Source organism: Bidens hawaiensis, unplaced genomic scaffold (assembly GCF_021521415.1).
Source record: "Bidens hawaiensis isolate Kalapana, Puna unplaced genomic scaffold, B.hawaiensis_p1.1 tig00001382_1, whole genome shotgun sequence".
NCBI classification, from domain to species: domain Eukaryota; kingdom Viridiplantae; phylum Streptophyta; class Magnoliopsida; order Asterales; family Asteraceae; genus Bidens; species Bidens hawaiensis.
The window spans coordinates 3,020,205-3,164,383 of record NW_027491078.1 but is presented as its reverse complement, the minus strand read 5'-3'; the positions used below and the strand labels follow the sequence as shown (position 1 = coordinate 3,164,383).

At 34.7% G+C, this 144,179-nt stretch overlaps 9 protein-coding genes and 1 pseudogene across 10 annotated transcripts in view; 1 reads left to right on the top strand and 9 right to left on the bottom strand.

Annotated features, from left to right (window-relative positions):
• Nucleotides 1-28,847: 28,847 nt before the first annotated feature.
• Nucleotides 28,848-36,903, bottom strand: LOC143572822 (lipid phosphate phosphatase 2-like). Its single transcript, XM_077057875.1, has 6 exons — nt 36,877-36,903; nt 31,028-31,261; nt 30,837-30,924; nt 29,899-30,008; nt 29,436-29,802; nt 28,848-29,344 (listed from the first exon to the last, which is right to left on the bottom strand). Exons 1-6 carry the CDS (start codon nt 36,901-36,903, stop codon nt 29,100-29,102), a joined length of 1,071 nt encoding a protein of 356 aa, XP_076913990.1. The 3' UTR covers nt 28,848-29,099.
• Nucleotides 36,904-50,325: 13,422 nt separating this feature from the next.
• LOC143574068 (elongator complex protein 2-like) lies at nt 50,326-56,260 on the bottom strand (annotated as a pseudogene). Its single transcript, XR_013142526.1, has 8 exons — nt 56,106-56,260; nt 55,939-56,026; nt 54,757-54,842; nt 54,513-54,663; nt 54,258-54,418; nt 51,928-53,211; nt 51,645-51,822; nt 50,326-50,885 (listed from the first exon to the last, which is right to left on the bottom strand). The product of XR_013142526.1 is annotated as an elongator complex protein 2-like (transcript).
• Nucleotides 56,261-73,390: 17,130 nt separating this feature from the next.
• LOC143573578 (receptor protein kinase-like protein ZAR1) lies at nt 73,391-76,163 on the bottom strand. The gene is made up of 2 exons (XM_077058421.1): nt 74,720-76,163; nt 73,391-74,105 (listed from the first exon to the last, which is right to left on the bottom strand). Exons 1-2 carry the CDS (start codon nt 76,161-76,163, stop codon nt 73,465-73,467), a joined length of 2,085 nt encoding a protein of 694 aa, XP_076914536.1. The 3' UTR covers nt 73,391-73,464.
• A 4,896-nt stretch (nt 76,164-81,059) lies between these two features.
• LOC143573568 (UPF0481 protein At3g47200-like) lies at nt 81,060-82,490 on the bottom strand. Its single transcript, XM_077058413.1, has one exon. It carries the CDS (start codon nt 82,461-82,463, stop codon nt 81,060-81,062), a length of 1,404 nt encoding a protein of 467 aa, XP_076914528.1. The 5' UTR covers nt 82,464-82,490.
• A 9,095-nt stretch (nt 82,491-91,585) lies between these two features.
• Nucleotides 91,586-93,016, top strand: LOC143573557 (UPF0481 protein At3g47200-like). The gene has a single exon (XM_077058404.1). It carries the CDS (start codon nt 91,613-91,615, stop codon nt 93,014-93,016), a length of 1,404 nt encoding a protein of 467 aa, XP_076914519.1. The 5' UTR covers nt 91,586-91,612.
• A 280-nt stretch (nt 93,017-93,296) lies between these two features.
• Nucleotides 93,297-95,888, bottom strand: LOC143573547 (reticulon-like protein B9). Its single transcript, XM_077058400.1, has 5 exons — nt 95,789-95,888; nt 94,421-94,601; nt 94,200-94,329; nt 93,658-93,727; nt 93,297-93,567 (listed from the first exon to the last, which is right to left on the bottom strand). The coding sequence occupies exons 1-5, from the start codon at nt 95,886-95,888 to the stop codon at nt 93,398-93,400; spliced, it is 651 nt and encodes a 216-aa protein (XP_076914515.1). The 3' UTR covers nt 93,297-93,397.
• Nucleotides 95,889-97,060: 1,172 nt separating this feature from the next.
• LOC143573535 (uncharacterized) lies at nt 97,061-102,041 on the bottom strand. Its single transcript, XM_077058390.1, has 3 exons — nt 101,932-102,041; nt 101,572-101,777; nt 97,061-97,526 (listed from the first exon to the last, which is right to left on the bottom strand). The coding sequence occupies exons 1-3, from the start codon at nt 102,022-102,024 to the stop codon at nt 97,229-97,231; spliced, it is 597 nt and encodes a 198-aa protein (XP_076914505.1). The 5' UTR covers nt 102,025-102,041; the 3' UTR covers nt 97,061-97,228.
• A 3,148-nt stretch (nt 102,042-105,189) lies between these two features.
• On the bottom strand, nt 105,190-108,815 carry LOC143573528 (uncharacterized). The gene is made up of 6 exons (XM_077058385.1): nt 108,542-108,815; nt 107,177-107,385; nt 106,519-106,762; nt 106,357-106,442; nt 106,154-106,245; nt 105,190-105,442 (listed from the first exon to the last, which is right to left on the bottom strand). Exons 1-6 carry the CDS (start codon nt 108,779-108,781, stop codon nt 105,234-105,236), a joined length of 1,080 nt encoding a protein of 359 aa, XP_076914500.1. The 5' UTR covers nt 108,782-108,815; the 3' UTR covers nt 105,190-105,233.
• Nucleotides 108,816-128,013: 19,198 nt separating this feature from the next.
• Nucleotides 128,014-134,045, bottom strand: LOC143572815 (LEAF RUST 10 DISEASE-RESISTANCE LOCUS RECEPTOR-LIKE PROTEIN KINASE-like 1.2). Its single transcript, XM_077057868.1, has 4 exons — nt 133,289-134,045; nt 131,606-131,638; nt 131,287-131,514; nt 128,014-128,975 (listed from the first exon to the last, which is right to left on the bottom strand). Exons 1-4 carry the CDS (start codon nt 134,043-134,045, stop codon nt 128,014-128,016), a joined length of 1,980 nt encoding a protein of 659 aa, XP_076913983.1.
• A 5,204-nt stretch (nt 134,046-139,249) lies between these two features.
• The window catches only part of LOC143573518 (nicotinamide adenine dinucleotide transporter 2, mitochondrial-like), a 5,026-nt gene continuing 96 nt past the window's right edge, over nt 139,250-144,179 (bottom strand). The window contains exons 2-9 of the mRNA XM_077058377.1: nt 143,574-143,659; nt 141,709-141,819; nt 141,582-141,630; nt 140,925-141,037; nt 140,732-140,826; nt 140,178-140,266; nt 139,990-140,084; nt 139,250-139,486 (exon numbers count right to left, since the gene is read on the bottom strand). Coding sequence (XP_076914492.1) covers nt 139,250-139,486; nt 139,990-140,084; nt 140,178-140,266; nt 140,732-140,826; nt 140,925-141,037; nt 141,582-141,630; nt 141,709-141,819; nt 143,574-143,659 — 875 coding nt within the window. The remainder of the gene's footprint in view (nt 139,487-139,989; nt 140,085-140,177; nt 140,267-140,731; nt 140,827-140,924; nt 141,038-141,581; nt 141,631-141,708; nt 141,820-143,573; nt 143,660-144,179) is intronic.

Here is a 144,179-nt window from a genome sequence, read left to right as displayed (position 1 = left end):
ATATTTTGGGCCACGGTCCATTGTAAAGAAGCTCATTGGGCCTTAATGAATATAATTCTTGTTTCTCATAAATGCCATCCTATAAATAGGGAGCATGTCATGAGAAACAGAACCTTTGGCAAAAATTCTATCTCCCTAACATTCCTTTTCTCTCATCTCTCTCTTTCTCTCTTTGTTTTTCACCTTCTTTACCCGAACATAAACTCAAGATCCGAGACCTCTTGGTTGCTTAGTGTGATTTCCACTAGCACTAAGTGAGGTTGATCCAAAGACGTTGTTAGATCCACCCGAATAGGGACCTACACTATTCGGGTTGAATTTGATTTTATATAAGAAAATAATATCTACTCAATTTGAAAATCTCATATTATTTGAATTATAGATATATAAGGGAAAAAAAACAAAAGTTCTATATTGAATTCGAATTTGAGTTTTTTCTCGAATTGATAATAAAAAATTTGTATTATTCAACTCATAGTTTAAAATCCTAACTCTAATCAAATGTAAATTTGATTCAAAAATTCGAATTATGAGTTTTTCGAGTCCAATTCATATACAAGGCACCCTTATCAATTACAATTCTAACGTCATAGAAATGATGTTGTTTTCAACTTAAAAACTATCACGCTTAGAGACAATAATGTCAAAACAATTTTCCTTCACATGGATTATTTGAAGTTGAATTCAAATTCAAAATCCAATTCGACTTTAAAGTTACGATTTGAGTTGAATTGTTCAGAAAAATAATGTATACTCAATTTAAAAAGCTCATATTTTTAAATTGTAGATATATATATATATAAAACAAAAGTTGTATATTCAATTCGAATTTGAATTTCGTCTCGAATTGAAAATCACAAATGTTAATTATTCAAATAGAAATTTAACATCCTAAATAAAATCATATGTAAATTGAATCCGAAAATTCGAATTCAGATAGAACCCAATTTCAAGTTTTTCAAGTCTGATTCGAATACTGGACTTTCTTATAAACTACAACTCTAGCGTCAAGAAATGGTGTTACTTTTAATTTAAAAACCGACATGCTTAAAAACGATGTCAAAAGCTTTTTCCTTCATATGGATCACAAATTAATTGTAAGAAATAGAATAGTTATTTGCAACACAAGTTCCAATTCCTATAAAATAGTGTAATAATTTACTTTATTAGTCTCTCACGCCTAATTACTAGAAAATCGTCTTAATAAAATTTACACGGTTGAGAAAAATCATCTTGCTAGTTATTTGCAAAAAAAATAAATAAATAATATATAAAAATATATATATAAACAATTAAAATATATATATAAAAAATTTTGTTGTTTTCTAAAAATAAAACATTGGGTACATGCATTAATTAAAGCATTAACAAAAGGTACTAATTATCTGGGCATACGTTCAAATTATTAATTACTTACACTGAAATATTAACTCATCATCTCAATGTTGGCATACCATCCACCTTGATTTCTGTATCCCCAACATCTTCTTCATGTGACATGCCCGGTGCCCAATGTTTTAAGCCACCACTGTCTGTACAGGCTTTGTTCTATGGGTCCCTAAATCCATTTCTGTGCCCTCATTTCTTCACCGATCTGTCCAGTTGCTTTAGATCTGATTGAAATGAGTAGCTCAGATATTACAATGATCCCAGAAAGATTTTGTGGCCTTCGTGTGCTTTTGGCAGAAGATGACATTATGTCACTCCAAGATCAAGCAAGACTGCTTCGAATGAGTTCTTATCAAGGTAATCTTTGTGTGTGTTCTTAGTTTGGTGGTTTTGGAACAATCCCACTATTAATTTTTTGTATGTAATTTTGTTTGTGTGTATGGGTTTGTTTTTTTTATGGGTTGGCGTAGGATTTACAAGCTTAATTTGGTCAAATCAAAAACAAATTGGAGTCAAGATAAATGGTAAAAAATTGGTCTAACATTGTTCAAGAATAAGATCAGAAAAAATCGAAATTATTTTAAACACATAAAAGCACATATATAACAAGTTGGATTATGGGGATTTGATAGATCTATGTCTAACGCCCTGCTTGCGGTGTGCCCATATAATGTATATATGTGTAAACTTTCGGGTGAGCAAAAATGAAATTGCACAAATTTTGACATTATTTTACTAATCTCGTGAAAATAACATTAAAAGTGGCGAAAGGTTAATCAGGCATCATGTGGTGGCGCTGATAGCCGAAAGACAAGGGTGCACGCACCAATCGGCCGATGTCCCGGTGGTTGAGTGTTATGTGCCTTATGTCCAAGGCTTGATGCAAAACTACTATTGAGCCGGGGGTCTCACCGGAAGCAGCCTCTCTATTCCTTGGGGGTAGAGGTAAGGCTGTCTACATCTTCCCCTCCTTAGACCCTACCATAGCTTTGCTATCGGTGGGATTTACTGAGTACGATGATGATGATGATGATGATGATGATGATGATGATGATGATGATGATGATAGATCTATGTCTACTTGGAATCAAATGGTATTTTGCTTTTAGAACAACTGTGTTACGGGCTCATTGTTTTATTTTTAAAACTATGATAGTGAGGATATGATTTGAACCCCTAAGATATTAAACTCCGCGAATTAATCAAGAAATATATTTAAGAGATTTTGGCAAAACCAGTTCATAAAAGAATAATAACCTCACCTTGTGCAACATAATTCCTTGATTTTATGTGTGATGTAGGGATTACAAGCTTGATATGGTCAAATTTAAATATAAATGGCTTAAAGTAGGTCTAAAATTGTTCAAGAATAAGATCAGAAAAAAAAAATGCAGTTATTTTAAATACAGAAAAGCACATATAACGTGTTGGATAGGGATTTGATAGATCTATGTCTATTTGGAATTACTTAAACATGGTCTTGTGTTCCAGAACAGATGTGTTATTGTGTAATTGTTTTCTTTAACTATATGATTTGAAACCCTAAGACGTTAACCTTGGCGAATTAATCAAGGAAATTAACCAAGAGATTTTGACATAAATCTTTATTAAAGAATAATAACCTGACTTGTAAGTTGTACTGCAACATAATTCCTTTTTAAAAATTGGTCTCAAATAGATTTTTGGGAAGAACTAGCTAGTGTGCATTCAAGTAATTATCCTTGAAGATATGGTGACATTTACCTTCTTAAGAATTTGTGTGAAACTATGATAACTTGAAGAGAATATGGGAATACAAAAGGAGTAATTCAGTTAGGAAACATGTTTAGATATTTAGTAATCTGATAGTTTATCCAGCTTGTAGCGCTTACCGGCTTGTAACTATTGGGTGATATAATTGAATGTATATATTGTCATTATTATGTAGATATTTAGTAATCTGATAGTTTAACCGGCTTGTGACGTTTACCGGCTTTGTAACTATTAGACGACATATCTGAACATATATATATATATAATAGGGTGACCTCTTCGTAAATACCCCGAATTACTCTTATCACAAAATCTAATGCAACATAAGAGAACAAATCACAGAGATACATATCCACTTCAGATCCAATATCTGCATTCGACGATCTTCTGCTTGCTTCGACTGGGGAATATTAGACAGTATATATGTGTATGTATGTGTAGTCAAATTTATTTAATTTGTAACTATCTATAGGTCAGTTAGGATTGCTGACCTCTTGTACAAACACCCCCTTTATGTTTAATGAGAAGGATCAAATTACTCTCCCCAATACTTTACAATAATGTATCAACTAGTCAGTAGATAATTTGCTTTTCCGCGCATTGTGTACAGTTACTGTAACAACTGAAGCCTCAGCTGCATTGTCAATAATTAAGAATGGACAGACATTCGACTGTCTCTTGATAGACGGGGACTTACGTGAGGCGGACATGGAGCCTTTTCTGCGTCAAGTTTGGAGTCGTCAACCAGAAATGTCTATAATTGGTAAGATTAAATCTAGTTTGTAGTTCACAATGTCCAACACATGCTTATGTTAATTCACATCTATTTATGGAATATTAATACTATGTTATTTACAGTGATGACTGCTTATGATACTCACGTGAGAATCCCCAAAGAATCTCTAGAAAGTGGGGCAGTTCTCTGTCTACTAAGACCAAGCTGTTATACAAACATCTGCGATATTTGGAAACATATATGTAGAAATAAGATTTCATCAGAAGAAAATGTTTCAGAAGAAAACTTACACAAAGAAGACCAGATCGACAACAATGTTCCGAGGGTCGATCCTGAACCATCAGCAATAAACGGCAGCACAGCTATCAATAATAACATATTATCAGACAATTTTACGGATCATCAAGCCCTAGGCATTAACTCACAAGAGCATGGTGTATCCTATGGGGACTTATTTCCCGAAGATAATGGTGGTGGTGGTGGTGGTGATGCTAATGATCAAGAAGATGTTGAGATAATCCAGAAAGAAAATATTGGCATTGGTGCGACGAGAAAAGAAGATAAAGGAAAGAAACCACCCATGCCAAAGAGAAAATGTGACCAGCCTATTGAGGATGACGAATATCCTACAAAAAAGGGAACACCCAAGGTACGCATTAGTTGGAAGGGTGAACTTGAGGACAAGTTTCAGAATGCATTGAAAGAACTCGGGGACAAAGGTATGGTACATCTAACAGCTCAAGCTCTTCGATCTGTGTAATGATCTAACTAAAATATCAGTTATTTTAAACTAGGAAGGTGACGCTATCTTTTACCATTTTCGATATATCAGAAGTACGTTATAACACGTTTCATAACATTATTGTCAATAATCAAGAACATACCCATAAAGAAACATAAACAGATTGAATTGAATCAAACTGTGGGAATGTGACCAAACCTAGAATCGTTTACAAAAAAATGCATATAAAATCCCTAATATGAACCGACATATCCTTAGGAAAGGGTATGACGGTTACTAAATTAACTCTAATCTAATCTATTTACATAACAATAATAATATCATAATAATAACATAAAAAGTAAAGTTTATATATTCTATTGAAAATGGGATATTTCACAATATTTCAATTGCTCATGCTTTCTTCCGGCAGCCACATCCAGTGACATTCTGAGCTATATGAAGGTGCCAGGTCTCACCCGTCACCATGTTGCAAGTCACCAACAGGTATTTTTACATATGTTCCAGTGTTCCTTTTTTTTATTAAGATTGTTTTGCCATGCTTATCTTTCGTTTCTCTTTTTAATTCCTATTTAATTGTGTGTTCCGGATTCCCTTTTGCATTAATTGGAATGTTCCATCTTGTATACTTGCAGAAGCACAGGGGTAAACTAAGGAATCTTGAAGCCAACATAGCAGAATTGGCTAAAAAGGGCACTACTTTTCAAGTTGTTGGCGTTGCTAAAAAAACATCTCGGAACTCAATCCAACCTAAAGAAAATGCACCTGCTATTAAATCCAGTAGCATCCTGAGATTACCAGAACATAACTTAAGAGGCATTCTTTACTTGCTTACAGAGAACATCAGGGCTATGTTATTGCAGAAGGAAGCTCCACCATTACCTGTACCACAGACAACCACCACCCCTAATAATAACTATGTTGGTGATCAGGGAACTGTTTATAGTAGTAGAGGTAAAGGAATTGAGATTCAACCCATGGGACAAGATTATGGAAATGCAAGGGTAACAGGTGAGACTTCCTCACGTCATGCTTTTGGAGAAGCGATGGCTCCTTTAGGTGGAACTGCTAGTAGCTTCGGTGATCCAGCAACTGTTCATAGTCGTACTGGTAAAGGAATTGAGATTCAACCAACGGGGCAAGTTTACGGAACTGCAATGGTAACGGGTGAGTCTTCCTCACATCATGCTTTTGGAGAAGCAATGGCTCCTTTAGGTGGAACTGCTAGTAGCTTTGGTGATCCAGCAACTGTTCATAGGAGTAGTGGTAAAGGAATTGAGATTCAACCAACGGGACAAGTTTACAGAAATGTAAGGGTAACAGGTGAGTCTTCCTCACATTATGCTGTTGGAGAAGCAATGGCTCCTTTAGGTGTTCATCAGGCAACTGCTCATAGTTTCGTGGTGGTTGGAAACTCCAATGTCGGGGGTCAAGGAACCAGGATTCATTATGGAAATGCGGTAATGGATCCTGTGGTTACAAATGAGACTTCCCCACATCATGCTTTTGGAGAAGCAATAGCTCCTTTAAATGGTGATAACTATGGTGGTGATCAAGAAACTATTCATAGTACTGGGGTGGTTGAAAACTCCAATAGGGGTGGTCAAGGAACCGGGATTCAACTGATGGAGCATGATTATGAAAATGAATTGGCTGCTATGGCAGCAGATGAAACTTTCTCGCAGCGTGTATTTGGAGACGCAATGACTCCTTTAGGTGGCGATCAGGGAACTGATGATTTTGTAAATGCAATAGAGCCACTGGTTTCAGGTGAAATTTCCTCACAGCATGCTTTCGGAGAAGCAACGGCTCCTTTAGGTGTTGATGCAACTGTGGCATCAGACAGCAATCTGGGTTATAATCGTTTACAGAATGGTGTAGACAATGTAATCTTTGGAGATTCTTGGGGCAGTTGTTCCAATGAAGTCCAGGTACAATTTCCTTGTTTTGAACCTGAATCCGAGTGTGCGGCTGATTTTGGGGGCATTGGCGTTAACGTAAATCCCAACCAGGATGCTTTGGACTCCCCCGAAGTTTTTTCTTTTGATCGAGGAGATCTTTACCCTTCTCAAGATGTTCAAGTAAACAGAGAAAATTTAGCACCAGATTCTCCACCTCAAGTGACATTCTTTGAACTAGAGAATACCATAAACTCCGGTTCCGATCTTGATTCAATGCCTTCTGGGCCAGCAAGTGCCGATTTTTCTCTCCCTGAATTTCCAACTGAAGAAAATGACAATCTAGCACAATCAGAACTCCCTGGGAACCCCGGTACCGATCTTGATTCAATGCCTTCTGGGCCAGCAACTGCCGATTTTTCTATCCCTGAATTTCCAACTGAAGAAAATGACAATCTAGCACAATCAGAACTTCCTGGGAACTCCGGTTCCGATCTTGATTCAATGCCTTCTGGGTCAGCAACTGCCGATTTTTCTATCCCTGAATTTCCAACTGAAGAAAATGACAATCTAGCACAATCAGAACTTCCTAGGAACTCCGGTTCCGATCTTGATTCAATGCCTTCTGGGTCAGCAGCTGCCGATTTTTCTATCCCTGAATTTCCAACTGAAGAAAATGACAATCTAGCACAATCAGAAGAACTTCCTGGGAACTCTATATTCCCCACGAATTCAGATGCGGGATTTATAGACAATATCCCGTGCGATTCTGATCTAGAAAATATCATGAACTTTTTCAATGGCAATGATGGTAACTTATACGATGGGTCGTTCTATCTTTAATCATCTTGGACCTAGTCACATGTGCCTTTCCTAAGAATAAATGTTTGTAGTAATTTCTGACCATTTTCCGTAACATCTATCTTTGTAGTGTTGAGTAAGGATGTATGACTGCTGTTCAGTTGTATGTCTTAGCCATACCTATATTTGTCAAGGATTGTGTATTTACTGTTATAATTGTTGGTGTTGGTACTTACTAGTTTCCTTTTATGTCGCATAGTTTGTTAACTAGGAAATGTGTGTAAATATGTATTCTTGTATTGTGAATATTCAAATCAATCGAGTGATTACCGATTACATGGTATCACGAGCCTTCCATTGAAGCCTTAAACGATCCCTGCCAGTCTGCCACCGACTTCAGTCCACAGCCACACCCGTGTCGACTTCTGTCCACTGCTACCAATGAAACCCATCTTTTTTCTTCTCCTCAATGATCACCACTTTCATCTCCATGGCCGACAGACAAAAGCAGATCAATGATAGAACCAAACACATTCCTCTACATTCTGTTTATATGGTCTCAAACATTCAAGACGGAGTCCAGGTGTTGGATGGAACGAAGGTGACTTACTCTTCATGGTTTAAAGCTTTTCTTCTACATGCTCGGAGTTATGAGGTTTATGACCACATTTATGGCACTCCGGCCCCTACCAAAGCAGATCCCAACTTTGCATCTGGGCAAAAGATTGATTCATTGGTTTACAATGGATATATAGAGCCCGTTCTGATGATCTAGCTTCTCTGCAAAGTTCTTGCTGAGTCCAGTACGTGCGTATGAGGCCTGGAATCGTGTTAAAGCTCAGTTTCACAACAGCAAGGGCCCTAGGGTCGCAGTTTTAGAGCAAGAATTCGACAGGCCAAACTGCATAGTATGCCATCGATATCAGCCCGGTCAACAACTCAAGGAGCTTGGTGGCCAATTGTATTTGTGTATAGTTAATAACCACCATCACATTAGGCCCGGTTTGAAAATTGTCATGTAAATTTTAAAACCCGTCCCTATTTTATGTCTTAAATTTTAAACATTGAGGACAATGTTTGCCTCGAGTGTGGGGATGGGGGAGAAATTGAAAATTTAAAAGTTTTAATGTTCCTTGAATTAAGATTTTTTGCACAATAAATGGAAAATGATAGAAAAATCGGGGGTAATTTTTCAAAATTATTATATAATAAAAGATAAATAGAATGGGAACACACGTAATTTGAGATGTATTGGTAGGCTATTCCCGGGAAAGTTGAGATCCCGATGGTCGGGACCGTTCATGGTCACTGAGATTTTCCCGTATGGTACGATTGAGATAGAAGATAAAGGCGGGAAGTTTAAGGTGAACGGTCATTGACTGAAGCACTACATTGGCGAGCCGGTGACTGATCAAACAGTCGAGGTTCTACCTTGACTCGCTCTCCGAGACATAGACGTGACGGATGCACCACTCGGGAGACTGCCCGAATTGTAGAGTTTGTATTTTTGTTATATGTTTGTGCTATCTGTTTCATTTGTTTTTGTCTATTTCAGGATGTTCCAAGATGAAACCGCTCGTACTCAATCCCCATTCGAGTCGGTCGATTTAAGGGGTGTTCCATTATTGAAAAAATAAAAAAAATTATAAAAACCAAAAACACAAAAATATGTTTATTTCTTTATGTTTTTGTTTTCCGTGTTGTACGCCGCTACATGCGAGCGAGTTTGAGTTTTGCAGGTTATATTATACGCATGGTAGCTACGATGGCGTCTTGGAACAGGCTCTCCCGAGGTTGCGGCCATGAATGAAATGCTATACGGTCGTCTTGGATACTACTCAGCTATTCAGGATTCTGCACACAAACCAGAGGAGTAACCCGTTCTTTGTTTTAGTCTTGTATACTTTATTTTTATTTTATGTTTTACTTTTATTTTATTTTATTTCTTTTCCTTATACTCATCAAGGACGATTTCGTTCTAAGTGTGGGGATGGGGTTTATTTTACTTAGTTGTAGGAAAATTTAAAAATAAAAAATAAAAATAAAAAATTTTGAAAAATTTTGAACTAGCAGTTCCTTCAAATATTCTGAACACCAATTCTCATTCTGCTCAGTTCCAAGGGTTACTTCACAAAAACCCGCATCATCATCTCACTCATATCGCGTGTATCTGCGACACCTTCCATCTGAAACTCCGAGTTTTTCCGTTTTCGCTCATCGATAAAGCGAGTATGTGGCTCGAGTCCCTCCCACAGGGCTCCATAGCTACTTGGGCTGCCATGCAGACCCTGTTTCTTGAGAAATACGATCCTCCGGCTAAGGCCGCTCGTTTGCGTAACCAAATTCATTCTTTCCAGATGGAGGACACCGAGAGTTTCTACGAGGCATGGGAGCGATTCAAAAATCTTTTAGCGTTGTGCCCAAACCACGGCTTGCAAGATTGGGCAGTTGTCGAAAAGTTTTATAATGGAGTGACGTACATGACACAAAACATGCTCGACACAGCTGCGGGAGGAAATCTGTAGGCGACAAAGGACCCGGATGAGTGCATCGCTTTATTTAACGGGTTAGCTATGAGTGGATACCAGCGACCACCCGCCAAGGGTGGTAAGACCGTCGATTCTATTTCACGCGGTATGCATTCGGTGGACACGACCACCACACTCACAGCACAGGTAGAGGCGTTGGTGCAGATTGTGAAGGACCCGCAGACGAAGAGCAGGTTATGCGATATATGTAGAGGAGGGCATGATACTGCTCAGTGCCCAGTCAGTTCGCAGAAGGAGGCCGTAGACTTTATAGGAAATCCAAACCAAAACCCAAATTCTTTCAATTCTTATAATTCGGGATGGAGAGGCAACCAGAATTCCAACTGGAGGGGCGGTAATAAGCCCGGTTTTCAGCAGCGTCAGAGTCTGTTTCAGGATGCCGGTGAGGGAGTGAGCAGTGGGGAGAAGAAGCCCACTTTGGAGGAGATGATGGCGCAGCAGACGCAGATGTTGTCACAGCTTATGACACGAGAGGATTCCCGACATAAGGAGACCCAGGAGAAGTTTCAGGAGCACGAGCAGTTCATGAGGAATCAGGGAGCGTCAATTCAGAGTCTCGAGCGGCAGATGAGGGAGATAGCCAGTCGATTGAACGAGAGGCCGCAGGGTACGCTACCGAGCAAAACCCGAAGGGATTCGCTAAAGTTGTGACAACGAGGAGCGGTGCAGGGGCACGAGATGAGCCCGTGATTCAGGAGAGGTCGAGAGTGAGAGTTGTCGAGGAGCCTGCAGTTGATGATAGAGAGAAGCAAGTGGATGAGGAGATTCAGATGGAGTCTCCACCGGCCCAGGTGCATCAGAGGAGCAGCCCAGGGAGTTCAGCACAGGTCGAAAGACAGCAATTACCGAGCGAGCCACCGAGAGTCTACAAACCTAGAGTGCCATACCCAGGGAGACTCCATAGAGATAGAGATGAAGAGCATAATTCTAAATTTCTTGATCTTTTGAAGCAGCTTCACCTTTACGTTCCATTCCTTGAGGCACTGACTCAGATGCCTAAACACGCGAAGTTCCTCAAGGATATTCTTTCGAATAAGAAGAAGCTTGCTCAGATCGCTTCCATCCCTCTGAGTGCTAGCTGTTCTACTGTCTTACAGAGGAAATTACCAGAAAAGATGGCCGATCCAAGGAGTTTCACGATTCCCTGCATCTTGAGTGATGACACGGTTATTCACGCACTGGCTGATCTTGGTGCCAGTATTAATCTCATGTCATATTCCGTGTATTGCAAGCTGGATTTTGGCGAACCGAGGCCTACCAGGATGAGTATCCAGCTTGCTGATCGTTCTGTGAAATACCCTCGAGTGGTGGTCGAGAACATGCTGGTTCGTGTCGAAAAGTTCATCGTCCCGGTGGACTTTGTCATTCTGGACATGAACGACGATGCTAGCGTACCACTGATTTTAGGCCGACCATTCCTTGCCACTGCACAGGCGTTGATCGACGTCTGCGAGGGTACGTTGATCTTGAGAGTTGGGGATGAGAACGTCACCTTTGACGTTCGACAGTCACTTAAACACCCCAAGTCTGCTGATGACTCCTTGTACTTTATCGATACCATCATGGAGCATGTTGGGGAGTTTTTCAGCGAGATTTGTGGAAGATCTGCCTCCGACACGCAGATTCTTGATAAGGACATTCCAGAGATTGAGATGGTTGCCATGACCGATCAGTCAACGGAAGATGACACCGAGTTACATACCCCTGAGTCTGAAGTGTCAGCTGGGATCGTACGTGACGATCCGATGGACCGACCTTCTGTCGAGAGCCCCCCTCCTTCCTTAGAGCTTAAAGATTTGCCTGCCCATCTAGAGTATGCGTTTTTGGACGAGGAGAGGAAGCTGCAGGTTATTATTGCATCTGCTTTGACGGAGGTCGAGAGAGAGAGATTGTTGAGGGTGCTACAAGAGCACAAGGAGGCCATTGCATGGAAGATTATCGACATTAAGGGTATCAACCCTTCATTTTGCACGTATAAAATCCTCATGGAGGATAATTTTAGGACTGTCGTTCAGCCACAACGGTGGCTTAATCCGAAGATGCAGGAGGTCGTGAAGAAGGAGATTATCAAACTCCTTGATGCAGGGATCATTTTCCCCATTTCTGATAGTTCGTGGGTTAGTCCAGTCCAAGTGGTTCCAAAAAGGGTGGCATGACTGTCGTCACCAATGAGAGGAATGAGCTCATTCCCACTAGGACTGTGACCGGTTGGAGAGTCTGCATCGTACCATAAACTGAATGATGCCACGAGGAAAGACCACTTTCCTTTACCTTTCATCGATTAGATGTTGGAGCGTTTGGCGGGTCAGCAGTACTACTGCTTCTTAGATGGTTTCTCCGGGTACTTTCAGATTCCTATTACTCACGATGACCAGGAAAAAACCACGTTTACCTGCCCATACGGGACGTTTGCCTATTGACGTATGCCGTTCGGATTGTGTAATGCTCCGGCCACATTTCAGAGGTGCATGGTGGCTATATTTCATGACATGATCGAGGACTCCATGGAGGTGTTCATGGAAGATTTTTCTATGTTTAGGAGTTCTTTTGATCAGTGTCTCTCCAACCTTGAGAGGATGTTGGCCTGATGCATTGACACCAACCTAGTTCTTAACTGGGAGAAGTGTCACTTCATGGTACGCGAGGGCATTGTTTTAGGGCATCGTATTTCGAGTACGGGGATAGAGGTCGACCGAGCGAAGGTCGAGACCATTTCTAATCTTCCCCCACCCACTTCTGTGAGATCCATCCGGAGTTTTCTGGGTCACGCTGGGTTCTATCGCCGGTTCATTAAAGATTTTTCTAATATCGCGAGACCCATGACCAAACTTCTGGAGAAGGATGCCCCGTTTGTGTTTTCTGAGCAGTGTATCGAGGCGTTTGATCTTTCAAAAGATAAACTCGTTAACGCCCCGATCATGATTGCTCCCGACTGGTCGCTTCCCTTTGAGTTGATGTGTGATACGAGTGACTTCGCAGTCGGAGCGGTTCTTGGACAGCGGAAGGATAAACACTTCCATCTGATTTACTATGCTAGCCGGACCCTGAATGGTGCACAGGAGAGTTACACCACCACCGAGAAAGAGCTTTTAGCTGTGGTGTTTGCATTCGATAAATTCAGGTCATATCTCGTTCTGTCCAAGACGATTGTGTACATGGATCATTCTGCCATTCGTTATCTCTTTTGCAAACAGGATGCTAAGCCACGCCTTATCCGATGGATCCTTTTGCTTCAAGAGTTTGGTATTGAAATCCGTGATAAAAAGGGGGCTGATAATGTGGCGGCCGATCATCTTTCGCGTCTTGAGGGAGCTCAGTTAAGAGAGCCGGGGGTCAGGATTAATGACCACTTTCCGACAGAGAGTCTCATGTTTGTTTCGGCTCAGGATGAGGGTTTTCCATGGTTCGCCGACTTCGCGAACTATCTTGCGGACGGGTACTACCCGAAGATGTCTTGCCAGCAAAAGAAGAAATTCTTTGCTGATGTTAAGTTTTACTTGTGGGACGACCCGTATCTCTTTCGTTTAGGTGCTGACCAGTTGATTAGGAGGTGTGTTGACGTTAAGGAGGGATGGCCGATTCTAGGCCATTGCCATGTTGGACCGACAGGAGGTCATCACGGTGCGAGTTTGACAGCGAAGAAGGTTTTTGATTGTGGATTTTATTGGCCTTCAATTTTTAAAGATGCGCAAGCGTTTGTGAGGAGTTGTGATCGTTGCCAACGGGTAGGCAAAATTTCTTCGCGGAATGAAATGCCCAGAATGCTATTCAGGTTTGTGAGGTTTTTGATGTGTGGGGTATTGATTTCATGGGACCGTTTCCATCTTCGCATGGAAACAAGTACATACTCGTGGCGGTTGATTATGTCTCGAAGTGGGTTGAGGCTAAGGCCTTACCCACGAATGATGCCCGAGTTGTACTCCGTTTTCTCAAGTGCCTTTTTGCTCGTTTTGGTGTCCCGAAGGCGTTGATCAGTGACAGAGGAACTCACTTCTGCAATGTGCAGATGGAGAAGGCGTTGCGACGCTATGGGGTCACCCATCGGCTTGCAACCGCCTACCACCCACAGACTAGTGGGCAGGTAGAAGTGAGTAACCGGGGGATCAAACGTATTCTTGAGAAAACGGTTGGTTCGAATCGTCGGGATTGGTCTGACAAGTTGGATGACGCGTTGTGGGCCTTCCGTACAGCCTACAAAACTCCGACCGGTTCCACACCGTTTCGGATGATTTATGGGAAGGCTTGCCACCTGCCAGTTGAGCTAGAGCACCGTGCGTCATGGGCCCTATAGAGGGTCAATCTTGATATGTCTACCGCAGAGAGCACTCGTTTCCACCAGTTTCACGAGTTAGAGGAGCTGAGAGATCACGCTTTCGCGCAGTCATTCAGGTATAAGGAGCGGCCGAAGGAACTGCACGATAGGAAGTTGAAGGGTAACAAGTAGTTCTGGGGATCTGGTCTTACTGTATAATTCCCGTTTGAGGTTATTCCCGGGAAAGTTGAGATCCCGATGGTCGGCACCATTCACGGTCACTGAGATTTTCCCGTATGGTACGATTGAGATAGAAGATAAAGGCGGGAAGTTTAAGGTGAACGGTCATTGACTGAAACACTACATTGGCGAGCCGGTGACTGATCAAACAGTCGAGGTATTCTACCTTGACTCGCTCTCCGAGACATAGACGTGACGGATGCACCACTCGGGAGACTGCCCGAATTGTAGAGTTTGTATTTTTGTTATATGTTTGTGCTATCTGTTTCATTTGTTTTTGTCTATTTCAGGATGTTCCAAGATGAAACCGCTCGTACTCAATCCCCATTCGAGTCGGTCGATTTAAGGGGTGTTCCATTATTGAAAAAAATAAAAAAAATTTATAAAAACCAAAAACACAAAAATATGTTTATTTCTTTATGTTTTTGTTTTCCGTGTTGTACGCCGCTACATGCGAGCGAGTTTGAGTTTTGCAGGTTATATTATACGCATGGTAGCTACGATGGCGTCTTGGAACAGGCTCTCCCGAGGTTGCGGCCACAAATGAAATGCTATACGGTCGTCTTGGATACTACTCAGCTATTCAGGATTCTGCACACAAACCAGAGGAGTAACCCGTTCTTTGTTTTAGTCTTGTATACTTTATTTTTATTTTATGTTTTACTTTTATTTTATTTTATTTCTTTTCCTTATACTCATCAAGGAAGATTTCGTTCTAAGTGTGGGGATGGGGTTTATTTTACTTAGTTGTAAGAAAATTTAAAAATAAAAAATAAAAAATTTTGAAAAATTAGTCCCTTGAAATTTGTTTTCTCTACGTTAAACAGGAGATGATATTATTACTGAGTAGTGGTTATTTTATAACTTCTTGGTGTTTTCAAAATATATATATATATATATATATATATATAATAAATAAGAATAGTGCCCATTAGACCCGCACGTAATGTATGGCAACCAAACAGTTTAGACTCAGTAATCGATGTGTCGGTAGGCTCAGCCTTTTGAGAATGAAAAGGCAGTTTGGTTGTTGACCTAATTGAACCTTTTAAATGGCCTGACTTTAGTGGGAAACATCTTAGGGGTTTTGTTTGTTTAACTATGCTCGTCACAGGACTGGAATGAAAGCCGGGTCATACTCAAGCCTCGAGTCACATGATCGTCTGTAGATTGGTTGTTTTATCTTTTGTATTTGTTTCTATTCATGCAAAGCCATGTACTATGAGTATAAAAAATGCAAAAAGCCAAAAGGAAGAAAAAGAAAAAAAAAGGAGATGCAATTTTAATTGCGTGCACTTGAAAGAGAGCTAGAGTTTATAGTTTGTATATGAGTCGAAATGTTTTAGTCATGGGGCAATAGATTTAACTCAAGTTGGGGTGACTCGGCCCGGTAAAACCATAATGGAATTGGTGAAGTGGCAGCAGGGCTTTTAGGTGTGGGTTCCACTTAGTCATACAAACTAATAGAATTGTCAGGCCTTATTTGCCTCGGTAAGTATTAGGGGCATGGGTTTAAAGTGGACAGCAATACCGGCAATCGACCTGATCTAGCTCATTAGGTGAAAGTTGGAAGAGATATTTGGGTAACGGGTCACTTGTTCTAATACTTTAAAAAGAAAAAATATATATATATATTAATAATAATAATAATAATAGATAAAACCAAGAGTTGTCGGTTGAACTCGGATATGATCCTGTGTAGTATTCTTTTTCAGGGATGAAAAAGTCTTAAGTGTGGGGATATTTGATGTGTTGTAAAACACACGTATTTTCCACACCTTTTATCTACGTATTGTATTACCTTTTTTGTATTTTAACTTGTTTTAGATAGGTTTTACATATTTTTATTTATCTTGTAGGCAAAGGGTGGAAAGGAAAAAAACCGGACTTTTGGAGCAGTTTACGAGCCTTTTACGCATATGTTTTCAAGTAAAACTCAAAGCCCGGCCCGTTTACATCATGGAAAAGCCCAAGCCTCTTGTTAATATTATAATAAAAAAAGAAGAAAACCCTAACTTGGGTTAGAGCCTGCCGATCGCAGCTGAGCAGGAAGGAGAAAAGAAGAAAAAAGTTTTTTCGGCTTAGGGTTTGATCGTGTGACGGCTAGGGAAGGAAGAAGACACAAGAACCAAGCCTCGGGATCATTCACCATCAGTTCTTACAGCCACGAGCAGCCTCAGAATAGCCTATATCCTTGCATCTTTTTCATTGTTCATACACTTTGATTTTCTTGCTTAATTGTTGATTTGTTTTGCAATTGATTGAGAGATTGAATTGTTTATGATATTTGTTGATAATTGAATGCTTGAATTGATGTTTAAGATGAGTTATACAATGGTTTTATTAAGTGTTCATGGCTGTCCAAAGATGATTAGAGGCTAAACTTGTTAGTTCTACCTAGGAATGATGTTAATTGTTAGTGTTTGATGAGTTTATTGGATTGTTTAATTGATAGACGTATTTTGTTATTGTAAAGTTTTATTTAAACATGAAATAGGTTGTATTTAAGGGCTGGAAATTTTGGCCATTCATTGCTTAAACCCCGTGTGTCGGTTAATTAGTTTTGTGTTGATTGATCGGTGCATTGTTTGATTCTAGACTTTGTGTTTAGGGTTTGTTTGCGATAGGTACAACCGTAGGGTTTTGTTTCTTGATTTATTGGATTAAGTACAGCGGTTAGGCACCTTCTTTGAGACCAAGAGGTGATAAGAAGTTAGGGTCGTCTCATTACCTTTGCATGCTAGAATAAGGATTGCGCGAGAGCGAGTTCGTTTCTTGTCAGGTTTAGGTGTTTTAAGCGATTAGTTGATCTATTTTGGTTTAAGTTGAATTGTTCCTTTATCCTTGGTTGTGTAGTATTCATTTCCATTAGGTTCGAGTGTTGGTGAGACCGAGAGGTGATCCATCATTTGAACACGTTAGCAATTGTTTCCCGGTTTGGTCGTTTTAGCCGATTTTGAGTAGTTTAGGCTTGTTGAGTGAGACCGAGAGGTAATCCAGTGAGCCCGAGTGATCCTTAGTCGTGTCATATTTAGGGACCGGTGTCTTGATATCATTCAATCCATTAGCTTGTTAGGCCTACAATTTGATTCAGACGTTTTTCTCCATCCTAAGTTAACACAGTTAGTTCCCTGTTAAGTTTTCTATTTTTGGTAAGTTTTGTCAGTCAATCTAGTTAGTTCAGTTAAGTTAAAAGAATTCAAAAATCAATTAAATATATTCTTAGGTAGGTCTTGTCTAAGGTTAGCGATCTTTAGCGTTCTGACGTGTCTACTTGTTCAATACTCGGACTTCCTAGGTCTATACTACTTGCGATCGGTACACTTGCCGGTTGTGTGTGGTTTTAGGATTTTCGTTTTAATATTAAAGCTTAGTTGTGATGGTCATTGTTATAGGGTTATCCGACGCACATCAGTTGCTAACTGCATAAACAACCCGTTAACACGCGTATTCGATAAAATTAACCACTTTCGGGTGTACTTTGGAAATCCTTTGTCCTCGGAATTAACTAAGGGTGGTTTTGGTAAATACATGGCCTCGGGGGCTGATGTAAATGGTATTAGTATGGTTGGGGCTTTAGGTCCATCAAACCATATTAGAATGCCTTGTAGGATAAACGAGTCGATTCGGTACCGTTAGTAATTATTGTTCATAATCCGACAGGCTTTTGATTTGTGGGAGTACTTAAGGGTCCTCTAGCCTGTTGTGATTGTGTGTCTCGTGTCAGGTGAGTTCATGATGCCCCTTTTTACTCTTTTCCAGTTTTGGGCTAGCATACACACCGTATTACAATCTTACCTGATTTTACTTGTTTAAACTCTTTGGATGGTATTACATAGCCTTATTTGTATTTGTGGACTTATGAAACTATGTGTGAATTATATTCTATGCCTTAGGATATTTGAGACTCGTTTATGGTCATATATTCCTTAAGGTTATGTATATTACTTATGGCCTAGGCTCAAGGATATAGGCTTACTCGTATCATAGCATGTCTTGAGATGATATTTATGTATGTTTACGCATGTGTTACTTTATGACCATAGGGTTACCTTTAGTATGGTATATTTTGGAATGATGTGTGTGTGTGTGTATAGATACGTATGTTTATACATGCGTTATTTTATGGCCAATTATTGGCGATGTTAATTAGTCGTTATCGACTAAGGATGTTTGCGTATGCCTACTTTGTGTTTGCATACGTTGGATGGTATATTACGTGTTTGGGTTGTACGTGTGCTCGACCCTGATGTTATTACTCGGATGTTACGTGTTTGGGTTGTACGTCTTCTCGACCATGATGTTATTACTTGGATGATAAGCATAGGGATATAATTATATATATATAAGTATGACTACTTATGGGTCATTATGGCCTAACTGTTCATATCCCGTATTATATTTTAAACACTTGGAATGATTTATATAGATGTCAATATTTTAAACACTTGGAATGATTTATATAGATGCCAATATTTTAAACACTTGGAACGATTTATATAGATGTCAATATTTTAAACACTTGGAACGATTTATATAGGTGTCAATATTTTAAACACTTGGAAAGATTTATATAGATGCCAATATTTTAAACACTTGGAATGATTTATATAGGTGTCTATATTTTAAACACTTGGAATGATTTATATAGATGTCAATATTTAAAACTTGAACTCACTCAGCTCAAGCTGACTTTGTGTATATGTTAGTGTGAGTTTTGGGTTAAGAGGAGGATGCTTACCTCTTGGACGTGCTCGAGACTACTCGGTCGGTTGGAGGCATAGCTAGTAGGGAAAATTTAATAATGAAGACTGTTTATTTTTAAGTTATTACTTAACGCATTTAAATTTGGTTTTGGGCATAATTCCTGGTTTTTGGGAACTTGTTTTAGTGCTTGTGAATTTCCGCTGATTTTATACACTGAACTAGTTTTTAAAATGAAATGGGTTGCCTTGAGTTTAAAATAAAATTTTTTTAAATTTTGGGAATCTTGGCATTTATTATTCCGTTGTTATTTACTCGAATCGGTTTTAAATAAAACGAAATTTTTCTTGGTTTTAAATTTTTATAAGTTTCTTGTATGATTAGCAACTGTAGGATTCCCGGAATTCGGGGTCTTACAAGAACCAAGGTTATGCAGGCTGTGTACCAATATTGCCACCATAACGCACCAAATGGAAGCACATAAAAGACAAAAGACAGAGTATTTATGTTCATTTTTGTAGGGCCAACATTCTATATTGTTTTTAGGATTGTGTATGTCGTTTTAGTTTGCTTTTAGTCGGTGTAGTACGTACATACTCGGTATGTTTATTTTGTACGTTTATTTTGTAAATATCGGAGAAATGGGGACCCTATAAAAGGGTTACTTACTAATTTCTCCACAACCTTTAACTCCAACAACTCAAGAAACACACTTTTTGTAAATAAAGTTTTCTCTCTAACTTCATCTTTTTCTCTCTTTTACTTTAACAAACTAAGATCCGAGATCCGAGTGTCGTTGGTGATTTTCACTAGCCAACAACACGCATTGATCCGCGTCAAGTTGTGAGATCCATCTAGAGGACCTACAAGTGGTATTAGAGCTAGAGCTTTCAAATCAACTTTTTGTGGTTTTCGGGTCAAACTTTTCGGATTTTGATCTTAGTTTTTGTTAGATTTGAGGTTGATTTCGTGTTACTCATCTCTTTTGGAGTCTCTTACACCTTAGAAATACACAAGAATCACCAAATCTAAGTTTTTAGTGTTTTAAGTTTTTTGTGTCTCAGCTCAGATTCGACTTTAAACTCAGATCTATGCCGATTTAGAGATTTTTAGACCAAAGTCTTTTTGACTTTTTGGAAGTTTAGGCGTATATATTAAAAAAAATCACTATAGCAATCGCTTCCGGGTACTGTAGCAGTCGCATCGCCGAGGTACTGTAGCAATCGCCGGGGGTACTTTAGTAATCGCTTCGCACAGTACTGTAGCAATCGCTTCGCATGGGTACTGTAGCAAACCGGTTCGCTTCGCACGGGAAGTGTAGCAATCGCTTCGTTTTGCACGGGGGTACTGTAGCAATTTCTTCGCATCGGGGGGTACTGTAGCAACTCGGCACTGTAGCAACTCGGTAAAAAAAACTTAAAATTTTTTTCTCTTTCAAAAAAAAATCTAATCGAGTTAAAAAAAATGTCTTACGAACCTGAGCTTCGGAGGAAATCTAGATATGGGAGAAAGCCGAAAGAAAATGTTAAAAGAAGAATTCGACATGTTTACACATATTAAAGGAGAATCGGTTGCCTCTCTCATCAACAGATTTGAGTCACTCGTCACTAAAATGAGAAGTGTCGGTATCATCAATGGTTTGTATGAGATCAATATAAAGCTGTTGAATTCATTGCCTTACTCATGGTGTGGCAATGTTGTTACCATAAAGAGAACCACAAACCTGTATACCATGACACTCTCAGAGTTGACTTCTACCATCAAGTCTTTTGAAATAATGGAAGATAAGCTCCAAATGAACAATCAGTCCAAAGAAAATAAAGTTGGGTCAAGTAATAAAGTTGGGACAAGTGTTGTAGGTGGAAGCAGTCATGCATGTCCTTTCATTCCCAACACATCACCTGGTGATGAGGTATATCACAATCTTTGCTCTCAAGCATGTATTAACAAGGTTAATTTTTATAGACACAATCACAATGAGGTTTTGAAAGAAATTTCAAAACTCAAAGAATTGAACACGTACTGAGTATGTAAAGGCCGATAAGATTTACGTTGAAAAGATTGAAACTCATCGTGATGATGTAGCAAATCTCCGACTTAAAATTTTTCAAAATGAACAAGAGGTAATATATTATAAAAACATAGTTTCTAAATTGAAAGATGAAATTGGTGACTTGAAAAATGAAATTTCTGTAAATAAGAAGCATGAAAAGGTAGTCGAGAGATTTGAGACATCATCAGGACAGTTGGATGATATTATTAGAGCCCATAGAAGTACTAAACTAAAGGCTGGGCTAGGCTATAACTACACTGCTGTTCCACCTCCTTTAAATGATAATTATACCAGCCTGCCCCATTTTAGTTATAACACTCCTCTAGAGGAAGAGATGGTATATGGAATTGGTCATGTACCAAAACCATGACCAGTAACATTTGTTCCTCCAGCTTCTGAAGCAACTGCTCAAATACCTGTGACTATTGATTCTAGTGGTGATTCATCATGTTCAGCAGGTTGTGTTGAAGAAAGTGGGTAAGTGGAAACGGACACGAGTTATGATTATGAAACCATTTGTGATTAAACTTTTGTTGAAAAATGTGTCAATGAAAGTAGGCCTGTTGAGGTGAACATATCAAGTTGTTCATCATCAAGTTGTGAGACTAAGGATAATTCAAGTAAAAGCAAATGAAAAGGCAAGTACTTCGTATAAATATGTTCCACCAAATAAACAATCATTTTCTCAAACAACCAATCAATTTAGAAATCCTCAGCCATACAACTTATGTGATAACAACTACTATGGTCATTATCAACAAAATTTTGTTGATCCATATTAAACAGATGCGTTTTATAATTATGTTCCTTTCCAAGGATCACCTCTCCCACCACACCAACCACATTATAGTTCAGATGAGTTCTATGGCACTCCTAGGAGAAAGTGTTGTTTTGTGTGTGGTCACTCTTCTCACCTTGCAAGACATTGCGAGCACTGGTTCAAGCAACAGCTTGATATTCAAAGGCGGCTTAGTCAGTCCCCAAAAAGAGCTTTCAGTAGCCCTGATTCAAGGACTGATCAAGCTAACAGTGAACCCAGTGAAATAGATGTGACATCCAAGGTTAATAAAGTAAAACACAAAAAGAAACCGTTTTTGAAAACCATAAGGACTGTTCTTCGTCAAGTGAGGATGCACCAAGAAATAAAGTGTTTTCAGGAAATAAAATCAAGTTTGGTCGGTTTACGATTAACCTTCTCGAGACAAAAGTATCCCGGGAACCCATGTCTATTTGAACGCTTAGTGCATGCAGGGTTAAGGAGGACTATCAATAGTATTAGGTACTTAGGTAGTGATTGCACCCGGCATATGATGGGAGATGAACCCTTTCTGTTTGATGCTAAACCATTTGATGGCGGATTCGAGTCTTTCATAAGCGACATAGGAGGACAAACTTCAAGGAAGGGAAGCCTTGTTTAAATGGTTCAACAACTTTTTGAGCGATTCTCAAACCAACCTCGTCCAACTACTTCTCTCAAGTGATGGATCCAGCATCAGCTGTTGGGTCTCGGTTTGAATCTCTTCAACTTTGTCATACAATATAATGATGCATGCTTAAGATAGTCCATCTGACAAAAACTTTACCAACCTTTTCACTAAAACCATCGATCTTGCCCGATTTAAATCTCTGATCGAATCGCCCGGCATGATCAATTTTGATTAAAGCAACCTATCTATCTTTTTCTTTTAAAATTGTAAATATTTTTCAAATATGTCACAATTTTAGAGGGGGAAATTGAGTTATTTATAACTCACCAAAAAGATTTCAAATTTATTTCAAGAAAAACTAAAATGAGTCATTTGACTTACCAAAAAGATTTTATATTACTTTTAAGAAAATGTAAAAGGAATTTTCCCGTTTAGAGGGAGCTCCTGCTTAGAGGGAGTCGGATAATTAAAAATTTTCAAATTTTGAGAAATTGATCCGACCCTTGGAAAATGATAAGAAATTATCTCTAACGATTCTAGCACATGAAAAGAGTATATCAAAAGCCAACAATATCATTGCTTGATGTGTAGATAGGCTTGACAAATGAGTAAATGTCATGTGATATAAACTTCAATATTTGCCTATACTAGTGGTTATACGTTTATGAAGCGGTTGCATGATTCCGTTGAAGTCATATCAATGAAGGTTCACATGTAATTAAACATGTCATACCAAGCCTCTCTTTACCTTATCACAGTTGTCTTATGAAAATAAGTGTCAATTCTTAACTTTTATTGAGTCAAGAAAAGTGTCAAGAAAATAAAAGAAAAAAAAAACAAAATGAGTCATAAAAGAAAAAGAAAAATCAAGAAAAAGAGTTAAGAAAAGTCAGTCCTAGGGATTTTAACTTCTGATTTATTTCTTCTTTTATTTTGATTCAAGCCTTGGACTTTCTGTATTTGTAGTCATACCAGATCTGATTGTTAAGACCTTGAATCTTCTGCTTTGTTTTATTTTCTTTCTTTTGTTCAAGCCTTGGACTTTCTCTGCGTGATAATATGGTATTATCCGACCTGATTGTTAAGGCCCTGAAATTCTGCTTTATTTTAATCTTTCTAGATCGAGTCAAGTGTACAAAATAAAGTTTCAAAGTGTTAATAAGTGTATTGTGATCAAATAAGAAAGGTTTAAGTCAAGTTGAGGTGACATGTGAAAGCAAATTAAGCCCAAGGTATGATGGAGTCCGTAACATGTCAGATTGGGGACCACACAAGCATTGTGCCTAATACATGCCTTAACATATCACATTGACATCCAAATACTTGTTAAGTTTAAAGTGGACAAATTATATCTACAATCGACTTTGGGTTCTTGGCATAATAATGTCCAAATAGAAGTGTGATCTACAACATTAACAGATAATGTGATTCCATGTTGTGATCTTTCTCACAAAAATAATTTAGTAACTTTTAAGTAAATATTGTTGATATATAATATTAATTTGATCTTTACTCCTATCTAATTTTTATTTTTTTTTAGTTTCAACTTCAAAATATTATGTATATATTTTCGCTATTTTAAAATATATGAAAATGCCAAAAAGATTTTAAGTTTTTATTGTGTTCGTACATAATTTATTAAACCTTGTTTTATTCAAAATCATGTGTTTAGTTGTCAAGGTCGTTCATGCAAAGTTCGTTGGAAATCTGGGACTTAAACAAATCATTTACAAGTGAGGGACTGAAATTGGGAGGGTCGGTCTGTAAACGAATTCTTCTTTGACCCTCGAGAGGGTCTAAGAACGAATTTCGTTCTAAGTTTTGTGTAGATGTACATGGACAGGTAGATCAAGATCAAGTCTGCTTGGAGTTGCAGATGTTGAAGCGCTTAAAAGAAAACGAGAACGTGAAAGTTGGTGGTTGAACCTAAAGATGAACTGATTGTGTCTGAAGACAAGGAATGAAACCAGTCGGCTCAAGAAAGTCAACAAAAGAAAATTAGATGCCGAGCCTCCCACATCTGATGTTTCTAAAATTTGTTGTTGCCGATCCTTCCCAGAAAATAATATTGAAGTTCAAGTCTACAAGACTGGAAAATATAGAATTGTTCAAGACCCAATCTCGTTCAAGATCCTGGATCAAGACAAGTACTAAGTTCAAGAAATAAAGAAGAAGCAAAGAACTTGATGAAGGTTCCTCGACATACTCAATCCTAGAGGGAGATTGTAGGGCCAATATTCTATATTGTTTTTAGGATTGTGTATGTCGTTTTAGTTTGCTTTTAGTCGGTGTAGTACGTACTCGGTACGTTTATTTTGTAAGTATTAGAGAAATGGGGACCCTATAAAAGGGTCGCTTACCCATTTCTCCACAACCTTTAACCCCAACAACTCAAGAAACACACTTTTTGGAAATAAAGTTTTCTCTCTAACTTCATCTTTTTCTCTCTTTTACTTTAACAAACTAAGATCTGAGATCCAAGTGTCGTTGGTGATTTCCGCTAGCCAACAACACGGATTGATCCGAGTCAAGTTATGAGATCCATCTAGAGGACTTACAATTTTAACTCCAAGTTATTTGTAATGATAAGACTAATGTGAGAGTAATGAATTCAAACAAAGACACAGTTAAAGTTGTAAACAAGTTAAATTCACTATCGCTTTGCTACATACACGATTGCATGTTTATATTACACCCTATCGCATCTACACTTGTACTATTCTCACACTTGTCCCGGGGACCTACACATTGCTATACCAGCGTGTGATCATATTAAGTACTATCGAGCATAATCTATGTCTACTAAGACAGCGTGTGATCATATTAAGTACTATGAGGATGAGATACCAACCATACATAAAAACTAACTGTAAACACACAATCAAGTAGAGCATTTAACAACTAATCAAGCAATATCACAATATGCAAATAATGGAATTAAGTTTGATAATTTAATTGAGTGTATAAACAAACTTGGGTTTTGTGTATGCATAAAGTCCTCAAAACAAAAATAGAAAACGGAGAGTGTGATTACTCATCTTAGAGAGATAGGCGAGTTAAATAAGACGAGGATGTGAAATAAGCGAGCTGGGTCAACTTAATAAAATAAACCTACAATACTCACAGAAAATAATAGAATTAAAAACGAGCATTTAGCAACATACGGTTCTCAAGTTATGATAAAAACAATATTTAAGCAAGCTGAGACCGATTAGAATCCAAACATTGAATTTTGGTTCGGGTTATGGTCTGTCACATGTAAAATGTGAAAACAAAGCCAAAAATCTTCTAGAGCAAGCTAATTTTAATCAGAAAGTGGTGTAATCCAAAATCCCCAATTTTAATTACTTTATTAACCCTAACGAGCCAAAACAAAATTGAGTTATTAAATAGCCTGAAATTGATTTGAGGGCTTTTGTTTAAAAAACCAAAATGAACATCTTTCATGTTCAACACTTACGCGGAAAGTGGATGGAATGAATAGAATCGGAGAAGTCAAACTTGAGGCTTATGAAAAGTTAACTATCAAGAGCAATTGAGCACAAAAAAAAACACGAATTGGAGGTAAAGTGAGATGGGGTAAACGATTATGAGGAGTTAGGGGTCGTTTATAAAGGATCAAGTGAGCTAGGAGGGGAAGAAATCATTATAAATGGGTGAATTAATTGTATAATAACTAGATTGGTCAAAACATCAAGTTTTAAAAAAATAACTTAATTCTTGTTCCTTACTCCAAGGAATCAAGGGAATATGTTTTAGCATGATGTCAAGGCATATTCCAATTGTTCTACCAAGATTAAACACGAAATCGGGTTACCAAATTAAGCAAAACCGACATGAAATGAACCAAAAACGAAAAATGAGTGTGCAAATGGGTCCACCGTGCGGCGCGGCCGGCGGGGATTCATGCAAACTTTTTTTTTTTTTTTGACAAAACCAGTCCTTTGACTTGCTAGAATACGATATTACACACCAAAATACATGAAATATAGTTTGTAACTTGGTTAAAATCATAAATTAATAATTTTTAAATGTAAACTAACATAAAACATCTAAAAAATGAAACCCAAAGTTTTAAACCGGTCGGGTTTTCGAGTTCGAAACATAGCAAATGTTACATGGGTGATGGAACAGAGAGAATTTATCTTAGTGACTAATTAAATGAGATAATTGCTTGTTGCATGGATTTGGCCTTGAGGATTATTCAGGTCAATATTCAGTTGTATGTTAGGCTTGTCATGCAAAATTTTGCTGATTTAAATATTTATGTGCTCATCCGAATGATTATGGATTTAATGTTAAAATTCATTCAGACTATGCCAGGTTATACGCTAGATATGTCATCCGGACCATTGTCCATACAAATGTTTGTAGGCTCATCCAAATGATTGTGAAATTAGTCTTGAAATTTATCCGGATCTGTGCTCAGCCATATGCTAGATATGTCATCCGGACCTTTATTCATTTAAATATTCATTATCTCATCAAAATGATTATGATCAAGAGTAGGGTATTATACCAAGTGAGCTTTCAGCGTAGATATGAAGTGTTATTCGGTAATGCCACTACAAAAAAAAATGGCCTAGGTCAACCTTTATTTCACAAAAAAAAAAACTGCATTAGGTGAAGTTGCATTAAATCTAGCGTAACTTTTTTGTTAGATAGCGCAACTGTTTCTTCCAAATGCAACCTTTTGCATTTGGAAGAAACAGTTGCGCTATCTAACAAAAAAGTTACGTTAGGTCTAATACAACTGCGGCTTTTTTTATGAAATAAAGGTTGCCTTAGGCCAATATTTTTGTAGTGTGCCTTGATCAGTGAGAGTTTAATTGGCCATCATACATTTGATTGGTGGATACATTCCACCAACACATCTGATGTGAGTGTTAGATACATTCCATTTAACTTAATGACAACATCATTCAAAAACCCTGTGTTTTCTTCTACGATAATGAACCTCCACAAACCCCATTAAAAAATATATGTGTGTGTGGGAGTGAGAGAGAGGGAGTTGGGACCTTGGCTTGTGAATCCAGACGAACCAAACAGATGAGCATGGCAAACCTGTTCCACAACGGTGAGGTTTGTTTAGGGTTAGGTTCTTGAGGAGCGGATGAGTCCACATCATCATCGTTGTGATTCCACAATGATCGTTGTGGAATGACCAACACGAGAGCATTCTTGTCCATCTAAAAATTAATCAAAAAATTGTAAATGTTCTATTCAAAGTTGAAAATTGTGGCAAACTGGATTCTTATTTGATCGTTGATTATTTTGCAAAATTTCACTTTTTAGTCAGTTATAAGTTTCTGGTGGTCATCGTTGATCTTTGGTCAGAGTTGACCAAAAAGAATTTTCTGACTACATGAGTGAATTTTGGTACATTTATGACAATTGGGCTCGATATAATTGTTGGCATTGTGAGGATGGTGGTTGATTGAGTCCAACAAAGCCCAATACGGTTATGAAAGTATTAGCATGCGATGGGCTACTTGAATGAGTTATTTTGGGCTTGAAAAGGATAGATGGTGGGGGGGTTGTACTGTTTTGGGTTATGTTGGGTCTTAGTTACCAATGGATTATGGACCTATACATTTGGACCATATTAGTAGAGGTGCATAAATCGGGTTTTTCTAATGCCCGGTCCGGGTATGGAACCGGGTATTAGAAAATCGGGTATTGGCAATGCCTGGGTCAGGTTCGAGTACGTGTATTGTCTCTAAAAACCATACCCCATGCACCGGGTTCAGGTCGGGAATAGAATCTTTTTTCTAAAACCGGTGTTTTTAATACCCTATTTCCGGGTATTAAAAAAAACCCTAGGGGTGCTATTTTATGTGCCAAGTATTAAGTTTCTTTATTGGTTTTGTACTAAGCTTTTAAATTTATAAAATTCGGGGTGCTATTCTATGTCATAAAAAAATGTTCAGAAAAACACTGTTACTGAATGAATATGAGATATCTGCAAATTACGTATAAAATAGTACGACATGAAATCAGAATTGTACATGTGTATAAAGAAATACATATATATAGATATAGAGGTGGGTTATTGTACAATAATGGCTTATCGTACATTACGTAGGCGACACTCATATATATATATATATATATAGTCGTTTTAAAACAAATCGAAAAACATGTGTGATTCATCTGATGACTGAGTTAATGAAATGACTGATTTTCCTCTTCAGTTTTTCCTTTCCTTTATCTTATAAGAAAATTTGTAATGGATAATTTTTGTAACTTTTAACCCATTTCTTCATTCGTTCTCTAGATTCTAACTTACCCATACACGAGTCGACCATCCAAGTGGCACCACAAAATAAGCGCGTATCTAGTTACCACAATTCTCTACTTAAAATTAGTTAGTTTTCGTAACAACCACTTCCACACATTCTAATAACAAAAGTCCGCCATAAAGAACATGATGCAATGCCTTAAGTCTTCCCTCAGCTACAAAGATTAGACAAAATCTATACAGGAATAGGCAACTTTATGAACAAAATAATATGATCAAAATACCTAATAATATAAACAAAAGATCATGCAAATGTCACATTTTTCCCGCCTCAACATCTCGCAGCGAGTCAGAGAGCGACACCTGTCTAAACGTTTGGCTGCCATTTCGCCTCGACTGGTGACTTAAGCCCTGAATCTCCACAGCTTGCAGACGGACCCCGTCCACCGAACGGGAATTCGTTTCTTCTAAAGCTCGGAAATATGCGTAGGGACCCCACCCTTCCGAGTGATATGGAGCTGGAAAAAACTGCAGATAACACATTGTAGCAACAACCAAACCTGAAATACACAAAAAAAATTAAAAAAAAAAAAAATTAATATCGAGTCAAAAAATTAATTGTTTAAACAATTTTAATTATTTTAAACGAACCTAAAATACCGCCCGCGAACACGTCTTGCCAGTGGTGCCAATAATCATCCAAAAGTGAAACTGCAACGAGAGAGGCCATAAGCAGAGGAAGAAATAAAATGCATAGTTTTGCTACATGCCCACGACGATCAAATACTTTTATTTTTCCCGCCATATATAATGCCAAAAATCCGAGACCAGCAAAAGACCTTGCAAGAATCATACGATTATTAAAGGTTCGCGCACATTTTGTCACGTCTATCGGTAACATTAAAATGATATTAAATTTTTTCTTACATGAAGTGTGACCACTTGGGAAACTTTTATGGCCTTCTCTTATATCCTTGTCTTTACCGTGACATATGACATTACCCCATTTGTCATAGTTCTGTAATATATGTTAAGAATATGATATTAAGGTTAATTTTTCAAAAATAATATTTTTATTTTTATTTTAGTATAAGTTAGGAAAAAAGTTATGTACATCTATTCCGTCTGGAAAGCAACGCCAGAAGAAATCGGGCCGTGGTCTTCCGACTGCGTCTTTTATGGCGTCTGTAATGACCCCGGTTATAAGGACAGAAAACAAGAGACCTGCGGAAACATTAACATGTTATGGTTTTTATATATCTGATTATTTAGGAATCAAATAGTCATATAATCACTTCCGAAATAGACAACCAAACGCCCTCATAGAACGACTTGTTTCAACCCGATATCATTTTGGTCAAAATCTGTTTTGACCCGAACCATATAGACACTTTTTTGAAGCAGTCTGTTTTGGCATAAACTCATTTTGGTCAGGCCCATTTAGACCCAAACCAGATTGAAACTGTTTTTAAAATGGTCCATTTTGACTGAAACCAAATTGATATTTTCTTTAAGCTGCCCGTTTGACTCGAACCAAATTGATACGTTTTTTTTATAAAAATGGTCTGTTTAGGCATGAACCAAATGGGTATTTTCTTTTCAAACGGCCCTTTTTGACCCAAACCAAATTGATGCATTTTTTAAAAAAACAGCCCGTTTGAACCAAATTGATACTTTCTTTAAAAAAAAAGGCCCTTTTTGACCGAAACCAAATTGATACTTTTTGAAAGCGACCCGTTTGACACTTTAAGTCGAACCAAATTTATACCTTTTTTATAACGGACCATTTTGACCCGAACCAAATTGATACTTTCTTTATAACTGACCATTTTGACGAAACCAAAAATGATAATATTTTTACATGGCCTGTTTTGACCCAAACCGTTTGACATGAACCAAATTGATACTTTTTTAAAAATTTGCCTGTTTGACCGAACAAAACTGATACTTTCTTTACAACAGCCCATTTCGATCCTAACCCGTTTGACCAGTTATCCAGCCCGGCCTGACCACCCGCTTTGCCAAGCTTACACGCAAACACCTTCACAATACCTAAAATTGCATGGTGCAGATCATGAACATCTCTCCTCCTATAATAGAAGACGCTGAAAACAACAATAGGCAGCAATACAGCGTAAATCTGTCCAAAAAAAAAAAATACCAAATGCAAGTTTAGTATTAAAAACATAAACATAAAACTAATTAAAATTTTATAGTAAAAATACAGATATCGAAGAACTCACAGGAACAGACCATACTGGAACAGTGTTATCCTTCATCGGATATTTAAGATCTGTCATCATATCCTCGCCCACAAACCGATAAAACGGGTGGATAATATTCAAACCGATTTCTATGACTGCGAGCAGTGCGAGTATAAGCCAATCATGCTTGTGAGTTTTTGCTAATTTAATTCCATGAGATTTTATGTAAAAGGCCCCAAGATCAACTTCTCTAACTCTGCTATCCTGACCATTCTAAAATATGCATACAAATATATCATATATACAAATATATTTATATTTTGCAATAAAGTTACTAGATCAGACTTCATAAAAGTCTACAATAAACATATCTGCAATAGGCCATTACCGGTTACTAATAAACGGGCAGAATCATGAGAAAACTCATTCTTCTTGAGAAAACCAAAAAATTTTCATACTGCATATATGCGGTATATCATACTATACGTATGATATTAGTGCCACATATATGTGTACATATATTCAGTGTTGTAAACGTCGGATTCCAAGGCCGACTAGTCAGTCCTTGGAGCCCGACCTTGGAGACTTTCTTCAAGTCGGCCTGGATTAGTCGGAGGCGGTCAAAGTCGGGCAAGGCGGGCTAGGATTTTCTAAAAGTCATTCAAAAGTCGCCGAGTCAGCTAGAGTACCTTTTTGACGTGAATTTTGCTTATTTTGACAAATATATGATATCCAAAAATTAGCTTTTTTATATTTACAAAGTCCGAGTACTTAAGTACTCCCAACTCCCCAGTCGGCCACCTAGAGGTTTTTGCGACCTTGCATATATTGCATTACATATACGTAGCATGATATACGAATGGGAGTTATCACACCCCCCCCCCAAACCCCACACTAATATATACTATCCAATAACTACAATCAAAGTTTTTAATTATTAATATCAGTGTTGTAAAAATCGGTCTAGGCCACCAAGTACTTGGTCCTCGGTAGGATGCCGATGCCTGCGAGTTTCTTCAACTCGGCCAACGTTACTCGGAATAGGTCAAACTCAGAGCCAGTCGGTCAAACTCAGTCAAGTCGGATTTTAGCTATTTTTCACCGATTTTCGTAGTTTTCCTCGAAGATACCTTGGAAGAAGATAATTAAATGACTACCATGTCTATAATATTAGCAAACTTATGATATTTGACATATATAAAATTTCCCGAAAATTAACTTCTTTCCACAATACTGGACATACATAAAATTTCCCGAAAATTAACTTCTTTCAATTTACCAATGGCCGTGCACTCCCAACTCCCTAGTCAACCGATTTGGCAACTTATAACAAAACTATTGAGTTCTCATAAGTCATAACTATGATAAACATATCTAAATAAAGGGAAAGTTCCGAAAATAAGCGTTTATGAAAACAAATTTCAAGTTTTAGGTGTCATTTGCAAGAAATTCCAGAAATAGGTGTTATAAACTAGTCGTGATGAGTAGTTTGTATAACCAATTAAAACTTGCCACATGCCCTTAAACTAACCGTAACGAGCAGGTTCACTAATCATTCACTCGTCACGACTAAATAAGTTCCATGCCTCGTAATCAACGCCCACGAGTAATTCATAAGTCCTTTAGTCGTGACGAGTAGATTGTAAGGTTAAACTAGTCTCGACGAGTTAACTACTAATAAACTACTCGTCGTATATTTTATTAAATTAAAGGTTTTAACATGTTTTTTTTTATCCTTTTTCTTTTTTGTTTCACATAGGAGATCTTTTTATCGTTTTTTTTTTCAACTTGATGCTGAGTGGCGATATGGATTTTATTTTTTATTTAATATTTTTAAATTTTAATATGATTAATGTTTTTAAATTTTTTTTAAAATTTAACTACGTATATTGCAAATTCATACCCCACATCTTATCCTCCGTTTCTTTCTTGATGCATCAATTTTAATTTCATTATATTTTGTGAAACCGTCCTAATAGGATTTAATTTTATAAAACTACCAAAAGGCGAAGGCGAATGGATCCAATATTATTTATTATAAACTTTATAATGACAAAAACTCACTAAAAAATTGGTTAGACTTGATTTGCATATTTAACCTAATTGAAATTCTATGAGATATTCCTAATGGAATAATATATAATCAATCATCAGTAAAAGGTTGTTGTAAAAGAGAAAGCCTTTACTGACCTGAAACATATTCTTTAAAAAAGATAGATTCTAAGGCATGATTAAGTAAACAACACAACAATAATAAGATTGATGGGTTCGATGTAATCTAGGCAAATGTCAACTCAGAAGTTGAACAAGTATTGAATGTATGATTGACAGAAGAGAATGATGCTGTGTAGATATTAATAATAATGATAATAATATGAATGGTTGTGTTTATAGGATCATCTGGTGAATAATAATAATAATAATAATAATAATAATAATAATAATAATAATAATAATAGGAGAAATGGTCAACAAACAAAAGCACACGGTATGGACTATGGAGTTGGAATCTTCAACTGTTCCTAGAAGTTTATTATTGGAAAGACTGTTGGAGACTCTTGACTATATGTGTTTTGTCAGGTTTGGTACTTTGTGTTTTGAAAGTTAGTAGTTTAGTATACTTATGTTTTTCTAAAGGGATGTTAGATTCGGACACCAGTCTATGTCAAGGCCTATACGAGGTGTATAGGCTCTGATGTCAAGTATAAAGCCTCGGTTCTATAAAATCTGTATAGGCCTATGTGAACAGTACAGACACCTTGTTTTGCGTGTTATCCGAGATTCTTGTCTCGTGGAGGATGTAGTTTGGTTATCATATAAAAGATAACAAAAAAAAATAAGGTATTTTTTTAGAATTTATTAGGAAGTCCAATTATAAGTTATGAATTTTGTCAATTATATGACATAAAAATAATAAAGATATATGACTTGTATAGCTTTATACGGCTCATGTATACTTATACAAGTAGTATGCATTACTGATCAATGTTTTCGGCCACTCTATCATCTATACGACCTGTTTATTAGAGTCGCATAGGGATTTGGTGTCTAATTATAAGGGTTTAGTGTTTGTATAGCGCCTGCCTTCTAAATATTTAAGATAAACAAATTAGTTATGAGTTAATTTATTCACTTTAACTAAGCAACTTGCTATTTCGCATTCGTTCACAAGTAAAACGACGATGTGAAACAATAATTAAAGTGAATAAAGTAGCTCATAGTTAACTTTACAATTATATAGATTGTGACTTGATTACTGTAAAACAATAATTAAATTACTATAATTAATGTAAGATATGCTAAAATGTGACTAGATTTTGGCAAACAAACAAAATACAAGAACCTTAATTGAAGCAATTGGTAGTGTGTGCTTCAAGGAAAATAATGAATATATTATGTAAATTTCAAATTTCAAATATATATATGTGAACAAGGGATAGGTTTCAATACACGTATCACTAATTAAAAGGTTACTTTCCTTTTCAAATTCGTTTTTTTTTTTTTTGAATGGCTTCCTTTTCAAATATCTAGAAAGCTTCTTTATAAATTTCTGGAAAAGCAAAACCTCTTTTCTTTGCTTTTAATTAATTTCTTGCATTTCTAGAAAGCTTATTTCTTTAAGCACCTCCTCTACATGTGTTTTCATATAAAAGCTTTAAAGGAAAAAAAAACTATAAAAAATTAATATTTTATATGTGAAATAGGTTTTTTACATGTAAAATCATGGTTCTCAATTTTTTTTCCTTTGTATGTAGTAATGGCTAGGTTGCAAACGAGCCGAGTCGCTTTTAAGTTACTTGAGCTCGGATTTTATATAAATCTTGAAACGAGCCAAAGTTTTTTGAGCTTGACCCGAGCCCGAGTCTCTAATAAAGCTCGTTAAGTTATTGAGCCCAGAATCGAGCTTTATATAAGAAGTTTATTTAGGCTTAACGACCTATGTTTGTTTTTCAAAGTTTTCCTATTTTAGCCTTCTATGTATTGGTTTTGCATTACGCAATAGAATTCTGGACGAGCTTTGGCTCGTTTAAAGGTACTAAACGAGCTCGATCCGAGCTTAGGCTCATTTAAATTTTTTCCTGAAAATATATAAAAAATAAAAAATAATTAAAAACGTATATAAATTAATTAATTAATAACTAACGAGTCGAGTATAGCATAGCCTTAGCTAGAAAAAAACAACCGACGAGCTAAGCGCTTTAGAAAAAGAGCTCGAAATAAGCCGAGCGCAAGCTCGGGCTCGACTAATGTGATTAGTTGGTACTCCTTGTATCAGTTTTGTTTAGTTTTGTTTGATGTTTGATAAAAGTTCTAAAGCCGTTCAAAAAGAATATTAAATAAAGGTAATTGTTTAAATATATAAAATAGTTATTATTAATTAAAGTATAACAAGACATTTAATCTATTTTCTTGGTCAACTGTGGGCTGTAGCCCAATACTCCCATTTTCTTGGCCCATATATCACAGAGCTAGTGTTCGGGTTGCCAAACTAGTTAACCCATTTATATCTCGATCAAGCCCATTTTGTAATTCCCACTTTAAAGTTTAAACTAGAGGTGTGCAAACAGTTTTTTTACCCAAATCAAACCGGTTTGGGTTTTGCATGGTCAAAACCGGTTTGACCCAAACCGGTTCAGTTTTGAAACTGGTTTCAGCATAGAACTTGTCAAACTGATCCAAACTGGTTTGTTTCTATTTAGAACTGGTTTAAACAGGTTTTAGGCAAAAAAAAAATTATGGTTTTAAAACCGGTTGTGAAAGGGCCAAACTGTTATACGAACCAGTAGTTCGGTTCGGTTAGGAACCGGTTTGACTAAAACCGGTTTTAGATATGAACCGCTTCGGTTTCCGGTTAACTGGTTCCGGGGCCGGTTTTTTTACAACTCTAGTTTAAACTTTACCTAAAATAAATAATTAATGTTAGCGCCTGTTATTATATACTTTTTCATAAAAAGAATCTAATAATAATATTTGTTCAATACGACCTACAGCCTTCTGGTCTAGTGATATTTGGTGTTTATCCTCAACAAATTAATGCAGGTTCAAATACCCCAACGTGAGCAATAGGTAGATTTTAGGGGTTTGTGTTTGACGTTTAAGAGAAAAAAATGTTCAATATGATATATTTGTAGCACAAAATGATATGCATTTATTTGATTTTTATATTAAACTTTTAATTGATGAAATTTCAATTTGCTAAAAGAATGTTTAATTGTGGTGGAAATGGGAAACAAAGTTGCATCATAAAAGGTGAATGCACAACTTTCGTAATAAACAACCTACATGGCCCATGTTCTATGGGGTTGTAAAAGAATTAATAAATAATATCAAAAAAATATATATTCATTGTACGTGGAAAATCTTAAAATTTTCATAGAGTTTTACTTCAAAGATGTGTTTGAGTTTTTACTCAACCATAAAAAAACAAAATGTGAGGTTTTCATAAGGTAATATATAAACAATATTGGTTGGTATGAGAAACGAGTGTTACATGTAGAATGTATTAGAGTCACTCATATGTTATTGTGTTCAAGATGTTGGCCCAAATATCATCAAGGATGATGGATCTATATTTTGTATACATGAGATGTATTAGGCCATAACAAATGACTCTTCTCGAATATCATCAAAGTGTATTAGGTGCATTAAACATGTGTGAGGAAAACTCTAGAGTTAAGAATGATTAGTTAAGAATGACTTGTTGAGAGCAATCCAGGATTCCACTTGAGGTACCAAAAATAAATCTATAATCAATCCATGGGTCCTAAAATACTTGGTACAAAAGACCATGTATTGTAGCATATTGTAATGCTGATTTATGGACGAGTTCACTTTCAAATTAACTATCTCAAACGAAGGGGTCAAGTCCACAACCAAGTATATATTACCTTTTGGATTGCAATTGCAATCGCCATCTTGCGCTGCGATTTAGGACACAATTGGTGTGCTTGTACATCAGAAGTCACAGGTATCGGCAGAGAACCAATAAATCACTCGGCCTCACAAAATAAGTTGATGTTGTTTTTAACCTGATCTAAAAACTTATTTTAAATTTATAAATATAGAGCATTTGTTTCTATTCACATTTTATCATGTTAGATACACAAATTAATAATATAATTTTGTTTATTCTTTCCGATATCAAAATGTATAACTTTCTATCATACGCATAATGTAACAAGAAAATTTACTCATAATCAAATATTTATAATACATCTTGCAAAAACTTCTTTTTATAAAATTAAAAATCAAGAAGGTAAGAAAATTTTGTCAATGACGTCATAATGTGGCACAACTACATCATGTTTTCATACTAAGACAATGTATAGTTGTTTAACTAACTAAAAAGTGAAAACGTACCGCCACGTAACATATGGGGCTCTCACTAATTTTTTCATAAAAAAAACGTGATTATTTAACTAAAATCATAATTATTTTTTAATATTCTTTTGATAAATATATGAGATGGATTATTTTGACTGGTTGGAAAAAATGTAACCCCGCACCGGCCCTCGTGTCATTACCAAGTTAGCACCCAAGAAGGCTCACTCTTTCTTGGTGCTCGTCTAGATTGGTTTTCTTGACGTTATATGCCCATTTGGCTTTGGCGTATTCTTCATTGATACCCATTATACAAGCCTAACAAGTAAAAGAAATGCGGTTGGAAACTTTACCTCCATATTCTAACTTTCTAAGTTTATAAACAAATCTAACGAATTGTCCAGTGTCTGTTATTTGTTAGCTATAATTATTGAGAATGGCCGAACCTAGCTTGGGGGTTATTTTTTAAGGGTGTGGTTGTTTGTTGTGATGAAGATGAAGATGAAGATGAAGATGAAGAAAAGTTAACGATACGTGAGATACAACGAGCGCATATAACACCTGAACAGAAGACCGTTTTCACTACTATAGTATGAAGCCAGTGCTATTTCTCATTATTTAAATCTTAACTCCTTCGTCTCAAGTTAGAACCTTTTAAGTACACAAAAATTGTATTTTTGGTACTTTCAGAAACTAAACTTAGTAAAGTTACTTAGGTCATGTCATTTTTAAGAGATGAGCCAATAAAGACGTATAAATGCAAAGTTTCACAATCAATATGACTTAAAAGTTTGTAATGTCTATTAAAACATAAATGAAAAATTGAAAAGTAAAGTTTATCAAAACAGTTATTTAACAGAACTTAGGATATGTTTGGTTGGAGGTAATGGGATGAAGGGGTAATGGAATGGGAGAAGGAATGGAATGGACAAAGGAATGAAATGGATCATTACCATTCATTTTTCTTGTTTGGTTAACCTATAAGAATGAAATCGTTTATTAATTTTTATTGTTTGGTATCTAAAAGAATTGTAGAAATGAAATAGAAATAATAAAAACACTTCAATCTCAAAATACTTTTTAGCCAAAAAAAAACCTACAATGGCGACGGTGGTAGCTCCGGCGACGAAAATGGTAGTGGCGGTGGCGGTGGTGGTGGCGGCGATGGTGGTGTCGGCGGAGTTGGTGGTGGTGCCAATGGTAGTGGTGGGTGTTAGGTGGTGGTGTTGTTGAGAAAGTAGGGTGAAGGAGGAATGAAATGAAAAAAAAGGAAGGGGGTGGGAAAGAATGAATTTGATAGAATGGGATTTCATGTGTAATGGATGATTCCATTCTATTGAGCAACCAAACACCACCTTTTTCATTCCTACGTAATGAATCATTCCATTCCTACTGTCATTCCTGCGTACCAAACGCCACCTTATTTTTGAGTCCATGTAGCATTTTCTTTCTGTTTTTTTTTCTTTTTGAACGGGTCACTTACTCACATATCCCTCTAAAATCTAATCTTAAAACTAACTATTATCCATCTTTTTTTTTCTCTTCTTTTATTTATTTATTTTTTTTTTTTTTTTTTTTGACTTGAATCAGCATTAGGCCATCTCTAGAGGAGTAAGATCAAGTTAGGATTTTAGGTCTCCGTTTGAATAAGACTTACAATTTAGACCAAAAACATATTAAATGATACAAATTAGACAAAAGACATACTAAAATTTAGGATTGTTCAAAAATCTCGCGATTCGTAGCTCGCTCAAGAAAAACTCGAATAAAACTAGCTAAAAATACTTGATTTGAAACAACCTGAGCTGAGTTGACTCAATTTTGTAATCAAGCCAAACTCGACCCAAGCTCGGCTAGGGTCATGGCTCAGCTCGTTGGCTTGATCTTAAGCTCGTTTAACTTGAAAATCGAGCTCAAACCTAGCTAAGCTGCCTCGTTTAATTGTGAGCTCGAGCTTGAACACCCTGGCTCAACTCGTAAACATACTTGTACTTTAAGTTATTTGAAAAGATACACATATTCCTAGTTAGTTGTTTTGCTTTATTACATTAAAATTCGAAAAAGATCTCGAATTCTTGTTTCGTTTTAGGTCTTCAAAGAAGTTAACCCACTCTGATCAGTATAATTTTAGTAAAGATAAACACCTGATATCACTAGACCAAAAGACATAGACGAGAGAGTCCTTCTTAGCATACGCATTCACGGTAAATAAAATTAGTAATAAATAAAACCAACTTAGTGAAATGAACATAGTCTGTGACGTTACGAGGGGCAGGTAAGTTGCATGCACTTTACAAAGTATTATTATCAAGTTTCATGGTTGTATTTGATTGGGAGTAACCTAGGTTAAGTCACAACATGTTCCTTAAAGGGGTAGCGGGGGCCCACCCACCACTTTATATCTCCTTGTAAACAACCAATTGGGATTTAGTGAGTGGCATGGGATCCGATACATCTTTCCCATGTTCCAATTGGGTATCAAGGAGGCATGGCATTGTGTTCACAATGTAGGTAATCTTTTATTTTATGCAAAATAGTATGTTTTTATAATTTATTTTGGTGCTATCAAAATTGCATTCACTGTTTTTCAAAATAATTATTTACAATGGAAAAAACTATATATATATACACACACATGCCAATTCCATAAGAAATTGATTTTGAATGTGAAGCGAACGAAATAAATAGAACGCAACATATGGATTTTCGACGAGCATTATATGTGTTCGTATAATTACACATCTTAATAATGTAACATATAATTATTACACGACATATAATTATTACACGACACTATAGTTGATAATCATTTAGTATTATCGAAATTGTATTCACCTATTTTTTTTCAAAATAATTATTTACTATGGGATTAACAAAATATATATATATTCACATCAGTTCCATAAGAATTTGATTTTCAATACGAAGCGAACAACGTAATCAAAATACAAATATATGTACTTTAGTCAAGAGTTATATGTGTTCGTATAATTACGTATCATAAAAATGTAACATACATTTATTACACGACATTATAGTTAACAATACGCCTCTGTGGGTATAGCCCCATCCTTCGCTTGCCACCTACGTATCCATCGGCTTAGGGATGCGAGTATGGATTCTTTTAGAATCTGTTAAAGAAATAAAAATAAAATTCATATTTTGGTGGGAGTGGTGCTCATTTCAAGTACCGTATGTTCCATCAATCTTGCCATGTCATTTACATTATAAACCATCTTAAACACTTTAATCATATGCATCACTCATTTCAAATACCTTAAAACCATTTTTCTCAATCTTTTTTTAAATAATTATAAAAATAATGGATGATTGGTTGAGGGCCACTTGTAAAGTCAAATATCCAGTATCCTAATCAGTTATTTGTTATTGATTACCATATGGCTATCCCAATATCAAGGGGTGCTTCTCTTTAACAGACATTATACCCAATGCCTGTATTCACGCGCGCCCCTTTCTCAGCTTGACAATAAAATGATCTTTTTAGTTTCATTTCTTTTTCATATTGAAAAGGTACGAAGAACAAATGGTAACCCCCCCCCCCTTTCCCGACCCCCTTAGTATCGAACAAAAGCCTTCCCGAGCGCCTTCACTACCAGATATCTAGTAAGAACAAAAAAGAAATAAAGGCATTCATAAAAGAATTTCATGATAAAGGATGAATTTTCAAATTTTTTTTTATAGTAAATTTATCATTAAAATCAAAACGATTACAATAAAGTGGCAGGTGAACAGGCAACAAGCTGCGCCGCAAATATGGAGTGGGAACACCACCCCACCTCAATTACACAACGCATGTATTAATAGGGATGAGCATATTCGAAACTTGTATCACTTGGTACCGATACTGAATAAGTAGAATTTAATTTTGATATGGGCCTACTTGGTTATAATTTAGGTTGTGTTAAAAACTTTTATATAAAAATAGGATTAAACATCTCTCAGATGAGACTAGAACTCATAACGTTTTGATTAGGAGTAATATTCATTTGCCACTAGACCAAGCTAGTGGTTTGTAATTGAATTTAAACACTAAATATACATATTGTTTTTAAAAAAATAGATATAATTAAAAAAAAAATCAGGCCTAACGAGATGACGAGCCTGTAACTGTCGACCACCCAGCCACACCTTATGACCAGCCATAATCAATACCAGTAAAAAAATTTATGATTTTTAATACCGGTACCGATCTCATTTCTATGCACTGATATCACTCAAGCCACAACAAACTTCAAAGTGCCAAGTGAAAGTTAAATAGATAATTAACCAAAGATAACAAAATGACGTGGCAATGACTACTCATTTTCAATTCAATAAAGCCATATAAAGCCATCCACCACCCAATCCTCTCCACTCTCCACCACCATAACAACCATGCACTCCCCTCATCACCGGACCACCACCTTCCGGTTAATGGTCAGCACCGGCGGACACATCCTCCCTCGTCTGCACGACAAGTCTCTCCGCTACGTAGGCGGAGAGACTCGCATGCTGACAGTGGACCGCCACACCACTCTAAAAGACCTCACCACCCGCCTTTCAAACACCGTTATTAAAAGATCGTACACATCATCATCCACGTCATCAGTGCAGTTTGCACTTAAGTACCAGCTCCCTTATGAGGAGCTGGACTCATTGATATCCGTTTCCACGGATGAAGATATGGAAAACATGATAGACGAATGCGAGAGGCTGAGTTCAGCCTCAGCCTCAGCCTTGCGCATTCGTCTGTTTATTTTCCCGAAACCAAATCCGAATAATTCAGATTCGGATTTGGTTTCGGATGAAGGATTGTTTGTGGACAATCCTAGTAAATCGGAGGAGTGGTTTCTCAACGCGCTGAATGGAACCAGGTGTGGATTTTTGGATTCGTCGTCGGTTAAGTGTTTGTTGGATTTGGATGATGAGATCTTGTTACCGGAGAAAAAAAATAATTCCGGTCAGGATGTTCGGTCAATACCAGATTCAGCGATGCTGGAAACGACGTCGTCGTTTGGGTCAGCATCGTCGAACCCGTCGCAGGCTCCTATGAGTTCTGCGACGGTAGTCAAGGAACAGTCTGATACATTTTTATCGTTTGACGAGAAAAAGGATCAGGGGTTACAGAAGGAGTATTTAAAGCAGCATCAACAACAATATGGTGGATTTGATTTAAGTTTAGTGGATTCACTTTTAAGGTACATCATAAATTCATATCAATTATTATTTATAAAATAATAGGGAAAGTCAGTTTGATATAATAGATTTCACTTTTAAAATTTTCCTATCATCTAAAGTTTGATAAGGGCAACATATTCATAGTCATGTACTCATGTGTCATATGAAAATTTGTTGCGCCAGATGGAAATTTGTTGTAGCAGATAGAAATCTGTCATGTGAAAATATCACGGTGAAAGCTTCTGGTCGGCTAAAACGATTTATCAAATAAATTAGAAAAGTCGAATAATAATTATATAAAAGAAAATTTTATATTTTTTAATCAAACTAATTGGTAAAAATGACCAATATGGTGGATTCCCAAAAGGAAAAATAGTAATAATACTAGTTATTTCAAAATAAAGTATTACATTATATTTAAGGAAGGTTTTTAATAAAATTGATATTGGAATTTCTAAAAAAAATATCAAAATTAGGTATTTGGGTTTACTGAAAAGGTTAGATGTTAATAGTTATTAGAGAAAATTCAAATTTTATCTTAATTGAATTGAGTTACGCCTCTATTATTTGAGACGGAGGTATAGTTCGATATCTTCTCACCCTTCGGAGATCTTTCCCTACAAGTGGGACTTCGCTAGTTAAGTTTGTTTATGTGTTATATAAATTACTCAAAAAAACATTAAAAAAATCAAAAAGTTAGTATTTTAGCCTACTCATTTAACAAATGAACTACCTAGAAAACATCATGAACTAAAAAATCAACACTTTTGCATATGGGAAACTTTGAAGAATAATAACTAAGTTTTCTAATAATTTCACTAAATTGTGTTCGCTATTGAAATTAATTGCAGTGATCTCACTATAACCGATCAATCATCAACCGTTTCTCAAATCCAATCTTCTAATCACAACAATCGTGCTTCGGACCAAAATGACACCCCTGATCAAAACACTCAAAATCCAAATTCAGCTTATTTAACGTCAACACAAACAACACAAGTCGAATCACCACGACACCAATTCCACCACCAACAACCGCAATATATCCCACCACCGCAATACATCCACCACCAGCACCCGCCTATGGCGGTCCCAGTGACATCTTACTACCACCACCACGTGCCAACAAACCAACACAATTTCATGTATTATATCCCAACCACACAACCACCACAAGGCTACAACTACCCATTGCAACAACCACAACCTAGTCAAGCTGACACGCGGTCTGTGGCCCCCACAAAAACAGATTTAACTGTTTACACAACAAATTCAGGTGGTCCCCGGCTTGTTAGGATTCCATCTATGAATCAAAACCAGCCCCAACATGTTGGATATTCTGGGATTCATCAACCAACTCAGTCTATGTACTATCCAACACCATTAGCTACTGGTCAACAAGTGAGAACTGGTCAACAGCCATGATTGGTGAGCTTCTTGAAATGTTTTTGGAGCAAATACCAAATGGTGAAATGGGTTTTGTTTATTTATGTGTTTTAGTATGGTTTGTGGTATGCATTTGTGGTTGTTTATAGGGATAATTGGTAAAAATGAAAAAGTTATTGACTGTTTCTTGGTTGACCAAGGATTTGTGTATAGTATATGATATAAAATGTAACTTATTTTGGCTGGTTGAAGCCGAATGTAGTGTTTGGGAATTATATGTGAATCTTATATATATATAGTGTGTGAATTCAATACAGGTTTTTATAGTCGATTTTATACTCATTTTTATGAAATTTCAGTTTTTTTTATAAAAGTATAATTAATCAAGTTTCGAGATAATACCACTTTTTTTTAACTTTAGTGAAATTAACCCGTAATAATATTGTACAAATGTAAACAGTGAGACTCAAACTCTCAACCTGTAAAGAAGAAAGCGTATTATAAAACGTGAAAATATTAGTGGACCTGAACCGAGTAGATAATATAATTTTGATTTTCATTGATTGTCAGTCTTGTAATATTTGGGAAAAATTCTAGGTTATCAGGCCAAATATGTTATGCCATTTTTCACATTATTTTGACAAGCTGATGTGGAAGATAATGACTTGATGTCATGGATTTTTAGTTAAAAACAAATTAATTGATTGAAAATTGAAAATTCTAATTCTATTCCAGTCTTACTTTTTAAATTTCACGAATAAAATAAGACTGTTTTTACACTCAAAAGCAATGTTTTAAAAACCGGTTTTTTAATCATACCGGATATGGCTAAAAAATAGTATAACCGGTTGAACCGGGTTATACAAGGAGGTTCAACCGGTTAAGCAGTTTACCTTATAATTTCCTATAAATACAACTTTAACTTCAAAAATAACCCAAAAGTAAATGATTTCATAACAAAAAATAATCCAAAAGTTAATCCATATTAAAAAAATAATACAAAAGCACTCAATTTTAAAAACACAGTCCTAAAGTTTACACGTTTGAATATTAATTGTTGGGTTAAAATTAATTTTGATAAAATATGGGCCGCAAATATCAAAAATTTCTTGGACATAAAACCGGTTTGCAGGTAAAACCCGGTATTTTAGAAAAAACCGCCGGTACGATGTTCTAGCAAACCGGCCAAAAATACCGGGCTCAAAATACCGGCATGTTGTGCGAAATCCGGTTCAACCGGTTCAACCGGCCGGTTTAAACCGGTTTTTAAAACACTGCTTAAAAGATTTTTAGAAAGACTATTTAATAAATAAAAATGACTAATTATAAATTAAATGAACCAAAATGGCACTTTAGTTTAATTTTTTAATTTCAAGAATAAAAAAATGAAATGTCATAGATTTTTTTTTTCTCAAATAATAAATTCATGTCATCGGTCCATTGTATTCCCAATCAACTTTTAGAAACAACTAAAGTGAAAGATGGCACACCTATGACCTGGAAACAAAGAAAAAAAATTTCAAAAGTAATCAGTTACTATTGGGGATATTTTTTTCATCATAAAACTGTGGGATTTTAATAAAGTTGTGTGTTAGAGACAACCTCCAAATTCTCATGTCTTGTATATAATAAACGACAAATACCATAAAAAACCCAACATATTTTCTGGTTTTGCTCATAAAAGTCTTTCAACTCGACTTTTGTATATAAAAGTCCTTTCACTTGTTGAATTTGAACATAAAAGTCCTTCAACTCAAGTTTTGCATATAAAAGTCGTCAACTCGAACTTTACATATAAACCTTAGCAAACTGAAACAATGACTCACGGTTACAAACATGAAACGAACGATCAGTAAATTTCTACAACTTGAAATCAACACGAGGTATGTTATCGGAATATATATTAATAAATAAACTTGAAATCAAACCACATGAATGAACATATATATATATATATATATATATGGTTAGTTTCATTTGAGAACTTAAAAAAAGTTAAGAACTTTTAGGAACTCTTAAAAACCAAATATTTTTTTAACTTTTTTTATATATTAACATTATTTGAGACTTGCTTTATTATATTTATAAAAAAAATTTTAATTATATATATAAATCACAAGTTACACATGTGTAAAATTTATGTGATAAAAATTTACGTATGTGTAAAAAAAAACATAGATATGCGTAAAAAAACTAATTTTCATAATTGTAATCGTAAATATAGATGTCAAAAGTGATAAAACTACACTTAAATAATATTAACGTACAAAATTTTTTATAAAAAACGTTAGTTATTAAGAGTTCTCGAATGATACTAATCCTATATATATATATATATATATATATATATATATATATATATATATATATATATATATATATATATATCGTCGTTTATTATTCTCGTTTGATATCACCGATTTGTGTTTCTTGATTTTTCATTCTCTCAGGGTTTTTTGCTTTTTGATACTTGCATTCCTCTTTGATAATATCCATATATTAAGTTTTATAGTTATTAAGTTTCATGTCATTTGAGTATTTGACCGTGTGTATGTTTGTTAATTATCTAGTGTATTATGGCTATCTTAGTATCGAGTTAATATTAAATTATTATTAACGGTAGCAATATGGTTTCTTCATACATTATTTTATTTTTGTAGATGTTATTTATTTACAGGTTATGTATGTGTTTTCATAAAATGAAGTAATACCCAAATAATGAAAAGGATGATTGTAGTGAAACTACTTATGAAGCAAGCCTCGAAGATTAGGAATATTAGACTCGTTATCAATGGACCTTGAAGGTAAGGATCTTGTTACTACTTTATATGTAAAAATTGAGTTGAGGGACTTTTATAGGCAAAAGTTGAGTTGAGGGACTTTTATATTAAAATTAAACAAGTAGAAAGACTTTTATATGCAAAAGTCGAATTAAGGGACTTTTATGAGCAAAATCATAAAATATGTTGGTTTTTTTGTAGTATTTGCCCTATAATAAATGTATATCAATCAATCAATCATGCCCAGTAAAATCCCACCGACAGCAAAGCTATAAGTGGGGTCTGGGGAGGGTGGGATGTAGGCACACCGTACCTCTATCCAAATGAATAAAGAGGTGGCTTCCAGAGAGACACTCGGCTCTAAGTACATGTGTATGAAGCAAAATAAAGGAAATCAAAGTTTAACAGTTATATAAAAACTACTACTAATTATAATAATATTAATAATAAGATCACAGTTTAACAGCTATATAAAAGCTAATAATAATTATAATAATAATAATAATATATGTAAGGGAAATACCATTATGGTATGTGACCTAAATAAGTTAAGTCTAAGCCCTAAGGTATTCAATTCTCTCTAAAAATCCTTAACTTTAATTCTACTTCTCCACGAATTCCTATCCTCAACCATGTCCTCGGAGAGGTTTAGGTCTATCAAATCATGCCTAATCCTCTCATCCCAAGTCAATTTCGGTCGTCCTCTACCCCTCCTCCCCTCTATAGTAATGTTTTCTACGGATCTAACAGGATTCGTCGTCTGTCTTCTCTTTACATGTCCAAACCATCTGAATCTCCACTCTCTTATCTTGTCTGCTATGTTCGCCACCCCTAATCTCTCGCGAAACACACCGTTTCTTATTCGGTCTAGCCTTGTGTGCCCACACATCCAACGTAGCATTCTTATTTCTGCTACATCCATCTTCCGCACTTGTGCCTTCTTGATGGCCCAACAATCTGTTCCATATAGCATTGCACGTCTAACTGCCACCCTATAAAATTTTCCCTTTAGTTTAGGTGAGTTAAGGTTTTGGCCTTGTTCTTTTGTATTAAATCATGGTGAGTATTCGATGTTCAGTCAATCCGTAGCATCAACTGTGGTTCTTCTGTTTGAGACTTCTTTCTGGTGTTAGAAACTTTATTTTGATGTTTGACGCATGACTATTTACGTATACACCGTAGATTTTGCAACTCAAATTATGTATATTAGGCAGTTGATTCATGATATCGACTACGCTCTTCTGTGCGATATGCTTCTTGATACTTGAATTTTTATTTAGACGTTCAACGCACGACTACTACTATAATAAGTTAATAACCATAGATCTTGTCACCCAGCTTTATGTAAATTTTTGTGTGCTAGTCGATCTATTCATGACGTTAACCGTGTTCTTTTGTTTAGTATTGCGACCTAATATTTATAACTTCACTTTTTATGGTTGATGCGCCGTTTACTTTGAACTGCATATCTAACAATACTAATAAAAGAAGATAATAGAGATGATGTGGCAATCTCACATTGATTCTTGGTCTAATCTTCCTTCTCATTCATTCTACATATCCATGGGTTATGGGACAAAACCATTTTGACAAATGGGTTATAATTTCCTTTCTAATCTTTCATCTCATTCATCCTATCTCTCCATGGGTTACGGGTCAAAATAATTTTGACAAATGGGTTATAATTCTCTAATTCACCGTCTTATTTATCCTACATATCCATGGGTCATGCGTTAAAACAACTTTAACAAATGAGTTATAATTTCTCTTCTAATTCTCTAACTCTCATCTCGTTTATCATAACTATCCACGGGTAATAGACTAATAGGTCAAAACAATTTTGACAAATGTTGTATATAAAGATATTTTTTCTAATTTGTAAATTTAAGATTGTAGATTTCTTATTATTTGTACTATATATTTTATTTTTCTTTCTATCTTTAATTTTGTTCATTTCTTTCAAATAACGGACCTTATTTATTTTTATTATTTGACAAATCCCGTGTAATACACGGGTTCAAAAGCTAGTATGTATATGTGTGAGTATGTAAAAAATATTGCTAGCCAGTTTTTATAACAAAGGTACACTAAATTAAAAGATAATAAAAACATAAGTAGTTAATCAATTATAAAAAAGTACAAGTAACCTAAACAAATCAATGACAATACTTGGATTAGTATTTAGTAGTCTTCAATTGTCAATTTTTGCTCAAAATATATTCTACAACACCGACCTAATTTGTCCTTAATAGTTTTTTCAAATTATCTTCAAGATTGATTTGAGGTGTACTAATTTATGTTGTCTTGAAGCTTTTACTCATGTCAATATTATTCCACTTGTTTCAATGGACCCATGTTATTTCTTTCATCATCAAAGACCCTTATGTCAAATCGTGAAAAAAGATCTCTTATATCTTCAAAGATGCCTTAAAATGTACAAAATGTACAAACCAAATTGGCCAACCGTGTACTATTTTTGTTTATTATTATATAACTTTTGTTGAATGCATGTCTACTTTATTTTATAATTAAGCATTTCACTTTATTCAAAGCCAATCATTTGTACATTAGAAATTTATAATTACATGGCATTTACTATGATACACAAACATTAGACAGATGCTTATGACATTCATGACCTATAATTATGCTAATACGATTTGACATGTTTATTCGCGTGTAAATGTACAAGTAAAAAAAAAAAGAGTAAACTGCGGTTTTCGTCTTTTTGGTTTGTTCAAATCTACGGTTTTAGTCCAGTAGTTTCAAATTTGCGGGTTTAGTGGGGTCATATTTAATTTTGCAAGTGAGGCACACTGATGGATTTAACAACCAACTTAGCGGGTTTAGTGGGGTCATATTTAATTTTGCAAGTGAAATGAAACCACAGAAACGAGAATCACAAATTTGAAACTATTGGACTAAAACTGCAGATTTAGACAAACCACATGAACAAAACCGCAGTTCACTAAAAAAAAGACAAATTGAAAATAAATAATCTCACAATTTATGTATTGGCCGATAATAATAACACTTTTAAAAATCACTACCAACGATCCAAGCTTTTAACTATTTTTGTCTCAATGGACCTCCTTTAAAAACACTTAACGTCGTTAAGTTTTTTTTCAGAATTTCAAATCGATGTTTTAGGGGCTTTTGATCAGAAGAAAGATACGAGTCGATTAATGCAAAACTTATCTCAAAACAGTAATCCAAACGACGAAACAGTGTTTCAATTCGGGTTTTTGAATTTCCAATTAATAAAAATCAAGCCATTTAAATCACCGTTTCGGTATAAGTTTAAAACAGTCGACTCGTATCCTTCCGATCAAAAGCCCCAAAACATCAGTTTGAACTCGGAAAAAACTTAACGTTAAGTGTTTTTTAACGGAGGTCAATTGAGACAAAACTAGTTGAAAGGTTAGACCGCTGGTAGTGATTTTTAATGATAAGATTATCGGCCAATACACAAACGGCGGAATTATTTATCTCCAATTTGCCAAAAAAAAAAAGAAAAGACTGATTTCATGCTTCAAAGTTGAATCCCAATAAAAATCCAAAACACATGAAAAAATATCAAACTAAATATCAAGAACAGTTATATTTGACTCACAAAAGTCAAACCACAAACCAATTTCTTTACACAATAAGTTAATAATACCAAAACCACAACAAATGACCAACACTATCCTCTTGTTTGACTTTTTGACTATTGGAAATAAAAATCTAAACTAACATAACTTATCACTTAGAAAATTAAACAAAACTTACCTTAAAAATTCTAACACAGTGATCAGCTCCACATGAAGCAAGTTGCATATCATCCGAATCATCGTTCTTCTTTGTGTTTTTCCATGCTAACCGATTCACAGACGAAACATGGCACATAAATGGATCAAACTGGATTAAAAGATTAGCTTTTGGTTCGGATTTATTAAGAGAAAGACCCCAAAGCTCAACGAGACCAGTTTCCATTCCAATGGCAAGAACACCATCATTGTTTGTGTGGGACCCGGTCCAAGATAAGGCGGTGACACTGGATTTGAAAGCGGGTAGAGTTATGAGTTGCTGCACACAAGATTGTTCCTTTTGCACTTCCCAAATCTTAACGGTTTTGTCTCGTGACCCGGTTGCAAACTGGTGGCCCGATGGGTTCCAAGAACAGGCCCATACTATTCTTTTGTGGGCCTCCTGTCGAGTTATAAGCTGGTAACTGATTTCATCTGAGCCTTCTGTAAAACAACAAAACCCAGTCATAAATTTCTATTAGGTTGGTAACAAATACATTCTTCTTGAAGTTTAATAATATATATAATGAAATGTCACGTTCAGTTGATCTTTAGCCCTCTGTAAATGAACCCAACGTTCAGTGAATAGTTCATGAACTGTTCGGTGGGAAGTTCGTTTATTTTTTACAAACAAAAAAACAAACATGAACAAAAGAAAGTTGTTCTTTAGTTAAATGAACGAACATGAATGCATGTCTAGCTCGTTCATTTATGTTCGTCAATGTTAGTTTACGTTCATTCATTTAAGTTTGTTTATGTTCGTTCGTTTACATTCATTTATGTTCGCTAACATATTCTTTTAAAACCGTTTGGCATTTACAGCTTAGTCTAGTTTTAATAATTTTTTTGGCCCAACACAATGTTTTTCGCGTTACTTTTTAGTTTAGCTCAATTATGTTCGTGCATCTATGTTAAGTCATGCTCGTTTGTTTACATTTGTGAACCATTTGCTTATATTGTTAAAGAATGAACACGAACATGTTCATTTTCTTAACGAACGAGCACAAACAAGTAAACCCTGTTCGTTTAGTTGTTCGTGTTAGCTCGTTTGTACAGTTAAAGTTAAATGAACGACCACGAGCATGCTCCATTCATTCTCGTTCGGTTCTTTCACAATCCTAGAAATAATATCATTTCGGAGTCTGGACTATGAAACTTAAATGCTACTGTTCCTAACATAACTGTCAAAGATCTTTTGTGTACCTGCTCGGTCTATAGAAAAGAGTGACAGGTGGCGGTCCCTTGATACAGCCAAAAGATATTTATCATCATGAGAAAACTCTATTCTTGTCACGGTTAAACTATGAGACTGCAACCGCCCAACTGCCTTCCAACTACCAACCTCCCATAGCCATATTTCAGCAACCGACATCGATTGGGCCTGTAAAATAATCACAAAAACCCATGTCCCACAAATAAAATCTACTATTTGTTTACCTTAAACGGGTCAAATAAACAAAAACTAAACTCTAGTTAATATCAATACCTTACAAGATGAGGCTACAAGCTTCCCTTGATGATCACAACATAACGAAAAAAGTTCATTACCGTGACCATAAAGTTTATGCGACTCAGGCCATAACGTATGCCACGCTAATTGTTCTTCAATTGGCGGTTCAGTCAAAACTGATGGAACCGCATCCGGGATACTCTCAAGTGTGTCAAAACCTTCATTACCACTTTTATCTCTCGCCTCACTCAATGCTGCACACAAAATTAAAAAAAAAAATGATAAAAAAAAAGAAGATAAACCAATGCGTCCATACTTCAAAATAAAATGTGAATTAAAAATGATTTTAAGTCTTACCTTGAGCATAAATGGTTTCTGAGATAAACCAAGAGCAGATATATTTGCACCCAAAACCTGAACATCAACTTGCAGATCGTCGAGTAGATGCGAAGTTGCATGGTTTAATGTTTTTAAAAAAGATAACGGTGCTTCAAAAACCCGACCCACTTTCTCATCAGCCCCACTTACATATTTATAATTCCCTTTCCCGTTAATCATTGCTAAACAATTAATATCATGACCGTGAACTTGCGGCCGAGCGATTTCATGCCAAGTGTCACGATCTCCTTCAATCCACGAAGCAAATATCCTGCTCGTCTGATCATGGCTAACCGACATCAAATACTCACCAAATCGTCCCCACGCGACATCCGTCACTGAACCAAAATGGCCAGACGGAACCTTTTGCGGCTTCCAATTATCGAACCCGGTACCAACATTTTTCCAAAGATGAAACGATCCACCGTACCCGTGAGCTAATATTGAATCACCGTTCGGACTCCAATGCCCGCCATAAAACCCTAAAGCCGAATGACTTAACTCACCAACACTAACAACATTGACCCAAATACCCGTGGTTCTCTCGGGTTGCCAGATCATCATGGTTTTATCAATTGATGCAGATAAGATGCTTTGAGGTTGAAAACACGAACCACTTTCGGTTAATGAAGGTGGGTGCCACTCGACTGAATATACCCAATCTTCGTGACCAATGATATAAGATTCTAAAGATACTTGATAAGAAAACGAACCGGATGTGAATATGGGTCCTTTTATGTAATAAGCTAAAGTCTTTTCAGCTTTAGTTTTGTTGGAATTAGTAATAGCATCAATTAATGCCATTTTCCATATGCGTATGCCTTTATCCTGTGAAGAGCTAACGAGAAGATTGTGCGGTTCTTCTTTTATTGTCACGGGTAGTGAAAAATCCAGGCTTCGAATCCAATCTGCGTGCCCTTTTAACTCACAAGCACGACTAAACTATGGATACAAAAAATAAAGAGTTTAACTTATATGTGTGTCTATGTATAGAGAGAGGTTCATTACGGAACACCATTTAACTAATAATTGCGAGAACAGCAAGACCACACGTGAACCCCTTTAAACTTTTTCTATCTGATTCATAATTTTTAAAACTCATATTTCTTAAATATTATGGACAGAAAAAATCATTTAACTAATTTGCTAATATGTTTGTTTTTTCAACTTTAAACGGTTATATACGCATGTGTAGGTTATGTGCATGAAATATAACCTACACATGATTTGCACATGTGCAGGTTCAACAAACTAAGGGATGTTGTTTATTGTTTTAGTAAACTTTTAAACGAACTGATCCAAGTCATGTTCGTTTAACTTTAACCAAACAAACAATCGAATACGAACAAATAAAGGGATAGGGTTTTCTTATTCATGTTCTTTAAAAAAATGTGTGTGTTCGTTTAAGTTTGTTTGTTAATAGTATAAATGGCAGTTCACGAATATAAACGAACAAACATAACGGAGCAAACTCCAATAAAAATTGAACGCTAACATCAATATGCCGGGCCTAAAAATTAAATAAAACTATACTAAATTCTATATGGAGTCCTGAGTATATAAACAAACCTAAAACCATAGAACATAAATGAACATATACGAACTAATCTAAGCAAGCGTAAATTGGCGTCCATAAACGATCATTCACGACCATGACATGTTCATGTTCATTCATTTAATTAAATGAACATAAAAATTTGTTCGTGTTCATTCATTAAATAACTAAATAAACGAACATAATTGAACCTCATGCCGAACAGTTCACGAACGGTTCACTGAACGTACAGTTCGTCTACGCTTTAGAATATTGAAAGAGATGAACAAATCTTGCATTTCAATATCTTGTATTTTAAGGCTTAAAGGCTTAGAAATTAAATGAATTATTTTGTTCTTGTGCTTGAAAAAAAAAGTATGCCCTGCGTATGTATGTGTGTGTGTGCGTATAATAACATAAATGCATGAAAACAGAAACATGTGAAATTACATACTTGCCCTATCGTTTCACCACAATACAAATGAATTTTGTTGTCGAGTCCTCCCATTGCAAGGATAAGATTTGTGGTACTTCCTGGTAATTCTGCTAGTGAAAGTGTAACCATAGGTTTTAAACCAGCAGAGATAGTATCCAAACATGTAACTGTACAATCACCTGTGACATTATTTATCATTCAGTTTTATTCAAAGTAATTATAGCCTAATCTTGACATGGTATTAAATATTTATATTAACATATTATCACAAACCTCCAAAAGCAGGTAGATCTATTTTCCAAACATTAACTACGCAATCTGAAGAAGTAGATGCAAATATTGCTTCATTTTGAGATGTCACAATTGCAGTAATGCAAGTAACACCTTTCTTATGTGATTTTGGCAGTTGCGATACATATTTCCACTGTAAACAAAGTTCAAATAACTAATGAGAATCTTTAATCAACTAAAAGATTCGCTTCTGAACATTTAACCGATAAAACATTCAAACAAATACCTTATTTTCTGCTAAAGTAAACTCCCATAATATAATGACTCCTTCAGCATCTCCAGAGAGTAAATAATGCTTCTCCCACCCGGTGACTGCAAAATCATAGAAATGTTAAGTTCATGTTTATAAAACTTATAAACTTTATGTGTTTCACTGAAAACTTAGTGTCAGCAACATTCTAATTAAGTACTCTATTCATATAAGTTATGGAGTTACTATTAATCTATAAAATAAACTTATTAATTATGTGATCCAGTTAATTGTACTTCTTAAACATGATGAACTTAATTGGCAATTCCAGATGCAAAAGACCCAAGCCAACTTTAAACTATCCAGACACATACTTCGTGAAATGGTTCGTGCACGTTCGTTGTCAGGCCCGCAGGCTACTTGAGATAGGGTCGCAAAAAGCTCAAGCCTAAACGGGTTAGAGCCAGAGCTTGAGCCTAAAGCCCTAAATATAAGCTTGTTTACTAAATTACCCCAAGCCTGTACTTCACTTATCGAGCTTGAGCCGACTCGCAAGCCTAAACGAGCCTATTATTTCGTGTACATTTTATTTAACATATGTAATGTGTATTTATTTAATAATTGTTAATTATTATATATATAACTATGATAAAAATAAGTAAATAATATAATATATTATGTTATATATAACTACAATTAAAAGAATGTACAAAAATATATACAAATTTTATATAAATATGTTCAAATTAATTAATTAAGTAAAAAACAAGCTGAGCCCAAGCTCATAAACCTACTCACTAACCAAGCTGAGCTTTAGAAATAGTGCTTGAAACAAGCCGAGCTTGAGCTCTGTGTAAGTTAAGCAAGCCAAGCACGAGATATTTGTAGGTTAAACACGTTGAGCTCGATCTCTCATATGTTAAACAAGTCGAGCTCGAGCTATGTGTATGTTAAACAAGCCGAGCTCGAGCTATGTGTAAGTTAAACAAGCCGAGTTCGAGCTATGTGTAAGTTAAACAAGCCGAGCTCGAGCTATCTGTAAGTTAAACAAGCCAAGCTCGAGCTCTTTATAAGAGTTGAGCCCAAGGAAGTTAAACAATCCACGCTCGAGCTCTATGTAAGTTAAACAAGCTGAGCTCGAGCTTCTGTAAGTTAAACAAGCCGAGCTCGGCTCCTTTACAAACCACAAATTTTGTTTAATAATATGAGAAATTGTACCTTTGAATGCAAATTTGGCGCTTGGAAGCCAATGCGTGCAATTAACCGAGGCCTTATGACCTGGCAGTGTAGTTAATATCTTCGCAGTCTGTATAATTATTATAATTACATATAATTAGAGTTTAATAAGCAAAAATGATAAAATTAGGGTTTGATAAATTAATAACCTGAGGATTAAAAATGGAAACGGCGTTTTGAGACACGCGCCAATGGAAACGTTGTTTACGATGCGGTTGCAACCGGCGCCGATGAATACTCTCTGCACGTTTATTGATTTGGTTTCAGTCATTGTTGACGGCGGTGAGGCGACGGTCATTGGTGGTGGTTTGGGAGTAAAGGATTGGGGTTTTACGAGTTGGAAACGGGCCGGGTCGGGTTTGGGCTTTGGGCCATGTATTCTAGATCTCTAGCGATTAAAACTGAAACCAACTTCGGAGAACGTCGATCGTGAACTTAATGCATACATGATACAACACTCTAATCTCGTGAACTGAATTGTACACTTTTATTTTTGAAAAAATTCATATGAAAATCGAGTCTTTTTGTATTATTTTTTATTATGGATTAAATTTTATATTATTTTATTATTTTGGAATCGTGAAATTTTTATTTTTTTTTTATTTCTATGAAATTATAATAAAACTATTTAGCTTAGTTGAACTTCCAGGTATAACGCGATTCAAAGGTTGTGGCATTGCTAAAGATGGTTTAAAAAGGGTTCCTGTTGAAACATGTCAAACTTCAATTCAATAGCAAACAATATTAAATATTAAGGAGATGATTAGTGCTAATTGTTGGTTGTTTGTTTTGTTGGTTGATTGCATGTCAAGATAAAGTTGAGGGGCTTATTATGCAAGTCTTGGAAAATAGGAGGTTTGCTAAGCAGAACTATTGGATTCTTTGAGGACTAAAGTTCAATTGGGCATCTCATTCATCTATTTTATTTTTTGGTAAAGTAAAATTAGGGTTTGTTCTTTAGTTGTTTATACAGATCAAGTCTTAAGAGCAACTTGTATTTTTTTCTGATCTTAAGTATTCCTTGTACGTTTGTATTGTTCTCCATCATTCTGATGAGAGAATTGTTATATCTGTATAAACAATTTGGGATTTAATAAAATTGGTTTGGGTATTTCGTGTGTAAATCCATAGTTCATGACAGTTCCAAACCTGTTTGATCTAAACCAACCTCCAGACTACCCGACTGACAATTCAAAATTCGCACTTCTAAGATTCAAACCGGTTTAAGACCCAACATGGAAAAAAGCGGAGGTTTTTTTTTTTACGTCAAACTGGTTTATAACCCGAAACGAATAGATTTGATAGGTTCAAACGTTTTTCCTCTTAAAACAGTTTAAGATACCAATAAGTTATGACCAATCGTTGACAAAACAGGTTTGAGCCTATTTACCAACTTGTACACCTCTACTTGTAATTGTATTTGTATGTAAAGTAAATAAAGATTCGGTACGGGTACTTGAAAATGAGAGTAATAAAAGTTCTAGGTACGGACTATAGTATTTACTATTTAGTAATGTTCGACCCAAATACTCGAACATATATATTCGCTTACACAAAATATATCCGGCAATATTTTCTTTATATAGTTTTTTCGCTATTGATTATTACACGAATTAATACGTTATGGTTGAAATCAGTGAAGACAAGGCTCGGTTTATGGATCGAGTTTAAATTGCTTTTGAGGCCAATGATTATATCTATTTACACAAATACTCCGACGATTTCCACTCATTAAGACATAGAGTTTACTAAGCATATTTTCAGCGTATCATCAAAAATTAGTTTGGGGTAATCTAAATAACTCTCAAAACAAATTGCCGCTATTTAATGTAACAAACTTCTTCATTCAATGAAAACAAGATAACATGATATAACTTTTAATAAAAATCAACAAAGGTAACATAGAAGGCTAGTCACACAAATTGATTTATTATACTTGCATGAATAAAATTCGAGAACTTCTTTTAAACTTAACAAACATAGAGAAAACTTGATATATATACCCCGGGTTGGGCTCGTGATGGTTGATCACTTGTCGGGTTTAGCTACGGTTTTGCAAATCGGGCACTCGTTCTTCCTAAGAAGCCATTGTTTTATGCAATCTAAGTGATGGTAATGACCGCATTCGAGTCTTCCCAGATCTTCATCTCCCTTACATTCCTCCTACAAAAAATGCATACCTTCATTTATGAACTTGTGTTTTAACTTTAAAAAGATTCAAGATATGATATTTATGTTAAAAAGCATGTATATTGGTTTTTATTAATCCCAACTAACGAATTGGCTACTGACAGTCCCAACTTTTAACGTATTTGTTGCTAATGGTCCGTGACTAACAGAATCCTAACACCGTTAGTTTTAGGTCGTCGGAAAAACGGTTTTGCCTGGAAAAGTAAAATTTGTTGCCGGAAATGTTGAGTTTTCGGGAAAAAAATTGAGTTTTCCGGCCAAAAACGTTTTTCCAGCGACCTGAAACTAACGTTGTTAGGATTCTGTTAGTCGCGGTCGTTAGGAACATATACGTTAAAAGTTGAGACCGTCAGCAAACAATTCGTTAACTGGGACCGTTAATGACCAAACGATGATTGTTGAGATTAATAAAAATCAATATACCTGCGAAGTATTATATACTTACTTGACATATGCTACATTTGGAGTCTTTGACTTTGGAGTTAAAGTCAACGGACTTAATAAACGATTTCTTGGGTCTTTTTAAACACTCAAGTATTTCATCCTCTTGCAAACCACCATCAACATAACCAATTCTGTCACTGAGTTCCATTAGTTCCTGCATAAAATCGGTGAATTGTTTTGACTTTTTATAGAGTCAAAGCTCAAATGAAGGAAATATCTCTAATTAGTGCTCATTGTTCAAATTGAAGCCGGGAAACCATCCAACCCGGTCGATTTGGTTACACGGTAGTTTTTTTTTTCTCTTTTTTTTTACGGTTGGTTGGTTTAGGAATTTCCATGAATGGCTTATTTTAGGGTTATACTTAAAACCAGTGATGTAAAAATCGGTCTGGGCGGCCGAGTATTCCTGAGTACTCCGGACTAGACAAGTACTCACAATTGTCTAGGCGACCGACCAAATAGAGCCTAACGACTTTTGCAATCATGCTTAAAACTGAGAGAAAACACACAGTAGAATTTTGAGCATTTGTGATGTTCATTATATTAGGGATGCAAACGAGCGAGCTACTCAAGATCGGCTCGTGAAAAAGTTCGATCGAGCCGAGCTTAATCGAGCCCGAGCTCAAGCCTAAAAGTAAGCTCGTTTATTAAACGAGCCCGAGCCCGAGCTTCACTTATCGAGCTCGAGCTAGCTCACGAGCTTAATCGATCCTGTCATTTATATAACTTTTTAATATATATTTAATAATATTAATATATATATACACACACACAAACACATATTATTATATATAACATTTTAGAAGTTTGGTGCCACAAGACCATAAATGGTCCACGTGGCGGCACCAGCATCATCGAACTTTTTTTTTGTTTTTTTAATTTCAGTTCCAATATTGTAACGAACGTAACCGAAATCAACCAAATTCAAATCGACTCTCCGCCGTAATGCTCGGGTTTTTCCGATCGTTTTGTGTGTGTGTGTGTGTTCTACAACTATAACAAAAATCATTGGTGCACGTGGCGGCACCAACTTTTGACGCGTCATACAATATTTGGATATGTTTTAGTTCAGTATCGTAACGAACGTAACCGTAATCGACCCAATTCGCATATACTCGTCGTCGTAACGCCGGGTACCGACCAATGTTTTGTTTTGTTTTTTAGTTCCAATGTCGTAACGAACGTAACCGGAATCGACCCAATTCGCGTCGACTTGCCGCTGTAACGTCGGAGTTTTACGGACCCAATAAACATTGGTTTAAATGAGTTATTTCTGGGTATAATAAGTTGTGCAGGTATTTTGGACGTTTGCTGATTTAATCTTTAGGTTTAGTGTCAGTTTCATAACGAAGTTAACCGATACCAACCAAATTCGTGTCGTTTTGATCATAAGTTGTATTTGTTTTTTCTTTAATATGCTAATTTTTTATATTATAAGTTATACCAGTGTCATTACTGTTTTCTACGTTGACTGATTAATGTTTTCAGTTTAGTGTCGATATCATAACGGACTTTTAACAATTGAATGCACGTTAATGTACCGTCGCGATCATAACGAACATCTACCAACCAAGTGCAAGTTAATGTACCGCCGCATCGCGGCGTGTACAAACCTAGTATATAATATTATCAAAAAATAACTAAATAATATATACTATTTTATACATAAAATTATGATTCAAAAAATTATAAATAATTATAAATATAAATAATAAATAACAAACGAGCCGAGCCCGAGCCGAGCTCGAGCTTGAGAATTTACTCACGAGCTGAGCTCGAGCTTTGAAAATAGAGCTCGAAACGAGCCAAGCTCGAGCTCGAGCTCCATATAAGTTAAACGAACCGAGCTCGAGCCTAGTTGAGCTTAAGCTCGGCTCGTTTGCACCCCTACATTATATTTCACTTGAGTTTTTATTTTTTAAATACTTGGACTATACACCTTATTGAAGTTTTTTTTTTAAATGTATATGTAGTCACTATGGAGTCGGTCTATTAAATTTTAATTATTAAAATGTTGCTAATTCTTTGTTTTGATTGTAATTTATTCATTTTTTTCTTGTTATTATTATATGAAATATTGGCCCCATATAATTTCAATTATGGTCAATTGGCAAATATAAGGACCAACTATCGAAATGGCAAAATATAATCCCAACTACGTATGTGGGTGGAAAATTAACGGGAAGTTAACCATCCGTTAGGTTTTAGTGACGTGGCAGCTGACTAGTCATTAAGCAGCTGACCGGGATGCTGATGGAGCTGCTGAGTTGTCTAATGAAGAAATTAGAGCTTGATGTATGTTAATAGCTCAGCACACTTCTCCATAACACAACACAACTTCACCAAACCCCAAACCAGTTTCAAAATCTTGATTTCAAGATCTCATAAATCCGGCCAACCATTAAATCCGGAGTCTACCATTAAATCTGGCCAACACTTCCACCACCACCGTATTAGTTACCACTACCACCTCAACACCACCGCTCATCTACCAGAACCACCACCACAACAACACAACATCCATCGTAGCTTCACTACACCCGTATGAGCCGACCACCATTACCAGATCTGGGTTCAATTCCGCTGGAAAACTTATTATTCTCAAACGATAACGCCGATAGGCCCAGCATCCCGCCCATGAACTCGGGTAAAAACCCATGGATATCATTATTACTTAAATCAATAGCTATTAACTAGCTATTTCGCCCCCAGCATGCCGAAATTTAAACCCACCAGAACTGGTTGTTCGCTACGGTTGGCTGGCGCAACGACAGGTGTGTAAAAAGCTCCGGCGATAGGGTTCCGGTGAGATGGTGAGGGTGTACGAAGATGGTTGAGGAGGAGGTGGTGAGGGTGTACGAAGATGGATAATCTAAATATAATTCCCAAATTCAAACCTCGGAGATTCCTCCGGGAGACCGACGAGGAAGCCGATTATACTGTCTGGAATCAGATACATTCGATCTTAACAAAGTCACGTCTTCCGGTTGTACAACATTCGACGGTTGTTCACGATCCGTCGCTTGCCTTGAAGCACGAGAACGCTTAAACAGTATAAAATAAACATTAGAAAAACCTTGACTTCTTTTTTATGGGCCTTGTATTTGTATTGATGTATCGTCCTATTTAGCTGCTTACCAGATATTTTTTTATAATACAATTGTCGTTTAAAAAAAAAACTCTTACTTGTCTACTATGGTTTCTTCGACTCGGATCAAAACTTGTACTCTGCGCAACATCATATGCAAACCCTACGCCTGGAGGAGTACAACAAACATTCTCCGGGCACGATCTCCTACTCCGCCTTCTCTTTCTCCTCTTCCTACTCCTCGTCCTCTCCGTGGACTCTGGACGGCCCACAGTCACCGCGGACGACGAAATCCTTCCACATCCCAAATCCACAAGTGCCAAAAACCCAAACAGCTTCTTCCTACGAGGAACACGATCCTCGTTGGACTCGGTTATTTGATTAACAACATTTGGGGTTGGGGGTGTGATTTGATTCTTGGTTTGGTTTGATGCCTTGCATGTCCGGTGGCCATGGTTTGGTTTGGTTAATGAAGATTGAAATAAGGTGAATATGACGCCTTGTGGAGACATGACTAGTAGTAGTAAATGGTGTGGGACTATGGGTACGTTTGTCGTCACCTTTGTTTTGTATTCTTTGGTGATTAGCTTTGGAGTCTTGCCATGCAGACAAAAGTATTATGAGGAGTTTGAAACTTTATTTAATTTGAATACAACCTGCCCCACGATGTCTCTGGGTACTATTGTATAATGTATACCATGGTTTTAATTTTATTATAACTTATTGGGTTGGGATCGAATACAAATTAAATTAACGTGCTAACAGTACAAATAAACTAGTCATTATGTATACAGCATAGTGTAATTATAATTTATTGCAATCAAGGTTGCAAAAGTTGCTAGGCAAACTCTAGACGCCCGATTGGGAAGTTGGGAGTACTCGAGGAGTATTCGAAGAGTACTCGGGCATGGTGAATATAAAGAAAATTAATTTTTGGACTAAATATTTGTCAAAATAAGCATAATTCACGTCAAAAGAGTACTCTAGCTGACTCAACGACTTTTGAATGACTTTTTGATAACCCTAGCATGCCTAGCCCGACTTTTGACCGCCTAGCCCGACTTTTACCAACTTTTAGAAACTCCTAGCCCGACTACTGACCGCCTAGCCCGACTACTGACCGCCTCCGATTAATCTAGGCCGACTTGAAACAAGTCTCCAAGGTAGGGGTCCAAGGACTGACTAGTCGGCCTTGGAATCCGACTTTTATGACGCTGATTGTAATTATAAGATAGTGTTATTACACTACAATGTAATTACATTATTACAATACTTGTTTATATTATTACACTACTTGATTCTCACAGTTCGCACGTTTTTTTTGTACATTATCTTTCCCCATAGCTTATTTTAGTATATTTGTATAAGTTAAGACATAACCAAGAATGAGCAGCAAATTATAATAACCAACATTCTTTAATTTTTTTTTAACGGTAATTCATAAGGTGTGGCAGGTCTCGGGGGCCACTTAGGGCTCGATTTCACAACTATCGCCGGTCGATTCATATATGGGAGTGGAAGCCCATTTTTTTACTTGTGAGGCACCTGAAATCTCGGTATGAACTGCAGAGGCGTTTACATAACGAATATTTGGTTCTCGCATAATTTTTTAATAGTACAACCACTGTATTGTTGTATCCTATGATGCATAACACGAAAAGTCACTACATGTGTTTTAAGTGAACCTTATCTAACACATGGGCACAAACACAATGATTTTTCATTCTGGTTTTGTTTCTTTAACTTTTTTTATATTTTAGTTGTTTTTTTTTACCGGCTAAATGTTACATGGCAACAATATATGTTGTAAGTGACTGTGATAGTTACTGAGAGATACTAAACACCCAAAACATCTATGATTCTTTGAAGACAAGCAAGAACTTATGTAAAGACAAAATAACTAAATTAGAGACTTCATTGGTTCAAAAGAACAAAAAAGCTTATGTAAAACTAGATTAACTAGACAATTGTAATGATGTTAATTACAATGTTGCCTATGTTTCATGAGTAAAGTTATGCTTATAGATTGAACCTAGCCACCTAGGTTAAGTAGTTCTATATATATTATATAGTATGAGAATGCTGTGTTTTAATGACGGATCAAGAAAAAAGGTTGAGGGGGAGCGTGGGCTACCACTCAACCTATGCTAGATCCAGTCCTGCCCTGGTTAGCTCGATTTTACGCTAAACTCATGTGATCAAACGCTATTCTATATGTTGATAGATAAGCCTTGATGATCTTGTTGGCAAATAAAAGTGTTGATCTTTTGTTATTCGTCTATGTGCATGGTATCAAGAATTAAACTTTTTAGTATCACAAGATTGACCAAATTGAAATAATTGTAGGGTGAAGCCATAAAAGCAAAACTTTTATAATGTCATTATATTAGATATTATGAATAGAAATGAAAAAGATTTAATGATATAATGATATTCTTGGTGCTAAGACCGTCCGTAGTCGGCCAATATTGGCAGTGTTTCAGGGCAAAAACGTCGGGAGCACCGCCTCAGCCCGATGTTTTCGGTGGCGTTTCAAAGCAAGTGTTTTGTACATAACGTGAGGCTGACTCGAATTTTGAGGGGCGTCTAGTGAGAGAGAGGTAGAGAGGGGGGAGGCGTTTTGGGGGCATTTTCCCACTACACCCACATTTGCAAAATGTTCAAAAGCTGACAAGGCGTCACATGGCGTAAAATGTCCGAGTGTGCTTAGTTTTGACTATACATGCAGCGGCGGAACTTGAACAGTTACATTGGAGGGGCCAGAAATTTTAAACTAGTCATAAGTTCATAGATATAAAGCAACCAAAATTTTTTCATCAAATAAAGAACATAAATCCCAAAAAATAACATGTTCTTTCACATAAATGAATATGAGCCGGATAGGAGGGACAAAAGATATAAAACATAACATAATTACAAAGACATGTGTTGTATAGGGTTAAGTTATAATAGGAAGTATAGATTTTGTAGGAAGGATAAGAAGTAATCTTGTCTATTGATTTTGAATATGGAGGGTTGAGATTAGTTTAAGGGGAAATCAAGTGTGAACACAAGGTAAATGACATAAAAGGAATAACACATTTGTTTACTTTCTCTCTCAACATGCAAGGCAGATGCCAAATTCCCCCATCATTTTAAACGTCCATAACTCTTTTTTACGACATTTTTATTGAAAAACAAATTCACCATAATAACGAGTGTCTTTTTATCTTTTATATGAGTACCATATTGTAATATAATAATTAAAAAATAATTAGTGGGTTTTTACAAATTGTGTTTTACCGAATTGTGTTTTACAAAATTGTGTTATACAATAGTATCATTGTGTTTTTTCCATTGTGTTATTTACATTGTGTCATACAATTGTGTTTTTTTTCATTGTGTTTTTTATAGTGTTTTTCATTGTGTTTTTTCGGACTTTTCCGGCGAGGTGGTGGCGGTGGGTGACGGTTGTGGTGGCAGTGGGCGGTGGAGTGGTGGTGGTTGTAAGAGATGAGTGAAGATATAATTGGGTTTTATGTAAGTGGGTTTTTGAAATTAATTTAAGTGGGTTTTGATATTAAAGTATTAGACTAAAATACCCTCCTTCCTAGCCTTCTTAGGAAAATCAAACTTCTTATTTGAACCTAACTCGTGTTATATATTCTAATTCTGAGCCGAAAACCCGGAGGGGCCACAACCCCTCCCCGCCCTTAATAAAGTCCGCCCATGTATACATGGTCTAACAATAAGCAAGATTTACATACAAGCTAAGAGCAAACATAATGTTGTCCGGGGTCGGCATATGGTCATTATAAATAGGGATTTAGACAACCATTTAAATAAGACCCTAGTTTTAAAAATATGTGAGTACGCATTTAATATATACTATGTTCACTTTTGAGAGTTACAAACAAAAAACACAATGTATATTATATGAATCCGTAAAATGTGAAAGTATGTTGCATTTGACAATTTAGGAAATTCGTATCTCAAATGCTTGTGAAAAAAGAAGCAACAAGTCACACTACATAAATGATGTGGGGATGTGTAAATAGACTATGTAACCACTTTAAAGCTAGAGATGTTTAATATATGTGGTTCTAGTAAGTACGGGTGGACCTATGTGATGCCAAGGACAAGACTATTCATTATTCGGTACAAGAACCGATTACACCAAAAACCGAACAGATCCAAAACTAGCTTTACGGTCTGGTTAAACTACTAAAATTTGGTCCTGTCCAGTTTTCAGTTGTTTTCGATTCAAGTGATAAATCTCCAAACCAAATAGACCGAACCGATTTAAGGAAGGTAAAAGTTCTGATTTATAATATTCCGACAACTCGTTTAAATTCACAAGCACATTTTAAGATTACCATTCAGCTTTATACTATATTGTCGACTCGTTTTATTTCGAGCCTTTATTGACAAAAATATAAGGTATAAGTCACTAAGTCTACTAAATCAATTTAGCTAGGGTTAAATATTAGAACAAATAGGCAAACGAATAAGGTGGAAAGAACGATAAAACAGAAGAAGATGTCATTAAATATTAGATATACATATACTCATATACTAACTAAATAATATTAAAGTAACTAAATATTAAATGGTATAAGTAAAGAATATTAGACATCTAAAATAATATACAAGTGTTCGTGCATCATTATTTTAATCAACGTGGCTTGGAGCCTGAAACTATAAGATAAAAAAAGTATCAAAGAATATATTAAGATTCTTAAGAGCAAGAAGAAGGCATCCAATGAGGCCCAAGTAACAATGTAAATTCCTCATTGAAGTTTTAAATTTTAATACTATTTTATAAAAAGAAGTTAGTTTTATAAATAATGTATCATGTGTAACGTGAATTTCTTGTATAAACTATGAAATATTTAGGATACTACTAGTATATTGTAACGGTTAAATTAAAAATGATTTTTGATGAACTATTTAAACGGTTTGGATAAACTATGATTTCGTTCAAGTGTCAGGTCTAGATAGCTTGAACGCACAATTTTGAAGATGAGTTCAAAGCAATTATAAAAGCGTGTCCAGTATACAAGAGAAATAAGCTCGAGTTCTATGCGAATTATTAATTTAACTAGCTTTTGAACCCGTGTATTACACGGGTTTTGTCAAATAATAAAGATAAATAAGGTCCGTTAATTTAGTTGTTGATCTCAAAATACTTATACACTAATTTAATCTATACTTAATAGAAAAAACAAATGGGGTTAGCGAAAATACTAAAATAGCATGATTTTGGAAAGGTCAGGTGTTGGTTTGCAAGAAATTTAAAAAGATTTACTAAAGTTGAGTAGTTGGTCAAACCTCATATATGAAAATGACACTTAATTTAATAATAAATAAAATCCACACTATGTTATAACCTATTAAACAAAATGGGTTTGACCCATAAATAGTAGAATGAATGAGAAGAGAGATTAAGAATTAAGAAAAATGTGGGCTTAATACCTAAGCTTCAACATTTTCTTTTATTAGTGTAATAAGATTTATACAAGTAATCAGTGAGCTGCAATCTATTGGAGCAAACATTAATTTTAAATGGGGTAAAATCTAATTTATTTAAAGAAATATTTTGTAATCAATTATTAAAGAGGAAAAAGTGTGTAGCATCTGTCGATTAATTAAACTACAGTTTAATAAGTAAAATACTTTTCAGTGTGTAACATAATTATAATTGCTATTAACATAATGTGGACATAATAGATTGAAAGTATTTAAAGTTAACAATAAAAGATGCAATATAATAGATTAAAGAGTTAAGTGCCAATTTAGTACCTATGGTTTGTCTAATTACGCAGCTTTAGTACCATATTTGAATTTATTGCAAATGGCTACCTCACTTTTCTAAAACTTGTAATTTTAGTACTTTTTTCTAATCCCGTTTATTTTTTCCGTTAACTCAGGGGCAAATTAGTAATTTCGATTATTTTATTTATTTTTTCTTTTAGCTAAATGCCATTTTCATACCCGTGGTTTGTTCAATTACGCAACTTTAATACCTTTTTTGGAATTTATTGCAACTAGATACTTTGATTAGTTTTTGATAGACAGACAAACCAAGAGAGGCATTACATATTATAATTAAAAGATCATCTCTAACTCAAAATGAACAGATCAACCCCCCTCCCCGCGCTCATAGATCCTTCAAACCCTAACCATTGTTCATCTTCACGTTCAATGAATCACGATATATTTTTGTACATGTGATTCGTCAACCGTCATTCATCTACAAGTTCAATTGATGTTATACTAAGAGGTGCGAAGTTGTGTGGTTATCAATTGGCTTGATCCTCCAATGTGTTAAAGAGCTGCTGTTATCATACCCGAACTTTTGAAAAAAAATCAATGCACATAAAGAAAATGCAAGAAAAATAGCTAAGATGAACTCGAATGTTGAGCTATTATAAGTAAATTGGCAATCAGGAACAAAAGACTAAAAAATATGTTATACATTTCATGGTTCTTTTTCATCTTATCGTGTATTTAGTTATCTTTTAATGGTAATATGTAATACGTAATGTCTCTCTTGGTTTGTCTGTCTATCCAAAACTAATCAAAGTATCTAGTTGCAATAATTTCAAAAAAGAAAGTACTAAAGTGGCGTAATTGAACAAACCACATGTATGAAAATGACAATTAACTAAAAGAGAAAATAAATAAAATAATCGAAATTACTAATTTGCCCGTGACTTAACGGATAAATTAAACGGGGTTAGAAAAAAAGTACTGAAATTGCAAGTTTTAGAAAAGTGAGGTAGCCATTTGTAATAAAGTTGCATAATTGGACAAACCACAGGTACTAAAATGGCACTTAACTCTAGATTAAAACAATCATGTAACATATTAAAATCATAGATACCATGTTATTGTGAATGATTGTACACGACAACGTAATAAAAACAGTCTTATAAAATTTTTTACATTTCTTGATATCTTTGCCATGGTTTGTGCCAACTCGATAACTATTTGGGTGAGCAAGGCACCCTATTCGAATCGTGTAATATTGGGTTCACCTGCTAGGTGTGAATTTGAGTTCAGATTTGAGTATCGAAACCCATGGGGTTGGTGCGTGGGTGGATGGAGCAAAACTTCAAGCGAGTACGAGAACCGGGTCCTAGCACACTGTTATGGGTTGGCGGAGGAACACCCCACCAGCCCTAAATTAATGGCCTAATAATTGTATTGTTGGGCTATTGACTATTGAGGTTTAATATACCATTTTCTAGTTTTTGGGCCACAAGGCCCAGAATAAGCTATTTCCATATTAATATGTGCTTAAGTATCACATAATACGTTTTAATAAACTCTGGCCCTTAGCCCGGTAATGGAAAGTGGATTCCAATGGCCCAATTCAATGAAACAAAATAGGTGTCGAGGCAACATGTGTCTAGATAGAGGCATAGAGCTGCGTTGCCTTTACTAAAAAATAATAAAACTTTATATAAAGACAAATTCAATTTTAAATCTCGTATTTTTTACAATTGACCGATAATAATCTCATCATAGAGCTGCGTCGCTTTTACAACAAAACAATAAACTTTATATACAGGCAAAATGAATTATAATAATCTCATCTTTTTTTCTTTTTTTTTTGCATTTTGGCCAATAGTAATTTCATCTTAGAAAATAGTTGCCATCGGTCCCACATTTCACATTAATTGTTTTCATTGGAACTCCGTTAAAAAAGACTTAACTCTATTAAGATTTTTTTTTTCAAATTTCAAACTGATCTTTTAGGGTTTTTGATAGGAATGAGGATACGAGTCGATTAATATAAAACTTGCCTCGAACGGTGCTCCAAACAACAAAAATGGTGCTTCAATTGGGGTGTTTAAACTTCTAATTAATAAAAATCAAGCCGTTTTGAGCACCGTTTTCAAGAAATGAAGGTAAGCTTTACATCAATCGACTCGCATCCCCATTCCTATCACAAACACTAAAAGTTAACTCTGTTAAGTTTTTTTTTAACAGGGGTCCAATGAAAACAATTAGTGTGAAAGGAGGGATTGATGACAACTATTTTCTAAGGTAAGATTATTATTAGCCTACCGTAAAAGACAAAATTAATAAAATCCATTTTGCCTCGTATAAATATAGTTATATGAAATATTATGTAGATAGATCAATAAACAAGCCTTACCGCCTTAGGTGCTGTTTGTTTTTGCAGACATAAACTGTCTGTAAGCTGATTTCATCTGTTTTTATGTCTGCAGCTGAAGATGTGGTCTGAAGCTCTGTAAGCTGAAAAAATAAGACTGTTTGTTTTTATAAGTTAACACTGTCTGCATAAACTGAAAATACAAACACATTAATTAATAAATTATTTATTAATTCATTAATATCACCAAGAAAGGGAAGTACAAGGAGTTCCAGAAGACGATGTAGAAGAAACTCCATTGTTACTATTCGAATCACCACCGCCACAAACGTCTTCGTCGTCGCCAGAAGACGTCTCCTCCGTCTCCAACCGTGACGGCGACGTGTCCGGCGTCTCAAACGGCGTATTTCCGGCGACCCTACTCTTTCTCCCGTTTTCCTCACCGTTGTACATCGGATTCGAAATGGATGGGTGGCATGGGCGATTAATCCCATCGGGACCGGAATGGCGGGGGCTCAATCGTTTATCGCGTTCAAGGGTTCCAACGGATCGATGACGGTGAAGACGTATAATATTAGCTCCTACTAGTCAATTGTTGAAGGGAAGATTGCGTTTGAAGTGCCGGAGGCTAGTGCTGAGTTTTCCGGTGGGGTGATGAGGATTTTTGCGACGATGAAGTTGCCGGAGGCGATGACGGAGGTGAATCATATCTGGCCGGAGTTTATGGGATGCTTATTGTTGTTTTTGGATGGTTGGAGAGGAGGCAGCAGGAGAGCAGGTAGGGTGAAGATGTGTGAAGCAATAATTTTTAGCTTCTTTTTTAAGATAAAAGAAGCTGATTTCAGATCTTATCTTAAAAAAAAAACAAACAGTCTTCATGGGTGATGTCTGCGCGCCTGCAAACATCACCCCTCCTGCAGATGTTTTAATCAAAAACAAACACAACCTTAGTAACACTTGATAAGAGAAAGATGTAGTGGTCAGTGGTGACCGGTATCATTATTAGTGAGAATATACAATGGTGATCACTAACAAGACTAAAGCTCAAAAATTATCACTACGTTGATTAGTGAGAAGAGAAGTTTCAATGTTCTTTGTGTTTCAAGTGTTAATTTTTCTTTCATCGTGCACTTGCTAATAATCTTTATCAATGCACAAGTTCTTATAAACAAAATATATTATTATTATTATTATTATTATTATTATTATTATTATTATTATTAATACTCATGCAGGAGGTTCACAGCTTCGCGCACACATGCACATAACACCTGGAGCCAAAGCTGATATGGATTTATACACACCATACAACCCACAAGCGAAAGGGCAAGTGGACCCATACAACCCACAAGCCAAAGCCCTTATGCTTTTCCCATAAGGGCTTCTAACTTATTATTATTATTATTATTATTATTATTATTATTATTATATATAACAATTATAAGTTTTGGTGCCGCTAAGTGTCGATCGGGTCACTTGGCGGCACCGTATTGGTCCTTGAATTTTGTTTTAGTTCCGGTATCATGCCAAACATAACGGAAACCGAATGAATTCGCGTAGACTCACTGCAATTTGTTTTAATTTTGGTGGTTACACCAATGTGACGGAAATCAGCCGAATTTACGTAGACTCATCACCTCAACTTCCGGGATCGGCTATACTCGGATCTTCCCAACGCCCGAGTGTTACCAGCTGACGCCACTCAATTGATCCACCTCAAATTTTATATGATTTTGATTTATTTTTGGCTTTTAGTTCCGGTATCATAACGCATTTAACCGAAACCGACCGAATTTGCGTCGAATTACCGCTGCCACAACACCCAGAACCGACACCGTTTGCGTTTATCATCGCTCTGGTATTACCAACCTGCCCGGCGCAACGCGCCGGGTATAACACTAGTTATTTATAAGATATATATTCGTAACAAACAAAGATTTTATAAAAAATATTAGACTAAAAATTAAGTTATTCAAACACAAGAATGAAGAAAGTGTCATAAACTTTGTAATGTGATTTATCTTTTAATGAAATAGTTTAAACATTAAATAATACTAATAATAATAATGACAAAGGAAAAAACTTTTATTGACCAGTATGATATGATAGTATTATATTTTTTCAAACACAAGAATGAAGAAAGTGTCATAAAATTCATTATTCCAAAAGCAAATAGGTTTCTTGAGGCATGAATGACGGGTTAATTGTGGAGCCTCAAACCATTTTCTAAGATGAGTTAAATTCCGACAAAAATATCAAATGTATACGAGAATTGTAATCAAAGGATATATTATACTAAAGTCGAAAAAGACAAGTAGACTATTCAACTATATTTTTATACTTCATAATGATTGTCTTACGGACTCTACTTTCTATTAATTGATGTTACTTATTTGTATAAGTAACATACCCCACATCAAATGTTTTATATATATCAATTGCGACTATTTTAGAATAAGACACTAGACATAGTGTCGTATGATTATGAGATTTCATTAATCAAGACGACTTGAAAACCATAAAGGTAAAAGTGGATTATTCCGCACCTGTGTTTTATAATTAGAAGATTTCATGAATCAGAACAAGTATAAAACCATAACTGTAAGGTAACTGTATTATTCTGTACCAGTGTTTAGAAATTAATTTAAACCGGTAAAAATGATCAGGTCGATCAATTACCGGTTTGATTTTATGTATTTTTGTTTAACAATTGTTTGATTTATAGACTAGCTCAAAAATCCGACAAGACTGTTGACTTTAGACATATTACTCTTAGAAGTTTTCTCTTTATTTCTATACGATTATTTTTCTTTTTACTATAAATGATATGTTATAATTGTAGAAGTTTGAAACCAACTTAACATCAATTAGTTGGTTTGTAAACATAACACTGTTTCCATTCAAGAACACCAACAAAGAAACCTAGTAAACTTTTTCTTTATCCTTTAAAACCCTAATTTTTACTTTAATTCTGTAAACATCTTATATAGCCTTAGATTCATATCATCACCATTTTCTAATTTATATTCTATAATAAATCAAAACTTTATAAAAAGTTAATTAACTTATTATAATAAGCATTCATTTAATTAGTAAAATAACTTCTATGAATTAGAGTATTTTATAAAAGAAATGTAAAAAGTATAAAAATTATATATAGTAATCATTTTATATTAAATAAAATACTGTATACAACTATACAAATCATTAACTCAATAAATTTCACTAAATATAAAATTAAAATGTAAAAAAAAAAAAAAAAAAAAAAAAAAAATTCGACCCGTCAACCCAGCTCACCCCTCGTCAAACCCCCGCATATTCAGACGGGCCTCTCTTCACGAGCCGCTAGCTCCAACCCTACCCGTCTCCCGCACTTCTTCATACACGGGCGCTCATGGGGATGGTGTTAAAGACGGTTCGTTTAATCAGCCCGAACTATAAAGCTGAAAGCAAATCTGGTTTTGATATCATATACATATTCCAAAATATACATTAAAATTAAAGAATAAAAACCCAACTGACCGTTATTATAATAATAATAATAATAATAATAATAATAATAATAATAATATAAAACATAAAAACAAAATATCATCAGATTTACACCCTTCAACTATCCAAGCTTGCCAAAACCAACCCAATACTTGAATCTTGTTAACACTCTGTTCTTAACATGCATTCATTAGTGGCTTAACCTGTCCAAAATATCAGCAGCATGTCTCATTGATGGTCTCCTTTCCGGGTTACTTTGCGTGCACCCGATTGCAATCTTTAAAACCGCGATCATCTCCTCTTCTTTATCCACATCCTCGGCCAACCCCGGGTCCAAAACATCCAAAAACGGTCTCTTTTCCTCGATACACAACTGGATCCACCGAACAAGGTCCATTTCCTCGAGGCCCACTTGCACAACGGGCTTTTGGCCTGTTATCATTTCGAGTAACACGACACCAAAAGAGTAAACGTCCCATTTTTGTGAAGGCTTCACCACTTTGAAAGCCTCGGGTGCTTGGTAACATGAGGCGGGAGTGATGGAAGCCGATGCTGACGTGGCGGTTGTGGTTGCGGTTTCTGAGATCATGCGGTTGGATTGGAGTGTCGGTGTGTTGCCACCGGCTATGTTAGCCAAACGGCTAAGGCCGAAGTCAGAGATTTGGGGCTCCATGTTTGGACCGAGTAATATGTTTGATGGTTTTAGGTCACCGTGGACGTATTTTTTCGGGCTGAATTCGTGTAGATAGGCTAAACCTTTTGCGGTTCCTCTTATTATCTTTAAACGTGCGCGCCAAGAAAGTGGCACCAAAGATGTCACACCGGGTGTCCCTGAAAACAAAGTTTTAGAATTAAACGGGTTCGGGTTGTCATGTGTTGGCCGTTTTAATAAGTGGGTCGGGTTGACATGTTTAATTAAAAGGGTTGATGCAGTTGACCTGTTTAATTCTTTTAATAAAACGGGCCAACCCGTCACATTTTACAACCCGTTTAACGGGCCAAACCCCTGACCTGATTAACACATTTTACAACTAATTACTGTCCATCAACCTGTTTAATATCAATATGTATAGATAAATGGGTAAATGAGTCATGTTCGAGTTGACCTTTTAACCCGTTTAGTTAAACGGGTCAGCTCCGTTTAACCTCTTTTTTACAACCCACCAACCCGATTGTGATATTTTACAAGTTGATTACCATCTACTAATCCATTTGGCACGTTTGCATAAACGGGTCGTGTTCAGGTTAACCTGTTTAATTATACAAGTCGACCCATTAACAAATTTTACAACTTGATTAATGATTACAACCCGTCAATCCATTTGACACGTTTAGATAATGGTTAAACGGGTCGTGTTCCGGTTACACGATTTTAAGTACGTGCCTGTTCGGGTTGAATAATTCAACCCGCCAACAAAAACAGAACGCGTTAGATCGAAAATTACCATGAATCGCGGTGCCAAGATTGCCATTCGGGACATAATCATAAATAAGCAACTTCTCGTCCACCGACCAATAATAAGCTCGTAAAGTCACAACATTCGGATGCCTTAATTTCCCGATCGCTTCAACCTCGGTTTGAAACTCTTTAAACCGTTGCGAACCGCCTTCACCTAACCTTCTAACCGCCAAAGTAAGCCCGTCTTCAAGCACAACCTTATAAACAATCCCGATTCCGCTTTTACCCAACACAAAAGCCGAAGCCTTTAAAAGCTCATCCAAATCAAACCCTAACCGAGAATCCAACGCCACAAGATCATACTTCTCGACATGTTCCGACAACGTCTCCGACTCGTCTTTCCCAAAACACAAACACTCGTTACCTCCCCGACCGCCTCCCTTCTCATACCCGTTACTCCTTCCACCACAACCACAAACTCTCGAATAACAATACGACAACACCAACCCGATCAAACATATCCCGATCACATCGCTAACGACAATCGCCACCAAAGTACCTCTACCCAACCCTTTCCGGCCCATTCGACCCTTGGGCGGCCCGTTAACCGGCCCGTTCGGGAACGAAGACGAGTTTACACTCGACTCGTTATTCTCACAAAGATTGTTCAACGGCGGGCCGCATAAGCCCGGGTTCCCAATAAACGCAGTCGGGCCACGGTTAACCAACTGGCCCGTTTGCGGAATCGGGCCGGTTAGTTTATTATAAGTGAGATCAATGTAAACCTTTTCAGGAAGGTTACCAAGGGCACTTGGGATTGACCCATTAAACATATTATGTGATAAGTCAACAGTCCCTTGCAAATTAGTCAACTTGCCTAAATCTATTGGGATCACACCAGTGAACATATTATATGAAACATCAAGTTTTTCAAGAAAATTAAAATTTGACCCAAACCCATCTGGGATTGACCCGGAAAGATTATTATGACCCAACACAAGATTCTTTAACCTCCTACAACTAACCAAAGAAATTGGCAATGACCCATTAAGCATATTATCAGATACATCAAGATTCTGAAGGTACTTAAGCTTACCAACATCATTTGGCACTGACCCAGACAGCAAATTGCCATAAAGCACCAAACTTTGAAGGTTTTTTGCATTAAAAAGATCAATTGGCAGGTGACCCATGAACCTATTGCTTCTTAAATTAAGGTGTCTGAGGTCAGAAAGTGAGCCAAGAGCTGGTGAGATGAAGCCTAGAAGGTTCTGTTTGGGGATGCTGAGTGAGATGACTCTTTGGTCTTTGCATGCAATGCCATTCCATGAGCAAGGGGTGTCATGTGATTGGTTCCAGTTGGTTAAAGAGCCATGTGGGTCTTGGAGGATGGAGTGTTTGAAGGCTAAGAGTGTTAGGCCTTCATTGTTTAGAGAAGTTGTGAGGTGGGTGTTGAGTAGAATCAAGAAGATTGATAGTAAAGGTTGCATTTTTTTTTTGGGTCAAGAAAGCATGAGATTTGATGGGTTTTTGGGTTGTTTTTGGTTAAGAAGAGGATGAAGAAGTTGTGGGAAATTGTGGGTTTTGGAATTGAGAGAGAGAGAGAGAGAGAGAAGAGTTGTGTTGTGTGTGAAATTGGGAGTGTGAGTATGGATTGAGTTGTTGGAGAGGTGGAGTGCATTGAAGAAGGTAAAGTCAAGCTGGTTTCTGCCTACAAGACATGGGGAATATTGTATATAGACTTTTACATTTTTTTTAGGGGTGAAAACGAGTCGAGTCGAGTCGAGTCGAGCCGAGCCTGAGTTTGACTAGACTCGAGCTTGGCTCGTTTAAATTAAACAGAGCTCGAGTTAGGCTAGTTTCGAGCTCTAATTTCAATGCTCGAGCTCGGCTCGTTAGTAAATTTTCAAGCTCGAGCTCGGCTCATTTACTATTTATCAATTATTTATTATATAATTATGATTATTTTTATATATTTTTTTTCATTATAAGTTAGTATAAAATAATATATATTATTTAATTATTTTTATTTATTTTTTCATAACATTATGTTTATTAATTAATTATTAAATATATATTCTAAAAAATCATATAAATGACAGGTTCGTTTAGGCTCGCGAGCCTGCTCGAGCTCGGTAAGTGAAGCTCGGGCTCGTTTATTAAACAGGCTTAATTTTAGGCTCGAGCTCGGGCTCAGGCTCGACTAAGCTCGGCTCGATCGAGTTTTTTAATGAGCCGATCTCGAATAGCTATTGAGTAGCTCGGCTCATTTGCACCCCTACATTTTTTTATTAAATGGTGGTTTTCGTTCAGATGGTTTGTCTAAATCTGTAGTTTTAGTCAAATAGTTTTAAATTTGTGTTTTAAATCCCCGTGATTTCATTTTACTTAAAATTTATCCCGGGCCCACTAACCTCATTAAGTCTGCTTAGCTATGTTCATTGTCTAGGGTTTGGAACCGTGGTTCTTCGTTCGTCCAGGGTTTGGAAGCAGGTGTATTGAACAAAATAAATTGAAAAAGATGAGCTGAGGTTTTCTAATTAGGGCTCATTGGGGTTTATTTTGCGAGTATAATGACAAAATTGCCTCTCACGTAAGCCAAGCTGATGGACATAACTAGGTAGACATAACGGGGTTAGTGGGTTCGAGTTTAAATGCAAATGAAATGAAACCATGTGGACGAAAAAGCAAATTTGAAACTATTGGATTAAAGCCGCAGATTTGGACAAACCACAGATACAGAAACCATAATTTACTCCTTTTTTTTAATTTATAGGGTGAATTAATATAACTATTAGGTGAATATAACAAGAAAATCATATTTTAATAATCAAAACTAATGCTTCTAATGGTTTTCAAAGTCATTCTCACTCACATAACTATTAGACTAGGTGTTGTACATTTGTAGAGGGGCTTTACCAATCCTTCATGTCATTTTCACGTATGAAACGGAGCTTTAAAGTTCCTCTCCATAAAATAGGATATATATTTGTATGCATGTGTGAGAGTATTAAAGAAGCTGGCCCCACCATCCCTCCTTACAGCCCCGGTATTTAGACACCTCCCCACCCTTATACCACCCTCCTATACAGCCCGGGGCAGTGTTCCTCGCCGTTACCGCCCCCCCTTAACCGCCCCTATACAACCCACTACATCTAATGGATATATACTTGATTAATAATCGATTCTGCTCGCAATGAAGGTCCATTTACCCATTTAATCATTTTGCAAGCAAAATCAAATGAATATTTATGATGATTATATATTTATACAAGTATGATAACCATCGACAATGAAAGTAAAAGTTTAGTGTCACAAATTTGGAATACAAATTATTGTATAGTTTTAATTATTAAAGTGGAATGACTATTTTTTGAATGCCTTTATTGTATTATTGTATAAAAGAAAAAAAAATATTGTCTATATCATAAAATAGTTCAAAGAATAGAGTTTGTATTGTTGTATCTATGATTGACTCAACAAAACATAGAAAGAATAAAAGCTGATAATATTGGCAAAATGTCAAATAAAAAAATAAAATTTAAGTTTATTCTAATGAGGAAAAAATAATAAGTAACACTTTAAATAACTATTAATTAAGATATTCATACGTTTTAATTAAATTAAATTTTCTTGATTACACCTTTTATTATTATGCAGCTGTTAACATAACACTTAGCATTCCATTATACTAGCATGCACTTTTTTTCTTTGATAGAGTTTTGTCTACGGATGAACAATTTTATATATATCAGTATTGGTATTTATTTTTTATATTTCTTCTTTCGGTATCATTTAGTTTCGTTATTTTTTTATGTTATCAATGTAATTAGTACCGAATGATATCCGAATAGCATCGGTACGATAGCTCGTTTTCAATATCACTGTTTTACATTATCGATACGGTATTGATCTTGTCTATAGTTTTGCCAATTACAAATGTTAGGTTGGCATATAAAATATATAGTTAAACCTACATACTCCAAATTTTTTTACAAATTCTTCTAGGTTGTGTTAGGTAGATATATAAAATTGAATGTGCCCTTTACAATATATTTAATATTTAATTTACATGTCGGTTGTAAATCGTTTGCGTTTATTTCAATGTGCCTTTTGTGTTATAAATAAATGAATCTAGCACTTCAGTCTTGCTTTGAATTATAGGGATTTGAAAAACTAAATAATTTTGTATAGATAGTCTTTGAGATGTGATATGATCATATTATTGTGTTTTTTTAACTATGTGTTGTGGGGCTTTAACAGAGGCTTCTGTCATGTCACTCTTAGACACCATAACACCTTCTAGTGATTAGGGGTTTTAACGGGGGACTTCATCCCACTTTCGGCCTTTGCGACTCCCATAACACCTTCTAGTGATTTGGTACTTTTTTTTAATTCTTTTTGCAATTGAACACTTGACGTTTCAAGAATCATGTAATTTTCATACTTTTCGTTAACTCCGTCTATTTTGGTCGTTAAGTCAGGAATAAAAACAATTACTTTTATTATTATTATTATTATTATTATTATTATTATTATTATTATTATTTGTAATTTCACATTTTCTTAACCCCTTTATATCTATTTATCATGTTAACCAAACCCTAATTCAAATTTCATTCCAAGTATGATAATGGCTTGTAAATCCAAGTTTAAAAGATGAGAAATTAATATATATATATATACAAAACGATTGTTTTACCCATGACTTAACGGACAAAATAGATGATGTTAGAAAAAAAAATACTAAAATGACATGTTTTTAAAACATGAAGCATCTAGTTGCAATGAATTCAAAAATAATAATAAAGCAGTGTAATTAAGTAAACCACGTGTATGAAAATAACACTTAATTCTAAAAAATGGATATAGTTTTACGTACCCTTTAGAGAACAGACAAAAGAGAAAACGCATTACTTTATACATGACAGACATCCAAATCATCATTCATTTATTAACATAACTTCACGCGATAACATCAAAGATATACCATTAAATCATAATTCTACAATATTCAAATGGTTAAAATATCTATATCAAGTAGCATAAATCTAGAAGTAACTCTTAAAGCTTATAAAACAATTATCATAATTCATAATAACCACACGTACAATGTCCCCAATTATTTCATGGATTACTTGGTAAACACCTACACTTGTATTAACAACCACCATACTTTTGACTAACTCATGATAACACCAACATCCTTTGTTGAGTGATCAAATGATAATAAAACAAACAACATTTGGTCATCCAAATAAACGGTCCTGTTCTTTTGCAGCCTGTGGGTCCATGGACAAGTTTTATATAATTTTTATATATGGATACAAGTATACAACCTCACAAGGGATCATAATGAAAAACCCAACTGTGAAAGAGAGGACCGTTTAGCTGTGTGGGCCGGTGGGGGCTCATGCCATGGAGATATATATATATATATATATTTAGACACACACATATGGTGATAAATAGAAAAGCATTTAACAATAATAATTATAATAATAACTGGTGAAGAGGTATGTACCCGCCTCAACACCGAGCAATTGTTCGTGTTCATTCATTTAACAAATTAAACAAAAGATTTTGTTAATATCTGTTTGTTTATTTAATAAACAAACTTACAAGCATACCAAAAATGTCATAATATTGAGTAAATATTGTTTTCTTTCTTGTAGACAATGGCGATACTATGGACGATATCGATTATTGGTAGTCATTTCAGCTCGTTAAATCTCATATATCTTTGTAAGTTCCACGATCGAAGCACATTTTTGTGGACATTTTCGATGGCATTCGCGTGACTGGTTAATTTTTGGGTTTGATCATTTTTTGTAGGTTTTCTTTGTGTTGGAACCTTACCAGCTTTGTATGTAAGACATGAGAGCGAAGTTGATTATCTTGTAAGCAAAGCAATCAAAGACGCGAAAAGATTGTTGGAACAGTTTAACTCGAGCATTCTTAGCAAGATCCCGAGAGGACAAGTGAAAGAACATAAGAGTAACTAAACCGCAAAAATGTAACATGTTATATGTTATATGAGACGTGTATCCGTGTCATTTTATGTACAAATGTAGATATTAAACATGATTTATATTAAAACATTTATGTTGCGTTGTAAACAAACCATACATAAACTAAGTTTAAGCTAAATGAGTTAAATACTAACAAACTACAGTCTTTGTTCCTCATACAAAGCAATTAGACAATAATATTGATGCGTAAACACTAGAGATGTTCATTCTCGAAAACAAATCTTATTTATAGCACTCGAACAAATATGATCTTATTAAGAAAGCCAAGCATGCATCAATAGTAATCGCAACACACAAATAAAAACACAACACACCGAAACATACAATGAGAGCCATCAACTCGTCGCCTCATAATTATAGGTGATGCTTATCATTCAAAAACTCGCAAAGTTTATCACATTCGGTTTTGGGACTCCAAACACTGAAGAAAGCTTGAACAGCACTAAGAATAAGAGCCATCATACCTCCAAGAAGTGCTAAAAATGCCCATGGGCTCTTCACATATTCATGCTTAAGTTGGGACATAACTGTGTTCCTCCGACGCTCATAATGCCGTTGTATCTTGTTCTTAGCATCGAAATACGCTAAGTTATCTGGAACCAAATCAGTTCCTATTTCATTGAACAATTTTGCAACTTCTTTATCACTCCCTAACGAGTTTTCAAGCACCCCAGCTTTTCGAAGAGCCTTAACATCCTCAGGGTAATCAATCAGAGAATCAAGAAGACATACATACGATGTAACCCACGTATCACTTGTGCGCATTTCATAGGCTATCAAGTTTAACAACATAGGCTTGGTGGAATCGTCCACGATTATTGGAGGGAGTTCTACACTCGCTCTAAACCACCACCAACTATTAATAAACTTGACATGAGCCAAACACATATTGCTACTTGGCTTGAAATGGATCCCTACATCCATAAGCTCGTTAACATTGCGAAAAGTGCACCTATAATTTTTTTCATTCTTTGGAACATTGATATTATGAGTAAGAGTACGATGAAGAAGATGGATAAGATGATACGGTTCATTGTCTCCAGCCAACTCCATTTTTTGCTCTCCGCGACAAATTTTGTCATTTTGGATACAAAACATTGCTTTTAACCACTTTCTTTTCGTCTTCTCGGGTGACAATATATTCTCATGGATGAAACTATTAATCTTTTTGTTTAACCATTCATATTGTCCCAACTCCTTCATCCCTTCAAGTAGAGCTTTGAAAGGAACTTGGTTCTCCAACAAGAACAAATCTTGATGAAGAAACACAACTTGGTGCATGTTTAACCCTTCATAATCTTCGGGTTTCCCGCCAAAAATGTATTGGATGTAATACAAGATAAAACAAGAATCTTGCAACATCATCTTGGTGAACTCCTTGTTGGAATATTGTGTTGTTGAGTCTTCTTCATAGAAGCTTCTTAAGTCTTTCACCATTTGTGGATCACCAAGCCTTTTGTACAAACTTCTTAGGGTTTCTTTATTTTTTGAAAGTAGCTTCATTGTGAAAACCGGCTTGAGTTTCTCGACCAACTCGAGTTTCTCGTTCCCAAAATGGTGTGGGCCAATAGAAACAACCTTCGGAACATAGTATTTCTCGTACTCGCCTTTCTCTATTCCTGATACCCTACGGATTCGAGCGATTGATGGAAGTGGTGGAGGGGCATCGCCATTCATAATTGAGTCGATGACCCATTGTTCGTCTTCGGGTTGATCTCCACTAGTGATGTTGGGTGGGGTTATGTCTTGGGCAGACATTTTTAGATTTTGAGGTTTAGTGTTGGTGGTTATGGTATTGGTACAAGGATATAAATAGATGTGTTCTAGGTACTTAAGTTTGAACTAGAGAATCTTGAAACATAAGCCTTGTCTACAAATGAAGTTAGGAATCATGGTACAACATAAGTTACAATCACTCAATTTGGAATATAATAAAGCATTGTATTCTTAACTTATGTTTATATAAAGTACTCCCATGAGTTTCACATTGCTTAAAAAGTTGATAAGCATGTGACGAAGTTGTATGACATGATTAAATATAGTCTGACCAATTGCATATTTATCTTTTTTAAAGTTTTGAATAATCATTTAGGAGTTACCAAAGAATCAAGAGACGTCAGATTTGAGTTCTATAGAGGATGTGAACTTGAGTGTGTGATAAACCAAATGTGGAGGCAGATCAAGAGATTAATTAACAAATAATCATTTTTGGGCGCAGACGACCCAAATCGTTAGCGGGTTAGTTAAGATTACACTAAAATAAAAAATTGAAACGAGCCGAGCTTGATCCGAATTCAAGCCTTATTACTTATAAAACCCGTTTAGTAAATTATTAAATTTAGCACAAAAATCCCAACACCCTCATAAAATTTTTCAATGGTCCACCCTCCCCAAACTCTTAAATCAACCTTCACGCAATTTAGAAACCAACCCCTAAGAAAATACCAATTTAATATAAATTCTTATCTTAAATATCTATAATATATATAAACGAAACCCCTAAAATCCTACATGTCGCGATGTGGTCGCTCCCCCTTTTATAGAAGCCACCAGATTGGTTAATTTCTAAATGGAGGCCAACCTCTCATTGATTTAACCCAATTTCGTGGGTATGGGTCTTACCAAAACTAGATAACTCTTAAACGGTTATAACATCTCATTAAATTAAAAATTAATCTTACCAATTATTTGATATGAAAATCCTATAAAATAGGGATATACTAAAACTTAATATCCAATTTAAAAAGAAAAGATATTATTTATAATTAATAAACAATTTTATAGTAAAAAAAACATAAGCGGGCCATGGGTCACCAAATCCAGATAGCTTTTAAACGGGTTATAACATATCATTTATTTATAAAACCCTTTCATCATCAAACCCTAAGTATATTATTAACTTTCTTACAATAAAGCAAATTAAAATCCAAAAAATAAATATTAAAAAACAAAAAATGTAAAACAATCATTCTCTCAAACCATCAGATTACGTTGTTTGTAAATGAAGGTTTCTCACACATTTGACCCGAATTCACGGGTAAAGGTCTCACCAAACTCAGATAGTTCTTAAACGGGTTATAACATATTATTATATTAAAAATTAATCTAATCAAATATTTGATATGAAAATCCTATAAAATAGGGATATACTAAAAATTGATATCCTATTTTATTTAAAAAAAGATATTATTTATAATTAAGAAACAATTTTATAATAAAGAAAATAAACGGGTAATGGGTATCCCCAAACCCATATAGCTTTTAAACCGGATTATAACATATCATTTATTTGTAAAACCATTTTATCATCAAACCTCAAGTATATTAATTATTAACTTTCTTACAATAAATAAACTTAAAATCCATATATATATATATATATATATATATATATATATATTAAAAACGAATAATGTAAAACAACCCCTGTAATACGGGGGATAAAATCTAGTATATATATAAACGAAACATTTAAAAGTTCTCTGGTTACTTCCTATATTTTCTCAAGCTACCAGATAGGGGATTGGACAGGTGTCCAGTGCGATTGGAGGAGGCCAACGAGGTTGAGCCCAACCAGTGGAAACCCTAGCACTATAAATACAGCATCAACTCCACTTTGATAGGGGATTCATACTCAATCATTGACAGTTACAGGCAGTGATATCACATTCAATCATATTGAATTACATTCACTCACAGTCAGTTACATACAAACACACAGTCTCACAATCAGAGAGTATTCAGCTACTAAGCAAGACTCTTGAGATTCCCTTACACATCATTATCATCTTCTCCTACACATACTGATTCTCACGCCGGAGGGTTACCCCAAAGAGGACCCCTCTGTCCCTTTCTGAGGGGTAAGTTAACGGCGCTGTTCATTTTGTAGGTGGAGGAACACGGATCCAGAAGAACCATCGGTGAAATAGTACAATCAAAACCCGAGGAAAGTAGATCTGCTACCAGTGAGTAGATCCACGTTTCTTCAACTGGGACTGTTTAAATCCCGTCATAGGTAGACTCGGAAAGAACGTCGTTCAGAAAAGGAAAATTATAAAAATTAACTAAGTTTAAATGACAATTGTCAATCGATATAGGAGGTCAATGTTAAGCGCTGTTGTAAGGATATTATCATAACGCTTGAGTGGAATTTATTCGAATGCTAAAAAGTAAACGAGGCTAATGTAGAAACTAAACATTGTTAGCCTCGTCAACATGAGCAAATTATTCATGACAAATTCTGGTCTAAAAATAAGCGTCGGGTTGTAGGTATATAGAATGCGAGAGTAGACATTGTCCTTTTGGGATGCTAAAAAATGTGCTAACCTTGGTTGTTAGTATTTGTAATTTACATATAACCCCCTAGAAATGAGACGAATAGTGGTTTGTCGATATCAAACCGGTTCAAGTTTCGATCAATCAGTTATGACTTAATACTATGTGAACTATATATAGTTGTTACAAGTTGTTGATTTTTTTTTTAAAATGGAATGGCATGCACCAATTGCAAAGTTATGTCGATTAGACTAGATTGATTCAGCGATTAGACTATTTGTATTTGTTTTCGATTTGAATAAGCTGGTCTAGAATTTTTTTTATCCACCCCTACATTAAAACACATAAATTTACTCATAAAGAATTTATGAGAGCCGGATTTTACCCACCCATTATTGTATGGAAATAAAAACTCGGTAGTCATAAATTTTCCCTATTTAAACAAATATTAAAAAAACACTTTTATACAGATTACAAAATAAAAATTCAAATCGCTAAAATAAAACAAATAACGTTTGGCCTAATGTTATCTGGTGGTGTAATTGGTGCTCTCTTCCTTTGAAGATGAAGGGCTCAAATCTCATGGTGAATGAATTAGGTGTATTAAAAGTACATTGTAAGTTAAAAAAAATCTCATTAAAATGATTAAATATTAATAAGAAACTTGGATAAAAATGGACATGTGTTCTTGGCAAATAGCCGTTTGTAATCAATGTAATGGGAGCCAAATACAGAACCCTACTCATCACTTCAACCATTTTTAAGCTAAGCTCCTTCCTGGATCTACTTTGTGGGGGAAATAAATAAATACTACTTTCTTTATTTATCATGTTGACAATATATTATTTGAAAGGAGAAATTGATATATAATAGTTAAGCTGTCTGGCAGCAATTAAATATGAAAAACATTATCAAACATCAAACTTTTGTTTTAATATTTTCACATCCCATTTTTCAGTTAACAATATAATTAAAGCGTCAGGGTTGTCCTTTGTGATGTGTTAAAACGGGTGGGAATCTCGGCAAAAGAGGCTTTTGTGAAAACCCTAAAACGTCAATTTGAAATTTGCAAAAAACTTAGCTGTTAAGCATTTTTTAACGGGAGTCCAATTAAAACAAACAATGTGAAAGTTGGGACCGGTGACAACTATTTTCTAAGTTGGAATTTTTATCGACATACTGCATTAAGTTGAGATTATTAAAATTTTATTTACCTTTAAAATAAAAGTCAATAAACCATAAATGTTTGCTGCTATATAGATAACTTATTCTGGCAAAATTTTTGGTGACACCGATACATATATGATTCTCATGCATATACATTCTTAAAAACCCTATTGAAACAAACAAAATAATAATAAAATTTGGACCACTTACTGATTTCCATAAATGAATGACATGGACAACAGAGTGATGGTTGTGCAACAATCAAACAATGTTAGACAACCCTTTTTTCATGGTCTAGACAACTGTTGTAAACTTTATTGTTTTATATGCTTGTAACATATATGGTATAGATTTTTAATTAAAAGTTAAAACTAAAGTATACTCAGACTAGTTTAAAAAGGTACATATTATTTTACCGAATCAACTTATGAACATTTTACCATTGATCACCGACTTTAGTGATTGATTACCGACAACTGATTCACTGTTGGAACAACAGCGAGTATCATAGAAGGATCAACGGCTACGAATTTATCACTGAGGATGGAGCTTGGAGGTATATGGGGAAGTTGAAGGGAGGAGACGAAAAGGGTGAGTCAGTCGTGCGTATAGGAAACCATGTAGAAAAAAAAATCCTTTAGAGACTCAAACGAAAGCTATTGGTAGAGTCTTGATAAGGTGAATTAAGGTTCACTGTTACACGAATCGATATTTGGAAACATTTTGTAGGAGCCAGAACGGTCAGGATTCACGAATTTAGTAACCGAAATCACACGGTCAAAAATTAGCGACCGCTAGCCATCGGTTACAAGTGTTACGGCCGCTAAAACTTTGTTGTTTGTGGCCCAGTCACAACATTTGCAACTGTTTTATATCTGTTGTAAAAGTACAATCCCATTAAAATAAACAAAAAACTAAATAAGATTTAAATTAAATGTCATTCGCAAACAAGACAACCATAAATAAGTAGGAAAACATCGTAAAAAGTAAAATAAAGTGTATCACAAAATAAAATTTAAAACCGTAATGTCAGTAGTAAAAAAGCTATTTGCAATCAAATTACAACTAAGATTAATTGCAGTCGCAAATAGCTAGTTTTCTAGATGTGTCTTATCCATAACCGGAATAAATCATTGTATTTCTCAATATATAGAACTTTGGTGCATTGTTCATATATGTTACAACTTACAACTATGTCTAACGAAACATTCTACTTTACAACAATCATTTGACAAAATCTATAACCTTAAAATACCTGCTTCCACGACATCAAATTAACTTTTCAACCACCACATCCGCCACCGCAGCCGGCACCACAAGCAGTGGCACCATTATTAGCCGGACTTGAGTTGCGCTTGGATGCACCGTCCGCGCAAATGAATACCGGAATTGTGAAGATTGAGAAGGTGGCAATAAGACACCACAAGACTAATATTGCATGATCCTCAAAACCCTCATCCATTGGTTTCCATTGTCTTCCCATATTCACAAACTATGTGTTTGTGTTTGTGTGGGATGAAGAGATCCACGTTGGTTCTTATTATCTTCTCATGAGTTGACTTTTGACTTTGTGTTATTTTGACTTTGATTAAATCCATGTGTGGACTGAATAATTTGGTTCTTAACTTATTATCCGTTACTTCATCTTTGATTTGCACACACAATGTGTGTTTTCTGTGTGTGCACACTGCCATCGCTGTTTCTAGCTCTTTTTCTAAAGCTCGAGCTCGGCTTGTGAGTGGTTTTTTCAAGCTTAGGCTTAGTTTGTTTATTATTTATTAACTAATGCTAGATAATACTTTTTCTTCCATCTGGTTCGTGTCAGATCGAGTTGGGCCATATTAAAAATGACAATAATTTTTATTATATAAACCAACAAAAACAAAAGTACGTCAAACGTCATTGCAAATGCATAATGAAAATTTAAAATCTAATATATCAAAACTCGTCAGCTTATACAAACAATGAATTAAGTCCAAAGTCCATAACTTGTAAAAAATTTCGAACCCCAATCCATATTCACTAATCAAATAAATTAAAACAATAAAACTAGTGGGTCTGAGCGTTATATGCTGCTACTTGTTGTTCTGTTTTTCTTTGCAATTGTTTGGTTTTTTTAATAAGGTTTATACCTTTAAAATCATGGGCCAGGGCCAGGGCCAAGGGTAAAGAGCTTAAGCTTACGATCATGGCCTAGTAAGATTTAGGTGCTGTTTGTTTTTGCAGACATAAACTGTCTGCAAGCTGATTTCATCTGTTTTCATGTCTGCAACTGAAGATGTGGTCTGAAGATCTGCAAGCTGAAAATATAAGACTGTTTGTTTTTATAAGCTGATACTGTCTGCATAACTGTCAAACTTATCTCACAAGATAGAAGTCATTTATTCAAGTTACATCTAGTTTTTAGTCTTTGCCTGCCATGCCGATTTGGTTTTGGTGGGTGGTGGAAGGTGGTGGTGGTGGATGGTGGTAGTGGCGGCGGACGGTGGGTAGTGGCGGTGGATGGTGGTGGTGGACAATGGGTGGTGGTGATGGATGGTTTTGGTTGGTGGTGGACGGTGGTGGTGATGGATGGTGGTGGTGGTGGGTGATGGATGGTGGTGGTGGCGGTGATGGATGGTGGTGGTGGTGATGGATGGTGGTGGTGATGGATGGTGGGTGGTGGACGGTGGTGGTGATGGATGGTGGTGGTGGTGGCGGACGGTGGTGGTGATGGATGGTGGGTGGTGGACGGTGGTGGTGATGGATGGTGGGTGGTGGACGGTGGTGGTGGCGGTGATGGATGGTGGTGGTGGTGGCGGTGATGGATGGTGGTGGTGGTGGGTGATGGATGGTGGTGGTGGCGGTGATGGATGGTGGTGGTGGTGGTGGACGGTGGTGGTGATGGATGGTGGGTGGTGGACGGTGGTGGTGGCGGTGGATGGTGGTGGACGGTGGCGGCGGGGTACGGGGGTGGTGGTGGCGGCGTACGGTGGGTGGTGGTGTTGGCGGACGGTGGTAGGAGCAGTGGATGAGAGGGTGGCTGCAAAGGGAGAAGAGTAGGGTTTTTTTGTGAAGATGTTTTAAGCAAGATTTCCTTGCTTTTCTTTTAAGATGAAAGAAGATAACTTCAGATCTGTTTTAAAAAAAAAAACAAACAGTCTTCAAGGGTAATGTCTGCGCGCCTGCAGACATTAGCTCCCTTGAAGATCTTTGAAGAAAAAACAAACACCCCCTTAATCAATTTGGGCCCAAGTCACAATAATTTTAACATTTAGATAATAGTAATTATAAAATTATTGATAACTAGTTTTTATCCCATGTATTATGGGGGTTATGCTTCATTTTTCGTGTCTAATAATTATATATTATTTTTGGATTTTAGTTTTATTTATTATAAGTAAGTTAATAATATATTTAGTGTTTGATGATTAAAAAGTCATAAATAAATAAGATGTTATAACCCGTTTAAAAGCTAGGTGAGACCCATGGCCTGCGTATTTTTTTTACTATAAAATTGTTTCTTAATATAAATATGATATTTCTTTAAAAATATTGGATATTAATTTTTAGTATATCTATATTTTAAAGAATTTTCATATCAAATATTTGAAAGAAATTTTTTATTAATATAATAAGATATTATAACCCGTTTAAAGTTGTCTACGTTTAGTGAGGCCCATACCCATGAATTCGAGTCAAATGTATGAGAATCCTTCATTTACAAATAAAACAATCTGGTAGCTTGAGAAAATATAGGAAGTAACCAGAGAGCTTTTAAATGTTTCGTTTATATATATACTAGATTTTATCCCCCGTATTACAGGGGTTGTTTTACATTATTCGTTTTTAATATATATATATATATATATATATATATGGATTTTAAGTTTATTTATTGTAAGAAAGTTAATAATTAATATACTTGAGGTTTGATGATAAAATGGTTTTACAAATAAATGATATGTTATAATCCGGTTTAAAAGCTATATGGGTTTGGGGATACCCATTACCCGTTTATTTTCTTTATTATAAAATTGTTTCTTAATTATAAATAATATCTTTTTTTAAATAAAATAGGATATCAATTTTTAGTATATCCCTATTTAATAGGATTTTCATATCAAATATTTGATTAGATTAATTTTTAATATAATAATATGTTATAACCCGTTTAAGAACTATCTGAGTTTGGTGAGACCTTTACCCGTGAATTCGGGTCAAATGTGTGAGAAACCTTCATTTACAAACAACGTAATCTGATGGTTTGAGAGAATGATTGTTTTACATTTTTTGTTTTTTAATATTTATTTTTTGGATTTTAATTTGCTTTATTGTAAGAAAGTTAATAATATACTTAGGGTTTGATGATGAAAGGGTTTTATAAATAAATGATATGTTATAACCCGTTTAAAAGCTATCTGGATTTGGTGACCCATGGCCCGCTTATGTTTTTTTTACTATAAAATTGTTTATTAATTATAAATAATATCTTTTCTTTTTAAATTGGATATTAAGTTTTAGTATATCCCTATTTTATAGGATTTTCATATCAAATAATTGGTAAGATTAATTTTTAATTTAATGAGATGTTATAACCGTTTAAGAGTTATCTAGTTTTGGTAAGACCCATACCCACGAAATTGGGTTAAATCAATGAGAGGTTGGCCTCCATTTAGAAATTAACCAATCTGGTGGCTTCTATAAAAGGGGGAGCGACCACATCGCGACATGTAGGATTTTAGGGGTTTCGTTTATATATATTATAGATATTTAAGATAAGAATTTATATTAAATTGGTATTTTCTTAGGGGTTGGTTTCTAAATTGCGTGAAGGTTGATTTAAGAGTTTGGGGAGGGTGGACCATTGAAAAATTTTATGAGGGTGTTGGGATTTTTGTGCTAAATTTAATAATTTACTAAACGGGTTTTATAAGTAATAAGGCTTGAATTCGGATCAAGCTCGGCTCGTTTCAATTTTTTATTTTAGTGTAATCTTAACTAACCCGCTAACGATTTGGGTCGTCTGCGCCCAAAAATGATTATTTGTTAATTAATCTCTTGATCTGCCTCCACATTTGGTTTATCACACACTCAAGTTCACATCCTCTATAGAACTCAAATCTGACGTCTCTTGATTCTTTGGTAACTCCTAAATGATTATTCAAAACTTTAAAAAAGATAAATATGCAATTGGTCAGACTATATTTAATCATGTCATACAACTTCGTCACATGCTTATCAACTTTTTAAGCAATGTGAAACTCATGGGAGTACTTTATATAAACATAAGTTAAGAATACAATGCTTTATTATATTCCAAATTGAGTGATTGTAACTTATGTTGTACCATGATTCCTAACTTCATTTGTAGACAAGGCTTATGTTTCAAGATTCTCTAGTTCAAACTTAAGTACCTAGAACACATCTATTTATATCCTTGTACCAATACCATAACCACCAACACTAAACCTCAAAATCTAAAAATGTCTGCCCAAGACATAACCCCACCCAACATCACTAGTGGAGATCAACCCGAAGACGAACAATGGGTCATCGACTCAATTATGAATGGCGATGCCCCTCCACCACTTCCATCAATCGCTCGAATCCGTAGGGTATCAGGAATAGAGAAAGGCGAGTACGAGAAATACTATGTTCCGAAGGTTGTTTCTATTGGCCCACACCATTTTGGGAACGAGAAACTCGAGTTGGTCGAGAAACTCAAGCCGGTTTTCACAATGAAGCTACTTTCAAAAAATAAAGAAACCCTAAGAAGTTTGTACAAAAGGCTTGGTGATCCACAAATGGTGAAAGACTTAAGAAGCTTCTATGAAGAAGACTCAACAACACAATATTCCAACAAGGAGTTCACCAAGATGATGTTGCAAGATTCTTGTTTTATCTTGTATTACATCCAATACATTTTTGGCGGGAAACCCGAAGATTATGAAGGGTTAAACATGCACCAAGTTGTGTTTCTTCATCAAGATTTGTTCTTGTTGGAGAACCAAGTTCCTTTCAAAGCTCTACTTGAAGGGATGAAGGAGTTGGGACAATATGAATGGTTAAACAAAAAGATTAATAGTTTCATCCATGAGAATATATTGTCACCCGAGAAGACGAAAAGAAAGTGGTTAAAAGCAATGTTTTGTATCCAAAATGACAAAATTTGTCGCGGAGAGCAAAAAATGGAGTTGGCTGGAGACAATGAACCGTATCATCTTATCCATCTTCTTCATCGTACTCTTACTCATAATATCAATGTTCCAAAGAATGAAAAAAATTATAGGTGCACTTTTCGCAATGTTAACGAGCTTATGGATGTAGGGATCCATTTCAAGCCAAGTAGCAATATGTGTTTGGCTCATGTCAAGTTTATTAATAGTTGGTGGTGGTTTAGAGCGAGTGTAGAACTCCCTCCAATAATCGTGGACGATTCCACCAAGCCTATGTTGTTAAACTTGATAGCCTATGAAATGCGCACAAGTGATACGTGGGTTACATCGTATGTATGTCTTCTTGATTCTCTGATTGATTACCCTGAGGATGTTAAGGCTCTTCGAAAAGCTGGGGTGCTTGAAAACTCGTTAGGGAGTGATAAAGAAGTTGCAAAATTGTTCAATGAAATAGGAACTGATTTGGTTCCAGATAACTTAGCGTATTTCGATGCTAAGAACAAGATACAACGGCATTATGAGCGTCGGAGGAACACAGTTATGTCCCAACTTAAGCATGAATATGTGAAGAGCCCATGGGCATTTTTAGCACTTCTTGGAGGTATGATGGCTCTTATTCTTAGTGCTGTTCAAGCTTTCTTCAGTGTTTGGAGTCCCAAAACCGAATGTGATAAACTTTGCGAGTTTTTGAATGATAAGCATCACCTATAATTATGAGGCGACGAGTTGATGGCTCTCATTGTATGTTTCGGTGTGTTGTGTTTTTATTTGTGTGTTGCGATTACTATTGATGCATGCTTGGCTTTCTTAATAAGATCATATTTGTTCGAGTGCTATAAATAAGATTTGTTTTCGAGAATGAACATCTCTAGTGTTTACGCATCAATATTATTGTCTAATTGCTTTGTATGAGGAACAAAGACTGTAGTTTGTTAGTATTTAACTCATTTAGCTTAAACTTAGTTTATGTATGGTTTGTTTACAACGCAACATAAATGTTTTAATATAAATCATGTTTAATATCTACATTTGTACATAAAATGACACGGATACACGTCTCATATAACATATAACATGTTACATTTTTGCGGTTTAGTTACTCTTATGTTCTTTCACTTGTCCTCTCGGGATCTTGCTAAGAATGCTCGAGTTAAACTGTTCCAACAATCTTTTCGCGTCTTTGATTGCTTTGCTTACAAGATAATCAACTTCGCTCTCATGTCTTACATACAAAGCTGGTAAGGTTCCAACACAAAGAAAACCTACAAAAAATGATCAAACCCAAAAATTAACCAGTCACGCGAATGCCATCGAAAATGTCCACAAAAATGTGCTTCGATCGTGGAACTTACAAAGATATATGAGATTTAACGAGCTGAAATGACTACCAATAATCGATATCGTCCATAGTATCGCCATTGTCTACAAGAAAGAAAACAATATTTACTCAATATTATGACATTTTTGGTATGCTTGTAAGTTTGTTTATTAAATAAACAAACAGATATTAACAAAATCTTTTGTTTAATTTGTTAAATGAATGAACACGAACAATTGTCCTATTTGTGTGTTGTTCACATATTTATTCAAAGAAGTTAAGGGCATCCATTTTAAAATCATCCCATATCATATATTGTTATGGTTACTAAAGGCATATTGTTGTTTACTTTCAAAATATTAGATATTGTGTGTGTTTGCTTATACTCACTTATTTTCATTCATATTATTAATGAACGGACGTAAATGAACACATTCATTTCTTAATGAACGAACACGAACAAGAAAACAATTAATTTAAGCATCTATGTTTGTTTGTTCAGTTAAAGTTAAACAATGAATGCAAGCAAACCCCATTCGTGCCAAATTTCTAGTTTAATGAAATTTTCACACATACCGAGAGAAACCGAACGAGATCTTCTCCACTTGCCGTGTAATAGAACTTAAGTAACACTATGTTCGATTTTCTGTACAACCATTTAAACATGGATTCAGGTATCGTGATCTCTTCAAAATCAGGAAGATCCCTAGATGAAAATTTAACCATAACTTTTAATGATTTATCATAAATTTTATTCTTTTTAGGTAAGATAAATTGAATATACAAAAAGGTGTTACCATTGAGTATATTTTGCCATAGTGTATGTGGCATATATGATCAACATGGCGGCCATCGTGATGTGACAAACAAGCGAAACAAAGTTATACTCGTAAAGCTCGAAAAGAGACCAAACCACGGTAACGCCTAACAAGACTGACGCTGATAATCTTGTGTTCCTCCATAAAAGCACTTCTGATACTGTAAGTGTACATCAAAGTTTTTGTTAATGGTGTCAAAATATTTTGTGGTTAAATTCAAAAAAACAAAACTTGAGGGGTGGTAAATGGTATTAATGCAATGTAAGTTGAGTGTAGTTTTAGAGACCTTTCAGAAACAAATATAGGCCCTGTACTTTTTAAAAACTTACATTTTGCGCCAACATGGATCAGAATATAAATAATAAACAAATAGTTTTGATAAGAAAGTGTTTCCCAACAAAAAGTAGTGATTTTCATGACATCCCTAGAAAAGTAAAAGGTTATTATAATATATATATATATATATATATATATTCATGGAGCATCAAATCTTTAATTTATTTAAAAAGTTGACCATTATTTAGCAAGGTAGAGTCTTCCTAATTTTACACAAATGATAAATTATTATTGTTAAATGGGTGTTTTACAATTTGCATTTTTGTAATTACTAAATGTATCATTCCTAGACACATTGTTTATAAAACTTTTATTGGATAATAACATTTTATAGATATTAGATACTACACTTTATTTTGTTTCATCATCTAGACTTTGATATAAGTTTTGTTTAAAATTGATATATATCCGATTTATTTTTAACGGCCAGCGAATCCTCCCAATGGGCTACTGGCTAAATTCACCGCATCGGGATACACTCGTCTTTTGATATGAAAAAAAAACCCCATCTAAGGCCAACGCCCGTGAACACTTACATGAAGGCACGACAGTGCGATGAGATAAAACTCGATCAGTTCAATGAGATATATATCCGATATAAATTCTATACATACGACATGACTCAAAATTTATATAGAACCTCAAATAAAAAAAGAAAACAAAATCATCATGTGCCAGAAAATGTATAAAGTTATTATCTATTAAAAGGTATAAAACAAAAAAAAAATTGTACTTCAAATAAAATGTGAATTTTCTTTAAAAAAATATATATAAAAGTGTCACATAGGTGCATTTTGTTGAATTTGAATGTTTCTTTATGTCTCACTTTTGTCTTATTTAATTTGTAGAGCAATACCAAACAATATAATACAGCATATTATAATCATAACCATGTGAGATAACTAGATAAACAAAAAACAACAATATTTACTTTACTTTTTTAACGATCAATTTGAATCACTAACAGACTACATAACAAATAGTTAAATATACATATGGTTTAGGAAATACCCTGTCCTTTGCCGATGAATGAATGGAAATATCTTTTGAAGTTTGCCATATTTTGATAGCTTTTGTTGTCATGATCTGAATCGGTAGAAGATATTGCCATGATAACCAAGTGCACAAAAACCTATATTAGTGATGAATTTATAGTCACAAAAAGTTCAAAGCTTTGTGTGTAAGAAAGGCTTGCAAACAGAAGAAAGGGATGACTTTGGAATGGCTTTTAGTTTATACCATTTTTACTTCATTTTTTTGATAAATAGCTATATAAATGCCCCAAATGATAATAGTGAATACTATAAAATTTATATCATCATTATACTGTATTTTTATTGGTTTTATACGCTTTTAATACATTGTACGCAACTTGTCACAAGCTGTGCTCTGAAATCAGTTGTTTTATGATTAATATAGTTCAATTTTGATAGTTTAGCAGTTTAACAGCCATAATGACGATTTAAAACTTGGAACCAGGACTGCTAATTCATGTCTTAACGTGTTTATCAGGTTTGAAACAACACGCTTAACACAAGTATTTAACATGACTACGACTCGCTTAACTACTTTATATACCATGACTTTAAGACAGTTTTAAGTTTTATGTACTAATAAGAAAAAAATAATGGAGTCTAGTATACTAATTTCAATTATTTAAAAAAAAAAACACATACCGTACTTTTTTTATTAGCATGTCTTATCATGTCTTAAACAAGTGCCATATTGACAGCCCTACTTATATATATATATATATATATATATTATAATCATAATTCATTTTTAAAAAATAATATTTAATTTAAACAAGCTATTTCAAAAGAACATAAAAAAAATCGCATACCACACTTTTTTTATTAGCACGTCTTATCGCGTCTTAAACAAGTGTCAAATTGAGACCCTACTTATATATATAATAATCAGAATTCATTTATAAAAATAATATTAATGAGCTATTTCAAAAGAACAGAAAAACGGATTTAACTCGTCAAACTATCAAAACCAAACCGTTAAAGCGACCAGTTTGGTTTATGGTTTCCAGGGCCGTTGTTAAAGATTCAGCCAATGGGTTGTAAACACCCGAACTTTCAACCTACTCAGCCAATTTTTAGTATTGCGCATTTACTAAACCACTTAACAAGTACAACTCGTGTTTGTAAATGGCGTGAACAAGCTCATTTAGTCCGGTCTAACTAGTCAACTCATCGAGTTTCCGATCCTGTAGTGTTCAAGCAAAACACAGCCCATGTTTCATGTTTAAAGTTTAAACCTTGAAAAGCTTGCGAAATCAGGGTCCGAAAACCTTTACATATAACAAAGATAAAAGATTACAGTAATACATATTACCTGCACTTCAACTTAATAAACCATAGGCATATCTTAATATCATGACTCTCTTTCACTAAAATATATTATAGGGATGTTAACGTAATTATACCCGTCGTAACTTACTCAAAGCTTTTCAAACCGACCAACCGATCCATGATCCTGATTCTCTAAAGACGCCATACCCAATCCTTCACTTTGATGTTTCTCCCACCCACCCGTATCCGCCTTCAAATGGAGCAAATAGTAAAATATAGAAGCCACCATTGAGATGAATATCAAGGCGGCCCCGCCAGCAAACACGCCTTTGCGTAGGGTCTCACATGACAGATCACCGCCACCATAGATGACTTGATATTTAGTGTGGTAAGCGTTTTTTGCAGATCCTGCAAGCAAACATGCTTCTGCCCCGAGAAACGAGACCCTGTTGTTCACATGTTTAAAAAGAAACAGGTCCATATTAGCTGGCGAAACTGGTCCAAACATGTTAAACACGTCAGACACAACATGACACACTGACACGATAAACTAATTGTCATTTTCTACAAACACAAACACGAACCTGCTTATAAATGTGTCAACGACCTATTTAGCACAATTAATATCACCTATTTAGTGACACGATTCGGAACATTTAATACAATTAACTAATAACAAGATAAAATATAGATCACCAAAAATTAAGATCCATTATAGTAATAATAATATTCTTCAAGAACAATCCAAAACAATTTTTATTAAAACAAAAGTTCATAAAAGTCTTAATTAACAAATCATAAAATACGTATATGTTTAAAAAAATTGAAAATACAGATAGGTCTAAACAGGTTAAGACCTGTTTAGACATGATCATAATTGTGCCGACCTGTTTACGACACGAAGCCTGCTAAGCTCAAACCCAAAACCTATTTAACTATGTGTCGTGTACTCGTGTTAACAATTTCGTGTCAGAAATTGTTAGCCCTAGACCCTAGTCATATACAAGACTTAAAACTCAAGCCCATAAATAGGAATACAAACAAAAGAAAAATAAAAGTAAAATAGACCAATTACACATTACATAGAAGAACTAACAGAAACAAAGAAAAATAAAAGACCCAATAGCGTTCCAACACATGTTGCACAGAGCGCATGAGTGCATGCCAGCATGGTATCAAGGCGACACGGTGGATGATATGTGATCACGCCGCCTTAACACCATGTTGGCGTGAAAACATGCAATCGATGCATCATGGGTTACTAGGTTATCGCATCTTCCTTATTTCTTTGTTCTATTAGCTTCTTGTAAGTAGTGTGTTATTAGCCTACTTCAAATTTATTTCCCTCTTATTTGTTAACCCATTATGAACAAACTCATGAAGTATGAATTGACCCCTAAATCTCCCAGGTTCTCTACTATTTCTAAAATTCTCTTTCCCCAAAAAGGAACATATCACATTATTTCTTTATCCAATAACCTCATGCTTTATAGAGAACCTTACGAACATAGGCACTTTTTATAAGGCTATATTCTTTTAGAACCGTAACTGTTGAACTTTCAATCACTGTAATTGGGAGGTTTAAGAGTCTTTTGCGCCACATATCCCCGTTGTAAAGCAACTCCTTGAGTACAATTACTGTTTGGTTTGTATCAGTTTCAAGAAACAGAATTAGAGTAAACGTTATATTCGTCACATATCCAGTAAGCCAAGAATATGTTAATCCGGACATGACACATTCAAATCACACACTGAACAAACATCCATCACATAATACCCTTACTTTCAAGTAGCATATCAGGCTAAATTTGGATTGGATAATCATCAATCATTTAGTATCAAATTGGATTATTACACATTCACGCCCAGGTCTGTAAATGAACAGAACATTCGGCGAACTATTCATGAATTGTTTTCGCTTGATTAACTTAATGGACGAACATGAACAGAGGCATGTTTGTTCGATTGTGTCTGTTTGTGCCCGTTCATGTTCCTTAACATTTGTTTGTTTATTAAAGGTTTTTAATACTTTCTAATGAATTTTCTAATCTTATCATGTAGATTTATACAAAATTACTAACTATAAAACAAAGATATGCATACGAATATTATGTGATAAATTTATATGTAAAACTAGCATATGAATGCTAAAAAAACACTAACACAAACTTCATTGTCGGACCGAACTGTTGGCACTAACCATTCTCGGTTAGTCTAATCATATAAAACAGTGTTTCTATTCATTTATTTTCGTGAACGTTCACGAACAAGTTTGTTTCCCTAATGAACAAGCACAAACAATAAATTTCATTCAGTTAGTTATTCATGAACCGTTCACTTGTCCACTAAAAGCTTAATGAACAAACACAAATAAGGCCTGGTTCGGTTCGGTTCATTTACAGCCCTATAATCACGCCCTAATTACATTAACAGATATGAATTGTATAATCAAACAAGCAGTTAACGAGCTCACACTTTGCCCTAACCCTAACAATAACAGCTAAATTCATATACCTATGCACAGTTAAGGTCTCAATTCCAATTTTCACTACATAATATTAATAATAAATACATGAAATGGAGGCATCAAACATGAAATACATAAAATGGAGGTACAAAAGCTAGAAATATGTGAAAATGGAGGTATAAAAGCTAGAAATATATGAAAACATGAATGGTTTTGTTCGATTCGATATCAGTTAATTTGGTTAATTAATTGTTAATTAGTTTATATGCATTTCTAATTATTTTTATATAATATTTTGGGAAAAACCTCAAACGAGCCTAAGCTCAGCTCGAGCTCATATAATACCTTAAACGAGCCAAAGCTCAGCTCAAACTCGACTGTGCTGTGTAATATTAACTCATAGAAGTTCAAGAGAGATAAAACTTAAAAATACACAAGCTCGACAAACCTAGACAAGCTTCTCATACAAGGCTCGAGCTCAAAAAAGCTCGTCTTGTTTCGAGCTTTTTATCAACCCAAGCTCGAGTAGCTCGCAAGCAGCTCGGCTCGTTTGCAACCTAACCCTAACAACAACAGCTAAATTCATATACCTACGCACAATTGACACCTCAGTTCCAACTTTCACCACATAAATTATAACATCACCAACTAATTATTTAATTAACAACATGAGGCCCATGATAAAACGAAGAGAAAATCGCCATAGTCCTCGCTTGGTTCAATTTTGGTTAATTCGGTTAATTAATTATCTATTAATTTATATACATTTTTTATTATTTTTTATATATCAAAACACTCACCATGAGGTCCATGATAAAACGAAGAGAAAATCGCCATAGTCCTCGCTTGGTTCAATTTTGGTTAATTCGGTTAATTAATTATCTATTAATTTATATACATTTTTTATTATTTTTTATATATTTTGAGAAAAACCTTAAACACGCCTAAGCTCAGTGAGAGCTCGTGTAGTACCTTAAACGAGCCAAAGCTCAGCTCGAGCTCGACTGTGCAGTGTAAAATTAATACACAGAAGTCCAAAAGAGGTAAAAAAACTTAAAACACACACAACGCTCGTGAAAGCTCGACGAGCCTAAACGAGCTTCCCATACAAAGCTGGAGCTTGGGCTTGATAACTAAACGAACGTTATTTCAGGCTCGAGCTCAAAAAAGCTCGGCTTGTTTCGAGCTTTTTATCTATCCAAGCTCGAGTCGTTTGCACCCTACAAAAAAGCATTGCCTGTTGACGAGCTCACACTTTATCCTAACCCTAACAATAATAGCTAAAACAGTGTTTCTGTTCATTTGTTTCCGTGGACCGTTCACGAACAAGTTCATTTCCTTAATGAACAAAAACGAACAAGAAACTTTGTTCAGTTAGCTGATCATGAACCATCCGCTTGTCCAATGAAAGCTTAATGGACGAACACTAACATGAACAAGGCCTAAGTAACAAAAAATTAATTAAATAACACATTCACCATGAAATACATGAAATGGAGATATAAAAGCTAGAAATATATGAAAATGGAGGCAAAAACGTTAGAAATACATGAAAATATGAATGGTTTGGTTCAATTTCGGTTAATTAATTAATTAATATACATTATCAACTATTTTTATATATTCTGAAGAAAACCTTAAACGAACCTAAGCTCGGTTCGAGCTTGACAGCTCAGTGTAAAACTAATACATAAAAGCTCAAAATAGGTAAAAAGTTAAAAACACACAAAGCTCGTGAAAGCTCAACAAGCCTAAACAAGCTTCCCACACAAGGCTGGAGCTCGTGCTCATTAACTAAACGAGCTTTATTTCAGGCTCGAGCTCAAAAAACCTCTGCTCGTTTCGAGCATTTTATCGTTCCAAGCTCAAGTAGCTCGCAAACAGCTCGGCTCATTCGCATCCTAACCTTAACAATATTCGCTAAACTCATATCCCTACGCACAACTAACACATCAATTCCAATTTTCACTACATAATATAACATTCACCAACATAACAACAAATTAGTTAAACGAAACACTGACCACGACAAAACGAAGAAGAAAACCGCCATAGTCCTCGAAAACCCCCGCACGAGGCCTTTACCGAAGCACAAACACTTCGTAACGCCGTTAACTACCGTCTGGCTAATCAACAGCAATCCAAACGCCGTTAAACCGTACACCGTGGACGCATCGGAGGCGTAGACGCAGTAGTTGTAATCGTCATACTGATCCGGTGTCACTTTCGCCTAATTATTATTATTAACATTAATTAATAATAAACATTATATAATGTTATTATGATTATATAATAAGTAACTGAATTGAATACACTAGTAAAGTAAACCTAATTAATAATAATAATAATAATAATAATAATAATAAATGTGATTATGAATATACCGTGCTACGACGTCGTTCGGCGCCGATGGCGAGAACGAAGGCGATGAGGTGGAGAGAGGTGATGGCGACGAGAACGGAGATTGAGGCCGCCATTGATGATGATGATGATGATGATGATGATGATGATGATGAAGGTGAGTGTGTGTGTGTAGTACAGAGTGTAGAGGTTGGTTTTAATGGCTTTTGTAAGATATTTTTGTTGAATTTGCTTTTACTTTTTGTTATTTGTTATTGTTATGCTTTTTTTTTCTTTTTTGTTTCTTATGTTAGAAGCTGTGTTTGTATTTGTGTGGGTTATTGTTATGGACACGTTTCGTGACACGAGAAACGAATATATATAAACTAGATTTTATCCTGTTTTACCTGGGTTGTTTTTGCATTATTTATTTTTAATATTTATATATGTATATTTGGATTTTAATTTTATTTATTGTAACAAAGTTAATAATTAATATACTTGAGGTTTGATGATTAAATGGCTTCACAAATAAATGATATGTTATAATCCGGTTTAAAAGCTATGGGTTTGGTGATACCCATTACCCGTTTATTTTCTTTATTATAAAATTGTTTTTTAACTATAAATAATATCTTTTGTTAAACAAAATAGGATATTAATTTTTAGTATATCTCTATTTTATAGGATTTTCATATCAAATATTTGATGAGATTATTTTTTAATATAATGAGATGTTATAACCCTTTAAGAGCTATCTGGTTTTGGTAAGACTCATACCCATGAATTTGGGTTAAATCAATGAGAGGTCTCAATTTAAAAATCAAACAATCTGGTGGCTTCCATAAAAGGGGGGAGCGACTACATCGCGACACGTAGGATTTTAGGGTTTTCGTTTATATATATTATAGATAGATAAGCAAGATTAGTATCTGGAATAAGTTGATATTAAAGTGGCTTCTAGCGTAGATTATGTTTTGCTGCTGAGGGGAATTGCTACTTGTCACGCTCTTATTATGCTGGTTGGTTGTTGTGGATATGCTATAAACCTAAAGTTAAACGTCTCTGTCACATAGATAGTGGGGCTTTAAGTGGCGCACCTCATTGACACGACGTTGTGGTTTAAATCCCCATTACCACATATGGTCTGTTTGGTATGGGTTAATGAAATAGACGAGAGAATGGAATTGATGAGGGAACGAAATGAACAAATGAATGGAATTGATTATTACCATCCCATTGTTTTGTTTGGTTACCATGTAGGAAACTAGGAATTGAATGAACAATTAATTAATGTTGTTAGGCTGGCAAAAAAAAAAAGGAAGGATAAAAAAAAAATTGGCGGTAAGCGGTGGTAGAAGTAGTGGGTGGCGGCGGCGGTGGTGGTAGTGGTGGTGAGCGGTGGTGGCGAGAGTGGGAGGTGATTGGTGATGGTGGTTGGTGATGGCAGGTGGTGTGATGATGGTGGCGGTTGGCGGTAATGGCGGGTGGCAGTGGTCGGCAGCGACGACGGTGGGGGTGGTGAGAGGCGGTGGTGGAGGTGGCGTTGGTGGCGGGTGGCGATGGTGATCGATGGTAATAGTGGGAGGGTGGTGGAGATGAGTAGGGTGAAAGCGGGGATGGAATGAAAAAACACAAAGGGTGGATGGAATGAATTTGTGTGTTTTAAAGGAAATTAAATGAACAAGGCAGTGGGTGACTCCATTCCCTTAGCCAACCAAATACACTTTTCTTCGTTCTTTCATAATGGTTCATTCCATTCCACCTCCTATCCCGCATATCAAATGTTACCTAATGCCCCACCATTTCTTTGTTCTTTGTGATTGTGTCCAAGCCCCACCCTTTACTTTTCAAGCTTTAACGCCCCATGTGGTGTTTTGGGCGTTGAAGTCGAACCACATGGTTTTTACGCCTTACAGCCCCATAACAACCGGTCTTAGGAGGAATATCCAAGTTGCCAAGTTGGCTCACTTTACCCTTTTTGTTTGGATCATCAAGAGACCGATGAACACGTGTTGGTTTCATGTCTCTTGGCAGACACGATTTGACAAGGCGCTGCAAGGTGGTGTAAAGTGTAAACTTCCGTCTTTGTACGTTTTCTTGATTTCTGATGCCATGGAATATCACGATAACTTGATTTGTGGTCTGTTACAACAGAAGTTAATTCAAGCAATCCTTTCAAGTCACGATTTGGAGCATTTGGAGAGCAAGAAATAACAAGATTATCAACGGAATAATAACAAACGCAAGTAAAATAGTGTTGGAAGTAAAGGCTTTATCTTTCTTGTGAGTGATGGCAAGATCAAAGAAAGTTGGGACAAGTGAATTTAGACCAAACCGAACATGAGATTATTAAAACAAAATCAGGTATGGGACATGCAGGCGAAGCTTCCTTGGGGCCCGGAGTGGCCCCGGCCCCCCTATTTTTTTGCCTAGTAGTGTAAATTGACCCCTTGTTCCGCCCAAAAAGTTGTATACATTGTGTAAATTTATACGTTTTAACCAAACAAATGAGTCTGACCCCCTCATTTATGAATTTTTAAATACATTTCTAGCCCCCCCCTCCCCCTGCGACGAACTCGTTCAAGCTTCACCACTGGATACATGTATGACATTGTACCGAGCTCAATTACCCGATACATGCATACCCTTTTAACAAAACCATACATGTAAATATTTTCTTGTTGTCTTAGGATAATACAATAATCTCCTAATTCACTATTTATTTTAGTTTTTTTTATTTCCATTTTCCTTAATTAATTTAAAACTGTATAAAAATTTAACCAGTTATAAACATATTCGAAAGTCTTAAAACAGGTAACTTTTAATAAACTAACACGCATACTCATTACCCGACAAATACACGTCATGTATTAGGCCAGGTATGAGACACGGGTCCTTCATTCTCTCTTGTAAATCATAAACTGAACATATCAATCGAAACACAAATAAATGCACCCAACAGTATACAACCAATAATAAAGTTAAGACTGATACTAATAATACTAACACACTGATCCATAAGGTTACAAACACGTCACCAGGACACAGAAAAAATACAGCCTGCTGCTTACATCACTCACATCCATATCTTTTAATAACTTAAAAAAAACAAAAAAAAAATGTTACAAAACAACATCCAACATAGATTCTTACTTCTCCTTTTATAAATAAAGCTGTCTCACCTCTCTATATTTTATATAATCCACATTTATTTCCCTTTTTTTTTTCTCAACCATTTTTTTATAACATTAGTCTTCTTTTCTTTTCTCTTTTTTTTTTCATTTTATTTATTTTTTATTTTTTTTTACTTTTTTTAGCGTCATCTTCATCGTCGTCGTCGTCGTCATCTACGAGAAAAGAAAAGAAAATCTGGGTGATTAACCTGAAGACTAGCCAACCAATTGTCGGCTGCCTGCAACAACTCAGTCAGCAACGGGCCTTCATTGTTGATCCACAGTGGCGCTTTCAACTTGTATGAAGCGAGACCGAACACTGGTAACGAGATTCTCGGGACTGGGTGCGTGACAGCTGACGCATGCTCACCTTGATTGCCTGCCAAAAAAATAATAAAATAAAATAAAATAAAAAAATAAAAAATTGTTCAAATTCTGATATGAACGTATACACAAACAACCCTATTAAAATTTAACCGAACTTGGTCGTGTTTAAAAGTTGTTTTTAGTGAATTGCTCATGCCCATGAACTGTTCAGCCGGAAGTTCGTTTATTAGATAAACGAGCACGCATAAACACTTGTCTTGTTCGTTCATTCATGTTTGTGAGCACTTGTTTATGTTTGTTTAAGTCTGTTCGTTTATATATTCGTTTAAATCATTTAGGTCCATTACAATTTAGTCTAGTTTTACTAACTTTTAGGCTCAATGGGCTGATGTTTACGTTTACAGTTTACTATTAAATGTTGTTCGCTCAATTATGTTCGTTTATGCTCGTCTGTGTTGAGTTATGTCCATTCAATTATGGTTCATTTACGTTCATAAACACTCCGCTTATAATGTTAGCAAGCGAACATAAACAAACACGAAAACATTCATTTTCGTAAGACAAACAAACAAACACGAACACGAAAAACTTTGTTCGTGTTTGATCGATTGTTCATTTAAAATTAAATGAACGAACAAAAACACGTCACACGTGTTTGTTCATGTTTTGATCGTTTGGCAAATTCTGATTATTCAATGAATCAAAACATAAAACGACTTGTAATCCAAAATACTAAACAAAAAATATATAGAAAACTACAAACCTGTGATTGGTGTATGAAGAGAATGAAAAGTCAAGAAACACGCATCAAGATCTTTCAATGTGGGTCCCATCAGAATCCTATATATCGGGTACCTGTTAAAGCAACCACAATATAGCCCATCAGATTATAATATGTTCACGCGTGACGAATATAATAATAAAAAAAAGGAACAAATAATAACATGGATGTCACAAAGATTGTACCATGCCACCGATAACCAACTAGAAGCTAGCAAGTCACAACTTTTCACGGTTTTCAACTCCGGGAAGCAACGAGCAAGATCAAGTATCTACGCACCAAATAAAATCTTGAATTAAAATAATATCGAAAAACGTTATTAGAAATTTTTTCATAAACAAACAAACCTTATCGGTTAAAGGTTCTCGACCCCAAGGTTGATTGCGCTCCAAATACTCAAACGTAAGACAACTTTGAGGCCTTGCAGATTCACCCTCGTCACTAGAGAAGCCTTCTTGAAAGGCATTTTGGTAATTTAACGACAACTGATCCAACCGCTGAGTAATTTCGCTCTTGGGGAGGTCATAATCACTACTCACATCACTACTTGAGTCCCTAAACGAGTCAACATCACTGTCTTCAGTATGTTGCCTATCACAGCAAAAAAAAAAAAAACAAAAACAAAATTAATGTCTAATAGAAAAGAAAATCGCTACAAAGCGATAATATAGAATTTCATACTTGATATACTTCTCCGTACTAATAAAATATGTATGGCTCTAGCAATTACTCAATCATAGATCAGACTAGTGTATGTTTACAAAAATAAAAATGAAAAAAAAAAAAAAAACATTACACACACTTAGTCAAGAAAAGCAAATATAGGCCAAAACAAGTGTCATATTGCATGTAAATTAAGTTTCCCATAAAGAAACATTCATAAATGACGAAACTAACAACTTAACAAATCATTATCTTTGAAGAAAAACAAGAAATGGGTACGTTAAACTTGAAACAATTCAGTCACTAAAAAGATCAAGCTCGAAAGATCAAAAATTTATATACCTTGATTTTGCTGAAGCTTTCAAAGGGTCCATGTATAATTGAATTCCAGACAAATAAGGCACATAATACTGAACCACACTATCACTATCATTCAGTATTAAAGGAACTCCAGCACCATACGCGCTCCACTCTTTAAACGCCTCCCACAAATCACCAAGCACAAAGTAAGGTTGATATTCATCACAACTTCTCCATCCTCCCATAGCTCTCTGCAACACACAATTCAACCAAAATCACCATTAGCAATTCTCCCTATCGGTTTTAAAAAGCCTAATTAAACCCTAATTTTACACATCAATCTCCTACAACCCCAAATTTTGACCCGAAGTAGATAGTGATTGTTAAATAACAAAGTCAGAAAAATCGGGACTAGTTGAAGATTAATCGCTAGTCGCTCGGTGACTGACTAAATTTTAGGTGATCAGCCAAATTAGTCCGACCAAATCACCCCTCGTTGGATCCAGTCAGGCCAAATCGCCTGCCAATTTCCAGACAAACTCTGTTAATTCCGACACCCTTCGTAAACTACATATAAAAATGTGTGTGTGTGCGTGTGTATTACTGAAAACTACACATAAAAATATGATATATGTATATAAAAAACCGAAAATGGCATATAAAAATGTGTGTGTATGTGTGCATGTGTATTACTGAAAACTACACATAAAAATATGTGTGTGTGTACATATATAAATATATATAAAACCGAAAATTACATATAAAAATGTGTATATATGTAGAAAAATTCCAATCCGACTACTTGCTAGTCCCCCATCCCCACCGGCCGACTAATGCTTAGCGAGTTCTACAACACTGGTAAATAAACAGCAGATATCTCTATAAATTCCTACCTTTGTAAATTACATATAAAAATGTGTATGTATGTATGTATATAAAACTAAAAACTACATAAAAAAGTGTGTGTATATATAAAACTGAAAACTACATATAAAAATGTGTGTATATATACATAAAGCTGAAAACTACGTATAAAAATGTGTGTATAGTGTATACATACATAAATAAAGCTAAAAACTACGTATAAAAATTTTTGTGCGTATATATAACTGAATATTATTACATATAAAAATGTCCGATTAATTCCTAGTCCCCACCCCGTAACCAGCTGACTAACGCCTAGCGAGTTCTACTTCTATAACACTCGTAAATAATAAACAATATAATACTTAAACTCTAGATTACTAATTACACACTCAATGACTCAAATCCCTAAATTTCTTAACTTGCAAATATGATAACTTTAACTTAAACCGCATGCCGGTCGGTGACTAATCAATAATCTAACAAACCACTAAGTTGACCTTCCAAAAGTCAACCAAAACAATATTAACATAAACAATAAACCTTTGAAGGATACTGAGCAGCAACCGAAGGCGTAACCGATTCCAAAAACCTTTCCAGATTACACACAGGCAACTGCTCCACCGGCACCGCCTTCACCGCCTCCACCGCCGTCGTAGTGACGTCACTTTCCGGCCGCCGGAGATTCTCCTGATTCTGCCGGTTCCTTCTCGCCTTCGCCGGATTATAAAACCTGTCTTCTCCACCACGACTCCGTCCAAACTGCAAACCAGCGCATAACATCTTCTCCGTCAAAACCCTAATTGATAACCACAAACTCCTTCAAATTAGCACGAATTAGGCGACAAGATTGGATGATATTCAAAACCCAGATGGCGAATTGGTTCAATTTGATGAATTGGATCGAATCGGAGGGTGAATTGGAGATTTGAGGATTTGGGGGATTTGAAAAACCCTAGAAATTGGGGATTTGGGGGAATTAGGAGATGGGTTTGACGATTGGATGGAGATTGGATCTGGGTTTTGTGTTGATTTGATTTTGGTGTGGTGGATGATGAGGATTGAACTGAATTGAAACGATTTGATATTGGTTTTGAATTTGGGGGAAATTGAAAAGGATGGAGATGAAAATGAAAACCAGTGTCTGTGAAGAAAATGGATGGGTAGGCGAAGATGGAATAATAATTAATATATTAATATAATAATAATAACTCTTTCTTTTAACTAATGCCGAACAAAAATTTAATGCAAAATAAAATATTATTTATTTTATTTTTGTGTTTTTTAACCGACCAATTAGTCATTCAAATGGGCTCCTGGTTAAATACACCAATCGTAGTGTTTCATAACCGGATCGGACAGCGAACCGGACGGGCAACCGATTCACCGGTTCAACCGGTCGGACCGAACAGGCAATTTTTCCTAAAAATGACGGCTTGGACTGAAAAAAGGTTTTAAAAAAAATATATTTTTGTCATAGTAAACCGGTTCAGCAGGTCCAGTTTTCCGGTCGGACCGGTGAACCTGGTCGTACAAGCCGATTTTCTAGGAACCGAACGAACTGTATAGAACGGGGCCGATCGGTTGATCGAATCCAGGTTCGACCGACCGATACGCTCCGATCTTAACAACATTGACTAATTGAGATACATTCGTCTTTCAATCAGGGAAAACCCTCACTTAAGATCAACGCTCGTGAAAACTCGCCCGAAGGCACAACAGTGCGGTGAGATAAAACTCGTTTGGTTCAAGGATTCAACTGGTAAACGTCATATACTCGCCTAGTCTCTGATCATCACCCAGTGCCACCAAAACTAAAAATGGAAGGGGGGGGGGGGGTAAGAATCAAACCTTGGTTAGATGGAACATCAAATCTCGATCTTACTACTCCACCACCATTGACATATATTATTATTATTTTTAATTTTTTACGTGACTATTAATTTTATGTTTTATTTTCTTTTTAAGTCATTTATATGTTTTACGTTTCCACAATAACGATGCCTAGGATAATTTTACAACAAAATTAAAATTAAACCACATGAAAGCTTGAAAAGAAACAAGAAAATCTAGGGAACTAATGCCATCCATCTATTGAATGGTCTTATTGATTATGAAAATGTAATGTGCTCTCTCCATCCCGAACATAATCATGATTGTGTTGATTAAATTCATATGGACATTAATTTATTTATTTTCTTGTTGTTTGTATCAAATGATTGTAGGTTGTGTTGTTTATATAAACGAGCGAAAGAGAGATGTATTGTATGTTAATGATATTATAGTGAGGCATCCTTGTTATTGTGGGATTAGCCCGGAAGAAAGTGGTGCATGCCTCTTAGGTAAAAGATTTTGGGTTCGATCGAGACGCTGAGAAGATTATGGTGTAATTTAGGAGTTATTAGGAGTATGGTAACGTTCGAGATTAAAAAAAAAAAAGAGGTGACCTTTTACGAAGAAGTGGAGTCATAAATATTTTTTTGTGTGTGTCGGGATGTTTTAGTCGTGTTTGATTAAAATTTTTATTAGATCATTTCATGAATATCAATCATAGTCTAATAATAATGTGTACTTTAAATCAAAGAATATACACGAAGTTAGCCATATAAACAATTTTCCGGTTGAATTAACTCTAAAGTCTAAAAGTCCTTCTAACTCTCATATATGTCTCTTTCCTTTTGGATTATTATGTTATTGTCCAAAAGTATACAGTATTATTTGAATGTTATAAGGACTGTTTGGCAAACTAGTATTGAATCAATAAAAGGTTTGAGTAATTAAAAGGTGTAATCAAACAAAATCTACCTCTAACTGATTCAAATGTAACTTTTTAACCTTATAACACATATTTCCACAACATCAAATTAATTTCATAACCACCACATGCACCTGTTTACCCCATCAAAGTCACGGTGGAGGTATTAAGTTTTAAAGCGACTAATTCTTTGACCCTTACTTTCTAGCATTGTTCATCACTCCTCTAGCTTAATATTCAAGCATTGTTTACTCTCGGCAACAATCACAATACCGTCAGCGAAAAACATGTATCACGAGATTGCCTCCTAAATCAACTTTGATAACTCATTTAAAACAATCGTGAAAAGAAACATGCTCAATGCAGACCCTTGGTGTAGGCCTACCTCCACGGGGAAGATCTCAATATCTCCCATAGGCGCACAAACGTTAGTTTTAGTCCTATCATACATACATACATACATTCATATCCCAGGGACCTCTGTACCCTCGAGGCTATCTCATATCACTCGTCGTGGCACATTATCATACGATTTTTCAAGGCCAACGAACAATATATGCATATCTTGCTTCTTCTCCGTATACTTTTCCATGAATTTAGGATGTGTATCACCTCCCTATAGGACCATCCTGGCATGAAACCAATTAGTTCACCTAAGTTTCTTGTCTAACTCTAGTGTCAGTTACTCTTTCCCATAACTTTATAGTATGGCTTAACAACTTAATCCCGTTGCTTACTGCAACATTGCATGTCTCCTTTGTTCTTATAAAATGGCGTGATGAGGCTTATCATCCATTGGTCTGGCATCTTTCTAGTTTTGAAGATAACATTAAACAAAGTAGTTAACCATTGAACATCTTGATCTCCCAAGCACGGCCACGCTTCAATGGCTATGTTGTCTAATATCACTGCCATAGCTCTTCCTATCTTCCTAAACGCTCTCTTCACCTCTTCTTATGTAATCCTACGACTTCAAAAGGCACGTCATTCATAAAAATATGTTCATTTTTGCCCATCTACTTTGACATGTTTTAGGACTGTACATAATAACTAATTTCTTAAAACACATGTTCTAGATAAAGTCCCATCAACGACACGAAATTTGTGTTAAGTCAGTTTTGATTTTTTAACTTGCTTTTGTGTAAGGCCTAGGGGTATATCTTAACGCTTAGGGCGTTAAAGTTGAGCTGACAATGGTTAACGAATGGCATGTCGTTCCTTTCATACGTTAAAGGGCGTTAAATGCAAGGTGTATTAAAATGCTAACAGACTTTAAAATCCTCAACACACACACACACAACAATTTAAGAATCAATTTTACATTAAATAAAGAGAGGTAAATGGGGGGGGGGGGGGTTAAATAATTTCCTTAGGGGTGAGATTGAGTGAAATGGGGTAAAATAGGTGATCTGATACTTACATGGAGTTAAAGAGCGTGAATGTATACCCTATAGTGCTCAATGATCGCTACATAATTCAATTGATAAACAAACATTTCATTTGAACCATTGAATTGTTTTTGGTTTCAAATTAAGAGTGATTAGTTTGTTTCGTGAGCACTTTCAATTACTTATGATATTTAGGGATAGCATTAGTAGATTGTATCTGTATCAGTAAAAAAATTATAATAAAGTTAAGTTAACTATTTGACTTTGACTTGTTTTTTTCCTTCAAAACAGGAACAATATCGGAACGTTTGTAGTATTACCAATCCGTTTTACTGACATTGGTTCTTCAGTTTGAACAGTTGAATCGTAAATTATATCTAGTTCTCGACAACAGACCAGTGCTTTGGGTGGCTGATCCACATAGAACTATGACATTGATTGTACGCAGACCAATGTTTGTATTTTGTAATGTACTTTCGAAAATTTGGTTAGTTAAACATGAAAGAGAAACAAATTATAACCGGATAGTACACGTCGACAATGATGATGCATCACTTTCATAACTACAAAATACGCTACGACACGTCAAATTAACTTATACGCTAACGACGCTTAGTGGATAGTTAAAAGTTGATACATGATGGTTAGCAAGTCTAAGACATCATAGCTAAAAATGGTGCATCTTCTCATTCAAATATGGAATCATAACTTTTTGATTTCATTTATTTAACAAAAGAATAAAAAGAAAACCTCAAAAATCATAAATAGTGGCCGCTGTTATGAATATCTATTATTCAAGATCAAGATTTACCCATCTAGATCTACCAAGCAAGTGGATGAGCTCTTTGTCAAACTTATTGATAATGTCCCATACTACATGACCATCAAATAGTTAATCTTGTCTAGAGAAAAGGTTAATCTTTTGTAGTATAAATACTAGCTCAATGTAAAGGAGAAGATGCACCTCATACATACAAATTCATAAGTGATACATTTCACTACTTTCTCTCTTTACTAAATTTTCTAAAGTTCTCAAGTTTTAGCACTAATCTTGTGTTAATTCTTAAAATTATAACACGTTATCAGCACGAGCCGCTTATATCCTAACCAAGAAAGGTAATAGACACAAAGGTATCTACATAAGCATCATAAACACTTCTTTAATTATGTACATTAGATATATATCTATGTATATACATATACTAACTAATATACTGATAATAGCAATAATGTGTATAAACATTGTTATTAAAATTTGATAACTATTCTAACTTTTATTTATATATGCACACTAATATCTCATTTAGAAGTTAGATTTATTTACACTAACAATTCTATTCTTATTATTGTGCATACTAATTATATATATTTTATAAAATAAACTGTATTTAATATCTTAATTATTATCTTACTTTAAAATAATTAATATTATATATTATATATATACACACACACAAACGGTAATATTACCGTTATAAACGGTAATATAACCGTTATAAATGGGTTATAAACCTCCACTATAAATAACAATCATTAACCCCATTTCATTTACAACAAACATTCTTCTTATTAAATTTATCCAAGATAAAATTCTCAAAATGATTCACCCGGTTTTGATGTTGGTCACTATAATGCTTATACTACTTCTCATTCTAATTTTTAATCTCCCATTTGAAGAGTTCGGCATGTTCTTTTTCTTTTATATGTTTATAGCTCTACCAATGTATTGTATCTCATTGTTGATTGATATATATGGATTCTAATATTTATCTTATTATTTGCTCTATTATGTTTAGCAACAAAATGTCAAATATAGCAAAACTCGAATTCCCAGCACTCAACATTTCTGGAGAAAATTATATGTCTTGGACAGCAAATGTCAAAAGACATTTAAAATCTATGGATGTGTTAGACGCAATCCAAGAATACAATGATTGCTCTGACCAGGATAAAGCAAGAGCTGATGTTTTCATCCATAAACATATTGATGAATTGCTACAGCATGAGTATTTTAATTATGATAACCCATATATGATATGGGAAGATTTGAAAAGCAGATTCGGTCATCTAAAGGAAGTTTTACTTCCTACTTCTAGAGATGAATGGAACAGTCTTAGGTTCCAAGATTTTAAGAGGGTAAATGATTACACCTCTGCTTTATACCGAATTTGTTCAAAGCTAGAATTTTGTGGGTATCCCGTAACAGAGGAAGAAAAGTTAGAGAAAACTTTCTCCACGTTTCATGCATCAAATATAAACTTGCAAACACATTATCGTTTGCAGAATTTTAAGAGATACTCTGATCTAAATGCATTACTCCTTGTAGCCGAGAAAAATAATGAATTATTGATGAAAAATCATCAATCTCGTCCCACGGGTTCATTAGCAATACCAGAAGCACATGTTGCTCACAAAAGTTCTCATAAAAATTCTGATCATAAATGGGAACAAAGTCGAGGACGAGGCCGTGGACGTGGACGTGGTCATTTTGACAAAAGGCATTTTAATGATCGTAAGCATCCATTCAAATGGAACAATAACTCTTACGGTCGTGGTCGTGGCCGTGGTCGTGGTCGTAACCAGAGAGCCAATAATTATCATGTCCCACGCAATACCAATTCCAACCACCAAAATAAATGGAATGAAGCTGGTAGGTCCGAAAACAATGGCACTTCATGTTTTAGATGTGGAAGTACAAACCACTGGGCAAAGGCTTGTCGCACAGCTCCACATCTGTGTGAACTGTACCAAGCCTCTCTAAAAGGAAAAGAGAAAGAAGTGAACCATGTTGATAACTTTAATAATATCAATGCTGAGCTGAGCGTTGAAGACTTTGGGATGGAACTTTGAAACAAAGTTGCTTGACTACTATAATTAGATGCAATTATTAAGTGTGTTCTCATTATCTTTAATTATGTAGTTTCTCTTCCATGTACTACTTGTGTTTCAATTAAAGTTCTTATTAAAATATCATATGTCTTCGTTATACACTTATTTTTTTTTTCTCTTAATATTTTTCAAGATTTAAAATGAAAATCACCGGAGCACAAGATCAAACAAATGAAGAAGATATATGTATAGTGGATAGTGGAGCCACGCATACTATACTTAGATCTAAAAAATATTTTTATGAACTGAAACCAACAAAAGGGATCATCAATACAATATCAGGTCCTACAAACTTGATAGAAGGAGTGGGAAAAGCTAATTTAGCATTACCAAATGGTACAAAGCTCAAAATAGAAAATGCTTTATTTTCCCCAAAATCAACAAGAAATTTGTTGAGTTTCAGGAACATATATCATAATGGATATGATACTCAGTCAAGGACTGTTAGTAATGAAAAATATTTGCATATCATAAGCAAAGATCAAATATTGGAAAAATTGCCAATGCTCCATTCTGGTTTGCATTATACATATATAAATGTGCCTCAAGCACATATGGCAGTCAAAGAAAATTGTTGCGATTCTGGTATCATAAACTTATGGCATGACAGATTAGGCCATCCAGGATCCACAATGATGAAAAGGATCATTGAAAATACACATGGGCATCCAATGAAAGGTCAAAAGATCCACAAAATAGATAAAATGCCTCAATGTACATCTTGTTCTCTTGGAAAATTAATTACAAGGCCTTCGCCATTAAAAGTCGATAAAAAAACACCAATGTTTATTGAAAGAATTCAAGGTAACATATGTGGACCAATTCATCCACCATGTGGACCATTTAGATACTTCATGGTCTTAATAGACGCATCCAGCAGATGGTCTAATATCTCTTTATTATCGACTCGTAATGTTGCTTTTGCAAAATTTCTTGCTCAAATTATCAAATTACGTGCACATTTTCCGGATTATACCATTAAAAGAGTAAGGCTTGATAATGCGGGAGAATTTACATCACATGCTTTTGATGATTATTGCATGTCTGTGGGAATTGTTGTAGAACACCCTGTTGCTCATGTACACACACAAATTGGCTTAGCCGAGTCGTTGATCAAACGCCTTCAGCTAATAGCTAGACCATTAATAATGAGGACAAAACTCCCTGTTTCTATTTGGGGTCATGCAATTATGCATGCTGGATCATTAATCCGCATGAGACCAAGTGCAAATCATAAATACTCTCCCACACAACTTGTTTCTGGAAATGAGCCAAATATCTCTCATCTTAGAATTTTTGGTTGTGCTGTGTATGTTCCTATTGCACCACCACAACGCACAAAAATGGGTCCCCAAAGAAGGTTGGGAATATATGTTGGATATGAAACATCTTCCATCATAAGATACCTTGAACCTTTAACAGGTGATGTATTTACAGCACGTTTTGCTGATTGTCATTTTAACGAGACAATGTTCCCAGCATTAGGGGGAGAAATGAAAAAGCAAGAAAGAGATATATCATGGTGTGTGCCATCATTGTTACACCTAGACCCAAGATCAAAACAAAGTGAGACAGAGGTTCAAAAAATAATACATCTACAAGAAATTGCAAATCAGTTACCTGATGCATTTACTGATATAAACAGGGTCACTAAATCTCATATACCAGCTGCTAATGCTCCAGCTCGAGTTGAGATTCCAAGCAAGCAAAACCATAATAATACGCCTCATGAATCTCAAAAACGTTTAAAACGTGGAAGGCCAATCGGTTCAAAGGATAAAAATCCTCGAAAAAGAAAGGGTTCTGAGAAGGATACTGACCCTAAGGAAGGAATGATTGACAAAACCTTCCCTCAGGAAAGAATAAATGATATAACATTTCCTCAGGAAGAAATAAATGATTCCAATAAAGAATTGTCAATAAACTATGGTAAATCACATATAATGTGGGATCGAGATGAAATGGAAAATATTGATGATATATTTTCTTATTCTGTGGCAAGCGATATCATGGAAGAAAATGATGACCCTGAACCAAAATCTGTAGATGATTGTAAAAATCGACAAGATTGGAACAAATGGAAAGATGCTATGCAAGCTGAATTAAACTCACTAAACAATCGAAAGGTTTTTGGACCTATTGTCATTACACCAAAGTCAATGAAACCTGTAGGATATAAATGGGTTTTTGTGAGAAAACGAAATGAGAAAAATGAAGTTACAAGATATAAAGCAAGACTTGTAGCTCAAGGTTTTTCTCAGAGGCCAGGAATTGACTATGAAGAAACGTATTCTTCTGTCATGGATGCTATTACGTTTAGATATTTAATTAGCTTAGCAGTCTCTAAAAATTTAGAGATGCGCCTTATGGATGTTGTCACAGCTTACTTGTATGGATCACTAGATAGTGACATCTATATGAAAATTCCCGAAGGATTTAAACTCCCCGATGCAATAAGCTCAAAGCCTAAGGAAATGTATTCCATCAAATTACAAAGATCCTTGTATGGACTGAAACAATCTGGAAGGATGTGGTACAATCGTTTGAGTGATTATTTAATAAGCAAAGGATACACAAATAATCTTATTTGTCCATGTGTCTTCATCAAGAAGACAACATCAGGATATGTGATCATAGCTGTGTATGTTGACGATCTAAATTTAATTGGGACACAAAAGGAAATTAATGAAGCAATTGCTTTTTTAAAGAAAGAATTCGAAATGAAAGATCTTGGAAAAACCAAATATTATCTTGGTTTACAAATTGAGCATATGCATAATGGGATACTTGTGCATCAGTCAACTTATACTGAGAAACTCTTAAAACGTTTCAATATGGACAAAGCAAATCCTTTAAGCACACCGATGGTTGTTAGATCACTCAATGTTGACAATGATCCATTTCGTCCTTGCGAAAATAATGAAGAGATTCTTGGTCCCGAAGTACCATACCTCAGTGCAATTGGAGCACTTATGTATCTTACTAACTGTACAAGACCTGACATTTCTTTTGCAGTTAATTTATTGGCAAGATTCAGTTCATCCCCTACTAAAAGACATTGGAATGGCATTAAACATATTTTTCGGTATTTAAAAGGAACTGTTGATTTAGGTTTATTTTATCCTAACGATTCAAAAGAAGGGTTAGTTGGTTATGCAGATGCAGGTTATTTATCTGATCCCCATAAAGCAAAATCTCAAACTGGATATGTATTTAAGAATGGAGGAACTGCGATTTCATGGCGTTCTCAGAAACAAACACTCATTGCAACATCTTCAAATCATGCTGAAGTCATTGCATTGCATGAAGCTTCAAGAGAATGTGTATGGTTAAGATCTATGTCACGACACATATTGATTTCTTGTGGACTAGAAAAAGATCGAATTCCAACTCCTATCTATGAAGATAATGCAGCTTGTGTCTCGCAAATGAAGGAAGGATATATCAAAAGTGACAGAACAAAGCATATACCACCAAGATACTTTGAGTATACTCGAGACCTTATTAAAGACAATCAGGTTGAAATGAGATATGTCCAGTCCAGCAACAACTCAGCTGATATTTTCACAAAAGCACTTCCCACAGCAACATTCAGGAAACATGTTCATAATATTGGCATGCGCCATGTACGAACAATGTAACGACCTGCAATTTGAAGGGGAGCTATATGCTGCACTCTTTTTCCCTTAGCTAAAGTTTTTTCCCATTGGGTTTTCCTTTAGCAAGGTTTTTAATGAGGCAGTAATTCAATATCCCAAAGTTTGCAAAGTGTCATCCAAGGGGGAGTGTTATGAATATCTATTATTCAAGATCAAGATTTACCCATCTAGATCTACCAAGCAAGTGGATGAGCTCTTTGTCAAACTTATTGATAATGTCCCATACTACATGACCATCAAATAGTTAATCTTGTCTAGAGAAAAGGTTAATCTTTTGTAGTATAAATACTAGCTCAATGTAAAGGAGAAGATGCACCTCATACATACAAATTCATAAGTGATACATTTCACTACTTTCTCTCTTTACTAAATTTTCTAAAGTTCTCAAGTTTTAGCACTAATCTTGTGTTAATTCTTAAAATTATAACAGCCGCAACTACCCAAAATAAAAGAAAATGTTACCGACAATGTTATAGTTGTTAACTTATTCAAATATTTATTACCAATGTCTCTGTCAATGTTTTTAATAACAGTGAAGAGACTAACAACAATAATCAAATGAGGGAAGCAATGGTGACAGATCGAAGATCTATGAAGAGAGTAAAAATACTTATGACCAACATGGGCAACATGCTAATTTTTATGTTTTAGAAAATAGTTGACAAGATAGTTAATATAATATAATATAATATTTTTAATCAAACATTTTTACCATTAACATATAGCATATAGTTAATTTTAATTTTAAATAAGAAATATATATTTAACTGACTATATACACGAACTGAAATATCAACAATATATTTAAACTATAACCACAATCTCTAAAGATGAAACTTATATATATATATAAGACTAGTTTTTATCCTTCGTATTAAGGGTTATTTATATTATTCGTTTCTAATATTTATATATTATTTTGGATTTTAATTTTTTTTATTGTACGGAAGTTAATAATATACAATTAGGATTTGATAATGAAAGGGTTTCACAAATAAATGAGATGTTATAATCCGGTTTAAAAGATATCTGGGTTTGTTGAGACTCATGACCCGCTTATTTTTTTTACTATCAAATTGTTTATTAATTATAAATAATATTTTTTTTAATCGGATATTAATTTTTAGTATAACCCTATCTTATAGAATTTCATATCAAATATTTTATGAGATAATTTTTAATTTTATAAAATGTTATAACCCGTTTAAGGGCTATATGGGTTTGATGAGACCCATACTCGTGAATTCGGTTCAAATGCATGAGAAACCTCCATTTACAAATAAAATAATCTGGTGGCTTGAGAGAATGTAAGGAACAACCAGAGAGCTTTTAAATGTTTCGTTTATATATATTTAAGATTAAGATAATAACTGATATTGATTGAACTAACCCACACAAAATCCTTTTTAAAAAAAAGTAGAAAAGGACCTAACAAGAAAGTACACGTACCTAAACAAAACTAAAACACCAAACTTAACACAAAATCCCAACATGATATTGTATGATTCCTTTTGCTATTCTGTAAAATGTAAATCATTTTCATAAATATTCAATTAACATCAATGATTTGGATAAAGACTTAAACGAAAATGTTTATTATTTTAGCATTGCAAGTTATTGTTTAAAGTAATAATCTACAATCCGAAATCTATGATGCAAATTGAGCCCATAATCTGTTCTACAAAAAAATTATTATTAAGATTTAAATAAGCTATATTTAAAATAAAACACGTGTAGATATCATTCTTTGTGAGGCACCTTCAATTTTTGACCTTCAAAGTATGCACACAAATTTTTTAACGAACATTTAAATTGATATTTATCACATTCTAAATATAAGTTATAAAACATGTTACGAGAGGACCGAAAACATAATGTTGTACCGACAAGGCTATGGTGGTTCTAGGACAATTTTTCCATCGTATAGGATTCGTAGGATGAACAAAGTATGGCATGAACTTTGTGAACTTATGGTAATGTACCTTTGTGGTAGTTGTACAAATAGTGGGATCTCTGGGTCAATTTTGGTTTTAAATTGAAACAAAATCCTTAAATTTTGGCTTTTGAGTTTTTAAAACTGGTTAGTTTTTGATTATTTTGTTTTTTTAATTTTTGATTTGGGTTTAGTTTAATTTGGTTATGTCAAATCACATGAGTTTAAAAACTAGTCGAGTTACATCACACTAGGTGGCTGCCAACTGGAATTGAAACCTCTCAATTATTTTACATAAGCAAATGACATTACTTGAGCTACATGAAAACATAGAGGACGTCAATTAAAATGGTGATCTCCCAACCTCGTACTGGCCACTGGACAACGTCTGAAAAGGCTAGATCTCCAGAGGTCGTCATTTCAGTTGGTGATAAACCAATAAAGCTCCAAAATGATAATCTACTGGTTAAGCAGATAATCAAAATAAACTCAAGTAAAACGTTCTAGACTTCTAGTCACATTGCCATATACAATAAGTCTATAACAATTTATTTACATTTGATACTTATTTTCAAAAACCCACTATTACTCGCATATACATGAATTTGGAACATATTTTTGCTTAAAAGGTGATTAAACTTGCCCTCCAATGGGTTATCTTACTAGAAATTACTCAATTAGCCTTGAGTCCTTGATCGCCATTTGATTTTTGCATTGACTTGGGTCTATAAGTTTATATATCTAGTGGGTGGCTTCATAAGATGACACAAATCAACCCATATCAGTTAATTTATGTGATATTTGTTCTCTCATACCACCATAAATATTGTCTATTTTGCTCATTAGAAGCTTACTAGCTCAGAGATTTTATTTGTGCTATCTGGATGCGTACAATTGTGAACTTATCTTTTCACCAACAATCATTATGCCAAAAACATGATATTACTATTTTAGACGATGCATTCTTTATGATTCAATATCCTACCTATAGACATAACATAGCATAATAACTATGTTTGTTTCTCTTAATGTCATAATTTACATCAATGAGTGAATATAGGATTTCTTATGCTCCTAAAAATATATAAAAACAGTTATTCAAGAATTTAAAATCTTATCACGTGTTTACTAAAAAAAATGTTTATACAATAATACTTTGCCACCATTTGAACCACATTGATTATCATATGTGTGACTGTGTCCCACTACGTAAAATGTCTACTTACACTTTAATTTGGACTATAATTTCTTGTTACATCTCACCTAACTATTGTAATTTGGATTACTTTGGTGTTATTAAAATCAAAATTTTGACACTTATCCTCCTATATGGGTGTGTAAGCATTTAATGAAGAAAGTAGACAGTCCATTAAAGAACAATTTTCCTAACTTCTTTGCGTTTGATGTGAACAAAAGGTGTTTGGTTGCAGATCGTTGCATTAAATAATGATAGGGGTGTTTATTCAATGAATCGGCATTGGAAATCTCAGCTCGTGCATGCAAATGTTGTTAACGAGCTAATGAAATTGTTAAAATATTTATACTACTTCCGGTTTAAAGGAGGCGTGGGGAGGAGAAATATTTGAGGCTTATACAGTTGCGGCAATGAAAAAGCTTCTTTATAAGGTTAATCCTTCTATTCAATCTAGCATTTTGGAGTGGAATAATCGGGTTCCTTTGAAGGTAAACGCAATAGCTTGGAGGGCGCTTCAGAATCATTTGCCTACGAGTGAGAATTTGATCAAAAGAAGCATCCTTTACGGCCCGGATGTATGTAGTAGTTGTATGGCAGCATTGGAGTCAGTCGATCATATTTTGCATCCTGTTGTGTGGCGAGTGTGGTATGGCAACGTGTCAGTGTGTGGTGTAATATACAGCCCGTTAACACTAGTTCGGTCAGAGATATCCTTTTGGTTTTTAAACAGGTTCTAGAAATCGAACACATGAGAAAAATGGTTCAAGCGATTATAATGGTGGCTATATGGTGCTTGTTGAGGGCCCGTAACAAACTGATTTTCAGGAACAAGCCTTTGAAGATTGAGAACGTTATTGGAGATTCAAGACTTTTAGTTCGTTCAAATATAACTCAACTTGATTAAAAAAAAAGAAGCAAAAACCGACATATTATGAGACCATTAGTTGGTATCTTAAACTCACTATTTAGTACTTTTACATGATTTTTTACCTCACGTATAATATCACAATGGGTCAATTTTCATATGGTTTTATTTGGATAACTCAAATTGTATAACATGCCAATTTTGTTCTATTCAATTTATACAATGAGTTAAAACAAATTAGTTTGATAAAAATTCAACTTAAATCATGTTCAAGTGGGACAACACCACCTAGTCGTCGTCCATCTCCTCCACCATGCCAACATCTTGGTAACACCTAAATCGATTCTTAGCATATTCAGTTGGTTCTCTATCTTCAAATACAAAATTATACTAAAAATCGTTATTTTTTTCTCTTATTTTCAATTAAATAATATTTTTATACATTTATCATTACATTTTGTCTCTTCTTTACTCACAATCACTTTAAAAAATATTAAAAAATTATGGATAATGAACAATGTTTCTTCAAATTTAATCATAAATAATAAAGTTTTCTCTCGTCTCTACTCATAACCCCTACAACCACGCCCTAAAAACTAGAAAACACACTTACACAACAACCCATTATGAATACTCTAATACTTTAAAACTTTGTTAATATCAAACCAAATTCATGAAGATAAAAATTAATAAAATTCTAACCCACCTAAACATGATACTTAAAAAGTATGAAAACAAATATGATTAATAAAAAAAATTATTTACATAAAAAACAAATATGTATGAAAAGTAGAGATTAATATTGATATATATTAAAAGTAATATTTGAACTACATAATAATGAAAACTCTTTTGGTATTGTGTAATGTTGACTACCTTATCTATAGGAGTATAAAAGAATAAATATAAGAAAACATAATAAAATCATAAGCATAATAAAAAAATTATAATATCTTAGTAACATTGTGGGTATTTTGTAATATAGATGTCTGAATGTTAAAAATCAAGATTTATATTAAATATTTATGTTTTTGAAACTATCCAAGACGATCATATCGTGTGTGTGTGATTTTCTGCCTCTACCTATGCAAATAAGCAAAAATAATATGATGATGTGTCTTAAATACATTCAATTATAACTTTAATTTTCTTTCTATTTTTTATTTTTACTCTCCTTAATCCATGCTATTCATGGGTCAAGGGTCCAATTGGTATGACCAATTAGTTGCATATATGAAAAAAAAAGTATTTGATGTAATTTAAATCACACAACTTTTAGTATCCCATTATATTTAATTTTACTATTAAACATAGAAAGTTCGACATAATTTTTAAAAAAAAGACATAAACCATTGAATATTTATAATAATCTTAAAATTAAACATTGAATTATTGAATAAGTTAAGTAATGATTTACAAACTGTTATCGTATAATAATTAGTTACCTATGTTTATAATAAATATTTAATTATGCGTGTACTTCAAATTCCGTTGAATAGATATAATATTTATAATCTTACAATTTGTAAAACATTATTTAACTTACATTCGTATTGATCATATAAAACATCTTTAATATGTTTAGGTAATCGTCAATATTTTATTTTATGCCACCTTAAAATATTATTTCATTATTAGGAAAATGTAAAATTTAAATATGTATCATTTGAAGTGTGTGTGATAATATTAAAATTAATTTATAAATTCAAAAGAAAATCCTTAAATTACGTATGATTAAATACCTAAATTTCGGCATTCGACAAATCCCGTGTAATACATGGGTTCAAAAACTATTTTTTTATACAACAAATTTGTATAGAAAAACAACGGCAAGAAAACATTAGTTTAATAAAATAAAATATTAAATTTTGTATTGCATTTGATACCAAGTACATTGATAGAACTAAATTGGAATTTTATCGTGTAGAGGTTATTGGTGAGCATATGTGGGGTTAAATTTGATCGCTCATATATGTTATATCTTTATTGAATCGTGGATGGACCCATTGGTTTGATGAGTGGTTCATATTCATCCATTTGACCATGATTGTGACCACTTAACCTAACATATGGTGCCATGACATGTCAAAAAAGGATCATCCTATTCAACATGATTGCTAGATAAATAAGTCATTTACATTGTGTTAGGTCTAAATTTAGATCTAATTATGAAATTTGTCACTTGAAGTCGACTTAGTTATAAGTATTTGAGTTGTTCATTTAGTTGCAAATTGGCTTTAGGACTTTTGACTTATCATTCACGAATGGCATAAGTGAATAAGCAAATTCTCGTTGGTTATTGGATATAGGTAATACTTCTTTGGGGGATAAATCGATAACTCATGAGCAATAAGTAATCCTGGTTGAATAAATGGATTTTGGCCGATGTGAAATTAAAGTTAGTCTCGTCAAATGAATAAATGTCTACTATGACTATCCTCAGACATGAAAATAATATCAGTATCAAATAATCAAAGAAAGTGTATATGAGAGTTGAGAGAGAGAGAGTGAATGATCATTATTTAACAAACAAAACAATTCGGTAAAACAACACTCGTAGCATAAGTATTGATAGAGTCTACGTTAACATGTAATTTTTTAGAATATTTAAAAATTATTCAAGACGTGTGAAATTGTTTTATTTTTTATTTTTTTTAGAACGACGACTTTCTTGTATTTAGGTTATCGTACTCTTCGAAATTGGAGAGCCCCGATGCCCACACTCTGGCCAGACTATGTTGTCTTAATCGGGCCCACACTGGCTTTAGATTTTGGCTTGGGCGTTTCCCCGGGAAACCATACCGATAACTGCCACTTGACAGTGTTGTGCCACCACAAGAGCAGACTCTCTAGCGCAACACACGGTGGATCGGAAACCCGAGTGGGCTCCGAGTTCAAAATTGACAACCTTTGCACAAAACCTAGCTTAAATCCTTAATTGTCAATATCCACTCAAAAGTGACACAAGTGGGATTGGAGCTAGGGTCTCCACCGGAGAACCCAAACCTGCTAACACTAGTCCACAAGTGGAAAATATGCATAAAGTAATTTATTTTAAGCGTTAAATGACTGAAAAGTTAAAATAATCATGTCTTTATGTTGTCTTTGTGTGGTTTCGATAGTAACTTTTAAGTTATAAATAAAAAAGATGAAGTTAAAAGACCATAACTCCATAAGCATAAATTTTGAAATTTAAGTTTCTAGCTAATAAAAATACAAGAATTGTTCAGTCATTTTAATGAGATTATAGAAAATGGTTAAAAGAGGGAGATGCTAGCATTCTTGGTCAAAATTAAGACGTGTGTCTGGTCGACAAACTCGACGAGTTGTAGGAGAAGAGCAGGGTCAACTCTAAAGCCCGGCAATGTGGGCGTCCGGCCGAGGCACATTTTTTTCGGGGGCACAAAATTTTATAAAAGTTCCCGATGTTATATATATATGTATGTGTGTGTGTATATATAATACACGAACACTTATATCCCACTATTTTTATAATAGTCACACACTTTTTAGACCATTTTTTTTAATTACCTAAAGACTTATAGGTCATTAAAAATTAAAAGAGACCCGTTATATTTTATTAATCAATAAAAGGTAAATAAATAGAAAAAATGAAATGAATAAAAAAATGAAATGAATAGGCGGGATAACAACAACGTCGACTTCGAACACCAATTGTTATGGTCGCATCTGCAGAAAGGAGTTTTTCAAAGTTGTAATTATTGAATACTTATTTACAATCCACAATGCCCAAAGAAATACTTAACGGGTTGGTGATCATAGCTCTCGAGAATAGAATATTAGAGAGTATAAACTACGATGAGTTGATTCACTAAATTGCTATCAAGAATGTTATGCAAGCTTTACAAATTCTCGGTTAGTTATTAGCTTATTCAGTATGTCATAAACTCATTTTAATACAATTAGTTTGCTAATTGTTATGTTTATCGTCGTTTTAAGAAAATTGTTTATATTATTTAGTGCGTTTAGGCTTAGAGGGAGCGTATTTTTTTCGGTTCGGCCTGGGCATGCAAATTCTCGGGGCCGGCCCTGGAGAAGAGCAAGGATGAAGTTGAAATTCATCAACCTAGAGGTGAATAATCATGGAAATGGAAGTACTATGATTATCTTCTAGTCTTTTAAAAGCTTGGGAATCAATTTCTAACTTGAAACTTTGGTTAATTGGTGTTCTTGAAGATGATATGTGAATCATAGGTAAACTATGAGATTTATGTTCTTATGGAATCCTTAAAAGTTACTCATTGATAGCATTCAGCATCTACTGAAAAAGTAAATTGAAACGCGGCGTAAAGGCCCAAGATCAAAATGGATCTAGTCTCTAGTTTTAGTGGGCCTGAACTCTGGCTTCCATATTTCATAAGTTCTCGTATTTAACCAACTAGAATGTTCCCCATGCGCGTTGCATGGGAATCCTGTCACATACTCGAATATCAAAATGCGAAAACAAAAACATATCATGACAACAATCACCCTGACGTAGAACCAAGGTATCAAGGAAACGGAACGAAAGAAACTACAAGCTCGAAATAATAATAAAAAAGGAAACAAAGTTGTTTAATTCTTGAAAAAGTCTCAAGGAAAAAGAAAATATACAATTACAGACCAAAAATAACCAAGCAGGGTAGCATTTGCATATTGAAAAATTTATTTTCTTTTTAAGAAATGGGCATATTAACATGTGTGATTCTTGGGTGGTTCATGTGTAATTTGAGATTTTGAGTATTCAACTAATTATTTGGATTTTAATAAACATGAAAAACGGTCAGTAAAAAGTATATATATAATAGAGCAACTTCATGTGACAGACTGTTATTGACCCATCAAAATCACTGTAGCATTTAGCAAGCAATTGTTATGTGACAGGTTGTGATTGAGCCCACCAAAATCACTGTAACATTAAGTTTTCAATTATATATCGTATAATTATTTTGGTATGACGACTGTCATATGTTATTCGCAAGATCGTTATTGATCTTTAAAAAATGATGTTCCAAAGTATCTAACGCAATTTCTAACAGGGATGGAAATATATAACACTAAAAATCTGATTATATGTAACATGACCGTGAAGAAAGTGTAAATTAATTTCAACATGTTTGGTATAATGATTTTAAAAATGAATTTGAGATGTATACATATTTTTATAACTAATTACTTTACAACCATAGAATATATATGAAAATCTAACATATAATTGAATTCTATTGTTCGGTTTTCTTTCATTTTTTCTATGCTTATATTTTAATTCTGTGTTACAAAAAATTTAAAAAAGAAAAATCAATACTACCCCTATACTTGTTATGTAATCCTTCAATTACACACACTAGTGTTTGTTGTTGTTACTCCACTACTAGTACTATGCCATGTAGCCGTTACCGAGACCGGCGACGCCGTGATCCGCCCATTCAACAGCCCCACGCCTTCGTTTTCTGGCGAAGGCGGCAACAAATTTGACTTTTTACAGGTCAACTCTACAATATCACCGTCACTTTCATCAACTTGAATCCCCTTCAAAATCTCCAACACTTCACTCATTGTAGGCCTCATTTCCAAATCAAATTGTAAACACCTAAATGCTAATTCCGCTACCGACGTCGTCATTTTCTCGGTTTTCGTGTCGGATCCAAGACTCGGGTCGATTAGCTCATTAAGAGCGCATCTTTGGATTCGGTTTATTGCCATGTTAGCTAGATTAATCTCGTCTCTAGACCTAGTAATATCAAAAGCCGGCATTGATGAAATTAATTCAATTAAAACAACTCCAAAACTATAAACATCACTTTTATATGTCAACTGATAACACTGGTGGTAATCAGGATCCACATAACCTGGGGTCCCTTGAGGGGCAGTCGAGACATGAGTGGCATCATTAGGTAGCAATCTCGATAACCCAAAATCCGCCACTTTGACACAAAAATTATTGTCTAGAAGAATATTGTTTGTTTTGACGTCTCGGTGTATGATTTCCGAGGCGTGAAGGTATACAAGTGCGCTAGCAGTTTCAATGGCGATTTTCATACGGGTATGCCACGTCAGCGGGCTCTCTTTTGCACGCTTACCATGGAGGTGGTCGGCCACCGTGCCGTTAGGGATGTATTCATAGACTAAAAGAAGTTCACGACTCTTGTGAGAAGTGCAACCATAGAGCGATACGAGGTTTTTGTGTCGTAATCTAGTGAGGATTTCTACCTCGTTCATGAATTGTTTGACTCGTTTGTAGTTGTGATCGTAAAGTCGTTTCACTGCGACTTCTCGACCGTCACGTAGTTTGCCTAGCAAAAGAAAACATTAAATCCAACTTTAATTAGCGAGGCCCAGACTCGTTTCGAGCTTTACATAAAAGTCCAGTTAGGCTTGAAAGTTATTTTTCAAGCTTGAGTTTAGCTTGGACTTAACTCGTTTATCAACTATTAATTACTTAACTATTTTATATTTATATATAGTTATGAAGATGTCTAAAAATTTATTTATACAAAATTATTATAATTTCTTCAATATGAGGTTAATTATGAGGTTAATTCTAATAAAAGAAAATAATTCTGTATACATGGCATTCTGAGGTTAATTCTCACTATCAAATTCCCGCTTAAATCACTTCTCTGGAAAAGAAAAAATATATTTTGGTTCTAAATATAGTATTGATTATAAATTCAACATACCGTATTAATTGGTCAATCTCCATTGATTGAATTATTAATGTTATAAATTATATTGTAAATATACTTAATATAAAAAAATATTAATATATGTAATAATTACGTGTCATAAAGATATTTTATTTAAAATTAAAATGTATATAAAACACTTTATGTTGAAAGAGTACACTAACATTTAAATTTTTAGACATCTTCATATTGAAGAAACTATAATAATTTTGTTTACTTTTTACAAATATTCAATGTTTAATAAGTCTAAAAATCATAGACAAATTTTCCATTTTTTATATTTAGTATAAGACTATTATGAAAGTTAAACAATAGTGTGCTCTTAAAGACATCATGAAAGCTGTTCAAAAAGGAAAATTTGGTGTCCTTTTTGGTTTATAGTTTAGGATTTAGTGTTTAGGGTATGGAATGAAAAACATTTTTGTGAAAGACTTTAATTACATCTTTCAGATATAAAGGCCTCATTGTTTTAAATGTTGTTTCCAGTGGTATTGCTTCATTATTGTATACCGATGGTAGAACAACCCATTCTCGATTTAAAATTCAAATACATTTGATGATTAAAACGATTATATTTGTAATACACTTTTTACATAATATAAAGAGACTTAATTATCTTTTATTTTATTCATTGTAATTTATACATCAACTTATACCATATAATACACAAGTTTCTAAACTATTATATATATATATATATATATATATATATATATATATATATGAAAAGGTTCGAGACAAAATATAGTTTTTTTTTCAAAACAAGAACTAAATAATTTCTCACTCTTTACAATCTTAATAATTTTTTTAATATATATAGAATAGTTGAAATGCAATGTCTTTTATTTTCTTTTAATATTCTAGAAAAAGAATAAACAAAAATCATTTATTTGTAGAGCATACACATGTGTAAAAACCATGCATATGCTTTATTTTCCTACACATAACTTTTACATGTCACAAAAGTTAAAAAATGAAAAAAAGAAAACAAATTGGATTTTAATTTCAAATAATTATTATTGGCCGATAATAATTTCAACTTAATTTATTTTCACTTTTGGTCCAATGTTTGAAAAAAATTTGCTCTTAATGGTCCTAATCATTGGTGGGCCTTCCCTTGAACGAGTCACGTAGCTCTCAACGGTGTGGTTTAGCTTCTGGAATTCCATCTCTAGTTGGGGATTTCGGTTCGAAGGTTATAAAATGTGGTGCGCGCCCATTAAAAAAACTTAACGTTGTTAAGTTTTTTTTTCTGAATTTCAAACTGATTTGTTAGAGATGTTGAGCGGAAGGAGGACATAAGTCGATTGATTTAAAACTTAGCTTGAAACGATGCTCCAAACGGCTTAACAGTGCTTCAAATCGGGTGTTTGAGCTTCAAATTAACAAAAATTAAGCTATATTTGGAGCATCGTTTCGAACTAATTTTACCTCAATCAACTCGTATCCTTCTCCAGATCAAAAGCCCTAAAAATCAGTTTGAAATTCGGAAAAAACTTAACGTCGTTAAGTTTTTTTAGTAGGGGACCATTGAGAGCCAATTTTTTTGAATATAAGACCACCAGTGGAAATAAACTAAATTAGGATTATTATCGGCCAGTAACAGTTAGTTGGATTATTAAAATCCAATTTGCCAGAAAAGAATGATATTAACAAATTAGTTTATCTGTTTTTTAATTTTTACATAACACATACATTTGTATGTAAAATAAAAGCTTTTAAAAATTTAAGCCATTAATAAAAAATATATATAGCAAACGACTTTGTTTTTCCTTTCTTGTTCTCTTAATAATTTAACTTGGCTCAGGATCATTAGCTCATTAGCTCACTAGATTGTCTAGATTTGGAAAGTACTATGTTTAAAGAAAAGGTAATTAGTTACTTAATTAAATTACATGAGATATATGTAATGAAGTACCATAATAAACGGTTCCGAAGCCACCATCGCCGAGTTCCTTAGAAGGATCGAAATGAAGGGTGGCGTCTTGAAGTTCGGCATATGAAAAAACCGACGCACCAAAATAGATACTAGCGTCTTCAAGTTCTCGGGACTTATCCTTCGACGAGAAATAAGCAGAAGCTTTACGTTTACGTATAAAGAAAATGACGGTTGCGAGTGCGAAGACGAACGTACTTCCAGCAAGAACTACAAGTTCGCGACTAACAAAGATTAAAAATCTTAATACACGTGTAATGAACGTAATAGGTTAAGAAGACAAATTTCATAAGACAATTACCTGCGATGACAATCAGTTTACGGTTTGGTTTTTCTGCAGAAGGAAACAAACAATTAGTTAAAAGAATAAAAAAAATTAGTTTTAAATAATCTCAACTATGATCTATTGTCAAATAACAATCTCAACTACACACTTGGCTGATAGCATTCCCAACTAAAGTTGTATTTTTTTCCAATGGCTCACGACTAACAGATAGTTAACTCCGTTAGTTTGTTGCTTATGTGGCATGCCTAGCGGACCGTTGGAATAAAATACACCTTTAGTTGACACTGTTTAAAACTAATTTTGGATTATTTAAAATCAATTTTCTTAAAAAGAAACAAATGATTATTTCCACGTAGTGATGCCACATAAATGTTTATTGACAACTAGACGTGCACCATTGGTAAAAAATAAACCTTTGGTTACAACCGCACCAGCTAAAAGTGACGTTAAAGCTGTTATTTGTCAAATATGTCATGATTAAAATTGTTTAAAATCAATTTTCCAAAGGAAAAAAAATGTTTACTATTCTGTAAGTTTTTCCTTGGCAAGCCATGAAATTCAAAATAAAAAAAACATGTTTAGAAGTTATAATATTATTTTGTTTTTAAATGGGTTAATATGTGTAAAACATATATGCATAACTTGCCATACTTTGCCTCCTTGCCACTCAATTGTAGAGCCTCTTATCACAAACATCTCATGGGCCATGGCATCTCTACTTTGATGTAAGTCAGTCAAAGTCAAAATAGAACCGTAGTCAAACATTTGATTTTGATCTTAAGCAGCAAGATTCTTGTTCCAAAATGGACCAAATAAAGAATCTCTATATGTACAGCTTGCAGCTACTATTGACCCACATGTATTTAGATTATTCGCATGTTAATGTCAACTTGCAAAGATCTTTTTAACTTTACCTTATCATGATAAACTTTCAACTAGTTCAAACAACTTATGTCTTATTCAAACAAAAAAAGATATTCAAATTTCGTTTTCATGAATAGGATACGTTACATACCGATAAAAATTAAGATAAAAGTCATACCGACAAAATGTATAAATGTCAAAACGGAAAGACAGACGACACCAGCCTACTTTTTTAATTTAAGTAGACCGACTTAGACACGCCTTAGTAGTTGAAAATACATGTGCGAGTATTCACTTAGTCGTATGTCACAAATATTATTATCGTTGCATTTCATGTAAAATATGTAATATTAAAAAAAACAAGTATCATACGTAAACATATGAAAAAAAAATAGAACAATATATATTACTATAAAAATTAAAAAAGATATATAAACACTTATAAAAATTATATTATTAATAAATAATAAATAAGCTAAACTCCAGTTTGATAAACTACCCACGAGCCAAGCAAGGGCGAAATATAATGGGAGCCGGGTGGCCTCAGTCACTGCCGTTTTTTCACTTAGTAGGGTAAATTTACGCGATTTTGTCCGAAAATCCTTATATATATTGAGCACGGTCACCCTCGAGGTACTAGGTTCGTAACTTTGGTGGCCCAAGCTTCGCCTCTAGAGTCAAGCTTAAGCTTTAGAAATGTTATTCTATACGACTTGGGCTCGAACTTGAGCCCTCATAAACTAAAACAAGTCATGCTCGAGCTTATACAACTCAGGCTCGACTCGACTCGTTTACGACGTTAACTAAATATACAAAAAAATATAAATTTCTTACCAGGTTTGCAACTCACCCTGTGAGGCCTATCAGGGCAAAAACAGCTAAACTGAAAAACAGTCATATTAAACCCACACCTCCCACCACTACTCTCACAACCACCACACTCCGCCGCAAGCCACCGCATGTCGAACCCGCGTTCAACCACTTCCCTATAATTCCCACCATCCACCTCCACACTCTTATCCAACTCCACTGGAATCTCAACAACCTTCCCACCACCTCCACAACCGTCCATTAATGTTTGAAAATTTGCATCATGTTCCACCATAACATACTCCGTGGTCTCACACGAGGGTATTCTGTACCTTTCAAACTGCGTTGAATTAAATATTGAATTACTATTTAATTCAACGCAGTTTGATACCATTAACAGATTCGTGGTCGTCGTTTTGTTGACGATCACGAATCTGTTAGGATCCAATGTTAAGTTGCTGCTTAACACTGGGGTGCAGTTTGGTGAAACTGCGGGGCGTTTGAGACGGATACGATGGTTTTCATATTGGATATGTATAATAGTGAATTCAATCTTTGAGATTTGAATAACTGGTGAATTGTTTTTGCATTGGAGCTCGAATCCGGGATAACCGCAATCCTGATCTTGTTTCCCGTTGATGTAAAATGGATATGAGATGTTTTGGCCGTCACCGCAGTCTTTTGGGACGCATGATTCGTATTTTGGGTCTAATCCGAGAGAGTGGTTGATGAGGAAGAAGAAGGTGAAGAAAACAGGGTTTTTGGAGGGTTGTTTTTTCATTATTATGAGTTCATGAGGTATGAAGAGGTTTGGTTGTTTGGGATGATGACATATAATGGAGTTAAATAGGTGGTGAGTTTTAAAATTTTATTTTGACTTTGCAACAATAATAGAGTTGGGATGTGACAATAATAGATGATGGCATATTGGTGTGTTGGGGATGCTGAATATTTTGAAAGAAAGCTTTGGTCAAAATAATATTTAGAAGTTACATTTATATTTATTGGGTTTGGATGGAATAAAAAGTTATTTGGGCTGAAAAAAATTCTAAAAATCTATTTGGAAACTCTATAAATCCATTCTCTGCAAAATGCTTAAAGTTAATAAAAATGTAAAAGTAAAATTACATTTTCTCCTAACAAATACGTTTAAAAGTTAAAAAAAATGTAAATAAATAGCAAACAAATTTTTTTTATTTTTTGATTTTTGTATTAAATGTAACAACATATTTTACATTTGTAAAAAAAACGTTGTTACATAGGGTTTTCTCAACTTAAATTGGTTTTCATTTTATGTATTGCCCATATATATGTTAAAATAATAATTTATGGTTCATTTCTTCTTGTTGAGAGATTCCTAGCTAGTGATTTAAAATTTGTCGATGATAGAGGTAGTATATATAAATAAATTAATATATATAAATAAATGACATATATATTAATACTGTAGGTCTTGAAACCGCCGGATCCGACAACGAACGGCTTTGTTCTTGATAAGTGCTCGAGACGGGTGCGGTGAAATCAAACGACCGAACAAAATGATATAACGATAATATAAATGAATGATCTCGTTATCGGTTGAAAGATTTGATATATTCATAAACGAACCGACCCACCTAAGGTGAGCTCCCCTTGGGTGGATGATTTACACCATGGAAAACACACACTAAAACTAACAACACAAGGCTCTATTTATAACCAAACAAAACCATAATCTAGAAGCTTTCCCGTTGAAGTTAAACGCATGTCGAAGTTCTCGTCTCGTGTCCGGTTTTGCTCGCTGACATTAAATATTATCTTGACCATAAATATATAACGGGTTTCGTCATTTGATATCGCAAGTCACTTAAATTGGCCTTATAAATACTTAAGTTAATTAATTGATATAAATTTTGAAACAAATAAATGAACTAAACTTGTATCAAACCATGAAATGATATGAATATGTTTGATAAGATTCTCTACACATGCAAGGGGTGCAAAGTCATGCATACTTATTGTGGTTATGCCGATCAAAATAATTAAACAATTAACTTGTTAATTAATTTTGCTGATATATTCGAAATAGAGGCAGAGAAAACATACTTCATGGATTATTATCAACAGTAAATCATAATTTGGATGACTAAAATTTTGATTTGTATTTATATAATAACACATTTTGCTTACATAGATAACCTTTATATAATAAGGAGGTCTGGGATTGTTTATTTGTTTGGTAGTCTCTTAATGGACATTAGGATACTACCTCTTAATGGTTCATAGCGTTTTAACCCTTAGACTTAACTTAAGGCTACCTCTTAACCATTAAGACGCTATTAATCATTAAAAAATAGTCTCTTAATGACTAAATGACATTAAGAGGCTATGATTTGTATTTAGCTTATGTGATGAGGAAAGCTAAATGACAAAAAATGACATTATTTTTTAATAGCAATGTGATGAATTTTGAGGGGTTAAAGGGTGTAATGGATATTATCAAATACAAAAGTTTATAAGTCACAATCTACTGACTTATCAAAACTCCTTATTTACACTTATTGATAAGTTAAAACACCAAAGAACTTATTTAACTTTTTTGAAAAGTTGATAAGGAGTTTAAATAAGCAAATCCCAAAAACCCCTAAGAATAATATAACATTCATAGCTCATTAATAAGGTATGATATACAAATCTTATATGAATATAACATAATACAGTACGTATACAGCATAAAAATACTCATAGAAATAAATGTATTATACAATAAAGTACATATATAATAAATACATATATAATAAAACATAGTTATACTAAAATTAATACATAAAATACTCATAGAAATAAATGTATCATATAATAAAATACATATATATAATACATATATATATAATAAAACATAGTTATACTAAAATTAAGTCAAAATATCATGGCGGTCAAAGTAAAGAAAATGGTTGTTAAATTCATATTTATGCAACATAGTTTAAATGTTTTGAAAATGTGAGAAATAAGAACTTAATGGATTATAAAACATGTTCACCAGTTACCAACGGTTTATGCCCTTGGATGGAGTCACATAGCAGACAAGCAATACACTGTATCCAGACACCAAAGTGTCTATATTGTGACAATCAAACCGGCCACATGCAAAGTTGTCTTTCTATGTATAAAACGCGATAGAAAATTAGCGGTTATTTGTATAATTTTTTTACGATAAAATGATGAGTTTTATTGAAAATGTGTGACAAGAAGAAAGTCTCTCTTTGATTAACGAAAAATCTAAGGGGTGAAGTGCATTGTTGAATTCAGAAGGAAGTCACATGGTATTCAAATCTCAATAAAGTTGACTAATGATTGATGAGATCCAATTGGAACTTGTAAATAAAATATAAATAAGTTGGACAAGGTGACATTATAAAAATGGTGTGTTTAATGGTTAAAAAATGATGTATATATATGTCATATTTGACTACGTATATTGGTTTAACAAAAAACGATAAAATAATTGATACGTTATTACCATGTAATTACGGGCTCTCATTTATCTTTTTTTTAAAGGTAATGGTTTAACTAGAAAACTAATTTTTTTAAAGTGCATGCATGTAATTGATGAAACACATGTGGATCTTAGAGCTCTCATGTTCCCTTACGTCCGTAATGTCCCTCGCGCTTGTGTCCCTTGGCGCCTTGTCTTCACCATGCATGAGGTGGAATGGAGCAATGGGGTGTGCGCCCCGCCCACTACACTTAATCTTATGTATAACAAGCATAGCATGCATGCATAAAGAAAAGAATTTAACTTTACTTTGTGATTTCCATTTTTTGTGGACGCACCTACGACCAAAGGCAGGAGTTTAATTGGTTAAAGACCTTTTTTACGATGAGCTTTCTTTCTTAAAGCTATGAACCGCGCAAGATAAGTTCCAGCCATTAGGGGAATCTCCCGTATTTGGCTTGGTAACAACTAGCAATAACTTTTGTGGTGATTTTATAACTTATCTTACTTACCTACTTATAACTTATCATCATCGACGAATTCATTGAAAAGTTGTTCTAGTTCATATATCCTGTTTCACTTTGTCTTAACTTCGTCCTACCAAAAATGACAATTGTCGAAGTTGGTTAGGTTGATTACAGGTCTATGACAATCTTTCTTCATGGGTTAAGGTGTCTGTTGTTATTGTTGCTAATCAACGACGGGTTCTCCTCTTACTGTTTTGTTCTCGGTTTTTATTGTTAGTGCTCCGTTTTTAATTTTAGATGGATATCTTTTCCCAGTAATTACCAACGGATATAGTCTGTCGACGAATAATCTTGGTGATACTTGTTTAACTGTTTAAGTAGAAGTGATCCGGTGTGTTGTAGAAAGTATTAATATCATTAAAGACATGAAACCAAATAAAAGAATGATTAGGGAATCTCCCGGAACCTTGTATATAGTATTTATGGCTATGAGTCATAAAGTTTAAACAATATAAATATAAAGTTTAAATATTTAATCACTTAAACCTAAAAGTGAAAAAGTTCAATAATATAATGATAAACCTTAAATTAAGTCAAAATAAATCTTTATTAGTCATTATTTGACCGCTACTTTTGAACATTGTTAAAAGTTAAATTCAACATTATCTGATAAATCACTGGTTAATTAAAAGTCGGTGTTGACCTGCCCACTTCAACTAAGATTAATTTTTTTTAATTATTTTTTACATTCATTTTCCATTTTTATTTGGGGAAAAAAAACCATGAACACTGTATTTATTTTGGAAAATACCATGTTTTCTTAACAAATTATTAAACACGTTATGTAAAGTTTTAAATAATTGGCTCTTCTAATGTAAAGATGTTGAATGATATGTGTATTGTGTATATTAAACTCAAGAAAGAAAAACCTCTATATATATGGAGATCATCCGTTTCTAAAACAACTTACACGAAACAAGCATAATATATATATATATATATATATATATCTCGTGTGAAATGCAGGTCAATTTAAAGGTGTTTCGTACGCTGATAAAATTTCCGTTGATTGCTAAATAGGTGGTGTAAATATTGTCTCGCCATGATGTTAGTGGACTCGAAAAAATGTACAGATAACTCATGTAAACGTTGATGTAATATGTTTTAAATAAATATAGATTGAATTGCTAAAAGAAGGGGGAGAAAAAATGCGTTTTTTGGTGAGTCGTACCTTTTAAGCAAACACATGTAGTGCGTAAACGGTTAAAATGAAGCTCAAGGGTTCCTAAAACTCGTAATTTCCAGACATGGGATTAGTATAAGCTCGATTTGTTTTTATTTCCAACTCGGGGTGAAACTCATAAAATGCTAGCCAGGCTAGCCTAGCTCGTAATTTTCAACCCGTGCTAAAATTTGAGCTCATAGTCGGCTCACATTAAACTCAAGTTTAGGGTTGTAAACGAACCGAACGAACATGAACAAGGCCTTGTTCATGTTCGTTTGTTAAAGAAATATTGTGTTCACGAACATTTACCGAACGAGATTTTATGTCCGTATTCGTTCATTAAAAAAATGAACGTTTTCACAAACACAAACAAACACAAATAAAATTGGCGGGGCCTAGAGATTGAAATATTCATCGGTGTAAACAATGAGAAAGGAAATGAGAATAATGTGAGAACATGGCTTCCTATTTTATGTTAGGTGTAATAAATTAAATAATATAACATGTTTAGATATAATAAATTAAATAAACGAACGAACATAAACGAATTTCCCGTCGAACTGTTCATTAAACGTTTGGTTCATTTGCAACCCTATTGTAGTTAGCTAATAAATCGATGAGTTTAACTCGTTCTTCGGTCTCAATTTTATATTCTCTTAACAAGTTCTAAATTAAAATTAACAACAATCTCTAAACAAGTCTCAAATATCAGAATACACGTACAAGTAAATCAGCGCTATAAATTTATTCTAAGTGAAATACGGATTGCACCACCTTCAACTCAAACTCGGTTCGGTTTCATCATTCGATCATCGGGTTTAAAAGGGATTATTGTGAGGTGGATGAACATGATGCAAGAACCTATTAATCATCTCATAACTAGTAAAAGTAATCACAGCTGATGGTGTTGTTCTTAACATATTAGTTCCACACCCTCTATAAAAACCGCACAAACCTTCTTTTGCATATATTTTCTTTACACACTCAATAGCACCCGTGTAACGCATTTTTGAGTTTGTCGCTTGCCCTTGTTCTTGTAGTATCGATCGAATCACCTACCACACGAACATTGTAAATTATAGCTTCAATCTAATTTTTTAGGGACGGTTTTGATATGCATTGTGCGTAGTATCTGATTACGTTGTTTTAAGTGTTACGATCGGATAATCAATTGTTTGAAAAAATTTTATTATTAAAGAAATGTAATAAAAATTCCCAAATTCGACAATATAGGATGCGAGTAATTTTCTGTCGTTACGGTCTATGCCAGCATGTCTGTCATATCATACGTGCCATATGAGGTTATATGTCCCATATAATATGTTAGTATAACACTACTTTAACTAGGGTGTTCAAATTCGAATATTCCTAAATTTCAGATAGCTGATTATAGTGTCCGAATAATATTATGATCCATGATGTGTCAATAGTGTGTGAATAATGTGTTAGTGGCGTGCGTATAGTCTTTGCCCAATAGAAAAATTACTTGCATAGCCTATTTCAAAACTAAAATCCAAACATCATAAACATTTTGAGTTAATGAGATCAGTTAAGTCACCTCGTGTGGGTAAGTAGGTAGTGAAGCAAGAATTTTGGACACAGATGAAGCAATTGCAAGTTCCCCAGGGCTTAGATCTCTTGTAGTTTTATTATCTACCAACTTGAAATGTACATAATCAGCGTTACAACTATCAATGCACGGTGTACAACTTGTAATGCGATAACGTATGTACTACTTATAATTACCCCTTTCAGCCAGGTAGAATTTGATCTTTTCATAGGCTGGAAATTGGATTGCAACATGACTAATTCCAGCAAGAGAAGGCAAGAGTCCACTGTTGTAAAAAAATAAACCACAAATTGGTATTAAAATAAACAAAAAAAAAAAAAATTGTACAGAAAATGACTAAAATGTTCATTAACCAACCAGATCTTGCCACTTGGCCAAAAAATACTTTCCGATTGCAAAAAAATGTCACCAAATGCCAAACAAATCTTGTACAAAGCCAAAAAAATCTCGTCGGAAGCCAAAAAAATCTCATCCAAAGCCAAAAAAGATCTCACCCGAAGCTAAAAAAATCGTCGACTCTTAAAGAGTCCCATCATTATGACGCGTGACAGAATCTAGTTAATTGAAAATCTCGTAAGCTAATGATTAAAAATTGTACGAGTCGACAAAATTGAGGATGGATATTACGGGGAAAAACTAGTTAAATTAACATTTTGTTTACTTTAACTGATCAAATGGATATTTTAGTCATTTTCTTGTTTATAATAGAAGTACAACTCATAAAGCGTACCTGTACAACCCTACAAAGCCTTCCTTATGAACTATATGCCTAAAGGCAGAAGATATGCTTTTATACTGCTCCACACCAACTCTCTCCTTTTGTGTCTACAAGAGAAAAAAATATAAATTATAACAAAAAAAAACTTCATATTATTGTAACTTTACATACTTAAACAAAAAAAACAAGAGAAAAAAACACATACTTGGAGTCTTGTTTTGACAACCCACAATGGATTTGTGGTGATCGCAGTGGCCGCTCCAGCGACTGAAGCAGCTATTACGTTTGCCCCAAAATTAAGATGCCCATTGTCATCGACTACAATTGATTTTTAAGTAAATTGTGTTTAAAAGTTAAAACAATATATCAAGTTAATTGTTTAAACTGAAACATTATATTTAGGGATGATTCGGCTGGTTTTGATGAAAATTTGGGCCTAACTGCTAACTAGAGTTTCATAAAACGACAAACCAAACTTATCGTCTTTCCAGTTTGACGCTTTAACCGCTTGTACAGACTTTTATTTTATTAAATTGTTTGTTTATTAAAAGATTTAATATAATAAAATATGGCGCATGAATTATGAATATCGTACATATTCACAACTTAATAATAATAAAGAAAAACATTATATTAATTAGAAATGTTAAATGACCGGGACGGTTTACAATGCCGGTTCCAAGTTCCAAACAGTCCCTCGAACCTTTAAACCTTCAAAAATAAAAACCGTGTGCATCTCAATCTAGCTGAAGATGCCAACTTATTGTTTAGAAACGGTTCAATCGGGTTAAACGGTTTATGAAAACCCTAATTAGATTACCAGCAAGACGCCAGAAAACAATTATAGTAACTAGTAACCAACCATGTGACTCAAGAAGCTCTTTGAGTTGCCCATAAACAGTGAAATAGACCTATATAAGTTATTTATATCAAGATATAATAATAATAATAATAATAATAATAATAATAATAATAATAATAATACTCACAGCCCAGTTTGGAAGTAATGCAGCTAATGTTGCTGAAAGGCCACAATATAATCCCCTTGGTCCATCTTTTATTATAATGGCTTGTAGGCTTGATACAATAACACTGCCTAATCAATGTTAAATAATATAAAAACCGTATAAGTGTCCCAAAGATTTCATAAAAAATCTATGTAACTTTTGTTAAAGAGTCACCATCAGACATAATTTCGCCTGGTAATGACACACATCATGATCTGATTTGTCCATCTTATAGGCTTAAATTTCGTATACTGTCTGAATTTTCTATGTAATTTTTTTATTGAGCGAAAAAGTTATTGCTTATAGTTAACATCGATTTAGTCAATGTTCATTTTGATAAATTTTCATTTATGTCACGTAATAGTAATCAAGTTTCAAAACTTGCATATATTAAATATTGACGTTATAGTTAACATCGGTTTAGTCAATGTTCATTTTGATAGTTTTTCATTTATGTCACGTAACGGTAATCAAGTTTCAAAACTTGCATATATTAAACTAGAGGTGCACATTCAAACTGATTAACCGGCTAATGACCAATTTTTAACCGAATTTTTAGCCGGTTAGTAACCAGTTCCTCTCTAACCGGTTTCTACCTGGAAAAAACCGGCAGTTACTAACCGTTTATGCATTTTGGCCCAAAAACCGGTTAACTGCAAGTGACTTTAGATTTTTAAATATTTTTTTAAAACCGGTTTTTCTTTCGGTAATTTACCGGTTAACTGGTGGTTAACCGGTTCGGTTATACCCGAAACTTGTTATGCCAGTTAGGGTTTTTATGCTTGAAAACCAGTTAGTACCCGGCCCGATTAACCGGTCTAGCTGGTTAATTAACCGTTGACCACTATCTGGTTATTGAATTAAATATATGCAAGTTTTGAAACTTAGGGGGTGTTTGGTACAGAGAATGGAAAAAGGAGAGAAAATATAAATGGAAATGGAATTGTAGAGAAAGAGAATTGGTATGGAGAATGAGAATCATTTCTCTTGTTTGGTACACGAGAAAATAAACAGAGAACTCTTCCATACCCAACCCCACCTCCACCCAACCTGACACCACTCACCACCGCAGCCCCACCACCACCAGCCCCACCACCACAGCCCCACCACCACAGCCCCACCACCACCACCAACCCCACCACCACAGCCCCACACCACCAGCACCACCACCACAGCCCTTTCTTCAACCACAGCCCACCACCACCGGCTGCCGCCACCAAATCCCCTTCTTCAACCACAGTACACAAGAAATTAAAAAGATTCAAATTTTTGGAACATAAGATATAGAAAAAGGAGGCTCAGATCTGTCATCACTGCCTATTTGGAGATTCTGTGGTGGTGGTTGTGGTGGCGATGATGATGATGATAATCAAAAGCCACCTGCGACCACCGCCGATTTCCACCACCACTGTCACCCACCTGCGACCACAATCACCCGACCATCTGAAAACCCTAACCTACCACGAACCACCATTTGAAACCCTAATCTCCGTTCACCCGTACCACCTGCAACCTACAACCGGTTACAATCTCTGTGTTCACCACTGCGAACGGCGGAGACGGGGTGGCGGTTGCAGACTTGGAGACGAGGTGGCGGTCGGAGACGAGGTGGTGGTTGGAGACGAGGTGGTGGCCGGAGACGAGGTGGTGACATGCTATGAGGAGGCTGCTGAGAAATGGATTTCTCTTTGTTTTAAAGAGAAATGGAATTCTCTAGTTTTAGAGAAATAGAAATGAAAAGTGGAAAACAAACAAAAGAAATATTTCTAATTCCATTTCTCCCCAATCAAATCCCTCTACCAAACACCCCCTAATTGGTTTGAGCATGTCTTAAACATTGGCATGAAATTGTCTTTTGCATCAGGCCGGCCCAAAACTTGTATTTTTGTCTTAATAACGTCCAATGCGCTCATGAGTGTGGCAGCAATGGCCCCTACATCAAGTAATATAAAAAAAACAATAATTTCTCCTATAATGTTCATTTTAAATTACTATATAAACAAGCCTTCTTTACAATTTTTAATGATACAATTGTAAGATGGTAAAATTACATGGTAATATGATCTCAGTTGCGGTTTTAAAAAACAAGAAGTGCACAAAAACGACAAGGTCTAAAACGAAGCACAAAGGTGTTAGACGAGTCATGTTCGCAAGTTGGTAGGCCTAACAGGTTACGAAACCGAAATTTTAACACGAATTTGAAAATCATGAGACAAATGAACCCAACCATGACTTTTCACAAGATAAAATAAACACGAAAATCATGTTAGCCACATGGAGTCCGACAAAACATGAGTTTTCATAGACATGCACGTGTACAACCAGCCATCGAAATGTTTGCAAATTTACAAAGAATACAAATATGTATAAACAATTTCGTTTTAAATTTTACACTATAAAATCTAATTTTGAGTCATCTTTGATCCTTTTGGCATAAAGTACTCAGTTAAGTT

Excerpts from the sequence above, each read along its gene's own strand:
- LOC143573578 (XM_077058421.1), bottom strand. The coding sequence starts at position 76,163 with ATGCAACCTTTACTATCAATCTTCTTGATTCTACTCAACACCCACCTC. Across the intron at positions 74,106-74,719 it reads TCTTGGCACCGCGATTCATG|GGACACCCGGTGTGACATCT; the intron begins GTAATTTTCGAT and ends CTTTGTTTTCAG.
- LOC143572822 (XM_077057875.1), bottom strand. The coding sequence starts at position 36,903 with ATGGCGATTGCAATTGCAATCCAAAAG. Across the intron at positions 31,262-36,876 it reads TTGCAATTGCAATCCAAAAG|AATGGTCAGGATAGCAGAGT; the intron begins GTAATATATACT and ends TGCATATTTTAG. Across the intron at positions 30,009-30,836 it reads TCTGCACCATGCAATTTTAG|GTCTCTTGTTTTCTGTCCTT; the intron begins GTATTGTGAAGG and ends ATGTTTCCGCAG.
- LOC143573568 (XM_077058413.1), bottom strand. The coding sequence starts at position 82,463 with ATGTCTGCCCAAGACATAACCCCACCCAACATCACTAGTGGAGATCAA.
- LOC143573557 (XM_077058404.1), top strand. The coding sequence starts at position 91,613 with ATGTCTGCCCAAGACATAACCCCACCCAACATCACTAGTGGAGATCAA.
- LOC143572815 (XM_077057868.1), bottom strand. The coding sequence starts at position 134,045 with ATGAAAAAACAACCCTCCAAAAACCCTGTTTTCTTCACCTTCTTCTTC. Across the intron at positions 131,639-133,288 it reads CAGGGTGAGTTGCAAACCTG|AAAAACCAAACCGTAAACTG; the intron begins GTAAGAAATTTA and ends TTCCTTCTGCAG. Across the intron at positions 131,515-131,605 it reads TAAACTGATTGTCATCGCAG|TTCTTGCTGGAAGTACGTTC; the intron begins GTAATTGTCTTA and ends GCGAACTTGTAG.
- LOC143573528 (XM_077058385.1), bottom strand. The coding sequence starts at position 108,781 with ATGTTATGCGCTGGTTTGCAGTTTGGACGGAGTCGTGGTGGAGAAGAC. Across the intron at positions 106,763-107,176 it reads AAAGCTTCAGCAAAATCAAG|GCAACATACTGAAGACAGTG; the intron begins GTATATAAATTT and ends TTGCTGTGATAG. Across the intron at positions 106,443-106,518 it reads GAGAACCTTTAACCGATAAG|ATACTTGATCTTGCTCGTTG; the intron begins GTTTGTTTGTTT and ends TTTGGTGCGTAG.
- LOC143573547 (XM_077058400.1), bottom strand. The coding sequence starts at position 95,888 with ATGGCAATATCTTCTACCGATTCAGATCATGACAACAAAAGCTATCAA. Across the intron at positions 93,728-94,199 it reads ATCTCGTTCGGTTTCTCTCG|ACAATGGCGATACTATGGAC; the intron begins GTATGTGTGAAA and ends TCTTTCTTGTAG. Across the intron at positions 93,568-93,657 it reads GTTAAATCTCATATATCTTT|GTTTTCTTTGTGTTGGAACC; the intron begins GTAAGTTCCACG and ends CATTTTTTGTAG.
- LOC143573535 (XM_077058390.1), bottom strand. The coding sequence starts at position 102,024 with ATGGCGGCCTCAATCTCCGTTCTCGTCGCCATCACCTCTCTCCACCTC. Across the intron at positions 101,778-101,931 it reads CCGAACGACGTCGTAGCACG|GCGAAAGTGACACCGGATCA; the intron begins GTATATTCATAA and ends AATAATAATTAG. Across the intron at positions 97,527-101,571 it reads TTCTTCTTCGTTTTGTCGTG|GGTCTCGTTTCTCGGGGCAG; the intron begins GTCAGTGTTTCG and ends TGTGAACAACAG.